This window comes from Polistes fuscatus, unplaced genomic scaffold (assembly GCF_010416935.1).
Source record: "Polistes fuscatus isolate 324 unplaced genomic scaffold, CU_Pfus_HIC Scaffold11, whole genome shotgun sequence".
In the NCBI taxonomy this organism is placed as follows: domain Eukaryota; kingdom Metazoa; phylum Arthropoda; class Insecta; order Hymenoptera; family Vespidae; genus Polistes; species Polistes fuscatus.
The window spans coordinates 7,217,428-7,343,103 of NW_025113009.1; the positions used below are offsets into that span (position 1 = coordinate 7,217,428).

General features: G+C 33.4%; 6 protein-coding genes and 1 non-coding gene across 12 annotated transcripts; 2 read left to right on the forward strand and 5 right to left on the reverse strand.

Moving 5' to 3' along the window:
* Positions 1 to 1,199: 1,199 nt before the first annotated feature.
* On the reverse strand, positions 1,200 to 3,385 carry LOC122526279 (protein l(2)37Cc). Its single transcript, XM_043649590.1, has 4 exons — positions 3,278 to 3,385; positions 2,736 to 2,845; positions 2,235 to 2,656; positions 1,200 to 2,156 (listed from the first exon to the last, which is right to left on the reverse strand). The coding sequence occupies exons 2-4, from the start codon at positions 2,821 to 2,823 to the stop codon at positions 1,848 to 1,850; spliced, it is 819 nt and encodes a 272-aa protein (XP_043505525.1). The 5' UTR covers positions 2,824 to 2,845; positions 3,278 to 3,385; the 3' UTR covers positions 1,200 to 1,847.
* A 225-nt stretch (positions 3,386 to 3,610) lies between these two features.
* Positions 3,611 to 3,684, reverse strand: Trnan-guu. The gene has a single exon. It is a non-coding gene; the product is annotated as a tRNA-Asn (tRNA).
* A 152-nt stretch (positions 3,685 to 3,836) lies between these two features.
* On the reverse strand, positions 3,837 to 10,223 carry LOC122526280 (vitellogenin-6-like). The gene is made up of 16 exons (XM_043649591.1): positions 9,900 to 10,223; positions 9,601 to 9,639; positions 9,171 to 9,469; positions 8,966 to 9,109; positions 8,724 to 8,900; positions 8,491 to 8,633; positions 8,033 to 8,407; positions 7,626 to 7,954; positions 6,916 to 7,535; positions 5,926 to 6,821; positions 5,714 to 5,843; positions 5,402 to 5,638; positions 4,973 to 5,323; positions 4,627 to 4,906; positions 4,253 to 4,544; positions 3,837 to 4,170 (listed from the first exon to the last, which is right to left on the reverse strand). Exons 1-16 carry the CDS (start codon positions 9,925 to 9,927, stop codon positions 3,984 to 3,986), a joined length of 4,527 nt encoding a protein of 1,508 aa, XP_043505526.1. The 5' UTR covers positions 9,928 to 10,223; the 3' UTR covers positions 3,837 to 3,983.
* A 1,500-nt stretch (positions 10,224 to 11,723) lies between these two features.
* Positions 11,724 to 12,701, reverse strand: LOC122526470 (inosine triphosphate pyrophosphatase). Its single transcript, XM_043649891.1, has 2 exons — positions 12,584 to 12,701; positions 11,724 to 12,491 (listed from the first exon to the last, which is right to left on the reverse strand). The coding sequence occupies exon 2, from the start codon at positions 12,321 to 12,323 to the stop codon at positions 11,754 to 11,756; it is 570 nt and encodes a 189-aa protein (XP_043505826.1). The 5' UTR covers positions 12,324 to 12,491; positions 12,584 to 12,701; the 3' UTR covers positions 11,724 to 11,753.
* Positions 12,702 to 13,109: 408 nt separating this feature from the next.
* LOC122526471 (dosage compensation regulator) lies at positions 13,110 to 18,214 on the reverse strand. 2 transcript variants are annotated; one of them, XM_043649892.1, is made up of 9 exons: positions 17,906 to 18,214; positions 17,332 to 17,830; positions 16,820 to 16,866; positions 16,485 to 16,726; positions 14,762 to 16,415; positions 14,331 to 14,698; positions 13,987 to 14,256; positions 13,663 to 13,908; positions 13,110 to 13,576 (listed from the first exon to the last, which is right to left on the reverse strand). In XM_043649892.1, exons 1-9 carry the CDS (start codon positions 17,982 to 17,984, stop codon positions 13,175 to 13,177), a joined length of 3,807 nt encoding a protein of 1,268 aa, XP_043505827.1. In that variant the 5' UTR covers positions 17,985 to 18,214; the 3' UTR covers positions 13,110 to 13,174. The 2 variants fall into 2 exon arrangements, with proteins under 2 accessions (XP_043505827.1, XP_043505828.1); XM_043649893.1 differs by lacking the exon at positions 17,906 to 18,214 and having other exon boundaries at positions 16,988 to 17,421.
* Positions 18,215 to 18,273: 59 nt separating this feature from the next.
* LOC122526474 (probable deoxyhypusine synthase) lies at positions 18,274 to 20,385 on the forward strand. Of its 2 annotated transcripts, XM_043649900.1 has the most exons (8): positions 18,274 to 18,381; positions 18,653 to 18,785; positions 18,868 to 19,142; positions 19,217 to 19,435; positions 19,511 to 19,703; positions 19,782 to 19,885; positions 19,944 to 20,069; positions 20,151 to 20,385. In XM_043649900.1, exons 2-8 carry the CDS (start codon positions 18,677 to 18,679, stop codon positions 20,247 to 20,249), a joined length of 1,125 nt encoding a protein of 374 aa, XP_043505835.1. In that variant the 5' UTR covers positions 18,274 to 18,381; positions 18,653 to 18,676; the 3' UTR covers positions 20,250 to 20,385. The 2 variants fall into 2 exon arrangements, with proteins under 2 accessions (XP_043505835.1, XP_043505834.1); XM_043649899.1 differs by lacking the exon at positions 18,274 to 18,381 and having other exon boundaries at positions 18,626 to 18,785.
* A 300-nt stretch (positions 20,386 to 20,685) lies between these two features.
* On the forward strand, positions 20,686 to 114,607 carry LOC122526473 (ecdysone-induced protein 78C). 4 transcript variants are annotated; one of them, XM_043649895.1, is made up of 8 exons: positions 20,686 to 20,699; positions 34,032 to 34,565; positions 100,063 to 100,187; positions 105,435 to 105,576; positions 112,101 to 112,564; positions 113,051 to 113,368; positions 113,688 to 114,087; positions 114,413 to 114,607. In XM_043649895.1, the coding sequence occupies exons 2-7, from the start codon at positions 34,283 to 34,285 to the stop codon at positions 114,081 to 114,083; spliced, it is 1,728 nt and encodes a 575-aa protein (XP_043505830.1). In that variant the 5' UTR covers positions 20,686 to 20,699; positions 34,032 to 34,282; the 3' UTR covers positions 114,084 to 114,087; positions 114,413 to 114,607. The 4 variants fall into 4 exon arrangements, with proteins under 4 accessions (XP_043505830.1, XP_043505833.1, XP_043505829.1 ...); XM_043649898.1 differs by lacking the exons at positions 20,686 to 20,699; positions 34,032 to 34,565 and adding exons at positions 20,706 to 21,117; positions 23,506 to 23,588; XM_043649894.1 differs by lacking the exon at positions 20,686 to 20,699 and adding an exon at positions 23,502 to 23,588 and having other exon boundaries at positions 32,468 to 34,565.
* The last annotated feature ends 11,069 nt before the right edge of the window (positions 114,608 to 125,676 follow it).

The following is a 125,676-nucleotide window of genomic DNA, read 5'->3' on the forward strand; positions in this document are numbered from 1 at the left end:
TCCTCCTCCTTCTTCTCTTTCCCTCTCTCTCTTACTCCTCTCCTATTGACTCATGAAAATCAGGTAACAATTTCACCGAGGCAAAGGATCAAAGGCAAGCGAAGATTTTCAACAACATTCTCCTTCTTACTATGAGAAATGCTACGCAACCTTTCGTTCCTCCTCCTCCTCCTCCACCCCTTCTCTTGTCTTTCTCAATTCTATGGTCTTGAGATACTCGATATCGATCGCATTCAAACGTTAAGATGTTTCTATTCGAAAGGCTATTATTACATTTTCATCGCGACAATTCTCTGATAAGTGAAATCGACGAAGATAATATTATAACACACGGCGATATCGAAATGATTTACTAATTATTTTTCATCATACAGTTTCGTTGTTTATTGTTATGAAAAAATAAAGATACGTTACAGGTTCATATTTTTTTGATCGTATAATAATTCGTATGAATTTTTTCCATAAACAAAAGCAATAGCTTGTATATGTTACGATCTACGATAAATTTCTTTTGAAAATAATACGCGAATTTTTAATGTATATTGAAGAAAATAATATTACGACGATGCGAGACTCTATTTAAATATTTTTTTTTGTTTATCATCTTACAATTTTGTCTATGAAAATAATGAAAAATGAATAATATTATATCAAAGTTTTATATCTTTTCTCATACTTTGTTGAATGTTTTATACACAGAAGCAACAGCTTATATATGTTACAATCTACGGTAAATTTTCTTGGATATATAACTTGAATTTTTACCGAAGACCACCTGTGTAAGGTACCCCGCGGTGATCGGCAAATTGTGATGGATTGTTTTCTCTGTTAACAGGTTCTGCCGACAGACGCGAGACGAAAGCACACCGACTGAGATAATCTCTCATCAATTTCGGTTGCTTGATTGATCATCATGATTCGCTGCACGACCGGTCGCAATAAGCGATCAAAGAACAACGTTGCACGACCTTCTCGATGTGTTAAAGAATTCGAACTTTACGATCTTAAGAGAAGGAACATTTAATTGGAGATGAACCATCAGATGAATTTTATAATTAAAGAAACATCGTATCGAATGTGAAAATGCAATATGATCTTTGAAAATGAATGCCTTTCTTATGGAAACTATGTAATAAATATAAAAATTATCTCAAGCAAAGAAAAACTTCGATACAAGTTCATTAGCGAATGTACAATTATTGTATACGTAATTATTATTTTATTAATATGCTTTCAGTTTCTATCTAATAGTGGCAAATTAATAACGGTTTTATTTATATGCATATTATATCTCAAATAACTTTTTTAACAGTGTGCATATTGCTGTATCATTAGTCTTGTTACATTCATTATTCACAAGTATCGTGAATATACAAATGCAACGAAATTAGAAAATTCCTAACTATTCATGAAAAATATTTATAGAAAAATATTCAAATTATTCGTAAATGATTAATGAACAACAGAATCATTAAATAGTGAATTAAAGACAATATTTCTTTGCTGCGAAGTATTAGTTACTTAAAAATGATAGGCTAGATTGTTAATTCGGTATAGGATTAATCTCCAAAGATATGTACAATGTTCAATAAGAGTATATATGATTATTAAAAAAGAAATACAAATTTGCAAATAAATTTGAAAGTATTATGAAATTCTATTATTCTATATATATATATCTGCTATGCAACACTTTCAGGGAATTATTTGCCACATTGAATATGCTATCAGTACTCAAATATCTTCCTTCACGATATAAATGCTCAACTTATTCATATATATATGTATGTATGTTTGTATATATATGTAGGTAAATGTATATATACTGATCAATTCACCTTTTTTCTTTACTGGGGTAAGTTGAGCAATACATTTTGACCAGAAGGTAAGTATGTTATTTGTCGAGAGTTTGCTAAATTAAATGCAATGTCTTCAGCAGCTTCGATTCTTCTAAGTTCAACAAGACCGTCACCAGCACTGCCAAGAGATTCTGCTATTAAACTAGCAGCTTGAGCATCACCCTCTGCTGTAATAATAGCAGCTTTCTTCTGTTGTTCAGCTTTTTCTACTAAGAAACGAGCTTTTTCTGCATCCTGTTGTGCGACTTGCTTCAATTCTACAGCATGGGTAAATTCTTTTCCAAAAGTTAAATGCGTCTAGAAAAAACACAAGTTTATGAAAGTTTAACCGATGTAGAAGTAGAATTCTACTTATTTTTATGTAAAACTACTTACAATAGATATATCATCTAAGATAAGACCGAATTGAGTAGCTCTTTCCGTTAAGTCTTCGCTAACTTTTTGAGATACTAATTCACGCTGAGTAATCAATTCTCCAGCATCAAATTGTGCGACAACAGCTTTCAATACTTCAGTTGTAATAGATGGTAATACTCTCTCATCGTAGTCAACACCCAAAACATTGTATATCTTAGGTAATGAATCGGGTATTGGTCTAAAGAGAATACGAAGTGTGATGTTCACATTCTGTAGATCCTTGCTACCAGTGACAACGGGAACATTTCGTGGTCTTGAACGTATATCAAAGATAATAGGTTTTTGTACCCAAGGAATGAGAAAATGTGTTCCTTCTCCTACTACAAGACTTTTAATACCAACGAATCTGTCAAAGATGACAGCTCTATGTCCTCCATCGACTAAAAAATAAAAAACACAAGTATGATGTAAGAAATCATATTATTTATTAAAACAGTGAACAAGCAAATGTTTACCAACCATTATATAGCGCAGTACTAACAGCAGTCCCGACAAGACTTAGCCCTAATCCGAACTGACCTAGTCGATTGAAAAATTGTGATCCCATTTTGTATACGCACTACCTGCAACTAAACATTATAATTTTAAATTAGGTAATTAACTTTATCATATGGTTAATATTCTGATGCAATTCTCTAATAGTATTAACCGTAACAAGCTTTACATTATTGAGCCTAACCTAAAAATAATTCTTATAGGATAAATTTAAAGTACCAATAAAATATCGATGAGAAAAGTATAAATGAAAATAAAAAACAATTCTTTTATATAATTAACATTTAAATTCAATATATATACTATATTACATGCATATATGTATGTAGATAAATGAGTACACGCGAGATAATTTATGAATGTTCGACCTACCGGTTAAAGCAAACTAAATATTTTAAAAGACATTTAATAAAATGATTGTGTTTACATATATATATGTAATAAAATAGTTTAAAATATAAAATAATATTAAATAAATGTTATAAACCGGTATTAGCAATACTTACGTAACGAATGGTGTCTTTCTAGTTCGAATTAATCACTTTTCTTCTTCGTACGGCGTTCATGCGTAGATAAGGAAAAATGGATTCCACACGAGTGGTGCACGAAATATCGACTAGAGCGCCATTCTTTAATGTGGTAACAATTGGATGCATTGGGTGATATTCGTAAGTCCGAAAGTAAAAAGTCCGATCATAAAAAGACTTTTAAATGTATAGTTATGACTTACAATATATATATAATAAAAATATATATATATATTTATTAAATAATCATTATGATTTGTATGTTTGAATGAATATAATAGGATATGAAAAAATGCAACAAAAAAAATAAATCGCCCCCGGGTGGGCTCGAACCACCAACCTTTCGGTTAACAGCCGAACGCGCTAGCCGATTGCGCCACGGAGGCTGTTATGTAGGTTTCTGTTATTAAAGTATATTACATGCATTATTTAAACGCTTTTATTTTATTATTATAAATTTGCGTTATATTAAATTAAAGAATTAATATTTAGGTATGTATTAATCAAATAAAAACATTAAATATCGTATTAACGAAACTTAATTGTAAAATTTTATTTATTCTCTTTTCTTAACTTTTAACTATTCTAATAATTTTTGTTTGAACTCATACGCGAATATAAACGTAAAATCAAATTTTAGAACAAAATGTATTATTACTTATTAAAAAATGTCATGCTTTAGTGTTCAAAGAACAGTGGTACTATAGATCTTAGGAAGTTTCTCTTTATGCGTATTATCCAGATGTCCACACAGCCCGGAGACAAGACCCTGAAGGGAAGTGTCTACAGTAATAGTCAAGCTGTTAGGAGTATAGAATATTACAATTGGTATATGAGCTTGTATGATCAGATGTTCGTTATGGTTGGTAACCCTATATAAAAGAAAGAAAAAATTAGAATTTTAATAAAAAAGATAAATAAAAAATATTATTTATAAAATATCTAATAACTTACTTGAAAATATAATTGGTGTACGCATCATGAGGCTCTAATACACCTTTCTCAATCTGCTTAACTACGTTACCATTAATCGTGACTACTGGTTTGCCTTCGGTTGGAACTATTTCAAGTGTATGTTCTCCAATGTACACTTTAGCAAGTAAATTGTTTTGAACAACCTTTACGAAAACTGCATAAGTGTTATGTGCATAATCGCCAGATAGCAAAGTCCATTGATCAGAAACCGCGTGAGGAATAACACCATTATCGGCCGTAAGCAGAACTTGAGGGTATATAGTACAGATTTCTATAAAAAAAATAATTCATATAGATAAGCATAGTTCCATGTAATATCATATAAATAATAATTATATTGAAAATAATCGTACTCATTTGTTCGTTAACTATTTGTTGCAAGAAGACTAATGGGAAGCGAGTATTCAGCATCCACATATTCCACAATTTGTTACCAAATGATACTTCAGTAATTTCGTAACCGTGAGTTGGTGTAACAACGGATACGTCTACGTTATCGGTTCCTACTGGATATTCAACAACTACTTTTATTTTACCAGGCTCAATATTTGTGTTATAAGAAACATGGGGTAAGAAAATAGCTCGAACTGAATCCTCGAGCATAATTAGTTTGGATATTATAGTCTGAGGTACCTAAAACAGATAATTTCATTATTATAATGCGGAGTAAGAACTTAGAAAATAAGTTTTTTTATTTACCTTCTTAGAAACAATATTCGTAGTATATTTTCTCATAGTTGTATAAAGGATTGTTTCACGGATGCAGTTCCAAGTTTTAGGAATGTGTCCTTGGTCAGTGGCGTAGACTTCTTTTTGAATATCTTTAGCGCAAGCACCGTTTATGCTTTCGTGAGACATCTGTTTCTTTTGTTCTTCGCTTAACTCGCTCTTCATCGTTAGCGTTACTACTGTATCGTCGCGAACACATTTATCGTCGTTAGTGTAACCCATTGTAAAGGAAACTTTAGTATTAACATCTTCTTTCGTCACGCCAAGTTTCAACGGGTCGACTGAGATTATCGGATAATTGTGCTGCCCATCTACGCAAATCTAATCGACCAAATATTTATTGTAAAGTAAACGTGTTCAATTTGAACTCGATTTTAAATGATCCAAATAATTAATTACCTTCAATTTATTTTCCCCTTGTGTGACCCGAGTAACTTGTACTTTAAGATTGTTATTAACGTAGCCTTGACTAGTTTCAAAGTTAACATTGAGGTCCCATGAACGAACAGTCGTGTTGGTGGATGCTGCTCTAACATCAACGGTACCGCGAACGTTTAATCTCTTGCTGCTAAGAGCATGCATATTTTCGAACAAGTGATCTACATTTTCAATATTCATACGCAAACTAACATCGACCTATAGTAGAAATAAATAACAGTCATTTTAAGAGAATTAAAACAAAACGCGAAGTTACAATATGTTTTTGCTTACGCTCGAAGTTGGATGTAAGACGCTTGGTTCAATTTTGATCAGATTTCCGCAACTGCCTATTTCAGGGGAAATTAAACTGTCCCATAATTGTTGACGAACTCCCATGATCCATTGAACAATCTTGCTATCCCTAAATAAACAACAATAATTATTTAATATTTATAGAGAAAACAAATATGTAAATTAATTAATAAATATATAATTATACCAACCAAGTATTTTTGTTATCCGATGACATTGCTTTTATCCAATCAGCCCATTTAGTAACAGGTGTAACTGTACTCTCACAATCAAAGATCGACATTGAGTATTTAAGACCAGTATCCTCAGAATCGTAAGTATTTTGATAATATTTCTTATGTTCTGTACCCTTTGTGACAACTTCATGATGATGACAAGTAGCACAACTTTTCTTCAATTCATCATTATCATCATCGGTAATAGCAACGTAATTCTTCACATGAGTTAGTATACCAGAAATCGAATATTTGTTTACTGGCAGTCTTGGTAATGTTAGCGCGAGACTAGACATGTTGGCATTGTAAACGATATTCATGTCAATAGGTAGGGCAATATCATTAGAGGTAACTCGACGAATAGACTGCCAAATATCAACGATCGGATTATAAATCGACATAAAATATTCACCATGTCTCCATAACCGAGCATCAAGTTTGAGACCCAGATTTATAATTGCTTTATCTTCGGTAAGATGAGTATTCAATTTCGCAGACGTCATAAGTGGGATTTTCGTGGCAAGTACAGCTTGAAGACCCATATCGGTAGGTACATGCATTTCGTAAAACTTATCGTATAAGACGTTTTGTATATTCAGATCAGCATTGGAAAGGATATTCTTAAAATCTTTGATTTTGTCGAATAAATTGAATAAATTATTCTCTTCCAAGTGAAGTGTTTGGACTACTTGATCGTTGTTCGTTATGGTAAGATCCACATTAATATCTTGATTCAATGGCATATTTTTAGCTACTTTCTTAAGAATGTTCTTAACATTCTCATTTGTAATGTTTTTAGTAATTTTAACATCACTTAAGAGTTCCGTTATCATCTTCATGACTTCATCCGAACCAGTGACGCTCCAATAAATCTATACAAACAAAATTCATATTTGATCATTTCAATTATTGATAACAAGGATCAATAATTTGCAACTATTTATAAATCTTAAACATAATACTTACTCCAATAACAGAGGTTCTTTTGCGTGCAAACATGTACGTATATTCGACAGAACCAACTTGTGGTATTCCAGTAAGTTCGTTGAGAATAAGAGATGTTTTAACAGTTTCACCAAATTCGTATTTGGGATTAACATAATCTACGTGATAATGAACAGAAAGAGGGCCAGGGGCATTTCTGATTCTAGTAAATCTTAGAATTTTTCTGGCCATTTCTCGGACTGGACGAAGACAAGGATCAACGGAATTTGCTAAGCCTTTGATGGTTGCCACATGGTAGTTATAGAGATGTTCGTTTTTCTCGTAAACCATAAGCCAGTAAATATTCATAATGCGTCCCATATGTGGCAATTGATTAATTAGAACATTGTAAGCAGCAATTCTGACAGTCAATGGCAAACTGGTGTCTGCGAGAATTGGCCAAAATAAATTGTGAGCATAACGGAGATCATTTATGATCGTTTTCTGAATAGCCCAAATAGCTGCTACACGAATGTGATTAGGTTTGTCAGAGAGGACTAAATTGCCACGGATGATGGGTTCCAAAATTGGATGAATCTGTTTTAGCTGTACGTTCTTCAAGGCCAATATGTAAACCAGTTTCATGTGATACGTTGGTTCGTCTATAAAATTCGCATTTTTTATTAAAAAATTCTTTCATATATTATTCATAAAATATAAATGAACAAAAGTAATTGAAAATATCTACTTACTTTTAATATGTTCGTAGAAGTTATCTTTAAGATATTTGTTTAATAATATTTGATTGACAATAGTTTTATCCTTGAAAGTTTTGTGAATCATTCTGGAGAAACATAATATGCCAGCAATCTTAACATCCGTACTCACGTCGGACTCTAATTTGAGAAGATGTTCCATATCCAAAAGAAGTCGTTCGTTTGGTGATTCTACGTGCATTGGCAATTTATGGAGCATCGTAATAGCGGTTAGATCGGAGACTTGGTGTTTAACGATAACATTTTTTGTGAAAAGACAACTGGCAGCGGTACCAACGGTTGGAACAATTTGAAAGAAGATGTTCCTAAAGGGGAAAAAAAAAGAAGTTATAATGATTGTCCAAAAATACGCATTTGTAAAAATCTAAACATCAAATACATACACAGTGGCAACTTCTTTAGGAGTCTTCGGATATTGAATAGAATTAAATACTTCTTCGAAAGATTTAAGATCCAAATGTTTCATTGTACTCAAAATTCTGTTGACCGTTTGACCATGTTTCCAATCAGGTTCTTTCAATTCCAAATGATTTTCTTCGAGATAATCCGCAGCTTCGATCAACATTTTCTTTAATTTAGGAATGAGTAATTCAAGATTGATTAAATGTCTTCCTTGAGTAAGATCTTCGCTAGTCAAATATGTGGTGTCTGGTAGTTTTTTGAAACTAACGTCGCGTATGAGAGAACATGTTTGGAAATTAACAACAGGTAAATTTATTTGTGTTGTAGGTACGACACTCTCCACAACCAAAGTTTGACTATAAGAAGCAAACAAACAAATAAAAATTATTTCACGTTAAAACACGGGTCATTGATAGAATAAGAATTTTATGATAATTACTTGTTCAAAAGATAATGAGCTTCAGATCTAGCTTGCCAAGGGAAATAGTTGACCACTCCATGACCAATTAATTTAGTAATGAGAACTTCCTCTCCTTGATTTTCAATCTCGAAAACTCTTCGACTTGCAGTACTCATAGGATTCTATTGAAAAATGATATTAAAATTGAGAAGAAAAACCTAATTCGTTAATGAATATAAAAATAAAAATGTATCGTAAATAATGAACCTTACCTCGGGTTCTACGTAACATTTCTCGCATTCCAAGTGATCGATAACTTTCTGAACGAAGTTGGTGCAATTATTTGGTTCGTACAACTTAGTGACGACGAAAATATTACTCAATCGGGGATTAACCTGGTCTTTCGGATGAACATCGTAGGCCACTTGACAGTCACCGTGTATGGTATTCTAGTGGTAACAACCAAAGAGAACATTAATCGCTATACGGGATGTCCCCGTCAGTCGTTACCCACCTCTGTTACTACGAAACTGTGTGGTTTAATCGGTTGCGTTTGAAGTTTTATCAAAGAAAAATCTAACTGAAGCGTCGAGGCTATTGCTTGTTTCACATTTTTCGACCAAATTGGTTCGTTTTCTTGGAACTTCACTCCTTGGAACTGAAAAATAAGATTAAATTAGACAACTTTTCAAAAAATATAATTCATTTCTTCATAATACCTTGCCGATCTCATCGTAGACAACCAAAAATGGTTCTTCGAGCGCTTTAGAAGCTTCCAAGATCGGATTAAAATTAGAGACACGCTCGTAATGCGCCGATTGGCCATTAAACACCCCAAATTTAGAATAGCTAAGTTTTATGTAGTAAGCATTTGTCAAAGATGGATCACTAGTATCGTGTTTTACGTAAAGAGTGCTTTGTAGACCAAATTGTGATGCATATGGTACCGGTTCGATAGTTCCTGCCTTAACGTCAGCATAGTATTTATAGATCACGGTTTTTCCATGAGGAAAATGTGCTAGGACATCAAATAAATGCTAATTAATAATCATGAGAAAGTAAATATCTATCGTATTTTTTAATATTTTATTTATACACACTTCGAGAGAAATTAACATATAATAATTATTTTCAAATTATAAAATATACCTGGTATCGCTGTTGTTCCAGCGACGAACACCAGCAAAGCTGTAAGAATGAAATATTTGAAAAATAATAATTTACTTTTTTTTTTATTATAATAAACAGATATAAAGTCATTATAAAATCGCAATGAAATTTTAGCAAAATTTATGCACACAAAAAAAGAATAGAAGTTTCAGGTCTACGATTTTTTACTTAAAACGAATTTTTTAAAAAGTTATTTATTTTTTCCCTACATTAGAAAAATGTTCACGTTTTGTATGATAAAAATCAATATTGTTTTCACTTGCTAAGAATCGACTTACCGGTAAGCACATTCGTAGCAAGACCCATTGCTCCAAACTGGTCAAATTTATCAACGCTTTCTCTCTTTTATAAGGCGAAAAAGCACAAGTTCTGCCGGTAAAATGCAAAAGTGCACTCGATAACCCCAAACGAAAGGGTGTTATACGTAAACTATATTGTTTATAATCAGTGTATTAAAGATAACCCTCGTTAATACGTATCGGTCTATCTGCTTTGCCTTTAGTCTGCGTAACTGACTGATAATAGTGAAAAATCATCAATTCATGTGCACAATGTCAAAGAATCACGTGCACTTCCTAAGTGAAAAATAACTTTAATATTGTATTTCCCGGTATTTTGAATTCAACCGCATGAGATATTTATCTGGTTTTTCCAATTTAGTATGTGCGTAGTATAAAACGTAGATTAAATATATACTATATATATAGGTAAGTATGCAAATAAATATATATAGGAAAGATACATGAAAGAAACATTGATGAGTAAATTATTTCTTTGAAACATAAATAATGTCGAGCTAAATGGATCAATTGATGCAGTAGATTATTCGATATATATATATATATATATATATATATATATATATATATATATAATAGATAGAGAGTAGGTACTTATCTTGCATATGAATCATATTTGATATAAAATCTATAAACAACAAAAATTAAGTTCATTGCGATAATTAGGACATACAGATGTTATTGGATCATTTATTCGTGATAAATGTTGAGTTACAAAGTTAGTAAAACAAATTTATCGTAAATGCGTAAAAATAGCAATTGATTTAATTCTTTCTATCCAATCCAATAAATACACAGAAATAATAAAAATTATTATCTTTTCGATGATTTATGTTTTCTACAGATCAAGGTTGTGGGAAGAAAGTTCTTATATATCTAAATACGTTTATTGATAATTTATTAATATCATTTGCGATAGAAGAAAATTAAATTATAAATAATATGATTTGAATATAGAGTATATCTAACGTGTGTTAGATCGAATATATATGTATCTGACCAGGTGATATCATGTAAAAGTTTCTTCTTACATTTCGTCGTATCGTACAAAGAATATGGATAATATATTTTAAAAATATATTTATATTTTAAAAATTACTCCGATTTATCGAGATAAAAGAAACAACAATATTGAAAGTTCAATACTCGAAGAATCCCTGGTATAATATTCCGTTGTTATATATATATATATATATATATTTAATACTGATTATTATAACTGACTTATCGATAACCTTAAGATGAAATAATTATTTTCTTCTAGTAAACGCCTACCACATTTAACAAATAATTTCATTAATTAAAAATATTTATTCATTTCGTTGCTTTTTTTCAACAATCTTCGTCCAAATTTATATTTGGATACAAAGACTTATAAATCCCAATTAAATCTGAACATTACTTGATATTACTAACAAATAAAGGAAATGACAAATACGAGATTACGTGTTTACCAAATAAAATTGCTTATACATATATATGTATATGTGTGTATATATATATAAGCGATAATTGATAATTCATTTTTTAGTTATAAATAAAAACGTTAGTATTATAGATTTTGCGTAAATTTGATAAATAATATAAAAGAAATACTACATTCAATCTAAAAAATATACTTTTTTTTTTAAAATCAGTATTGTTTTTAACGACTCAACGATATATGATATCTAATTTATAATAGATATTTATATTTTGGAAATATGATTAAATTTTTTTCTTTGTTGCATCATTCGATAAAAATGAGGGATAGCTTAAAATCTACATATTGTGCTTTATTTTATATATATATGAATGCATATATTTCAAAGATCTTTCGTTTATTAACGGATTTTAAGATTGTTTTACAAAGTGATCTTTTAATTTTTCTAAAGCTTTGCTACGATGTGAAATTTCATTCTTCACTTGCTTAGGTAATTCAGCATACGTTTGATCATAATTTAAAGGTTGAAAACACGGATCCCAACCGAAATCTCTTGATCCTCGTGGATCGACGATGGTACCTTGAACTCGTCCTTGAAAAAGGAGTACCGGAGTATTCTTATCTTCATCTTCGCAATAAGCGAATGTACAAACAGCCTCAGCACTTTTATCTTCCCAACCATGAAGCATTTTGTATAATCCCTCGGGTCCTAGTTTTTCTAGAAACCATTTTATATATGGCCCTGGAAGACCTTTCATTGCATTAAAGCAAAGACAAGTATCTTCAATGATGACCGGACCCTTAACAATTTTTGCTGCCGCACGACATTTATCTCGGCAAATGTCATCGATTTCACCTTGATATTCCGGAAGATCTATCTTCTTGCTCGTTATCTCACGAGGAAAATTTTTTCCCAATATTGCAACAAATTCTTCCAACTTTTTAACGTTACCTGTAACGAAAACAATTGGTTTGGACATCGTACAAATTTTACAAATTAATTGTTTCTCTTGTTTTACTTAAGGAATTATATGCGAGATATTTCGAGAATTTTCAAATTTTTCCGCGCGCATTCGTTGTGATCACGTGACATGTAAATCGATGTAAAAACTTGCCGATAAACTTGTCATGAGAATAGACAGAAGAATCTGTAAAATAACGTCAATTATCGATTTTTTTAATGGTAGTAGATCTAATAAACGATAGTTATAATATTGAGATTGATATTTAAATTACTTACGTTTATAATTATCTACTTTATTTGATTAGTTAAATGTAAAGACTACATTTACACAGAGGCCATATTGTTTCGAATCATGGCTACCACACTTCCAATTGTAAAGAATCGAATTGTAATATTTCGATTAATCGACATAAGTATAATATATCGCGTTAACTTTATCTCTTTTATTTTAGTCTATTAATATTGAGAATATTATTTTAGAATCAAACGATCTATTTTTTTATTTTTTTTAAATATTTTATTTTGCACAGCTCCATAAAATCACGAAATATTTCATGGTATATTGTTGATTTTTATAATAAACACATTCATAAGACATACTTCAAAATAATTCCGGATTACTTTTTTTCTTTTTCTTGGTGAGAATTATATATTATTACAATTCATATTATAATATTAATACTATATAATATTGACAGCGATAAACAAATACATAGTGCTTAAATTAAATCAATTATTTACTATTTTGTTTTTTAACATTCATGTATATGTTAAAAATGAAATTATGTAATTATTAATTAATAATTTGTAATTATTAATTAAGTATTAATTAACATCCACTATTAGAATAATCATTAATTATCATATTTAATATCTTCCGCGAAATCTTCCTCTATTGTTGCCACCACCAATATTACCAGCGCCCATACCAACACCACCACCTCCGCCGCCGCCTCCGCCTCCGCCGCCACCACCGCCACCACCACCACCACCCCAATTTCCACCTCTTCCAAATCGACTATTGCCCATCCCATATCCATTACCAAATCCACCAGAATTTCCACCAAAATTATTTCCTCTAAAACTTCCCGAAGGTCTACGATATCCACCGTTTCCTCGCATCATTTTCAGGGGAGTTGCTTCATCTCTAGTATAACCAGTTGTATGACCTCTTTGAGATCTACGTGATTGAAATCCACCGCTACTGATTTGATCTAATTCATATCTACAAGCGTTCATGCCACATAATGACTTAATAACATTTAACACCTACAAACCAGAGAAAAATTATTTCACACACAATAAATTTTATTTTTCTATATTTAAGAAATTCTATTGTCCTAAAATTTACTAACTTTCTGCTCTATCGAGCTCAAATCTAAAATCGTCTCTGGATCTTTAGCGGCTCTTATAACGAGACTTTCCAAAGCAGGTCTTAATGCGACAATATCTGCGGCATGTTGAGGATTCATATCTAAATTAATCCAATTATCTAATTTTACTAAACCATCTACGTATTCTACCTTCCGAGATCCAAATAGTAACAAATGAATGGGAGATACCATAGTCATTTGCTTACAAGACACAGCTCTTGTACGAATCTAGAAATTGTTATTGTTATGTTAAAACGTTCAATTTAATTTCATTGCATTTTATTAAGTTGAAAACAATTAATTTACCTTTTCTCCAAATACGAAAAATGGGAATGGAAAATTTTGCTCGAAGTTGCTACAATTAACGGACGTCTTATGAATAAGAGCTGCTTTCGATTCGGTAGTAAGAACTTTGCGTTTTTCTTTGTGATAACAAACGTTTGGATATAATCCCATACATAATAAAGCAGTAATTGTATCGAGTTGAATATCAGCACCTGATTGATAATTTAATAGATTTGGACAAAGTGTCTCTTCAGGGAAGCCAGCACTTTGTAAAAGAGCTTGTAATTGATTCTGTATAATAAACAAAATGTTAAGTTTTTAAATTGATTTATGTATTAATATACCACATTTTTTGATTAACATACTTTTGCTTCCCATGTTACTCTCAATGTAGGTAAACTTAAATTCTTTGAATCACAAAAAGCTTGTTCTGCATATTCCCCAGAAGCTCTAACATCTTCCCATGCTTGGAAAGCATGTAACATAGCAACGTGATCACTGTATCTTGCTCCTGCAAACCATTTTTGTTGCGTGGTCAATCGTCTTACATCAGGAGCCATATTATACACCTCAGGGAATGTGGTACTATTTGCAGCCATCGTGGAAAGTGCATCTCCAACTCGGAACATACATCCCAGAATCATCATTTTTCCTAATCTTGGCTCTATTGGTAAGCGAGCTAAAATCTTGCCGAGAGGAGTCAATTCATCATTTTTGTCCAAGCATTTCATTTCTAAAATAAGAAAATATGTATTATTTTACAAAGTAGGAATAAAATGACTCAATGTTTTATTACCTCTTAACACAACTTCAGCTTCAATTACAGCATCTATTGGTGGTGGTTCGATAGCTTTTGATAAGAATTTTCCAATGCTACCTAGTCTTAATAATTTGATACTCAATGCTAACTCGTGCAAAGGTGTCCTAAACATTTCTGGCGTCATATGTTCATCCATTCTATTATATCTTGCTCTTGAACAAAGATGAAAACAGAATCCAGGTCTCACACGACCTGCGCGTCCTTTACGTTGTTCTAAATTTGTTTTACTTGCCCATACGGTAGCATAATTGGTCATATTATTATGAGAAGTAAATAATTTCATTTTCGCTTTACACGAATCTATTACGTAAACTACATCGTTAATTGTTATAGAGGTTTCAGCAATATTCGTAGCCAATATTATTTTTGTCACACCGGAAGGGACAGGATCAAATACTTTTCTTTGGTCTTCTCTTGGTAATTGCGAATGCAAAGGAATAACAATATAACTCATTCCACCAAAAATAGGATGTTGTTGCAAGTGTTTCATTAATGCAAATATCAAATTCCAGCCAGGTAAGAAAATTAGAACTGCACCAGGAATGCCTTGTCCTTTTATATATTTAAGTAAAGCTTCTATCAATTCGAAACTTATTTCTTTCTCAGTAAGTTGTGCCATGGCATTCTTCGTTTGAATAGAATAATCAGCACTAATAACTTTATTTAAATTTTCTTCGGGTTCTCCGTCCGTAGGTAGATCATCCGAATCACGATTTTTACGTTTCTTCAAATCCATCGGTGGAACAAAATTAGTCAATTGTATGCAATCTTCTAAGAAATATTGTTGAACGGGAAACGATCTGCCAGGAATTTCAATTACTGGGCAATTATTGAAATATTCGCTAAATAACGTAGTGTCAATTGTAGCCGACATAAGAATAATTCTTAGATCGGGATACATGTGTATCATATCACGAAGAACAACCATAATGAAGTCTGAATTAACATCTCTTTCGTGAATTTCGTCAACAATTACATGAGACACTCCTCGAAGTCCACCTTCTAATTTTCTCAAAAGTACTCCAACAGTGCAGAACATTATAGCTCCATAGGGCCTAGGTAGGCATGATTCAAAGCGTACGGAATATCCAACCGATTGTCCCAAACTTTCGCATCTTTCAGCTGCGACACGATCTGCCACAGATACAGCTGAGATTCGCCTAGGTTGAGTGATAGCAATGCTGCATAATGAACCTTGACCTGACGCAATATAATCATCCAAAATGAACTGGCAAACTTGAGTTGTTTTACCGCAGCCTGTATTTCCACGAATGATAATGACTGGATTATCGTTAATGGCATTCATGATCTCATTTTTCTTTAGAAAGACTGGTAAAGTTGACCTATCTTTTATGCTACTTAGTAATTTAGAATCTTGTTGCAGTCTTTCTCGTTGCTCATGCATTAATTCATCTGATAATCTATCTAAAGTCATCATTGCCATGGGTCCTTCGTCAATGTTACATCCAGTCCATGGATTCCAATTTTGTTGTGGAGGAGACCAACTAACTACACCTGCTGGTTGGGGTACAGATGATATGAAATCATCTAAAATTTGATTTGTTAATAATGAAACTCCTATGCTTGGTTGAGGTACCGAAGAATGTTGTGTTGGACTTTTTTTTAAATTCTATTATGACAAATAAATTAGATTAGTATAACTAAATAATGTAGTGAAAAATAATCACGTATATTATACCTCTGTTTGCTTAATGTTGACAGGTTGTATTTCCAAGCTTCTCAATAGATCATGAATTTGAGATTCCAGTTCTGGAGAGATTTTAACTGGATACGGCTTTATTTGTTCTGCATCTTTATTTTTTTTTAAAGTGCCACTAAATGCTTCTATGACGCCAAGGTGATATAACTGTCGGACGATAGACAAGGCACAGCTTTTCGAAGCGGTTTGCTTGTTAGATCCTGTCTCACGGCCGGTAACATCTAAAATTTATATTATTATATATAATGAAAACTAGTTTCATATTATTTATTTTACATGCAACAGATTTTATTTATCTATGATATAGAACTTACTTCGTCCAAGTTGTTTTACATAAAACGTCATTTCTGCCATGAAACTCCTTGAAAATATATTTTTAATATAAAATACATAATGCATATTAGCGTAAAAAGTATTCTACGTATTTTTATTGCAAGCAATAAATTAGAGTAAGGTTGTTATGCAAATTATTGAAAACTTACCATTTGAAATTACCCAAGACCACTTTGGAATACGACGGATCACATTTTATGAAGTATTTGCACCAAAACCATTATTGAATCGTTTCAATAAAAGTTTTGGTTATACCATCACCTGCCATCTGTGCACAAGAGAGTTTTATATTTTCCTCTTGTACCAGCTTTAGAGATAACTTTAATTATGTAATCCAAAATGGTCTTGATCATGTTCAAATGGTATAAAATACATTATATCCATATTGGGCTGTAATTAAACTTGGATTCTAAGCAGGATTTTGGATATTATCAGAGCACCAGAGGTCCAATCCATACTTGAAACTAAAGGGCTCTGATGGGATGTTTCATACCTCGTATGATCTGGACCCACTGGGGTATATTTATAATCTGCATTAATTTTGTTAGTTTGCATAAACTGATGTAGTTTTGATTTTGCATTTTCTATAGTCCAATTTCCATGAATCCCAGAATTAACATCAACATCCTCTGCGTCTTCTACTTTCTTTTGATCGGCCAACCTATCTATATACGTATAGTTACTTTGACCGTGTTCGTTATATGGTCGATATGCTTGGCCTATGTCGTTAGGACCCATTCCATCTTGAAAGACTGATTTTATTGGAGATAACGGCTCCAATTTGATATCTGGCCCTAATGCCGGTGGCATTATGTTTGATGTATCTTTAGGGACATCATTTTGATTGACATGTCCTGCGCGAACTAAATAATTAACATAATCTCTAGCTGCATTTCCTTGAGCATCTTTTTTATTAGTTGAATTGCCTGCACCGACATAGTCAAATCCTGGTACACGTAATTCGCACAGAAACCGTTGCCTATGTTTTGGGCCTGGGAAAAAATCTCTGTTAATTGCAATTAACAGTTACAAAATAAAAGTTAATAGGAAAACTATTTAGCACTTACCTGTTGGTCTTACATCAAATATTGGATCTTTCCCATTTTTTCCACACCATTGGTGAAAAAATGATTTTATATCACCCATTTCCAAATATCTTTTAATATTCCTACTTTTGTTTTTCTAATTAAAATAGATAAAAAGTATTATTGAACTATTAAATTACCAAATTACTCTCCCTTCTCTCTCTTTCCCTCTATTTCCTTGGAAAATTTCACATCAATAAAATTACCTAGAACGTATAACTTTAGAGGTATGCTATAGCAACTATTAAATGCATCACTGTTACACTGCATGAAGCGCCATCTTGTGATTTAACGTCATTTCAAAATAACAGGTATTTATTTTTAATCATTTCTATATTTTTAATCTTTTAACAAGTACAAAATAAAATAATTTGAGCATAAATGTGTCAAGTAAATATTCGGTTATTTTTGAATATTTAAAAAACCGATCAGTCTGAAATTTTTGATCTATTAAAAAGGTATATGCTAATTTTTGTGTTGATTGGTTAGTTGGTATCCTTGATCAAGGCAAACATGTTATTTTCTATGTATTTACATGTGAATTGTGAATTTCAAATTATTAGCTATTATAAAATTTAATTATTATGTGTATTTATAAATAAATGTTTGTCATTGTATGTAATTTAAAAAAGTAATTTAGTGCAAATGTAATTTAAAAAAGTATTAGTTTATTTAGTAAGATTATTTTATGTGTTGTGTATGAATAATAAAGATAAACTTGTTTATTAGTACAAATTGTTAAAAAATTACAAAATGAACAGCACAAAAGAAAATAGTACTACAGATGAAGTACCACAATTTGTTAAAGATGCTGTGCTGGTCCACAGTTCTCCTTTTCCAAGCAGTACGCCTACGGTTAAGGGTATGTTATCATATAACCTACATTTTTATAAGAATGTATATGTATAATCTCATAAATATTACATTGTATTTTTATTTTTCAGGATATGATTGGAACAATGGAATCAATTATCATAACCTGTTCGAGTCATATAAAAATTCAGGTTTCCAAGCGACAAACTTTGGATTAGCTGTAAATGAAATTAACCGTATGTTAATTGCCAGAAGTATACCTCTTAAAGAGGATCAAATTGACAAATTAGAAGACGATGAATTTATTAAGAGAAAATCATCGTGTACAATATTCTTAGGATATACATCTAACATGGCTTCTTGCGGTGTTAGAGATACGATAAGATTCCTTGTTCAGCATAAAATGGTCGGTTACTGATTATTTATAATTTATATGTATTTATACTTTATTGATTGAGATTAATCAATTTATTTCTTTAGGTTGATTGCATAGTTACAACAGCTGGGGGAGTAGAAGAAGATCTCATTAAATGTTTAGCGCCAACCTATATCGGTGATTTCCACTTAAATGGAAAAGATCTTCGAGACATTGGAATTAATCGAATAGGGAACCTGTTAGTTCCTAATGACAATTATTGTTTGTTTGAAGATTGGGTGACACCAATATTAGATGCTATGCTAATCGAACAGAAAGAACAAGTATAAAATTATTCTTACGATATACTTATAATTATTGTTATTTTACTTTAACTCTAATTATAATTTATTTGACAGGGTACTCTATGGACGCCATCTAAAATAATAACTAGATTAGGAGAAGAAATTAATAACGAGGAATCAATATATTATTGGGCAGCAAAAAATAAAATTCCAGTTTTTAGTCCTGCTTTAACGGATGGTAGTTTAGGTGACATGATGTATTTTCATTCTTTTAAAAATCCAGGACTAGTAGTAGACATACTTTCAGGTAAATGTTGGTCTTTTATAAGACAGCAATAAGTTTAATAAATAAAAATAATATTATTTGTATTATTTATATTTACAGATCTCAGACGATTAAATACAATGGCTACTAAAGCAGTCAAAAGTGGAATGCTCATAATTGGAGGTGGTGTCATAAAACATCACATCTGTAATGCAAATTTAATGGTAAGTAGAAAAAAAATTATTCATAGTTAGAATATTATCTAATTATTTTCTATTCTAGAGAAATGGTGCTGATTATGCTGTTTTTCTAAACACATCTTCAGAATTTGATGGCAGCGACAGCGGAGCACGCCCGGACGAGGCGGTCTCTTGGGGTAAAATTCGAAAAGATGCGACCCCAGTAAAAGTAAGAGAATAATCAATCTAATGAAAGAAAAAAATAAAAATAATGATCGATCACAAATTTACATTCCCCTTTCTCTTTCAGATTTATGCTGAGGCATCTTTGATATTTCCACTCTTAGTCGGTGAAACTTTTGCGAGGAATTATCATTATTCAAAGAAGAAAACTGTTTCTGATGTTTAATAAATAAACGATAACGTTCCCTTCCACCAATACATAACGTTAGTTTAGATATATTATTATTTATTAATACGATCTCATTATTACGCGATTAAGAAATAACTTTTAAATAAAATCATGAAATCACATAAAAAAAAAAGTAGATAATAACAATTATTGAAATTACCAAGTCAAATTTCTTCTCATCATCGTTCCTTATATCCTTTTACAAAAAAATAAGTTCCGATAATTTGATCGTTTTTCAATTGTTTGAATATTACGCATTTTATTTTCTTAATTTATCGATACGATACATTCCAGTTTTATCTTTAAAACGTATTATTAAATTTCAGAGGAAAAAAAAGAGGGTACAAGAGGATTCTCGAAGAAGAGACGCCTGCGCGTTGCGAATGTTTCCTGCATGGCAGGTGTCTGAGGCGCAGGTTTACAGGCGCTCGGTAGTAAACCAAAACGGTGGGGGTAACATCATTTGTCAGTTGTTTCCCGTAAGCCCGCGCTCGCGGACGGGCGTGAAACCAACCCCCAACCCCCTCTCATCGAAATCCCCCACAACTTTATGGTTTCTGTTCTCCACGGAATCGCACGTCGAGCGATCGACGAGCCTGAAGGATTGGCGATCCTTGGCTCATCATCATCATCATCATCATCGTCGTCGTCGTCGTCGTCGTCGTCGTCGTCGTCGTCGTCGTCGTCATCGTCATTGTCATCGTCGTCAAAGCCGTCCTTCTTCAGGTTCCTCAGTTCCATCGGAATTGTATCGAGCGCGATCGTCGGTATGAACAATGATGGACGTGGAGGAGACCAACACCGCCTCCACTGCGAGTTCCTCACCGAGACCTTCCAGCCCTTCGGCAGATTCCACTTTTATCAGGTGAGAGAATGTAAACGTTTAATTTTATTTTGAAATATATATATGTGTATTTTGTGTATGTGTGTATGTGTATATATAATATAGTACTATTCGTATTCTTTTTCCAGCTAACTCTATGGGATTATCTATAGAATATTGTATGATTGAAATAAGTTTTGATTATTTTGTATAAGTTTATAAGAAGTTAATAAGAAGTAGAAAAGTTATAGATAATTATTACATACGTATTCTATCGATACCTATTAAAGTTTTACTGTTGTCCGATGAGGATGCTGTATGTTTCGTAGAAGTAATGATAGCAAATTAGCATCGTTGTACTACTTTATCCCGAAGGTCAAGAAAAGACTCCTAGTATAGTTGAAAATTTGATTATGTAGCCGATACTTCATCATTATTAACGCGAGTGTGTTAGACTCGCGAAACTTTGTAACTCTTCTTCCTTGGGTATGCATATACGGCCTTCAAAAGTCACCCTTGCCGGGACGTTGTCGCGAATAGTCAACCTCGTTGTAGAGTCTCCGGCCGTTTGCAAAGAAAAACGTACCTGCATCGACACATTTAATAATGTAAACTTTAAGAGCATCGTGCCTTACGCCAACCTCCGACCACGTTTTCCATTCCTACAATTTAAAAATGTAAGCCACGAATACGAATTCACCGGAAGCGTCGCTGGAAACGTTTGATTTTTCCCAAGAGAAAGATCTATATTTCTTATTTTCGAATTTAAAAATATACCGAGTATCGTCTCAATCTGATTTTTATTCAAATTTATATATTTTTTGTTATAATTAAAATTAGTTAAAGTTTTCATTAAAAGTTAGATATTTTTTATAAATTAAGAGACTTCTTAAAAGTGTAATCAAATCTATTTAACTTTCGAAGATCTTTTTCATTAAATGAATGTGTTCACTTTATCAGTAGAAAAAATTATCAGAAAGTTAAATATTTATCAATTTCCATTTTAGTGTTGATTTAATTAAAATGAAGCCGTTTCGTTCTATAGAATGGATATATCAGAGTTATTTGTAGGTTGCACGATGTATCGATTTATTTCTTTCTCTTTATAGTGTTTCCTCTTTTCATACATTGATTTCGGAAATATTCAACGATCGATCCTGCAATTTTAATTATCACATTTTTAATCTAAAATTCATTAAAACTAATAACCATTATATCGATATTATTAAACAAATGAAATATTCGATAAATAAGTTTAAATCAACATTAAGTAAGTAAAAAATCTCAAAGCGCTTTTCAGAACGTGTAAGAAAGTACTTGGAGTGATTGGACCTTTAGACGAGGATATTTTCGGGCGACCCAATTCGTTCCACCTATTCGAAGGTAATAATTATCGATGGTACTCGGAATAGCGCGGACGATTCGCAGAGTAATCGATGTATTCTGCCTTTCCTTGATTGTAAGAAAATGGTTCTATCATTTATCCGATATTTTATTTTAGCGAGAAAAATCATACGATTGAATTGAACCCCTTCCTCTTCCCTATGTTTATTACTTCAACAATTACATTTATCCTTTTTAGTTTATTAGTTTGAAAAATAAAAACTTGATTAATATGAATTATTATTATTATTTATTCGTTAAATTTCGCGCTTGTGATATTATTTATAGGGATCGTCGAGATAGATAATAAATAAAGATAGAACAGTTAAAGAAAAAAAAAAGAAATGTATTTCTTTGACCTTATGAAAACGTAGTTAGCATTTAAACGTTAAATCTCAACGATGAAAAAGGCTCAAAACTGAAAACCATTCTCGTTGGTTAAATTGGCACGAAGAGTAGGTAATTGTGAAAGCGCGGTAATTGAATCGCGCGTATAGAAGCGACCGCGAGTAAAGCACGCCCGATATAACTCGTTCGTTCATTCAAAGACGTCCAATGTTATATACCTAGCATGCATTTCAGGGGTTCATAAGCTGATCGATAACGCACTGGCTTGCGTGGATGTTCGCTTAGCACGTTAATTCATTATCCTCTTCAAAAATATACACATCCCATACGTAGATGTCGATCAATTCTCGTATATCTATTGTCAAAATCGAATCTCTCGTTTTTCATCTCGAAAACATCGTGAAAAAATAATTTTCATCCCCCGATCGAAGAGAATCTTTGAAAGTAGGTCAAATTTTTATCTTATCTTATCTTGTCTTTTATTCTTCTTTTTCTTTTTTTTCTAGTCCTTAGCCAAGACCGTGACCAATGAAAATCGGGAAGGACATTTGCGATTCCAAATAGTTACAATGTCCTTGTGTATAGTTTCACAGAATTCTGACTCGACAACTATCATACCCTTAGACTTGGACCACTTTCGAGATACGACGACGCTCTTCTATTTTACCGTTGAATACATAATGCATGTTTCTATTTCAGCGTGAAGAGGGAGCCGAGCACGGAAGAACCAAGCAGCCCTCTCGAGGCCACGAGTCCTGGTTCCATCCTGCGCAACAACAACGGTGAGTCCCTCCTCCATTAAACTAATACTCTTTCGAATCTACGAGCTTTCCGATATCACGACTATTTCCATTCCCCGGGCAACCGAATTGCGTTAGAGAAATGTTCTCTGTCTTTTTTTTTAAGAAGAAGAAAAAAAAAGAACAAAAATAAACTACCCCTACAAAGATGTAGAATTACGTATAGAAATAAGAAAGAGATGTGTTTGTTGATGAAAGTAATTAAGAAATTACTTACTCCCTTTTAACTTTGATCTCGCTGTAAAAAAATAAAAGCAAAAAAAAAAGTTAAATCGGATATTCGATACTAATTAACAGTACTTTATCTCTTGTAAAAACTTTTATTATCAAATTTGAAACTTTTTAGTTTGTTTCTACTCGACAAAAAGATTCGAGTAACGGGTACTCGAGAGTTATGTACGGTAAGAAAAAGGAACGAACAAACGAACAAACAAACAAACAAACAAACAAAAAGAAAGAAAGAAAAGGTAAAGAAAAACACTTAAAGAAATTGGCGATCCTGAAGGAATTCATTAACGTCACGTAAGAAGAAAATCTCTCTTTCTTTTTCCCCGGGAGCTTAAGCGTATTTGAGAAAGATATAAGAAATAAAAACGAGATTGAATCTCGCTATTGGATCCTTCATATATCCCGCGAGAATAAATTCGGAATTAATTCGTTGAGTCGTGTAGGAAAGAATCGAACGGAGGGAGAGAAGAGAAGAGCGCGGCGTACTTGGTTTGTAAAACAGGAAGAAAAAGTAATTTCGGCCAGGGTCGTATTATGAGCGTAAACGCGCATTCGCGTATTCCTGCGCGCACGAATACACATTTGCGAACGCGCTTATTTAACATAGTGATATATAACGCGCAGTGGTGGTAGTAATGGTAGTGTAGTGGTCGTGGCGGTGGCTGCGGCAGTGGTGGTGGTGTGGTGGTGGTGGTGGTGGTGGTACTGGTGGTGATGGTAGTGGTGGTGGTGAGCGTTTCCGGATGCGACCTAGTTTCTTTCGTTCCAGCATGGACTTTAAATCTGACATTAATCTAAATCCCATCGTGTCCGTCGTTTCTCTCTCTATCCTCACCGATAAAGCTCTCAGAGCTTACCTTTCGAAGAGAGAACTACGGAGAAATGAGAACCACTGTACGCGACCCAGGTGGGATGAGGCTCCAGCTGTAGCCGGTGTTGGATCGATTCAAAAGCGGCAGCAAAGCGCCCCACCCTATTATGTGTTTTCTTCAACCCCCTCCTACCTACTCCGTTTTCCTACCCTTTCCCTGTATTCTCGTTCTCTCTCTCCCTCCCTCCCTCCCTCTCACCCTTCTTCTCCCTCCATCTCTTTCTCTCTCTTTATCTTCTTTCTCCTTCTCGCATTAAACTAGCACCCTCCTGTTCAACCCCCTTCCTATAAACTATCTCTCTCTCTCTCTTTATTTTTTTTTCCTTCTTTATGCAACTTTCTTTACTCCCTCTTTCCCTTTCTTTCTTTCTTTCTTCCTTTCTTTCTTTCCTTCTTTCTTTCTTTACTTTATTTTGCACCGGAACGATTTATGGCGAACCGGAAGATCCTCGAGACCGGAAGTACCGTGCGAGCCCCGCCGCTTCTTTCATAATTGAATTTTATCGCTTTCCGTGTGTCTATGTGTGTTATCCTTTTTTTTTCTTCTTCTCTTTCCACGCAACGTTGGCAGTTTTATGGTCGTAATACTTTTCCACGACCCTGTTCGAGGATACAGCAACGACTAGCGTCATGCTCGAGAAACGCTACGTCATGTAGACGTTACTTTTTCCTTTTATTTTTTTTCTTTTTCTCTTTTATTTTCTTTGTCTTTCTTTTTATTTCACTTTAATATCTATTTTCGTGTTTTCTAAGTTTTCGGGGGGATAAAATATCATTCGTCGTTTGGTAAAGAAATTTCGAAAAATGATTTTCTTATTTTGAGAGGAAGCATAATTTCTGTTTCGCGTACGTTGACGTAATACCGGAAGCAGAAACCTTGATATTATTCGCAATGAAATTATTGAAACTTCAGATATCTTGTTATTTGAACAAACGAAAAATGAGTAATTATTTTGTATTTATTTTTTTTTTTTGTTAAATAAAATCCTAACGATTTTTTTCTTCCTTTTTGCACCTTGTCTAGATAGATAGATAGATGGATAGATAGATAGATATCAGTACACAGTTATATACGTATCTTTATTTTCTTTTATCAATGGAATAGTCTCGCGAAATCATTGAAATCGGAAAAACGTTTCGCGTTCTAACTATCGATGAATAGGAACGTCGATGTTGGCTTGTCAGTGAAGAAAAATAACGATCGAAGTTGAAACGATCAAAGCAAACGCTTTCAAAGTGTTTTCTAGGATTTTTCTCGTCGCGTTGGTGGAAGCATCGAGTAAAGTAAAGTAAAAAAGAAAAAAGAAAAAAAAGAAAAGAAGTATCGAGAAAGTATTGACGCGTCGATCCGTCATAGGTAGAATGAAAAGTAACAAAAGTAACGAAAGTAACGAGCGTACTGGCAGAAAACGCAATAAAGCAATATGTCTGAAATAAAGTGAATCATAGAGTTACGAAAGATTGGTAGACTTTAGAAAAAAAAAAAAAATAAAATAAAACTTTATCCTTTGTGTTTCATAATTTAAAGAAGGAGGGGGAGAGGAGAGGCGATGAAGTTAGGAGGAGGAGGAGGAGGAGGAGGAGGGGGAGGATTGGCGGAGTCAACGATGGCTACACTTTGTACATAAATCATCCTTTTTAATACCAACTTTTTTTTCAAATAAAACAAAGAAGTATTCATTTTAATTCAAAAATAAAAGCCCCTCTCTCGCTTCTATAACTGACGCTAATGTTGACCCTGTTGCAGCATCATACCGTTCATAATTCCTTTTACTTGTTTATTCCAAATAAAAGGTAATTCGCAAAATGGATCTCTCATTTAATTGTTTACTCGGTAGGTAGGTACTACGGGTTTTTAAAAATGAAATAAGCAAAGGCATTAAATAATTTCGGGGAGAATTTGAGTTGAAGATTAAACGACGCGGATAACGTTGGAGGCGTGTATCGTTGTTTTTAAAGAGAGCGAACGAACTGACGAACGTAAAAGGGAGGCAGGGGTGGGATGGTGTTAGGGAAGAAAATTTCGCAATGGCTAATATGCGAATGTTCGTTGGTAAAGGTGTTTATATAATAGCGAAACAGAATAAAAGTTTAAAGCCGCAACACAATCCCGTGCAAGGCGAAAACTCGTTCGCGAGTAGCAGCAGTTCGCATATTGTAACGCAAGTAGAGACCAAGTAGATTCGTATATACATATACACGTATATATATATACGACATACGCGGTTGGTTATGAGCGCGCGAGCGCACGGATGTAACCGGTTTCCCCGGTTCATTACACCGAGTCGCGCATCTCCTTTCCCGACAAGTGTACACGCCGTGTGCCCACCGTGTGCCCACCGTGTGCCCACCGTGTGTGCAGTCGACAGTCTTACACGGCGACTTCATCCCTTTCTCGTAAAACGCTCGTTGTCGCTCCTACCGGCCATCTTCGATCCTACTTCGGTACTCGATCAGGAAACGCGTTACTCTTTATCGAAGAGATAAGTCGTTGAACCAACCAAAGAATCTTTGCCTTAGTCGATCAGATAGTAGGAAATCCTTTTACGATCGTTCGATCCTTACTTGATCGATCTCTTCTGGTAATCGCTTAAATTTCTATCTATCTACTCTTTTTTTTTCTTTTCATAGAAAACGATAATACATTCGAGTATTAATATCTGTCGCAGTAGCATCGTCATCTCGTCGTACTTTTCACGAGTCGCCAAATTTTTTTTTTCTTTCTTTCTCTACCCTCGTTATATATCTATCTCTCTCTCTCTCTCTCACTCTCATTCTCTTTCTCTTTCTCTTTTTCTTTCTCTCACTTCGGGCTTACGAAGATGAGCGGCATAAAGTGCCGGTACAAATTCTGTTTTAGCAACGGGTCGAACGCGGCCGGCCGGCCGTCCGTTCGGTTCTCCTGGTGCTTCTCTCTCTCTCTCTCTCTCTTCCTCTCTTTCTTTCTCTCCCATTTACTCTTTCTCTCTTTCCCTCTCTCTCTCTTTCTATCCGGCGAGAGGTCAATGAACCGCGCGCGGCTCGTTGGCGAACCTAGTTGGTCCACTCGTTTCCCCCACCACCGAGAGGAGTCCACCGCGATCCTTCCCCCACCACTCTGTAGAGCGGGAGTCGGTCCACGTTTGCTCCCCACCGATTGGCGATCCAACCAAAGCGACGTCGGCGTCGTCGACGTCGCTGTTGCTGTTGCTGTTGTTGTCGTCGTTGTCGACGACGACGATGACGATGCTGACGGTGCTGACGATGCTGACGACAACGACGACGACGACGACGACGACGACGACGTGATTTCCCCCCTCCTTATCTTCTTTTAACTCTTTCTCTTGGGATCTCACTCGTCTACTACCTCCAGGACTCACCTCCGACCCGTTCGCTCGATTCTCCCCCTCCCTCCTCCTGCTCTCCCTTCTCCTCCTCGACGAAGCTCGACGATGCCTTCCTCGACGACGACGACGGTCTACGAGTCGGCCGAGTCGCGCGATGCCGTAACACGTACGGCGAAACGCTGCTTTTACTTACCTCACAGGTAAGCCCTCTGTAAGAAGGAACGAGAGAGAGAGAGAGAGAAAGAGAGGGGGAAGAGAGAGAAACAGAGAGAAAGAGAAAGAGAGGGTGGAAGAGAGGGAGGGAGTTAGGATACTCTGAGAAGAAGGAGAAAGAGGAGGAGGAGGAGGTGGTGGAGGTGGAGGAGGAGGAGGCGGAGAAAGACAGGGAGAGAAGTCGCTCTCTCGGTACTCGCACGGTACGAAGGAGAGGCGATTCGCCGGCCCGTACGTTACACACCGTGTGTGCCGTGACTCGCGACAAACGCACGTGATCGCGAGAGGGCACCGAGAGGGTTCCTCTCTCTTGCAAAGCTAAACCATCCAACCATCCATCCATCCATCCTCTCTTCCTCCAAAGCAAACGGATCCTTTCTCGATCGACGATGGATTGATTATCTCGCGCGTGTTTCTTCTTCTTCTTCTTCTTTTTCCTCTTTTTCTTCTTCTTCTTCTTCTTCTCTCTTTCTTTCTGTCAGTTTGTTATATTATACGCTGAAGAAGTTCTTTTTTTTTTTATGCACACGCGACGCGATGAGAGATCGTACAGTGATCGAAGACGTTCCCGAAACTTCGAAGATCGACCAAGTTCGTTATTCGTTTGCGTGCCAATCACGTTATAAGGATATTATTCTGATATTTCTATAGTGACGACAAAAAAAGAGAGAGACAGAGAGATAGAGAGAAATAGATCGAAGTAGAAAGAGTTAAGAAAGAAGAAGAAGGTGAACGGGAAAATAATATATTTAAACATATATAAAAAAAAAGATAAGAAAAATATAAATATAGACGAGTACGAGTAGTATAGAGAGTGGTTTAGTGGCAGGTGTGAATGAAGCTTTAAGCGGAACCAGTCACGCTTCGCGATTCTCGAGCGCGCTCCTCCTCATCGTCGTCCTCGTCGTCCTCGTCCTCTCTCTCTCTCTTTCTGTTCGCGAACCGTGCACCATCGTGGTGGCATCGTCCTGTTATCCTGCCGAGCCTAAGGACTTGCGCGCGCGCAAGTCCTCGCTCAACGCGAGATCGGAAGATCACTGGTTGGCCTATACGTCCTCTGGATGCACGGAGAATTAACGGTGACGTCTACGACAGGTAAATTTCTCTTTCCGAAAAAAACACTTCTTCTTCTTCTTCTTCTTCTTCTTCTTCTTATTTTATTATTTCATCTATTGTATCTGTTCCCTTCCTCTTCCTTCTCCTCCTCCTCCTCCTCCTCTTCCTCCTCTTATTACTTTTTCACGAGTCTCTCACCTACCAATCGCGAATCGACGTGTTTGTTCTTAGGTCATTCTCCCGTATAAGTTAAGAGAGTTCGTTGCGCTCTCCTTCTTCTTCTTCTTCGCGATTGACGCGTTAGAATCTCGATTCTATTTCTAAATGTAGTAGGGGTATTCGATTATTGAACGAACGAACGATTATCTATCGATCGATCGATCGTGCTCGGCATCGTGATTCTTCCGAAAAGTGAGTTACGACGATGACGACGACGGGGGTCATTGATACCAAACAAGATTCGTGATAATTACTACGAACAATTTCAAATTACTTCCTCTTACGTTCGAAGTAATAATAATTCTTAACGTGTGTTGTTTTTTTATATTTTTTTTTTTGGTCAAATTAACTCTACGCATAATCATTCTTCCATAACAGTATTCTCTCGATAAAGAAAGAGAGAGAGAGAAAGAGAAACACGTGGTGGTGTTACGAGTATTATCGATCCTATTTATCATCGGAGAAGCTAACGTTCCTAGTCACGAACCCAGGAAACGGACGGTAGGCTTCGATTTTGATAACCGGAGGGGCAAGGTGAACGCACTGAGTTGTGACGCGGATGGAACGCGGAAACCGGGCACGGGCACGGGCACACAGGCGTTGTGCGAGACAAATGACCATCGTCTGCCAAGCCGCGAAAGCGCCGCTCGGATGAACCTCTCTTAAAACCGTCCTCCTACTTTTAAACTGGCCAACTTAGCTAAATTTTCTCGGATATTATACGTTACCACTCTATCTACTGGAGTTACGTTAGTTTCTTCTTCTTCTTCTTCTTCTTATTCTTGTTGTTGTTGTTCTTGTTCTTTTTCTTTCTTACGTACGTATCTACGTAAGAAAGATTTACCGTCCACCTCTTCTCTTGAGTTTCTCTTTCTCCTTCTTCTTCGTCTTCTTCTTCTTCTTCTTCTTCTTCTTCTTCGTACCCACCAAGTTGTTAGGTTTATATTTCGTATTTTCATCGTCGGGCCAAACGGTGAGTAAAGCCTGGCGAATAAATCATCGGCAGATCGGCTTGGCCGTTTCTTCGTCACGGTCCATCGTGCTTACTAGGTACGATTCCTATGAGATATAAATCGATTTCCATCTTGGCACTTCTCCTACAAAAATTATTTCGATTCACGACCATCGTCTCTTATCCGTTGTCGAGATCATCGATTTACTTCGACGATTATTATCAGTATTCGTATTTCCAACTTATATATATACACACGATCACGTTTTATCTAAAAATTTGTGATAAATGTTACGAGGACAATTTTTCTACGAATAAATCAATAAATATGGTAAATTAAAGTAATGAAAAATTGCTCATTAATCATCATCGATCTTTCGAATATAATTCATCGCATCATTTTAATAATGTCTACCATTACTTTCGTTAGAGAATCACGGTGAAGAGTATCGTTAAAAAATTAAGAAGAGGGTTAAGAGAATTAAGAGAGAAGAACACAGAGAAAGAGAGAGAGAGAGTGAGTGGAAAAAAAGGGACTTACGAGTGGTGAGAAAAAGGGGCACCGCGAACGAAGAGACATAAAGAGAGAGAGAAAGAAAGAAAGAAAGAAAGAAAGAAAGAAAGAGAGAGAGAGAATTAGTGTGTCGGTGAGGGATTCGGAGAGGTGGAAAGAAGCACAGGTGAGAGGGAGAGGACAAAGGAGGTGGATAGGGAGAACAGCAGGGTAGGGAGAGAGAAGGGGTGGCGTAAATGTTGGCGAAGGGAGGGGCTGCGAGTCGCGAGGAAGGAGGGACGAGCCAAGAGGAAGTCAACGTCCGAAGATTACGGCAATGACATTCGCTTTTTCTCATTCTCCTCTTCGTCTTTCTCTCGCGTTTCTTAGTCCGTCCCATCTCTTTCTTTAACATTCATCTCTCTTTTAGAGTTCTCCGTCCTCTCCGTCTCTTTGATTTCTTTTTTCTCTTTTTCTTTTTCTTTCTTTCTCTTTCTTTTTTTTTTCTTTTCAGTTCTCTCCTCTCTTCTCTCGTTACGTCCGTTATCTCCAAACTCGTTCGAATTTTAGTTCGACCGATGTTTCTCGCGTTTCTTTCCTTTCTAATTCGCGACCGAGATCCCCTGATTCTTCCCTTGTCTCGTCTAATCACTTTCAAGATCACTTCCTATCCAATTTTCTTCCCTTCTTTACGTTAAACACACACATACGCACACAGACACACACAGGTTATGAAAAAAACCCTTCCGCGTTCGTTCCGAGACGACTCGGACGGAAACGAAAAAAGGATTCGTTGGAATCCGATAAACGATCGTTTGCTTTTTCAAACCATCGGCCAAGTTGTCAAGAGTTAACGTGCGATAGAATCAATTTTGACGTTTAATAAGAATGTCAGGTTATAATACGAATACAACGGGGGGAGGGGGGTGGTCGGAATTTGATGATCGGTACAATTAATGTCGGTGATATTTTATGATACTAATTAAGGAACGACGATGAAGAATAACGAGATCACCTGGGTGGCGGTTAATTTTTCGTAGAAAAATGATCGATTTACGTTCTCGAATCGTTGAATTTATCTCACCCTTATTATTTTAGGATGGGACCCACCCATACATTTTTTTCTATCACTCTCTGTATACAAATATGCGTATAAATGACGCGTGAAGTTGTACGTTCGAAGCGTTCGTTCGAGAAGGAGAATAGAAGAAACGAATGTTGAATGAAGTATAATACGAGCTAAAAGATGATGCATCACTTTTCGATATCTCTTATTTGTCTTTTTGTTTTCTAACGTTTTCTTTTTCCCCTCGAACACCCCCTAGCTCCCACCCACCCTCCCGACCTTCTTTTCCACAGAACTTTTTCGCGCGTCTTATTATTCGTTAATTTTTCGATTCAATTTATCGGTGCAAATTTATTACTTTTATCTATCCAAATTCGATTTTGTCGTGTTTTGTCCTTTAGTTTCTGATTTTCTTTTCGTTTTGATTTTACTTTCAGCGAGAATGGATCGCACGCAATGGCGGCACCGGCAGTCGACAGATGAAACTCGGCGAAAAAGGCCGCAATTCTTGCGTTACAAGAAAAGAGTTCTCTCGGAAGAGAGGAAAGAAGAGTGAAGGGTGGGAGAGAAGTGTGCGTGAGAGAGAGAGAGAGAAAGAGAGAGAGAGAGAGAAAGAGAGAATAAGAGAGAAAGATAGGTGGTTTTTTAAGAAGTGGAAGAAGAAGAAACGGAAGGAGAAGGAAACTAAACGCGAACGGGCTATTACACACAGAAGCGATCGTTTCCGATCTCGAAAATAATGGGTTGAACCCTCGCGTCGTTAAATTCGCAAGAGAAAAAAAAGAGTAAGGAAAGAGAGAGAGAGAGAGAGAGAGAGAAAACTAGAGGCTCGTTTATCGACCAAGAGGATGATGATCGCGACAAAATGGTCCCGAGCGAAGACGATCCCGAGCGTCGTAAAAAACGTCCCTAGCAACCTCGTTTTATGGATCTATGCGATATAAAACAAAAAGCAGACAAAAATAATAAACAAACATATCTATAATACATATATAAAATATATATGTATATATATATTTTTATCTATATACCCATAGATCTATACGTTGTTAATAATTGCATATATAGGAACGTGCAAATTGCATACACATTTTTTTATGGACATATCGAGGAGAGAAAGGAATTTTGCTCCCCCTCTCCGACCGCCGCCCCCAAACCCCGCGATCGTTTTTCTTATTTTTAATGTGATGTGTTGGTGTCAAAGTGTGGATTTTTTTTCGTTCGTTTTGTTTTTGATTTCCCTTTAAAAGAAAACACGACAAAAAGAAAACAACAACAAGAACAACAACTGCAACAACGACAATCTCGCTGCTGCGATCTTAGAGATCATTATTGATACGAGTAAAATTATAAGGAAAAAAAAATATAAAATATTAAACAGAAGGATTATTACAGGAAATAAGACGGAGTCAGTCGGTTAAATATTTTTCATTTAGAAATTCGTTCTCGTGTGATTCCTCGAACGGAGAAAGCGATTTCTTATTTTCTTTCATTATTTTCATTCATTTCGAAGAAACTGCACGGTGCACGGTCGACTTCCTCGTTCGTAAAATTCGTGGGACTCGAACAATTTCGATATATATATATATATAAATGTATATATATGTTCGTCGATTAATCGAGAATGTTCGTAGAAGAATTTTGTCGTAGTTTCTCGACTCGAGGATTTCGATTTTGATACGATTTTCCGTTTGGGTATAGTTATTTTCGTACAGTTCGCGCGTATTCAAGGTGGAAGGGGGGGAACATTTACGAGGACAACGAGACGTGACGACTATCATCTACGATTCAATGACCGGAGGGGTCTTAAATTTCCATCTCGGCGATATGAAGAGGAGTATTGAACGAAGAAGAGAAGTGGATTGTCCGATGTTAGCAGAAGAAGCATCATCGATATCGTCGTTTTTTTTCCGAGAGGATTACGAACGAGAAGTCGTCTTCTTTAGTAAGGTGTTATCCTTCTGACTAAAAATAAAATAACAAGAAAAGAAAGAAAAAGAGAAAACGAAAACGAAAACGAAACACGGAATAAGTTAATAAGAAATACAGGTAACCACTACTGGAACGTTAACTTTAACGTTGGATTAAAAAAAAAAGAAGAAAAAAAAAGAAAAGAAAAAATAAAAGAACAGCAGGTAAATAGCATATGAGGAGCATAGTGCCGCGAGAACGCGAATGGTGAACGACGTGCCCGTAAGCGAGGTGCACCATCGCCGGGCAGCATCATCATCATCATCAGTTTCGTTCGTACAATGGACGTTTTCAAAATCGACCAGTCCCTGAGCGCGGGTCTGGGTAGCGCCCCGGCACCGGACACGCTCACTCCGGAAGTGTCCTTTGACGCCGGTAGCGAGTTCAATTTAAGCTTCTTCGACGGTCCGGAGGAAAACAGCACTCAAGGATTCAGCGATCCTGGATCGGTTGGGAGTGCGAGTGCTTCGCCACCACCTGGTACACCAGGAACCATTGCCGCTAATCCGCCAAACGCCGCGCTACCGATAGTCCAGGTGCCTTCAGGCATCGTCATTAAGCAAGGTTTGTTTCATTTATTTCTATATATATATTTATTTATTTATCATTTTTCCGCTTTTTTAATATTATATTTTATCGATATACCTATATAACGTTTATATAACGAGAATAATAATAATAATTATAATAATAATAATAATAATAATAATAATAATAATATCAAGAGAGACCGGTAACCTTTTGCGTTTGAACCTTCGTTGTTCTACTCGCTCGAATCCTTCTTCTTTTAATCGAACAAGACCACCGCCCTTTAAAAAAACTTCACAGCTTTAATATATACACACATAAATACATTTTATTTATAGTATATCTTGTATAGATATATATATTTAATATAATATATATTTGCAACTGATGCCACTTACTAAGTTCGTATCTTTGTAAGCGCGGAAAACTTGCATGCAAGCTATTTTTCCGCAAAAGGTTAACGATAGAAATGTGTGCGAAAGGTCGGAAGCGTATCGTTGCGACGACGACGACCATAATCTCTATCTTGGATACGCGGCGGCCGTGTTCGTTCTCGCATCGTTGCCCCCCCTCCCCCTCCTCCCTCCTCCTCCCCCCAGGGTACCCGTACGATTTCTCTTTCGATCGACCTATCCACCTTCTTTCTCTTCTCTCTTCTTTCATTGTCTCCGCGAATGGACAACACGTCGAACCATCTCTCATCGAGATTCTCTACCATTCTCAATCTTTAGTGTGGATCGAGTTACTACCACAACACAACCTTGCTGTCCTGCTTGCCTCTCTCCATTTGCAAATAGAGCGTCGACTGACATTTCGCATCGTCTCTCCTCTATCTCTTTTATATTTTCTTTCCTTTTCTCTCTATCTCTCTGTGTGCATCTCGTTTCTTCCTCTTTATGCGCTTTTACGTTTAACCACGTTGGCACGGAAAAATTTTCAAAATGCGTTCGAGTTTATTACTCGATTCAAAATTAATATATATTTTATTACGAAAGGTGTATTTATTTTTTTTTGTTTTCATTTATCATGTATTTTTTGTTATCGTTGATTGTTTTAAAACGCAAGGATAAAAATATCGAGGATTCTTCGATAAAAAAAAAAGGATACCTTCGTTGCAATCTAAAATGAAAAATTCGCCAGTGATTTTTGCAAGGATATCAATCTGCATAAACGAAGTTCCTTCAAATGTCAACTGTCGTAGACGTCGTATATCGAACGATTAAATTATACAGTCGCAGAAAAGATAGTCATCGACGCGATACGATTGATATAGCTTGAAATCTTCGAGTTTGAATTTCAAGTTTGAACGAATTTTTTGTTTTTGTTTAGGGTGGGGCATCAAGGTAACTCGGTAACGCAAGATTTTTCGTAACATTTTAGTAAGTATTTTCGAGTGTGATAAATAAAACGTTTTAACTGTATCTCGATGTTTTATATATATATATATATATATATAGCTAATGCAAAACGATATGTCTCGAGGTGGATGATCGATGATTTAAATCGATTCACAAGATCGAACCGAGTCGATATCACATCGGAGAAGTAGTTTCGTTTCGTTCTTACAACTCGAACGAGTCGTCGAGAGTCAGCCGAGTCCGTCTCAGGTCACGATTTTATCGGCGATACCAATCGTAAAAATAAGAATCTCGTGCCTGAGGAGTAGAACTTTCCTATTCGATGTGCGACGAGTACTTACCAACCTATCCTACCGTGACTTTAAGCAGAAAAGAGAATTTTACTATCAGACGAGAAACGACGAACGAAAGAAAAAGAAGAAGAATAAGAAAAAGAAAAAGAAAAAGAAAAAGAAAATGAGGGAGAGAGAGAGTACCTTTGAAGAAAGCTTTTGAAGAAAGCTCTCGTCAAAATTCATTCGTTTTTCTTGACATCCATTTAGATTATTGCACGGCAAATAAAAAAAAGGAAAAAAAAAGTAAGAAACTTCTTTTTTCCCCCGAGGAAAAAGTTATTTTCAAGACGTACCTGAAATATATCAGCAGCAAAGAGAAAAGTTGTTAAAAGTACGTTGACGTCGTTACTCGAGTTTATATGATGAAAACTATTATACCTATGTCTTACTAGTTGCTGACCAAGCACTTTATTCGAAGCCAAGGATTGGCACTGATCCGTTCGTTGGTCATTGACAGTGACAGTGGCAGAACGAGGCCAACCATGTCGATGCCCCCCGACAATGCTGCTGCTGCTACGCCTCGTGCGAACGAACCCACTGACTGATCTTTCCTCTAACGCTAATTGTTTATTCCTTCGATTCTTTCACCGTTGTTCGAACGTTTCAAGGTCGAGCCATTGGAAAAAGGTATGCTCTCTTGTAAATTACATAATTTATTAATGTCAATGGGAATTATCGATTTATTGCATAATATCTATTTTCATCGGAATAAATAAACATCATTCAAATAGAAAAAAAGGTATCGTTAATGAAACATATTAATGCTTATTATATTATTATCTTACGTTGAATTTTCAATTGGATATGAAGAATGCATATGATAGTAACTTATTCTTCTTCTTCTTCTTCTTCATCGTTCGAACGTGAAGTTGGTGATGATAGTTTGCAGCGATTGGCGTCCTCCTCGTGTCACGTAAAACGTCTTCCTGGAACGAAGGCCACGAGAAAGTTCGTGCCGCTGGTTCAGTGCCACGGTCACGCTACGTGCGTGGCATCGACACCGACGAAAGTAAACTAAATCCAAAGGATTACGCAATCCCGTTTTAAAAGTCATCGGACGTGTCTTCGAATGCCTCTCGCCTTCGCCTTCGCCTTTGCCTTTGCCTTCGCCTTTGCCTTCGCCTTCGCCTTCGCCTTCAACTATCGTATTTTCCGATTCTTTCACTCTTATCTTTCTCTTCGACATTCTCAACATCACAGTTTCTCAATCGAAAATAATGATTACTTTATTTTCTTCCCAATACACGTCAACGTTATTCAATTAGAATAACAGAATTCTGCGTAGAGATTTGACTCGTTCAAGTTTCGTTATTAAAATTTTATAAATTTTAATCAATCGCTATATTATATGTACCAACGTTTTTTATAACGATTCAATTATTAGAAAACACAACGTTAAATATTTATTTATTAAAAACTAATTTAGCTAGAGGAAAAAGTAAAGATTTGTAATGCAATCTTCAAAGGAAGATGAATAGATCGTACGATCGCGATAACGTGAGTTATACCGATCGATATCCTTCTCGGCAGAAAGCTAATCAACCGATGTTGATCGTAATGATGTCTGCTTCGGAGAAATAATTAATTGTATCCTAACCAATAATTGCTTCGGGGTATGGATCCTGTAGCTTTCCTCTCCGGAAGTTGCCTGTTGTATCGAACGATGCTTTGGACGCCTCGAAGCGTGTATCGTTCAAAGCCACCGACGACGAATGTTCCGATGCAACTCGATGTACATATATAAGAAGTAGATATATATGTACACGTGCATGCATAAATACATGCATATATATATCGCGAATACGAAGAAAGATCGGTGGCTCAGTTCGTAGAGCACTTGCCTTTGGGACCTGGAAATCGTGAGATCGAGTCCCTCCAGGTCCTTAAAACTTAAAAAAAAAAAAAATAATATATCGCGAATACGAGTTTTAAGCAAGATGTACGAGAATGTGCGTAAAGAAAAGATGTCGCGTACCTACTCGAATAAAGAAAGAGAATAGAAGAAAAATTCAATTGTGTTTCATTTTCGAATCGATACATAACGTATGAGCATAACAATTAGTAGTCGCTCAAAAGTGCTTACCTCGTGGCACGTTTAGTTACGTACCTGAAACGCATAACGAATAAGAGAGAAAAGAGGAGAATGATGGAGGAGCGTAGCTCGGGTATTAACGCGAGGATATATTCCGTGCACTGGCAAAAAGTGACGTGGTATTCCATTATCCTCTTCGGCACGATGCAAAACCGGTCGAAATGATTGGATTTTTATTTCTCGTCTTTCTCCTCTTGCTATATCTCCTTTCCCTCTTACCCTCTTTTCTGCCTCTACTCGGCTTCTTCGTTTCTTTTCACACAAGAAGATCTTGTACGATGAGTTTGGTGAGAAGAGAGAAAAAGAAAGCAAGAGAGAGAGAGAGAGAGAGAGATAGAGAGAAAAAGAGTTTCACAAGAGTATATACGAAGAAGACGCACGTGCGTAAGCGTGAATGTGCGTGAACGTGTCTTTGAACGTGCGCGAGCGCGTTGCGTTACTGTGTGACTCATCCAGGTACATTGCACCCAACAGCTACCGCGTCCGGTACACAATTTCTATCCATACCGTGTATACATGCATGTACGTATGTATATAAGTAAGTACTTTAGAGTGCAATATGTACTTACATATTATATACGTATACTTATGCTTATATGTATGTATATACGTACGCTGATCTAGCACGTGTTCGGTATTTTCCGATTTCACAGATGAACACTTCCGTGTTATCGAACATATTATACCGGTAACAATAAGTATCCGTAATTTTGCCCGTTCGAAAATCATTTCGACCATTCTACCATTGGAATTTATAACGTTGATTTTTTTTTCAACTTTTACTCGCTTCAAATTATTCTTCAACGAACGCCATTAAATACTATACTTTTCAAACTCGGTATATTTCCCAACTTATTCAGACACGTGCGTTAGGCGCGAGTAAACCGCCTTCTTCTCATTGAAATTTATGAATCCATCTCAGCTGTTTCTTACTAGTAGAAGCACTGTATTTATTTCTTCGAGCACGATGTGTGCTATTACTATTCAAATAAAACAAATATGAATCACTTTTATTTCTTTGTTTAATCGTAACAAATATTCATATAAACAAACCCCTCTCTCTTTAATTCTTCCCATAAAATTTGTATGTTACCAATTCTCTCTTGTTACTTCATCGAATGGTTACAAATGTTGGCAAAGACAATCCTTTTTGACAGATTATCGGTGTCTGCTGTGTTACTCAGTCAATCGGTTTTCCATCTCTTCAAATTCTTACTTTGAGAAGAGAAAATCGAGTCCGTGTAGAGAACACTTCTCGACACTTCTCGAAGGTAATGTTGGAAATCGCGTGTGAATTATTAACAGTCGGCGAGGCGTGCGGTAAATACTTCACGCGATCCGTCTTTGTCGCTCCTTAGACGTTCGGTCCACTCCTTCCGTTGTGTATTTCCTTCTCGCTTAATCCCTCTCTTGGTATCTCTTTTTTCTCTCTTTCTCTTTTTCAACGTTGGTTTCAGTCACTCCAACGGTGCGCGTCCATACCTACGCCTTCTCTCTCTCTCTCTCTCTCTCATCGTTTCTCTTTCGCTCGCACAAATCTTTCCATCTCGCTCGCACCCCAAGAGCAATGAACTCTCGTGTAGGGTATATCATCAGCCAAGTAAGAGAGAGAGAGAGAGAGAGATGCTACCAGCGCACGCTCGTTATGTATGTTTCTTTATATGTGTGTGTGTATGTGTTGTTGCGCGAAGGAGTGCGTACGCGCGCACTTCTCTCTACTATGCTTTCATCTATTTTAGCTTACGCATCTCTTCTATGTATACTTATTTGTCTATATTAGATAGCTATATGTCCTATATATATATGTAATACGTGTGTGAGTCGAAACGCGCGAGCGAACTCGAAGCGTGCTTTCTCGTTCTTCCCGCTTCTTCCATCGCGAACGAACGTGGTAAGCCAAGCCACGTTGCATAAGCGTTCGAATGAAACACGACGAACAGATCGAACGTTCGAAACATTCGAACCCCATGATTTTGCCCCGCTGATTTTTTCCGATCATTATTTTTATCGATTTTTCCCCGACTATCGAATTCTCGTTAATTTTCGTTTAAACATCCCCCCCCTCTCTCTCTCTATTTCTCTCTCTTTCTTTCTATTTCTCTCTCATTCTTTCTATTTCTCCATCATCCGTTCTCTTTCCTTCCGCCAGATTTTTTACCTTCTTTTATATCGAATTTTGTTTTTCTTTTTTTTCGATAAGATTATTGTTTCTTTACTATTCTTTTTATTTTTATTCGTAAATCGGACAAATGCGTTTCCGAAGAAAATAGAAAACAACTTCGAATTTCACGCAATTCGAACGCACGTGCGTGTGTGCGCGCTTGTGTGTGTTGTATATTTTGCGTGGGAGGAGGTAGGGAGAGTTTATAATAGTGTTAGTACAATACCACCGTTAAACTGCTTACCGGCACGAAGTGCTCATGCAACGGTGAAATTAAGCGAAATTGATTAAGATCGGTCGTTTCGCGCGTTCACTCTCCTATTCTCTCTCTCTCTCTCTTCTCTTCTATCCTTTTCTTTTCTTTCCTATCTATGCATTTCTATGCACGTAGGTAGGTAGATGCATAAATACACTTCTAGTCAAAAGTTTTGAGCGCATCGTAGAGTTTACAAGAGACAGTCTCGTTCTATTATTATATTTTATCCAAGTTTAGTTTAAACTTGTTGGATAGATAAACGACAACTATAAATTTTTGATATATAATGAAGATATATAAATTTCGTCTCACTCTCTCTCTCTCTCTCTCTCTCTCTCTAGATACATAAAGCGTTTCAAATTTTTGACAGGAAATGTATTTGTATCATTTGTATCACCAAGATTACATCATTCGATTTGTCTCTATTACTAAATTTGTTACTTAAAATAAAACAAAAAATATATGATATAAGAGAGTATACGAGACATTTGGTGTTCAATAAGAAAGATATTTTGTTTCTATCAACCTTCGTATAAAAAAAGAAAATAATATATGATCTTTTTGGCCTACTTCTTCGGCCGAAAATCCCTATGATAAACATGTTTACCGGACGAGCTTAAGTTTGGGTAAAAACTTTCCAAATAGAAAACAACTAAAATGCCACTTCGCCGAGAGCAATGCAGCCCAACGAGATCTATGCATGTATACCCACTCAACTATATCTCACGATGTGGAGAGCATTGTTCGCGAGGAACAAAGGCTTCGTCTCTGCAAAGGGAGTGTGTGTGTATGTGTGTGTGTGTGTGTTGTGTGTCGCCAAGCGATTTTATACGATTAAACTCGAATCCAACTCGTGCGCAACGAATTAAAACGATTTATTTATTTCAACTTTACATCCATATATATATATACATATGATATTCTATTTTATTAATTATAATTAATATTTGTTAGATAACCATGCGAAGAATAATTAATTTTATATCCCAAGTTGTCTTCTCTCTTCATATTACATTTCTATATTCGGAATAATTAATAATTATAAATGATACCGCGTTCGTGTTCTAATCAAGACGTCTTTCAACGATATGTAACGCATTATATTTACATAACGATGAACGGTTCGAAATAGTTAGAAGAGAACGAACGGTCGAACGGTGGTATTGATTTCTCGACGTCGTTTAAGTTGGCACTTCGTAATTCCTTGCTGTCACGAGTAAAATAAAATACATCTTCCACCCTTCTATATCTCTCTCTTTCTCTCGTTCGTTCGTTCGCTATTTTCTCAAACGGCGCCACACGGTTTTACGCGTTACATACGCATGAACTTGCACATACATATATACATGCATACATGTGTACACGTAAATATACATAAATGTACATTCGCCGACGCGTTAAACTTGCACGAAGACCGATTATTTCCTTTCTCGTTGGGCCCGTTCTCTGACTGCCCGTTGTACATATGTTTTTCTTTTTTCTTTTTCTACTTATCCGTACAACACGGTGATTTAACGTGTAAGTGAATATATGTATATACAAGTGTCTCTCATCTACATACTAACGTAAGTTTTATAAGTTTTATTATAGAAAAGGAACGCACACGCAAACATTTCATGTATGATGAACGCACTCGCGTTCAAAAGGAGCAACAGAGAAGATATATATATATATGTAAATGTGTTTGTGTGTACGTGTGTGTGTGCATATATATATATATATATGGGAAGGACGGTAAGCGAATGCTAATAATATTCACTTCCTGCAACTCGGTTATGTTAAATCACTGCGACTGCCTCTCCCACTTTTCTGCGTTATTACAGTTTTCCTTTTTCGTGTCCACGATAGGTCGTGAGTTTCTATCTATATATGTTTTACGTTATGCACGCTATTATCCATGGGTCTTTTTCATTAGATGATTCAACAGAAATCATCGAGAGAAGAAAAAAAAGTAATACTTCGATCGATTATTCATTTAGCTTCGAGTAATATGAAAAAGAAAAAAAAAAAAAAGAAAAATAAATAAACGTGGATGGCAAGTATAGTAATATAAAATCGTCAAATCAATGCGATCGAATAGATCGAGAAAGCAAATTATACTTGAGTTGCATGATACATAAAGAAGCCTTGAAGCACGCTCGTTTTATTGACGGAAGTGGAACGTCTGAGGAAAGGTTCCGTTAACGATACTTTCATGGAAATTAAAGTCGACTACGATTGCGACTAATGTTTTTCTTACAGAAGAAGAAATGTCTTTCGTAACTTGCATCGGAACAATGAATAGAAATACTAAAAAAAAAAAAAAAAATAAATTAAATCAAAGTAAATGAAATTTGTCGAAGAAAGTATTACTTTAATCGTCCCGAAAACTTTTCTTGATTTATTTTAATAAATTTTCCACGTAAAATATCTTTTTTTCTTTTCAAATATTGCACGTGTAAGATTTATTAAAAAAAAAACGAAAGATTCTAATATTAATATAATTAACAATTATTTATTCTTGATAAACGTAGATCTCTCTCTTCTATGACTTATTTAAGTATATACTATATAGGATGTAAACCAAATTGATCATGGTTATATATTATTATACGTATACATTAAATTCGAAAATCTTGATGTAATATATATGTGTGTATACGTTATTACGATACTTCGAAGGGTTCAGCCCTCCCTCACTCGTTGCCGATTAATGGCATCGATTGGCATTAAATTTGGCTGGGAACGGCCCTCAACTATACTACGAGCCTTTACACACTAGCAAATAACGCAAAGTTCTCGCTTGCGCGTGCATTTTCGCTTGCTTTCGTGATCGTGCACCTCGTATTCGCATATATATATACAATCATGAGTGCACTCGTGTATGTGTACGCGCTAGCAAATATACACGTACACATAAATACGATTACACACCCATAGCAGTAAGAACGCAGACCTTGACCATGAACACGTGGCTCGGTGGATTGCATAACTATAGTCAAGTGCCGTGGCATGGTGATAGTAGTACATCTCTCTCTCTCTCTCTCTCTCACTTTTTCTTTGTGTGTGTGTGGATTGTAAAATATACTCGTGCATCCAAAGGATACATGTTCGTAAAGTTGTCGTCGTCGTACATACGTTGATTTTGTTATGGATCAACGACCGCGTTTTAACACAAGGATAATTTCATTTCCACGAAAAAATGTATTTTTATACGTGAATTGTTATTAACAATCAAACGAGTAATATCTATATAGAAATAATTCTCTCAAGATAATAATATAGAATAATCAAATTTCCAAGAAGAAGTATAGATATCAAATGGAAAACATTTCAAAAGAGAAATCCTTTTTCGATAGTAAATTCTAGGATACGTATCATTAAAGAATGTAAACGGTTGACAAACGCGAGATAGTTTCCCTCTTTCATTCATTCACAATCCAACGGCAACGACACTAATTACAAGGTGTCGCTTAACGAGAAGATTGCGAAGAAAAAGAGGGTAGAGAATACCATACCCTTTAAGTGTCGTTTCCCTTTAAACAGAATCAACTTAAAATTGTATACTTCGTTGGGTTTACGTTTTATTCATAGTATACATGAACATACTATATATATATATACACACACATATATACACATGTGTATACGTGTTGTGCATCGGTCAAGCATCCCCTGCTGCTCGATAATCACATATGAACGTAAATATCCTCCTATGTAACATACTCATATATACATATATATATACAAACACACACACACACACGCACACATACACTCGTATCGTCGTTCACAGAGGATGCGCAACGATACGCACGCCTTCGTTTCTAGAGAGCACAGTGCACTCTATCACTCTCCTGACGTGTCTTTCTGTGTATACGATCAAAACTTATACAAAGTCAGAATAACACACACACACACACACGCGCGCGTCTATACAAATACTTTTACACACGAGAATGGAAGGCGTGCGTGCACGTAGGAACGAACGCAAGGCGCGCCCGCGGCATTGCGTACGCAGACGTAAGGCTACGACCTTGCCTTTAAGTATCAAACAGCTGTTCGAGACGGCGTTTTAAGTTCTCCACCGAGTGGAACGTCAAGAGAAAGAAAGAAAGAAAGAAAGAAATAAAGAAGAGAGATAGAAAGAGAGAAAGAGAGAGAGAGAGAGAGAGAACGATCATTATCTGCTGTCACTTTCGGATCCTTTTTTTCAAGTTGGATATAACTGTCAGGATGGATAAAAGGTTAAGAACTCTCTGATTTTTATCTAATCCTTTTTTTCCCCCACTCCTTTTCTCTTTCTTCTTTTTTTTATTCTTTTTTTAATACTAATTTGAACACGTTCGTGCGTTTAATGACTTACGCACAACATTATACGATTAACTAACCACTTTCTTCTTATATTATACTTTCAAAGAAATCTTAGCTCGTCTATCAAACGTTTCATTCTCTTTTCTATTATATTTCCTTTTTTTTTCTTTCTTTATTTATTTATTTCTTTTCTTTTTTTTTTTTTTTTTTACGATGTTCGTGATTAATTAATGAATCTACGTGTTATAAAAATATAATAATGTATATGGAAAGTCTCTATGGAAAAGTTATGAAACTTGTTAGTAAACTTTCTTCTTTTATCTACTATAAGGATAGATACATGCATAGTGATAATTATTTATGAATAAGAGGCTGCTACCCTCTTATCGATGAAGAGATAGCATCTACTTGATAAATTCAATAACGAAACTATCACGGTTATCGATTAACTAATTAGATGATTAACGATTTTATCAACATTTATTTTATTTAACGTAATAATAATAATAATAATAATAATAATAATATTGTAAACGTTTTCTTTTCTTTTACTTACATTTTCTTACATTAGGAATAAACGTGAACGTTCGTTATCAAGGTAAACACTTCGTAGTGTTTTTTTTTTTACTTTCCAAAGCAAAACGTGAAAGCAAGCTTTCGGTAATTACTTTTCGTCGATCTCTCTTTCTCTCTTTCTTTTTTATTTTCTTTTTTTTTGTTTTAATACACAAGAAGACAGATGAAAAAGTTTTTGATGGAAGGTAAATGATCCATGCCAGTGTCGAGATGAAATGAACGACTATGATACGGGAAGATAACTTGTGTGATAAGGGGAAGGGGGCAAGGGGGAAGGAGAAGGGCAATAGGTGGTAGTAGAAACGAGAAAATAAGGACACGGTGACGGGGTGAAAGTAAAATGCGAAGATGTTAGGCTTGCTGGCACTTCGGGCGACGTTGAAAAGGCGCTGGTTCTAACATAAGAAACTCTTGCCTCTCTTATTCACGGTACTTTGCTCAAAGTGAATAGGCCACCTCGGTCAACAACGAATACCATTACGAATAACCACGTTGTATATTCAAAATTATTTTCTACGTTATATTCCTTTTTATCGAATAGAGTTTAAAAAACTGGTGTGTGTACTTATGTACGCACGTAAGAAGTTATACTTCTTTTGCATACCGAAACAAATATAACCTCAATAACCTCAAAAATAACTTAAAAAACAAAAAAGAAAGGAAACATATTTTCAATCGATCGATATATTACATATATAAAAAGAATACAAAACAAAAAAAATACAAAAATATCAAAATATAGATATCAGTCCATACTAAATATAAGGGAGATATATCGAATTACTTTATGCGTCAACCGCCATGGCGCTGTGATAGCATTGGTTCCCGCTCGATCATTTAAGGGGTTATACGCAGTTAGGATTTTCAAAAAATCGATTTTTTTTTTTTTGCATTTTCGGAATGTACATATTTAAGTATATTCTCTGAAAATTTCAAATCGATCCGACAAATATTCTTCACTTCATGTAAGCTGCAAACAAAATTTTTAACTATGTGTAAACGTCTCTTTGAAACTTTAAACGCGTTTTTCTCAAAACGGTATTTTCAAAGTCGGTGATCTCGATTTCTCAGAAATAACTCAACCGATTTGTCTTATATTTTTACACAATATTCTTAGATATATTCCTCGGGTATTGACGAGAGGAATAAGATTTAAAAAAATTATTACTATTTTTTTTTACAATTTAGAGCGAAAATTTTAGTCAAAAACAACAACTTTTTTTCAAATAGACGCCATTTTGTCAAAAATCAAAAGTTTTAAAATTCCTCTCGTTAATACCTGCATTAATCTATCCTTTAAAAGAATCCACCATATTTTTTAATTTCGGATAATCCAAACCGCCAAAATGGAGATCACCGCCAAACGTCTTTTTAGAGGACGTTCAGGAAATCATCTACAGGAGCAGTGCAGATTAATATTTTTACAGAATCGACGCGCTATTGTATTCTCAAAAGTTCACTCTATTTGAATTACCAACAATTTTTTTTGAGAAATAAAAACTGTTTCTAGAAAAAATTCATGAAAATACGTCTTCTTCGAGCCTCGCAACTGCGTATAACCCCATTTAAATAAAGCAGCGCTGAGTACGATTAGTACTTGGATGGGGGTGACCCGCTGAGAAAAATGGAAGAAGAAGAGAGACAACTTCATGCCGTAAACTTGAAATCGTTTTGCCGCGCGTCATAAATACCGACAAACTTCATGGTGCCGTTTTTACAGACGCTCGGAAAAAAATCACTCCCATTACATTTTTCCAAACGCGCCAAAAGAAGTATAACTTCAAAAAGCGAATATATGTATATTTTTCTTTATTGATATAAATATTTCTTTTACGGGAGCGAATTTGAAAATGTGTTTTGAAAATTTAACGTAAAAACAATTTTTATCTATTTTGATCGATCAAGCTCACTCTCTATGTTTTCGAGACAGTCACGAAGATTTTCAACGTGATTATAAGTTAGACCGGAATCGGTTGTATATTTTTCGTTTGATAACGAATAATTTTTTTCTTTTCTTCCCCTTTCTCGTTCACATAAGTGCATTCGGTTTGGGGATCTTCACCGTGCAAAAAGATTCTTATCTTCCTTTCGGTATATACGCCTTCTTAATGTTAGACTTTGCTGATACTAATTGGCCACAAATTGGTGGACGATTTCGAATTCGTCGGCCGGACGATTCTCACGCTCCTCGAGTATTTGAAACCAAAAAAAAGATTGAAGAGGTGGAGATATGGTAGTTTTGGGGGAAGACTATTCTTTGATTCGAAAAAAAAGGATAAAAAAGAAAAGAAGGAATAATTCTAGTCGGCTACTCGTGTCCAGATGCGAAGTTATCTTATCGGCAAGTAGGATTTCTGGGCAAGTCATGATTTTCCACACATGTTAGAAACGCAACGAGAACTTTTCTCCCCATAAATTTCCTCTTTTCTGGGATCGTTATCGATGGGAAGTAGTAGTTTTTACCTTTGCGTTTTCTTTCTTTATTTTTTTTAACCATCCGATAATGCTCGTGATAAATCCTCGAAAAGTATGATCGTTGACGTAGATATCGAAATGAATAAATAAATATAATCAATATTTATTCCTCGTTTGATGGGGAGAATATTATTTTATTTTTTTGTATTATATAATATTTACGTAAATTCGTTCGTCGATATCATCATTTCACTTCATTTGATTTTCTTTCTCGTTCGCGTATCAAATAATTCATCTCCTAAATAGATTTTTACGTAAAATAATATATCGAATTTTAAATGAGAGAACAAAGAAAGTATGAAAAGTATATATATATATATATATATTGACATATGTCACCATTAAAATTATTGCATTGAATAATTAAACGTTTTAGAGAAAGCGTATAAAAAAAATTTTGTTATTTTACATATTAACGAATTTCACGTTTTAACGGTAACATATGTGCACACATTTAATACCATCGTGGTAGAATAAATTTATCCCCACTTTTAGTCGCGATCCTTATCAACGGGAAGTTATTCGACGAAGTTTTATCTTACGGGTATCTCGATCGTGTTTCCTCTCTTTCTTCTTCTTCTTCTTCTTCTTCTTCTTCTACTTTCATTCGTTCGTCCGTTCGTATTTTTTCCCACTTCCCTCAAGTAAAGTAGCATACGAAGGTAGAAAGAACGAAGATAGATGAACGAATATAATTTATTCCTTGCTGGATATAATCACCCGGTATATATAAACGGCGTATTACACCGATGTCGAAAATAAAACACCTACATGGTTATTCCAGATATGCCGAAGGCGCGTTATTAAAAGTTATGCAAGAATAACTTTGAATATATACGATTACCGTGATACACTAATTGTAAGTTAAATATTAAATAGCAATACGTATTAATATTATTATTCATTTTTAACAACAAACCTATTTACAAGAATAAAACGATTTTTTCTATATTTGAAAATACTACGTTAATCTTTTATCGTAAAGAAAAATTTCAAATAAGATTCGAAGATGATTTAATCTTTCGTTTTATACAAAATTTAAATAAACAAGATTTCGCGTTGCATTAAAATCTCGTAGAAATCCTGCTAATAAAAAAAAAAAGAAAAAAAAAATTCTCAATCAGTGTAACGTTGCAATTTATTCGAGACGTGATAAAAGAAACGAAGTATAATAAAGAAATCGATCGTAAGAGGGCGAGGAAAAGGAAAAGGAAAAGAAAAAAAATAAAATGAAAACGAAAAAAAGAAGAAGAAGAAGAAGAAGCAAAGAAGTAATAATGGACGGAACAAGTACTGTCCTCGAAAAGAAGAAACGATTTTCTACTTGACGATTCGGACGAATGGACAGCTTTTGATCGACGTCAAGCAGTAGGTGAGATTGGTGGAACGTGGGGTGGCAGGAGGAGGAGGAGGAGGATGAGGAGGAGGAAGGTAGAAAGGTGGACTTTGGCGACGACGATGATGGTGATGGCACATTCGTGCTTGGGAACAAGAAGAAGAAGAAGAACAACAACAACAAGAAGAAGAAAGAAAGAAACAGGAGAACGAAGATGAAGTGGAGAAAGAAGAGGAAGAGGTGGAGGAGTGGGAGGGTGAAGGGAAAGGCTCATCAAGAAGGCATTGAACTCAGGATTCCGTGCGAGGACCACCAGTAGAATCAGTAACCGAGGACCTGCTGTGCGATTCGTCCATTTTCGCGCGGGCCTTTCAGACTTTTAGATTCATTCTCGAACGAATTCTTCGATTTTATGAACAAACGTAGGACAACTACTACTACTACTACTATTCTACTACTACTACTATCTCTCAGTCAGCTTCAGCTTCCGTTTTTCTTCTTATTTTTTTATTTTTCCTCTTTTTTCTTTTTTAATCTTGTTCGTCTCGTTCTTGTTCCTCTGTTGGCAAGAAGACTCTTCCAGGAAATCGAACTTCCAATAACGAGTCTCCATTTCTTACGATCGTATCGATCGTGTCGATCGATCCATCGATACGATCGATCCGGTTTCCAAGATTTTCTCATCTCGTCTCGAAACTTTCGTCGATCTTGATAATCGTTCAATTATGAAACTATAATATTATACCAAGGGTGTGTAGATGTATGGCTATTGAAATGATTATTTATCAATTTTGTTTTTTCATCGATTGTTATTTAATACGAGTAGGAAGTTTATTTTTTAAAAATGAGCAAGAGACAAATTATACGAGAGAGAAGGAAAAAAAAGTAGCACGTCGCACAAATGAACATTTATAACGTTACGAAATCTCTTATTATACGAAATACTTTTTACAAGCAAAAAATATATATATATATAATATATTTAGTTCTCATTTCAACTATGCAGACATTACTTTATCCGATCCAATCGATGACTTTCAATATCGACGAATTTGTTTGAAAAGGTATAGGTACAGATAATGAAATTTAAAAAAAAGAAAAAAATAGAAAGAAATAGCTACGAAAACAAGGTTTGGTTAAAAAAAAAAAAAGTAAGTACCAACGTAATTGAATAAAAAAAAATAAGGGGAAAAAAAAAGGAAAAGGAAATCCGCTAGCTCGTTTTACTTGATATCACTTACGCAATATACTTAGAAAAGGATGTTACTAAAATTGTCCAATAATCGAATCGGATAGAAAACTTATTGAAAGTGAGCGGAGTTTTCTTAATGGTTTGAAGGCTTTACTTTTGGGTCAACACTTTATAGATATATATCTATCTTCTATTCCATAGGATCAAATTGTTCGGGAAGTTTTCTTCTCCCTCCACCCCCCACCCTAATCCTGCACCCCGCACATCGCACCTCGGTCCACCCTTTGGAGAATGAAGGAGGGAGTTCGACGAGTTCTCTTTGGTCTGATATAATTAAACGACTCACGGGTATTCTCTAGAGTCTCTCTTAGTCTCTTTCGATACTACATAAAAAGCATCGCACAAAGGCTAATTCGGAATGTTGCTATAAACTACCTCCGCTTTTATACTATCTGTCTAAAAATAGTTTCGTTCTGTTCTGTGCTGTTTTTTATTTCTTTTCTTTCTTTTCTTTTTTAAATAAATAAATAAATTAATTAAAAGAGTGAACATCGTTTCGTTACTAACTTGACAAAAAATTAATAAATTTGTACCTTTCCATTTGCATTTGCATATTTTATTCAGAATACTTAATAATAAAATAATAAAAATAATACTTATCAAGAATATATAATAATAAAATAATACTTAATAATAAAATAATAAAAATAATACTTATTATAAAAAAGAAATTAATATTTTGATTCGTAGAGTAAAATATTGATTTTTGTAAAAATAATATGAATATTTTTTGATTTTGATTAGATAGATAAGTGTATCGAAAAGTGATATGAAATATGACGATAGATATAATATTTCGTTAATCGTTATTATTGTGTAGAAACAAAAATTCTTCTTCAAATTCCGCGAACGCGAGTTAGTACGATGAAATTCATGATCGGTTCTTCGCGTTACAACGTGCCATTTGAACGAAACGATCGGATGATCCATCGTTTCGCACGTTGAGGTAGTAAATGAAGATAAGTGTATCGAAAAGTGATATGAAATATGACGATAGATAAAATATTTCGTTAATCGTTATTATTGTGTAGAAACAAAAATTCTTCTTCAAATTCCGCGAACTCGAGTTAGTACGATGAAAGATTCATGATCGTTCTTCGCGTTACAACGTGCCATTTGAACGAAACGATCGATGATCCATCGTTTCCACGTTGAGGTAGTAAATGACGATATGTAAGAGAGAGAAAGAGAGGGGAATTTCGTTGGCTTTTAAAAGAAAGTATTTTCATTGCTGACGACACGTAAACGATAGAAGAAAAATACTTTTATAATCTTCACAATATCTTATATTATTCTCATTTTCATGTCAGATGAATATTATCTTGTGATCTATTAAATCCCACGTAGTTCTCATATTTCCCGTATATATATGTATAAAGTATAAATATGTATGAAAATAAATATTTTATCAAAGAGTAGTAGTGGATACGGTTGGACTGACTCGATTATAAAAATTCAAAAGATTCGTTAAAAAAAAAAAAGACAAATAAATAAAAAGTAGGAAAAAAACACACACGAACGTGCGAATGCTCTTCCCATTTCTTAGCGTTTTCTCTCTCGCAGTCGAAAGGGCAAAGGAAGCGAATCACGTTCGCGTATCAAGTATTCTCTGTACGCTACGAGGAAGAAAGAAATAAAAATAAGAGAGAAGGAAAAAGAAAAAAAAAGAAGAAGAGAGAGAGAGGGGAGAAGAAAGAGAGAAAGAAGGGAATAACGTGGAAGGTAAAGAGAAAGAGAAAGAAAGGGTCGGGTCCCACTACTAATTTAAGGCGTTACCAACTTGTACGCATCCCCCACCCTTCCCCTTTCCTTCCTTCTCTCCCTTTCCTCCCCCTTTCCCCCCGAAGTTTGAAATTTTGGTCACGCTCGAATTCGGCAACGACCTCTCGTTGCGATTCTCATCGAAAATCGCGCGACGATGGTGGCGATGGTGGTGGTGGGGTGGTGGGGTGGTGGTAGCTCGGTCCTTTACCTCCCTCACCCCCTCCCCAACCCCCACCCCGATCGATTATACTTCGCGATGAATGTGCGCGTTTTTCTTTAGTCTTCTTTTTCTTTTTTTTCTCTTTTTTCGAATCATTCGATAGAATCGAATTCGAAAGAGAAAATAAACCTAACAACCCCGGGGGGTAGGAAATTGGAAGAAAATGCTATTCTCTTTTTTGTTTTTTCTTTGTTCTTTTTCGAAAGAAATGATACCAATCGAGATACCGTTCTAGACGACAGGATCGTAATTACCGCGATCTTTCGTGATGATTTGACATTGCTTTCATTTACTACTATGCATGCTAGCTTGTAAACTTTTACGGACACGTAAATGCAAAAGAGATTTGTATTTTTCTTTTTTTTTATATAATTATTATTGAGAGAGAGAGAGAGAGAGAGAGAGAGGAGGGAGGAAGATTATCAGGGAAGGGAAAAAGAATGCGAAAGAAAAATACTTTGATAACTTGACGATTCGCGTACCGAGCTGACTGTCGTGAGAATGCAAGAGGTAGTCGATCATGCACCTGCCACCACCATCACCATCACCACCACCGACGACGACGACGACGACGACGACGACAACGATGGTGAACGTTGGCCAATGCACTCGATGCAGTATTATCGAACGAACGCACTTCTATCGTCGTCTATTCCTTATTTCTTTCTTTCTTTCTTTCTTTCTTTCTTTATTTTTTCTTTTTATTCTTTCTTTCGTTCTTTATTTCTTTCTCTATTTCTTTCTTTTTTTCTTTCTGGCTTGCCTTTGCCACGAATGGTCGAACAGTTCTACATCGACAAGGAGTTTGTCTTGTCGAAGAAGGGAATCGATCGACCGAGTGAAAGTACATTGCTTGTGTGCTATTATACAGTGTGTGTATGTATGTAAGTGTATGTGTGTGTGTGTGTGTGTGTGTGTGTACAAAACGTTTGCCATGCCTCCTTCTCTTTTACTATTTTTCTATGTCTACTACTTTTCTATTCTTTTTCTCTCTATTTTTTTCTCTCCCTCTCTTCCTCTTTTCCTCTCTCTCTCTCTCTCTTTCTCTCTCTCTTTCTTTCTCTTTTTTCCTATTTTTCCCTTTCTTTTTTATTTACTCTATGTACGGCCCCTCTGTCTACCTGTCTTTATCTATTTATTTGTCAATTTTTCTTCTTCAACATTTCTATCTTTCATTTTTATCTTTCTTACCTTATTACGTATTAATCCTACCTATTTGCTATACGCATGAGAATAGATAACTGTCAATAGAATGTTCCGTTAATGAGTTGTTCGAACTTAATTATAGGAAACTAGAAATGTCCTATAATGATAGTTGAACGAGTACTTCCTGTATCTACTATTTAAATACTTTCAATATCACGCGTTAGATGATATCATTTTGTTTTTAGAATTTATTATGTTAAATCGGCTGTAAATTAGATTTTCTTTTCTTTTTGTTCTTTTAAACTCTTTAACGTAATTGAAATGGATTAATATATCATATATTTTAATAGATTAGTTTCATACGTCTAACTAAGTTTAATTTGTTTAAATTACACGCTAGATGACGTGTATATTTTTTTTTTTATTTCGAAATATAGAAATTAAATGAACAATGTAGTATAATATGAAATATTTCAATTATTTATCCTCCAACACAGAGGAACGGAAAATTAATAAATAATTTATCTATCCATTTATTCATTTATTTCTCTTACTATTATTCGTTTCTTGTGTACCTTGTTCTCTCTCTTTCTCTCTCTCTCTCTCTTTTTGTTTCTCCCCTTCTTCATTTATAACACGCAAACTGTTTCCTCAACTCTCGTAGAACTCTGTCGCAATTTGAACGCGCGGGAGTGAGTATAATGAGCGAACAAGTTCTATACTATTCGCGAAGGGTGGTGTGTTGCCCTTCTTGCATTTTATCCAAACAGAAGAAAATTTTCATTCTCATATTTTACAGTTTAGTATCCTACTACTCTTCTTCTTCTTCTTATTCTTCATTTTGTTGTTGTCGTTGTAGTTTAAAAGAACAATTAAATGTTCAATGAGGAGTCAAATATCATTGTTCGATTTCACTCCCTCATAGTTGTTCGATCTTTCTACGATAAAATAGAAGACTTTCTAAAGTTTATCTCGAGAAAGCTATAGAAGCCACGTCGAACCATACCACGTTGTAAATATATATATATATATATATATAGATAGATATATATATATATCGTTTGGGTTAAGCAAGTCGAGCCCGGGACTCGGATATATTGCCCTCGAGAGAAAGCTTCGTATTATTGGCCTTTAATGAAATTATCTTCGCTCGATCGTTCTTTCGCCTTCATCGGGGAGTTGAAAATCGACGAATAAAAATTGACAAAGAAAAATTTCACCTTTTTTTCTCCCCTTTCCTTTCCTTTTCTTTTCTTTTCTATTCTTTTTTCTCAAATGCCTCTGTGTGCGATTATAATTAAATAAAAAGCAAACAATTATATAAACTACTACTGCACTCGGGCGAAAAAAGATGAGACGAAATTAAAGGACACATTTCGAAAGCTTCGTCGACAAAAAATGATTAGATGATTAAATGATTAGTTGATTGGATACGAAATTATTCTTCAAGTAAAATAATTAAAAGTTAATCTCGATAAAAAGAAAAAAGAAAAAATGTTTTGAATCGCATAATTTATGTTTTTAAAGTGTTATAAAGATATGTAAATAAATAAGTATTGTTTTTTCGCAATTTGAAGCATCTTAAATTGTGTTGAATGGACTTCGGTTCCTTCAATTTTATAACGAATCTGGTTGTTAATTTTGAAAGTGGCCTAACTCCATCTTGGTAAGAAAACGCATATTATTCACTTAATAATTGCCATTATTTTAATAGGTACTGTAAATTTAACACCTTCAGATACACTTAAGCAACATAAGTCATTGTTATTTTTTACGTATATTTTTAATTGCATTGAAACGCAAACCTTTAAATATCTCAATTTAAGGTTAAATGGAGTTAGGCCACTTTCAAAATAAACGGCTCATATATAGTTGAATAATCACAAAAAAAGGATTCAGAAATATTCGATAAAACGATGACAGGGAAAATGTTCGATAATAAGAAACAATCGATTACGCAATTGGATTTTCCAACGAAGAAAAACAGACACTTTCACGTTTTTATTCGTAACTTCGACTAGTGGTTATCTCGTCGTTATAAGTATTTATTTATCTACTTATCGATGTAATATGTACACGTAAGTAGGATTAAAAGAATAAAACAAAATAGAAGAAAAAATGACAATAAAATCGTTTCGTCCCGATTTTTTGTTGTTGTTGCGATAGATCGAAATTTTCTTAGTTACACATAGTCGTCCCCTGTGAAACACCTTAATAAGGGTTACGTAAGTTACGAGAAACGGTGACTCGCGTTGTTTGCTTTCAGTGAACCGTGCTTATATATATATATAACTATATATAGATATATATATGTATATGTATAAATATATACATGTATGCATGTATATACGATAGCTCGGTATAAACCATATGCGGTTGCGCGAACGCGGAAGAGTTTGAATCTCTCTTTCTCTCTTTCTTTCTTTCTTTATTTCATTCTTTCTTATTTTATTTCATTCGATTTGATTTGATTTTATTTCTATCGCGTAATCGCAGCAAAAGAGTCAAACACACGTTACGCGAGTTACGCGTAACGTGTGACTCGTAAAAGATCGAGAAAGGCGTGTTGTATAAAATGGATCTATCTCGACCTTTTTATCTCCAATTTTTTCTTTTCTTTTTTTTTTCATCATTCCTATCGATCGTAACCACGAGTTTTTTATCGTGTTAGAGATAAAGAGAAAATGAAAGAATAAAAAGGGGTTCGTAAATGATATAAAAAGTAAATCTATATATATATATATATATATATATATATATATAAAACAAATTCATGCTAATAGTGTAATACTCGAGTAAAGCGTACACCATAACTTTAAACCAGTACTTCCAATTATCTTTCCAACCGGGTTATATTTACGAACATCGAATCTCGCTATTAAATATCATCATTAAAATATATAGTACGAGTGTAATAAAATTTATTTCTTCGAGCTACGGGTGACAGATTCCAAGAGAAGAAAATACTCTTCATTTATAGTTGACGGAAGTAGCAAACTCGGCGGGCATCATCTTCCATTGGTTTCTATCCGTGCGGTTTCATAGACGGAAATAAGTATGTATTACATGTGTCTTACGTGTATGTAACTGTATAAGAAGAGAAATAAAGAAAGAAAGAAAGAAAGAAATAGAGAAAAAGATACGAGGTGATGCATCACGTATATAAATTCTCGCGTACTGATGAGATGAGAAGAACTCGACCGGTTGTCAAAAGACCTCTCGTAGTAGTAGAGGTCAATTAGTCGCACGTACTCGTGGAGACTATCGTTTTATTTTCCGTGATTATATAGAATAAATAAGTAAAATGAGAAAAATAAAGATACGAGCACGATTTGCGCTTATAGAATTTGCGATGGTAGAGTTTGCCTTGGTAACTACTCGTAGAAAATCTACTATGACTACACTACTACCCGCAGGATATAACCAATTTTAATATTCTTCGAAGATATCGAAATAAACGCGCGCCTGATATCCCATTTCTTCGTTTTTACTTCAGCCCGTATCTCTCACAATATGCATACCTACCTATGATACACACACACACACACACACGCGCGCGTATTCATATCCTATACTTTTCTATTTTCTCCTAGGCAACGTCAGAGCCACTTGCAGTTTTTACTCAAGAAGATGCTCACGTAACGCATTCTCTTACCATCCTCTTCTATTTCTTTCTCTGTCTCTCTCTCTCTCTCTCTTTATTCTTATTTTCTTTTTCTCTTTTCCTCTTCTTCTTCTTCTTCTTCTTCATCTTTTACCTTTTATTCTACAGACTGTAGCAGGGTGCGTCTGTTCAAAGACATGTGCAGGTGTGCAAAAGGGGTTCTATCTTCGTTCTTTCGGTATACTCACACCACTCCGAATTCTCGTATTCGTCTTTTCGTCTCAACTCGAATTCATGTATGTACTCGGTGTTACCGATCAATCTTCGTATAACTTACTTTTTCTCTCGCGACAGATATCCTTTTACCGATAAAGCGATTTCAATGATATACAATAATGTGCTTTTACCGTTGATTTTTCAAATAGTACGATAAGTTAGTGTCATTTTATACAAATAAAAAATTTAATCTTTCTTTTCTCTCAGGCGTAACGATTTTCATCACGCACATCACACATTTGTAATTCATTATATTATAAAAACAAAAATGATTATATTTGTACGTAACACTTGGAATAGTTTGCAATAGTTGTAATGTAATGTGTACACCCTATAGATTTGAGTTCGAATGTAAGAGAAGAGTTCTCTCGTCCGTAGCTCATGAAGAGCTACGGACGAGAAGAAGGTAGCAAGCAAGCAAGCAAGCAAGCAAGCAAGCAACCAGTAGTAGTAGTAGTATTAGTATTAGTAGTAGTAGTAGTAGTAGTAGTAGTAGTAGTAGTAGTAGTGGCGTCTCCGAGTTTGTCGTTTGCGAGCTTACTTCGTGATCCATGGCCTGTCCCAATCTATGCTGCTAAGGCAAAAGGAAGCAAAGCAAAAAGCGGGCAAACACTCGGCTTAACCCACTGAGGAGGCCTCGGCTACCAGAATAACTTGTTCCGCATTGCATTATTAGACGGTTATTTCGGTGCCACGTCTCACGATGCTTTCTTCTTCTTCCTTCTTCTTCTTCTTCTTCTTCTTCTTCTTCTTCTTCTCCTTCTTCTTCTTCTTCTTTTTTCCTTCCCTATCATGTAAGAAGAACTCTTAGGATTCTCCTTTTACCTCATACCTCTTTTTTTATTCCATTTTATTCTTCCTCTTACATCCTGAAAACTTATAAACAATTATTCGTAGACACGCGTGTCAAAACTTCGTTTTTTTTGTTTTCCCTTTCTCCTTAAAATTGCGTGCAATCATTCGATATTACAAGTGGGGAGGGGGGGAGGGGAGGAAGAACAAGAAGTTGTGTGTACTCAATCGGTAAATAATGATAGATAATCGTGACTTCGTAAGTTAATGTTTAAATTTCGAAAAGAATTATTATTATTATTATTATTAGTATTATTATTATAATATACACGATTGGTTGGTCTCCTCTATCTTACGGATCTCTCGCTTTGATGATTCTTTTTTAGTTTTTTCTTTTTTTTTTTTCTTTTTCTTTTTTTTTCTTACTTAATACTAACCAGTTATTATGCATAACTTTTCTCAGAGAAAAGAGAGAGAGAGAGAGATACGACGGCGGCGGTACACAGTAGCAAAAGGTCGTGCTTTGCATCTCCCATAATTTCTACGTTAATGCGCTTTGCTCGTTCGTCAGAGCATACTCTTGCTTACATTTCTCTCTCTCTCTCTCACACATTTTTCTTTTCTCTATTTCAAATTTCATCCGAGAAACTTGTTGTTACATAACGAAACGAATCTTTGAAACAAAGAACCTCGTCTCGGTTAGTTTTCTCTTCCAAAAGGCAACAATTCGTTTCAATCGAAATTATCCATCTTCCCGCGAATATAAGGAAACAACGAATAGAGTTCTAACTTTAAACCGTGGATTAACTTAAATACAATCTCGACGAAAGATAACAAAAATTTTTGTTCTCCGCGAATTTTACCATACTCGCCGAAGTTTTCTCTTTTTCCGACATATGCAATATAACAACGAGCATAATCTAAACAAGAAGAAATATCATCGGGTCGAATGACGTGGGGGAAGGGGTCGGAGTGGGGGAGGGGGAAAGAATCTCTCTCTCTCTCTCTCTTCATTCCCGTTCGAAATTCTCTCAGTTACAAAAGTGAAGAAGAATATTTGGCGAAGAAAGTAAAAGGCTAGTGCTCGTTGGTGAAGGGCTTTGTTGCTTGTGTTTTGCGTTTGTTGAGAGAGAAAGAGAAGGGTGGGGGGAGATCTCAGGGTGTTGCACGTGCACACGCAGGAATCTGCTCTTTGTTCGTTGCTCCTCTTGTTGCACGGCGCAACTGCGGAATAACGCGCTTAATGTTAAGCCGCCGAACGATCCGCGGTACAACATGGGTGTGGCTCCTTGTTACGGGATCTATGGGAAATGGCAGAGGTTGGACGATCCACTAGCAGACACACTCGCACACTTATAATATATGCGGGGATGTGGCTATGTTTGTTGTATGTACCCGTGTTGTTTGTATGCATGTATGTGTGTGTCTATACTCGATTTTCTCTTTCTCTATTTCTACACGTATGTGTACATAGAGATCTGATTCATTCGCGGTTCACTCGCATGCTGCATTAGACGGTATCCATGGTGGTACTCTCCTCCTCCTCGGGCAAAGGCCAATTCCAACCACGGACACGACTAACGTGAACCCTTCTCCTCTTTTACTTGTTTCTCTATCTCTATCTCTCTTTTTCTTTTTTTCCATTTTTTTTTATTTCTTTATCTTTCTCTTCCTTTTGTACATCTACATCTCTCTTTCTCTCTCTTTCTTTCTTTCTTCCTTCTTGAACAACACAAAGGATCGGGATATGGAAAAATCATCTTTCCCATAACGTCGTAACCTATTCGATAGGAATAAAGCTGAATTGTAGTTGTCATTTATTTCGATTGTGCAGTTATCGATCGAACCCATATGATATATACGATATATATACGTTTGCTTTTAATAATTTATTATATATTATAATTATAGATGAATTATGTATTAAAGATTAATATTATACCATTTTGGTGTTATACATTTTTTTTTTCATACTAACGATTAGATCTCTCGAGTATTAGATATTGTTTAGTATACATAGGGATATATTATAATGCATTGGATAAATATATAATACATTGAAATATATGTTGATAAGACTTGTTTTATATGTGATAGGTCAGGTTATATTAAATATAGAATTGTTTATAAAAAATGTATGAGTCTCCGTCCTACTTACCAGGGAAAATGTTATTGTAAAATAAAATAATCGACGGTTATTTGGTCACTTTTTAAAGTGGAATCGTAATCGATCTTTCAATTAGATAAATTGCTTCTATTAAATTAATTTAAGCTCTCAACAAAACAAATTCATTAGGCCGATTCCACGTGACCTGTGTAATGGAAATAAAATATGCACCCTTTTTTTTTTCTTTCTTTTTTTAGAATCGATTAACCGCATCTTAAAAATACGATTCGTTGTAACAATATTTTTATTATAATTATTTTAATTATAATTATACGTTATATAATTGGAAATGATTAGTTGCATCGCATTTTTATTCGGCCCCGCATGAAAATTATTGAATATTTCTAGTAGTATTTTAGAATTAACCTTTTATAAATCTGGATCAGAATATATATAATATGATATTTTCAAAAGGAATAGAAATTTTATATGCACTTTTAACGTTCGCACAAAATTCTTCTTTTATTTCTTTTTTTTATTGGAACAACATTTTAACAGACGGATATATGTACATTGACTGTCAGAAAAATCCAAGTACACGTTTATTGTCCTAATTGTTTGATGAAAAATGAAATGAAAATGAGAAAATGAAATAATGATAGGATAAAGTTGGTCGCGGGTTAAAAATACTTATCGATTAAATATGATTCTTTTATCGAAAATATAATTTATCAAGATGTATCTAGTGTGATTCGCGTGCTGTGTATCAGTGTATACGTGCGCGTGTGCGCGTGTAAACCCGTAAATATAGGAATACTGATTAACCAAGAAGGATATAAAAGCGTCGAATGAAAACTCGTTTAACTCGTTTACCCTCGGAATACCTAATTTTTTTTTCTCTTTCTTTTCTTTTCTTTTCTTTTCTTTTTTTTACTTTTTTCACGTGATACGTTGAAGGCACGTTATATGACACTTTGTGCCGAGACATTTCCTCCGGCAAAAAGGGCTCTTTGAATGCGGCCTCGCGAAGTGTCGACGGGGTAGCTCTCGTCACCACCCTCTTGCTCTCTTTCTCCCTTTTTTATTTTTTTTTTCTTTCCACTACTTGGTACGACAAAGACACGGGCTTTTGCTGCTCACGAATTAGGCGCTTAGTCCCGTCGTTCGGTCTAATTCGAGCTGAGTAACACAATGACAAGCTTAAAAATGCATTTACGTTTGAAACACCAGGTTCGTGGGTAACCCAACCTCGTGCATTTTAATTTTTAAGAAGACACACAACGGCATTCTACTCACAGGAAAAGGGTTAATACACTACTACCGTCTTTAAATTATTAACGAATATAACTACGGATAACGCGCGTGTCATTTGAATAATAATAATAATAAATATAAATCAACCCCTGCTTCTTTTTTTTTTATAAGTGTGAGTCAGATTAGTAAAATTAAATATAAAATATAATATTATTTTGACACGATCGCATTAAATAAATTCATCTTTCCTGTTACATGTTACTTCCGTTGCTAAAGTAAACGATTGATAGATCCTCATAAAGTTTAATTCTAATCTAATCATCCTAATAGATATCCTAACGAGATAAAGAGAATAAAACAAATTGGTTAGGAAATAGTAATAGTAACAGTTGGTTACATATCTACAGATTCGATTTGACGAGTTTCTATCTTGATTATTTAACAGAGTAGTCCAATGTGTAAATAGTGCTAGGTACAAATTATCGATTAACGTATACCTACGAACGTTACTGTTCGCTATCTGGGGCTGAGCTCGTTGAATGGCTGACTGGCTGGCTGGCTGGTTGGTTGGTTGGTTGGTTCGTTGGTTGGTTGGTTGGATGGTTGCTGGTGGTGCTTTGAGAAGCTGGCACCATCTGTCGATCTCCTGTTAAACGAAAGAGGAATTAGCTGTTGCAGGAAAAGGGTTGAACCTTTACTTGGAAAACGTGAATCTTACTTTCCTGTTATCTTCTTCTTCTTCTTCTTCCTCTTCTTCTCTCGAGTCGAATGAGAAAGATAATCTTCTAATCGAGTTTTCCTACGAACTAAGGAAGAACTCACACGGCGATGTTGTAACTCAGCGGCATTACGACGAGCGACGATTTGTCGGCTCTGAAAATAGCTTTTCAACTTGGCGTACATAATACATCGACTTTAACCAGTCCGACGTCGTTCATCGTTATCTTCCTTACAATCGTCGTCCCCGTAGCAGCCACGCTTTCGCTCTTACGTTTCGAGATGATTTATCGCGCGAAAACCCGTTCTACTACGCACCTTTTTTCTTCTTTTTCTTCTATTTCTAGACGTTTCTTCTACACTACTACACTATCTATTCGATAATTCTCGATAATCTTTAATACCACTCGCAAACGAAATTTTTCTTATAATATCTTTTTTATATCCTTCAAATACATAACCCCTTCTTGAATCTACAAATATATATATATATATAAAAGATAATTATTATTTGGAAAATTCGTTTAAAAGAATTTTGTATTCTCATCGATTATATAAATTCCAAATAAAATTTATAAATATTTTTAATCTATCGTAGTATCCTATTGAAATTGTATTCTTCAAAATTGTGTGTTTTAACGCAAAAATCGACGTTAACTTTCCGGTTTCCCCCCCCCTTTTCCCCCTTAGCATGTAATAAACCGCAAATGAAAATTATTGAATATACCAATGAAAAAAATACACTTCTCAAGCGTTGTAAATTCTACTTTAGAAGAATTACAAGGTTTAATAAATCGACGTTGCACGTTCGTGGTGGTGGTGGTGGTGGCACCCGGGAGCCGAACCCGGAAATCGGCAGGATCTCGTGTTCATGGTAGGTCCCCTTCACGTGACGTCACGGACTGGTTCCGCATCCTTCGTGCTAACACACCGACGCACACACGAACAAACCTTTGCCGATCCAGGAAACTGCAGCTGCAAGCTGCAACGACCCCGCGAGAAGACCGTCGTACTTCGATTGCATAGCGTTAAACACGACGACTACGACTACAACTACGACTACGACGAATGCGTAGAAGTGTAATTCTTTGATTTGTGTCTGAGCTAATAATTAATATCAAGCCGGTTCAATAAAATTTCCGATTATATTTATTCCGATTTCGATGGATTTATGTAGATATTTTTTATACGAATGATTAGACGAATTATATTGAATGTTTATAAATATAAACAATTTTGATTTCTTATTTCTTTGTTCTCTCTTTTTAAATAAATAAATTATTCTACGCGCACACATCGGTTGGTGCATAAATTATTCATATTTTTGTATCATCGAATTTGTAGATTTAACGCGTTACATTCGTTAACTACAAGATATCTGGAACAAAAATAAATATATAATTAAATTAAATTACTTTACTTAATTATAAATAAAATTAATTTACTTAATTATTATTATAATAATTATTATATTTACTTAATTACTTTAAATATTAAATAAAATTAATTTACTTTATTATTAAAATTTTAATAATTATTAAAATTAAATTTAAAAAATTATTATAAATAATTAAATAAAATTAATAAAATTACGTTGTGTTATCTGTGTTAAACAAAGTTACGACAAATCACAATGACAGTCGCGTTATATTTCGTTGGCGATTAACTCGTCAAGAGAGAGTACGATTTAAATATTGAACAAAATATTATGTCATCAGCATAATTCTCGCGTGACCAATTTAACGAATTTCAATTCGATAATATACTATTATACAATAAAGATAATATAATAATAATAAATATAAAAATGATTTTTCTACACCTAATCGAAATTATTTCTATAAGAATCTAATGAATCTTAATTCGACGATAAAAATATTATACAAACTATTATCAAAAGATTCACTCGGGATAGTAATAGGAACTTCTTGGCACAGCTCGAAGATATGCGTTCCCTTTGTTCGTGTTTCTTTCGCCAATAAATAAAGAGAAAGAGAAAGAGAAAGAGAAAGAGAAAAGAAAAAGAAAAAAAAAAAAGGAAAGGAAGCGGTCGTCGGTGAGGAGTAAAAAGGGGGTTGAGTGAAGGGGGAGGGGGAAACGGGGGTAAGATGGTCGGCACGAAAGAAATTCCTCGGTCGATTCGAAGCGCTTCGCGAATCCGCCGATGCGATCTGATATAAAACGTAAAGGAAAATGCCTTCCAGGGAGGTCCGAGACAAGAAAAAGGGGGCAGGGGGTAGGGGAGAAGGGGGAAGGGGGAGGTTCTCCCGGTTAGAGAAGTGTGTGCGTAGATAAAAGGAGAATAAAGAAACGGTTTTAATAAAAAAAAAAAAAAAAAAATGAAAATAAAAAGGGACAAAACGTTGCGTAACGCGTCATCGATAGATATAACGAGTTAATTACGTTACTGCGATCTGAGATCAACGTACCAAAGGAAAAGAGAAAAAGACCTGGATGAAATTGAAGCACGAGAGAGAGAGAGAGGAGGGAAAGAAGAGAGGGAAGACCGGATCGTCAACGATAAAACGAACGAACGACCAATCGTTGACGAGTCTCGTTGTATACGCGAGGATAAAGAAGAAGAATCCGGTCGTTCAGTTCGAAGACGGTTGCTGCACCCTTAAATCCTGAGATTAACGAAGCGAACACGATCCTTTTATCCCTTATGGCCGATTCAACTATCCAAGAAGATTCTTTTAAACTTTCCCTACTATCTAACATATAAGCAAGCGTGTACTAGTTTTGTATGATAGAACCTCCCCAACCGTTACGAATCCATAGAAAGTATGTTGGGATTATTCAATTTTTGACGAGTGTCATTTCTTGCACTTTGATATGTTCTATTTTTTTTTCTTTTTTTCGAATTTACTCGTTAAAGAATATAACTAGATGAAGAGATAATTGAAACGAAATGGATTATGTATGAGTGTGTATATATATTATGTATAGTTTAACGTTATATAAATTGATATTATATTAGAAAATCTTGTTCTTACATTTAATTACAAGTTTACTTAACATTTCTATTTCATTACGTTAAATCTACCATCGTTATATATTATATGTTATATATATATAGGTACAACGAGTTGTAACACGATAGTAGTTATCATTATCAAAACGAATACGACCATACCACTTTTACTTGCTTATCTTTCGAAAACCGGCACGTATTCAACATTTAATGTGCCCACAGCAACGTTATGAAATACGATCGAAAATCGTGGTAACGAGAGATATAACAGAACAAAAAAATAAAGAGAAAAAGGAAAAGAAAATAAAGATAAATAGAAAGAAAAGAAGATTGAAAGAAAGAAAGAGAGAGAGAGATGGTTCTAATTATGTAGAAACTGGCCATCTTTACTCGAGTGTGCACTCAACTGTATCGATGCACATGCGTGTGAACTTCTCCTTCGAATAGGTATATTACGTTACTTTGTAACAACTCTTCTTACCCGAGAACAATTTTCTTCTTCTTCTTCTTCTTCATCTCTTGGAAGGAAAGATTGGAGGAAGTTAAGTTATGTTCGAGAAGAAGAAGAAGAAGAAGAAGAGAGAGAACGAACAACCAGCCTACTCTGCTTTCATAAATCTAAACGCCATCATGATACCCCGAAGCACAATCACAATCACTTTGTGGACGAGACTCTTGGAATGCTTTATGGTCAAATTAATATCGATATCGAGTATCTGACTCACTCACTCACTCACTTTTTCTCTCTCTCTCTAGCAACAATAACCACCGGCTGCAACATCCTCATAATCATTTTGTAAAATGATGTCTTAAGAAAACCCTCAAGGCTTTAATTTAATTAGTTTTTATCCGACTGACTTATCTGACTGATTTGACTGAACGACTTGACCGATTCTATCTGATCTAATGTAGGCGTTAGATTGAATATTTTTCTTCGGAATGAATCATCAATTTCATTCAAAAATGTAAATCAATGTTTCCTTTATATCTATTGTCTTAATAATTATTAACCGGTGCATGTAGAATTTGATTCATTCTCATTGCTTTCTTTTTATTTTACGGATTTAATCGATTTAGCAAACGAACAGTTCGCATCAAGTGAATATAATAAAAGGTTTATATAGGTCTGATGAAGAAAAGAAAGAAACAAAGGGAAAGTAAAAAAAAAGCTTTTATATTTTACTCGAGCGGAAACGAAACAAATTATTCTAAAAAATCTGTCTATAATCGAAAACAAAAGAATAATCCGTTTGTTTAACCGTTTGTTAAAATAAAACGATAGATCATTCGGTTAATGATATAAATTCGATTACTCGCGAAATAAGTAGGAGCAATTAGGGAGAATGACTGTGATGCTCTTCCTTCGTTGGCACTATTTCTACAAAGTCATTAGGCACATTCGAAACTTCCCGTTCTTCGGGAAAACTAATCGTAAGTTGGATACGTTACTAACACGTCCCACACCACCATCACCACCCGTGTTTGAAACTTTCTTCTAGTATCTAGTTCGTAAACGTGTCCACGATTGTTTCGTCGTTTAAATTTACAAATGTTGTTTTTTTTTTCTTTTTTTTACAACAACAACAACAACAACTATGCCACGTTGAAATGCAGTTTCGCGTGACGGTTTCTTTTCCGTCGACAACTTCGATTAGCGTCTTTTCACGTGATTTTCCTTTTTGCACCTTCTTCGATGAATGAATGAAAGAAAGGGGGAAAAAAATGAAAACAAGAAAGATTTTTCATTTCTGTTCGAATATCGAAAGTCGATTACGAGAAAGTTGTTTATACCTTTCACTCATTTACAAGTCATTCTTGTAAGACGACAAAATAAGTTTTCTTTTTTCCTTTTTTTTTTTTTTTAATGTAGATAGGTTGTATGCATTATCGATCGAAATCAACCTTAAGAACGTTTTTTATAGTTTCGCGTGAGAAAGCGTTATTATCCGAAGAGACAGGCTAAAGGTTTTACGACCTAACTAGTCTAAAATTTAAAATCGATTTCTCTCGTCGATCTTTTATCAAAAACGCGAAACATTATTTTGTTTCGGTTAACAAACTTCTTCTGGGATAAATCCTAGCAACTAGTATCTCACGAGAAAAACATTGAAATTTATGTTAATTGCGAGCCTTGAACCCGTGATTTGTTTTAAATTAAGGTTACGCATAAAAGGGATCGTAGAAAAACACACGTGGCAGATCTTGGGAATCAACGAATCATTAAAATAAACAAAAAATCTTTCAAACTAAACTAGAATAACAATAAGTTATATATATATATATATATATTTTAACGTGTTATTGTTCATTCCTGTTGTAATAAACCTTTATCCATAATTATATGCAGGTATATTGTACGAAGGTACAATTATCTTACGAAATGTTTACGAGCATTCAAATGAAAACTTTTAAATCTTATCCGAAGTAAGCCTTAGAGCGTTTTACTCGCATTTAAGTAGAAACATCCAATGTGGGATCAGACGTAACGAGTTGGATACTTAATTCCAGCGAGTAATTTTCGCTAAGAGACCTTTCCCCGGTTGATTCGAGATTCACGATTCTCCTCATCTCGACGAACTACACGAAGGATCCGATTGCATCTAACTATACACATACATATATATGTCTATGCGCGCGCGTGTGTGTGTAGATTACATTCGTGTTTGTACACGTAGTCCAAAAACGAATTATGAACGTACGCAAAGTTTACGAGCTTAGCTGTTAACTACAAGTAGAAAGTCTCTCCTCTTGCCGGAATCACGATCGATTTCCTCGTACATGCATATACATATATATATTTATGTATATATGTATCTATGCATATGCATAAATAATAGTAGGTACTTATTCTAACGCGTTTTAACATTCGAGAAACTCCAAACTCATTGAGTTACGCAACTTGTGAAAGAGATAACCGAACATGTTATAGAGAAAGACAAGTAAAGCAACTAAGCGTGACGCTATTTATCGCGTTGTAACGCGAAAGAGTGTGTTCCACTTTGATGCACCCTTAGCGCTTGAATCGCACGTTTTATTTTGACGTAAGAGAAAAACACGTGCGAATGTTATGTACGCGTCAATTGAATTCATCGAATATCTGATTTACTTATGTTAATTCTCTCGGATACGAACGAAATTATGAACGAACTTCATTATTTTCTCTCATATAATATAATAATTCCAATAATAATAATAATAATACAAAATACGAAAAATGTGATTAGAAAGGTTTTTTTCTGGTTATCTCGTGCTCAAAAAAAAAAAAAAGAAAGAAAAAACTGGTGTGTGTACTTATGTACGCACGTAAGAAGTTATACTTCTTTTGCGTACCAAAACAAATATAACTTCAATAACCTCAAAAATAACTTATAAAAAAAAAGAAAGAAAACATATTTTCAATCGATCGATATATTACATATATAAAAAAGAATACAAAACAAAAAAAATACAAAAATATCAAAATATAGATATCAGTCCATACTAAATATAAGTGAGATATATCGAATTAATTTATGCGTCAACGGCCATGGCGCTGTGATAGCATTGGTTCCCGCTCGATCATTTAAGTCAAGTAGCGCTGAGTACGATTAGTACTTGGATGGGTGGACCCGCTTGAGAAAAAATGGGAAGAAGAAGAAGAAAAGAAGACAACTTCATGCCGTAAACTTGAAATCCTTTTGTTGCCGCACTTCATAAATACCGACAAACTTCATCGTGTCGTTTTTACAGACGCTCGGAAAAAAATCATTCCCATCACATTTTCCCAAACGCGCCAAAAGAAGTATAACCTCAAAAGAAGAAGAAGAAAAAGGGGGGGATTGATAAATAATAGTGATAGTTGTCGAAGAAATAAAAATAAAATGAAAGAAAGTATCGAATATGAATTAGCAATGGGGTATTTAACTGTTGGATATTGCTGTTGGTAATAAATCATTGCTAAACGATTGGTGCTAGTGGTGGTATATGTATTATTGGCTGGAGGCTTTTGCTCGCATCAACTTGCTGCCGGCTCGTATAGTTTCGTACACGTTTACGTGTGATTGTTAACTCCTATAACGATTAATCCTTAGCGATGTGCCGCTTTATAATCGTCGTTTGATACCGGCCACCGCAATTATTTCCGCTCGGTTTGTAATTAAGCATCCGCTTTTGAATGGCAAGAGAGAGAGAGAGAGAGAGAAGGAAAAAGAAAAAAAAAGAAAGAAAGAAGGTGGGAAAATGTGTATGAGAATAAACGAACGAATATAAGTAAGGATAACGTGTGCATATATATATACTTGCATATAATCTACATACGTATATTCATTATTACAACTAGTTTCGATAAGTTCACTTTCGTAATCTTAAGATCCAATGTTTTTTTTTATAAATGTTCTTCGTCTCACCGATAAAAGGGAACTATCAAAGCTTGCCGCGAATATTCTGACCTTTCGATAATCTCTCTTCTTTGCTATTAATATTGAGAATAGGTAATTACTAACGCTATTAATTATTCACTTCGTGGGAATCTTCCGGGGGTGATGAAATGTTTTACTATTTGATTATTCTTCTATTCGAAAATACCAACGAAAATAGCTAACAATGTTATTATAAATAATTATATAATTGCGTTGTAAATAAATATTCTTTTAATTGTATTGATTTGGTAATAATAAAAATCTTTAAATGAACGTAATTAATGCTATAGATATATACCTAACTTTACGAATAGTATAGATATAATATTCGATAGAAAAAAAAAAACGTTCTTTTTGGATTGACTAAAGTATTCTATAATCTAGTTCGATCAATCAATCTTTCTATCGATTAACTCATTATTATTTTAATCATTCTTTCATCATATTTTCGATCTGTGTTCTAAATAAATCAAATAGCACGCGGATTTGGCATAAGTTCGCACGGAATTTACATTAACACGAGTGTTCGATTAAGCAGAACATGCCCCTCCCTCCCTCCTCACTCTTCACCGATTACACGAATAAGTTCTCACCGTGATTGTAATCGTGAACTCGATTGGAATCTTCAAAGTATTCTGATAAAATCGTTAAGCTCTTCTCTCTCTCTTTCTCTTCGATTTTCTATAATATCGACTTTGTATTTAGTCAAAGGAATACACAGAAGGCGAATAACGGTAATTCGAAGGTGAATGCTCGAGCAAATTACAAATTACAACGCGATACCGTGTAGATGTACATTGTACGTATATACACTACCAGGCAAAAGTTTATCATCCCTACGTAAATTTAAATGAAACATGAAATGAATTCATAAAAAGAAGAAGAAGAAGAAGAAAAAATGAACGTCCTTTAGATTCGTTCGATGAAAAAACACTTACGAGTAAATACGTTTTACATTACGTATTATTATCCTTAAAATCGATAAATGAATATTTTTCTTCAAGCGTACGTGTAAAAATAAAATAAATATTCTAAAATATATTCTTAGCATCTCTCTTGAAAATGAATTTTTTCGAAAATTGCTAAAGATGCACCAGCAGAAAAGTTAATAATAATATATAATAATTGAATACATAATTGAGAACTTGTTAATATTTGAATACGATAATTTGGATAAATGATTAGAATAATTTTGATAGAAATCAGTCAAGAAGTTCGATACTTTTGGTTGATAGTGTACGTACATCCATACATGCATAGGTATATGCGTACATATTTACGTTGCATACGTGGATATCAGACAAGTAACACAAATAGAAGTAGAAGTAATAGCAAAAGCAATACTACCACCACTATCATAACCATCACCATCACCACTACTACTACTACTATGTCCATTACCATCACTAGCAACAACAGCAATAGCAACAGCAATAGCAACAGCAATAGCATCAGCAACGTCTAAAGCACGCATCGACGAGTAACCGAGTAACCGGTAATTGACTTGGTACGAGACCTGAGTTGCGAATGTTCTCACGAACGAGAAGAACTTCGGAGGAGACTGAAACGTGATCGAGAGACACCCATGATTCTGTCATGGGCCAACAAAAGTAAGAAAGATAAGAGAAGGAATAGATGCTAGGGAAAACTGAATTCGATCAAATTTGAAAAAAAAAATTTCTCCTCTTGATATATCATCTTACTAATACTTTTTATACTTCCTATACCATTTATTTTCACAGTTAATGTAAAATACAAATTTCGTTTTATCGATCGATTTATCTAGTTCGTTGTTTACCCACCAAGAAACAACAAACACCCTTTCTTAGAAAGAAAAACTTTTAATATTAATAATAAGATCGATACGGTTTATGTAAATTCATTTTCATTTCTAAGGAAAATCTTTCCACGAGCCTTGTCTTTCTTATCAACAAAAAAATGTATATTTTAATTAAAATTTATATTAAAAATTGCAAAAATATTAAATGTTGATCACGCTTTTGAGATAACTTACGATACGAAGATAAGATCGAAAATGATTATTGAAGAGAAAGAAAGAGAGAGGAGGAGGAGGAGGATTCGATAGAAATAAATAAATAATTTCTATATAAGGAAGAGAAAAAAGAAAAATAATTTGTAAGAAATAAAGAAGAAAGTAGATTTAAACGATCGAAGCGAACGAAGAAAAATAATAAAGTCTGATAACACGTATATAGAAGAAGAAAAGTATAGGAAGACTTTGACGATAACTAGGCCAACCAGAGAATGTTTGCGAAACGAAAGAGGAACTAGCTTTTTATTTTTTTTTTTTTACCATAAGTTTTTGTCAAGTTTAATCGGAGAAAAGTTTTCCTTCGCCTCTTGTAAACGAAGAAAGGGATGGAAACACGCCAACAAGAAAAAAAAGAAAGAGAAAATATGACGGACGAAAAAAAGAAAAATGAAAGGGGTGGATAGGGGGAGGGGAAGAAAAAGAATTGCGAAAGGAAAAGAAGAATGATTTGAAATCCGGAAAAAAACTCTGTCGTGTACCACCCCAACCACTACTCGAGAGCCGAGTTACTTTAAATACGAGCTCGGAAATACCCGCAGACTGAATTCTCATGGAAATACTTCGATGGAATCCATCGAAGAACGCCATTCCATCCTTCGTTTAAACGTTTCTTTTTTACTCTTTCCGTTTTTTCTTTCTTTTTTACCTGCAAATCTTTTTCCTCTTCCGCTTTTATTTCTTCTTTGCAAGAAGAGACAAAACTTTCGATCGATTCGAGAGAGTCAAAGAAACTTATTCGAGAAAACAGAGTAAACTTTTCTGATTATTTTGTCTTTTTTCCTTTTTCGTTATAAGTATAAAGGATATTACAAATAATTTATTTCTAATTACGATATATTTTACAAGAGAGAGCTTGTCATATTATATAAGTAAGATGAAAATATCAATGCTATTCATTATGAATTTTTCAAGAAATCAATGCATCTTTTTGTTTCTTATTTTTTTTTTCTTCTAGATAAAAGAACATTTACAATCATCGTAAATTTTACAATCGTAGTCGAATAAGATTTTCTTCTGAAATTGTTTTATTACTATTAAGAATTTCATCGGTAAGGGCGAATAATCAACCATACTGCAAATTGGCTACGTGCAAATGAATGAAACTGCCAGTAAGACTTTGTTTTATTACCTACTTGAAACTACAGAGTAGTTAAAATTTACACAGGATGTTTGAATGTGCCAACCTATCCTTCTCTAAGCAAAGCTGGTGAAAACGCGTCTTTGAAAAGTATGCCTCGCTAAATTTAGCGATCAAACCTGCTGGTTCTGTTTAGGTAGGATCCTCCGTGTTCTACAGAGTGGACACAAAACTAAAACTTGAACTAATTGAAATTACCTTTAGAGAATAGTACGAAAACTTAGCGACGGACAAAGAAAACATGGAAACGTATGTAATAAATAATTTCCCCTTTAAAACTTGCGTTGATAATAGAAACCTGCATATTTTGTAAAATTACTTTACGAGAACAAACAAAATCATCTATTTTAAATTTAATTAGAAAATATATAATCGTATACGCTTGTTAACAAAAGATCTAAAAAATATTATACGAAATGAGTATAACACGGTCGTAAATATTTCAAACGTAAGTCTGACTACAAAACAGTTTCCTACATACGAGAGAGAAGATTCAACATAATCCTAATTTGTCGCAGTGACTATTATACTCCACTAATCTCATCTCCAACATTTACATACGCACTCGTATACTTACCTATGTACATTTCAAGTAGCACGTGTACATGGAATATACGCGTTTGAGAATCGTACTTGGTCACAAAGCTAATGCCGAAATTCGTATCGCGGAAACGGTTGGGAACCCAACAGAATGCCAAACTTTCTTCCCGACTTAACTTAGCAAATGAAGAGTGGAGTTTAATTAGCGCGATACAAATTTCTAACGAACCTATTGAAAATTTCTAACAAATATGAGGACTCGTTCTCCTAGATTTTATAACTCCGATTAATCGTACTTGCCATTTTTGTATTTTGTTTCTTTTTTTCCCCCTCTTTTTCTCTCGTAATACCTCTCGGCTACGGTTAAAATGAAATTCGAGTTAAATCCTTGGAAGATTATCATTTCGTTGATGTTTCGAGAAGGATTCTGATGAGAAGAGAGTTTTGTTCGTAACACTCGACTGGCGAAACAATTTTCAATGTACGCGAAACTGCACAAACTACTGGCACACACATACGCACATCTGCATGCATATACGTGTAATTATTCGAATTGCTTATTAATACCACGACGTATGTGAAAGATGAAGAAGAAAAAGAAGAAGAAGAAAAAGAAGAAAAATGAAATAAAAGAAGAAAAAAAAAATAACCAACCAACCAACAACCACCTTCCGATCTTCATAGTTCGCAACCTGTGTAATAGCAACTAACATAGGGATGTGAAATTCATTAATGCTCGGTTTAATTAGTTAATAGAAGAAAAGCACCGTTGTTGGTGTAATACCTATGCACGTCTAATGCTGGAATAAGAGAGAGACAGAGAGAGAGAGAGAGAGAGGGAGAAGAGAATCAAAATGGATGCGATTACTCGATTACACGGTCTTCTTGTTCTTCTACGTTGCTGTGGAATCCTTAAAAGGTCTCTCCTTTTTCATTCTTCACCACTTCTACTATACCTTTTCCTTCTTCTTCTTCTTCGTTTTGTTCGTTTCGTTCGTTTTGTTCGTTTTTTTCCTTGAACAATCTTGGCATACCACCATATCTCGCCGGTGCCACGGGCTTTTCAGCTTTTCCGTTAATGAGAATAATTAGCTGGCGACGTCGGGTCGTTGCTCTTGTAGTTTCTGCGAGTCCGCAAGCATTAGAGAATGCTCTCCATTGAATCGAACGTGGGATTCGTGCCATTTGTAAGCTGACAATCTCCTACGAGATTGCATTGAGAACGACGTTCAAAGGAACGAGGACGAAGAGGTGGAGATCCTTTTGCTCTGGACCATAGCAAACGCTAAGCAAGTTTCTTTCTTTCTCTCTTTCTCTTTCTTTTTCTCTTTCTTTTTCTCTTTCATTTTATTTCTCTCTCTCTCTCTCTCTCTGTCTCTCTTAATTGAGAGTGCTTCCATCACGGCTTCTAATCTTAATATCTTCTGTGACAGTGGTTTTCATATTGTTTTGTTTCTTTTTTCGTGTACCATTAAGCGAAAGATTATGAGATTATTTTTTTTTTGTTGTCCTAAATGAAAGTAAGTTCGTTCAACTTTGACAAAGTTAAACATTTTTTTTGATATCCATGATATAATAAATTTGTGTATATTTTTAATTTAAATACAATTTTTTTGTTTATATCTTCAATAGGAATATATTTTTCATTGTTATTTTTATTAAATAGATATTGGAAAAGAATAAAATTATTTCATGTTTTTTTTTTCTATGCGTGTACCATTAAGCGAAAGATTATGAGATTATTTTTTTTTTGTTGTCCTAAATGAAAGTAAGTTCGTTCAACTTTGACAACGTTAAACATTTTTTTTGATATCCATGATATAATAAATTTGTGTATATTTTTAATTTAAATACAATTTTTTTGTTTATATCTTCAATAGGAATATATTTTTCATGGTTATTTTTATTAAATAGATATTAGAAAAGAATAAAATTATTTCATGTTTTTTTTTTCTATGCGTGTACCATTAAGCGAAAGATTATGAGATTACTTTTTTTTGTTGTTGTCCTAAATGAAAGTAAGTTCGTTCAACTTTGACAACGTTAAACATTTTTTTGATATCCATGATATAATAAATTTGTGTATATTTATAGTTTAAATACAATTTTTTTTTTGTATCTTCAATAGGAATATATTTTTCATTGTTATTTTTATTAAATAGATATTGGAAAAGAATAAAATTATTTCATGTTTCTTTTTTTTTCTATGCGTAATATGTTTATCGAAGAACAAATGAAAACTAAATGCGTTAGAATTATCTCAGAGAAATTGATTTGAAGTAGTTTGAAAACCACTGCTACACTGTATCACGTTACTCTTTCTAATCCACCGATTGTGCAACGATTCCTCCCTTTTCTTACCTTTCAAACATCGGCAACTCCGTACCGAGAGGGATTTATTATCCTACGTGTCTTAATGGGAATCGAAATCTTAAAGGCCACCGGGAATGCAAAGCTTCAACGACGTAATATTTCATTAAACAATTTTTCTATTAACTTAACACATAAACCGTTATCCACAAAATTTCCTAAAATCAATAAATTCTTTCGGACATATACAATAACAAAAATAGGAAAAAAAATAAAAGCACATTTTCTCGGAAATAAATCCTAGTGGGCGGGGAGGGGGCGGGGGGTGGGGTGGTCTAATATCACTGATAAAACATAAGAATAGTAACAAGCACAGCATTTAATTGCAGTTCGTCTCGTTCGTACGATTAATTAAACGTATTGTGTCTAAAGAATTAAAGTAGAAAAAAAAGGAAGAAGAAGAAGAGAGGGGATAACAAGAGAGAGAGAGAGAGAGAGAGAGAAAGAAAAAAAGAAAGAAAACGAACGGTAGTATCCCCTTTTTGCGGGATAAATGGCCATGGCAGTGAACCTGAGCAAGTCGATGAACACTCATTTTCTCACGCCCGTCGCGTGAAGTTCACAGATGCGGAAAAGTGCCGATCGCACGCAAGAAAGAGAGAAAGAGAGAGAGATAAATAGATAAATAGATAGATAGAAAGATAGATAGATAGATAGAAGGATGTAATAAAGGGAAGAAAGAAGGAAAGAATGAATGAATGAAAGAAAGAAAAATATTTCGCATCGCGAACACGCAAAGTCTTTTTTAATTACGCACGTTTCCTAACGTATCCTTCCCAACTACGGAAATACCTTTTCCTCCGATTTAATCGAGTACCGTTTCAGAATTTCTCGTTTAACGACGATAAATGATTATTTTTAAATATAAATTTCTCAATCGTTTTCTCTACGTTAAAAAAATGTTCATTAATTTATGACAAAGCAGAACGGATAAAATTAACGAGTATACCAATTATTTATGAACATTTCTAAATATAAAAGATCTTCTTTTGGTATTTTGCCAAATGATTGGCAAAATTAATTATTACAAAAAAAAAAAAAGAAAATATCGTTTACCCCGTTATTTTAATCGACTTATTTTTAAGCGCAGAAAAATCATTCCGAAATTATCGATAATTGGGAATAAAATATGAGATATACTTGAAATATTACGAAAAGTAAAAAACAAGAAAAAAAGAAGAAATAAATTCCATTACTGCGGTCGATAATTCGACATCGTAGCAGATAAAGAAAAATTTGATATACATATATATATAGATACACATTTTCGGTCGACGAACGAATGGGTGGGGGATGTGGGGATTGGTAGGGGGGATGGCCGTAGGCTTTTCAAACGTCTGTAAAAACGCTTCCGAGGTTTACCAGCGAGCATCCACATTTGTTATCTCTCTTTCTCTTTCGTTTGTACGAACCTCTCATTCGGTTGGGATGTTTTAATTTAATATAGAGGTGAAACGGTAGGCAAAAGCAACGCGGGGTTGGATCGTAGCTCGAGGGTAAGCACCGGGAGAACGAACGGCCTGCAAAAAAAAAAAAGAAGGGAAAAAACAAACATACGCACATAGTTACACATACGTATATATATATATATGCATGTATGTATATACAGTTGAACTTGTTAACAATGACGTAGCCGTAAAAAAGAAAAAAAAAAGAGAGAGAGAGACACACGCTGTCTACGAAACACTCTTTGTCTTTATCATTGCGGAGAATTTAAGGCAGCCCTTCGGCCACCTGCTTTTCTACCCCCTTGCATCAACGTCCTTTGGCGTACCACCTTTCAAAGGGTCGTGACGATAATGTACCAACGCTAACCGACAACACTGTTTCTCTCTCTCTCTGTCTCTCTCTTCCTTTATCTTTCGGTAAATAATTTGCTTTTATTCCTTATTCCGTTAACTTTTTTCTCTCTCACTATATCTTTCATTTTTATTTTCTTTCTTTCTGTTTTTTTTTCTATACTCTTTACTTTCTCTCCTATACTTATTCTCTGTCTATATTTCATTTACATTTGATATAAATCTTCCATCTTTATCGTTTTGATCCGTCTCTTTTTCTCCATCTGTCTGCCTGTCTGTCTATCTGTCTGTCTGTTTTTCTGTCTTCTCTCGTCTCGTCTTTTTTTTTTAAACTATCTTTCTCTTTTATTTTTCTTTTCTTTTTTTATATCCCAGAGCGTCTACTTTCTCCAAACGTCCTCGTTTATCCTTCAACGAGAACATTTAACTCTCTCACCATTTTTTCCCTACATCCGTAAACTTTCTTTCCCCAAACTTTGCGTTATACGATTTCGCGGATAACAACGCTAAGCGCGGATAATACATAAATTCATATGTTAATTTAATGTAATTTTATTTACCAACGTAATTCTCCTTTTTTCGTGTACAAATGTAACGTACAAATGCTTACGAATTATTCTTTCCTTGTTGTTTTTTTTTTCTTCTTCTTTTTTTAAACAAAACTTTCTCGTCTTCTCCGCTCCTCGCATTCGAGATGGGGATTTTATGGCGAAGGGAATACAAACGAAGGAAAACAAAGAAAGATAAAAAGAAGAAGAAAGACGCGAGAGAGGGGGGGAAGGGTAGGGGGGAAATATTCGCATCTCATTCTTCTTACGGTTAAAGCGCACTTAACGCAATTTATTCCAAGAGAGTTGGTATCGACCCTCCGGGAAAATTTCTCCCACCCTTTTAGGTTTTCTTACCCTCGTCCACTCTCGTTCATCTTTCTCCTCCTCCTCCTCCGCTTCCTACTCCTCCTCCTCTTTCTGTTTCTCTCCTTGCATGGAATAATCTCTCCCTTTTCCGCATAATACTTCGTCGCCCCAAATCTTCTGCTATTGTCCTTTTTCTTTTCCTTTTTCTTTTATCTTTGGCTTTAATGTTTCGGTAAACTTTTTTTCTTTTTTTCTTACGATAATAATATTTACCAGAGATTATTAGAAAAATCTTTTCTCAACAAATGAAAACTCTTATTCTATTATGTTTAATATTTTGAAACGCTACGACGTACAACATTTAGACAAGAAAAAATATAATAGTTGATATAATTTGAACGAGGAAGGAAGAATGATCGGTGGGTTTTTTTTCTCTCTCGGTTTATAGATATAGAGAAAATGGGTGTGGTACTTATGTACGCACGTAAGAAGTTATACCTTCTTTGCCGGTAAAACGAACATACCTCAAACCTCAAAAATAACTTCAAAAAAACTTCAAAGAAAAAAAAACTTAAAAAAAATAATAATAATATATGAGCCGTTTATTTTGAAAGTGGCCTAACTCCATATAACCTTAAATTGAGATATTAAAGGTTTGCGTTTCAATGCAATTAAAAATATACGTAAAGAATAACAATGAGTTTGTTTGCTTAAGTATATCTAAAGGTGTTAAATTTACAGTTCCTATTAATAATGGCATTATTAAGTAAATAATGCGTTTTCTTACCAAGAATGGAGTTAGGCCACTTTCAAAATTAACAACCAGATTCGTATGATTTGAAGGAACCGAAGTCCATTCAACATAATTTAGATGCTTCAATTGCGAAAAAACAATTTATTTTATGTTTACTATCTTTATACACTTCAAAAACATAAATTATGCATTCAAAACATTTTTACAAACATAAATTACAAAACAATTTTTTATTTTTTTTTCATTTTGTTTATGTGAAAGGGGTTTAAAGAAATCATGATGTTCTGTGGTATATATCGTATAATCAATTATGTCCTTGAATTTCGCGGTTGTAATTTGTCTTATAGTTTTATACAGTCAATACAATATTTTCGAACTTTCTTGTCTACCCCGACGTTGTATTAAATTCAGGACTTTAAAATTTTCGTTCTCATTCTTGATGTCTTATAGAAAATTTTATACGGTTCATTTTTGACAAAACATCCACATATTTAATGTATCGAAAAAGACTTTTTTACAAACGGTAACTTTTCCGTTTTTAGTATTTAACAAATCTAAAACTCCAATTTCTTGGCGAGCCTTTTCCGTTCTTTGACGTCTTCGTTTCACAATTTTGCGCTCGATAGCTTCGTAAAGCAATATTTTTGTTTATTAAAATCTCCCAAATTCCAAAACTTCTCAAATATATTCTTTCTTCTTCTTCTTCGTAAGTATAAATGGAGTTAGGCCACTTTCAAAATAAACGGTTCAGTAATTCAACTAACTCTGAAAACTTATGTGTCCAGAATTACCGTATTTACTCGGAATATAAGAAATCTTAAATGCTTTATTGTAGATTGATAGATAATGAAGCTGGTACATGTTACCGTGGGGTAAACTGGAAATAAGACAAATGGAGTTAGGCCACTTTCAAATAAACGGCTCATATATATATATATATATATATATATATATACTATATATAAGAAAGAATAAAAAAAGAAAAAAGAAAATATCAAAATATAGATATCAGTCCACACTAAACTAGAGAGATATCGAACTACTTATGCGTCAACAGCCATGACACGGTGGTAGTATTAGTTCCCGCTCGATCATTTAAGTAAAGCAGCGCTGAGTACGATTAGTACTTGGATGGGTGACCCGCTAAAAAAAAAGAGGAAGAAGAAGAGAAGACAACTTCATGCCGTAACTGTGAAATCGCTTTGCCGCGCATCGTTAAATACCGACAAACTTAGTGGTGTCGATTTTCCCAAACGCGCCAAAAGAAGTATAACTTCAATAATAATAATTATAATAATATGTATAGCTCTCTCCACCACACCATGCCGAATGATCACGATGAACGCGAAAGGAATTTCGCCAAGCTAATATTAGTTGTCTCACGTTCTAAATTCGCATGTCGGATTAAGATCCGCCTCCCGGGCGAGGAACGATTTTCTCGTCGGTAGGGAATCAGAGAAATAGGAACTAAGGAAACGAAGAAGATTATAAGGAAAGATGAGAAGAATTCCACAAACAAATTCCTACATTTTCCTTTTCTTCTTCGTATTTTCATCACTCGTCATTTACGAATAAAAGAAAGAAAATCGGGAAAAGAAAAACAGGAAACCCATTACGGTTGGAATACGTTGTATTATTTTTCTATGTAGGATGATTCCTCGCATACATAACAAAAAACAAAAATAGAAAGAAAGAAAAAAAAATAATAAAGACGCGTACAATTTTCAATGAAACTACAAATAATATTGCTACTAATAACGTTGAAACGATTATAACTTTTTTCCGATGTATCTGCAATATTTTGTCGACAAATTTAATAATGAAAAAAAAAATATATATATATATATATTCGCAGAGAAACTTGTAAAGTTTTATATAAAAAGAAATAAAAAATAATATACAATTTAAATAGAATAAGAAAAATGTAAAAAAAAAAAAGACGCGAGAGTTTATTCATTTTCCCCCCAATTGATTGCATTACGATATTCGATCGTGTATATTAAAAGAAAAAAAAAACAAAAGAGAGAGGAGAGAGAGAGAAAAAAGAAGCGATACATTCGAATGTAAAAAAAAAAAGAGAAAACAGAATAAAAATCTATAAATTGAAATAGATTTCAAAAAAAAAAAAAGAGTTCAATCAACCAAATGGAAGAGGCGAGAATCAATGTTACCCATCGACTACCTTTTTCTTCTTTTAATACTTCAATAGCCCTTCTGAATATTTTTTAATCCCCATATATATATAGATTTATTCCATTGAATGTATTTTTTATAACACATAAACACAGACTCTTGCGTATATATTAATCTATAAATTAAAAAAAAATGAGTATCGTCTCTTATAACATCGTATAAATAGAATTTATCGCGAATGTTGAAGATATTTTATAGGGGGGAAACCGTTACCATAACGTACCCACACACACACACACACACACACACACACAAAACACTTATACGCCCGAAGCAATGTTTTTCATTTCGCGAGGAAATGCTTATGAAATCTGACGTCGTTCGTGCGACACGGCATGCATAGAGAAACAGAATATGCGTTCGTTTCGTCGTATTGCAGCAGGAAAAGCCAGTCACAAATAACGTGTCCGTCGAACTCGGTCCTAAGAAAATATATACGCAAGTTATTACCGATCGTGACAGGGCGTCTTTTTTTTCTGCGGTTTTTTCTTTTTTTTTTTTTAAATCGATTGGGAATATATCTCAGGTATTTCAAGATCGGAAAAATATATTTACGATATTGTGTATACATGTCTAATACATATATCATATATATATACTTTGTCAAACTTATCGAATAACGAAAAGTAATATAAATAATGCACATATATTTTATGTATATGAAAAAATATAGAAGAAGAAAAAGAAATAGAAAGAATGACAAATTGTTGAATAACTTTGGAATAAGTTTAAAGGGTTATACGCAGTTAGAACTTTCAAAAAATCGATATTTTTTTTTTTTGCATTTTCGGAATGTATATATATTTAAGTATATTCTCTCGGAATTTCAAATTGATCCGGCAAATATTCTTCACTTTATGTAAGCTGCAAACAAAAAATTTTAACTATGTGTAAATGTCTGTTTGAAAAGTTAAACGTGTTTTTCTCAAAACGGTATTTTCAAAGTCGGTGATCTCGATTTCTCAGAAATAACACAACCGATTTGTCTTATATTTTTACACAATATTCTTAAATATATTCATCAGGTATTGACGGGAGGAATAGATTTAAAAAATTATTACTATTTTTTTCTTTTACAATTTAGTGCGAAAATTTTCAGTCAAAACGAAACATTTTTTTCAGATAGACGCCATTTTGTCAAAAATAAAAATTTTTAATATTCTCCCGTTAATACCTGCATTAATCTATCCTTTAAAAGAATCCACCATTTTTTTTTTATATTTGGTTAATCAAAACCGCCGAAGTGGAGTCACCGCAGCGCCTTTTTTTTAGAGGACGTTCAGGAAATCATCTACAGGAGGCGGTGCACATTAATATTTTTACATGATCGACGCGCTATTGTATTCTTAAAAGTAGGCTCTATTTGAATTACCATCACTTATAATTGATAAGTTAAAACATTTTCTATAAAAAATTCATAAAAAGACGTCTTTTTTGAGCCACGCAACTGCGTATAACCCCTTAAGGAAATCATCAGAAATAAAAAAATAAAAATAAAATAAAACCTAGATAATAAAATAAATGATAAAAAATAATTACACCGATAGGGAAAAGGCGACGATGCTTCGAAGATTTATCGAAGATTAAACAAAATTATATCATTCATGAAAAATAATACGAAAAAATTGTTCGCAGATGATTAAAAATGATGTCATATTTTAAAAGTAAACTCATCAAATAATCTAAACTAGCAGAAAGATGATGAAAGTTAGCGAGTTCGGGAAAGATGGAAAGATTAGATATCCAGATAGACGGGGAGAGGCGTATCCAAGCGCATTAGTGACATAATTTCGCCGGTGTATTTCTGTAACCCGAAGTAGAGAAACGGACTGGAGGAGTAGTGCTAGAACACTAGAGAAATAGAAAGAGAGAGAGAGACAGGCAGAGAGACAGACAAAAAGAAAAACAGAGAGGGCTAACCAAGTGAGAGTCTGGCGACGTGGTGGTTGTAACTGTCTAGAGATACTCTCTCGCTTAGGTAGCTTTTATCGATGTTGCATTTCCGCCTTTTAGTTGCACAACACCTGTTCGATGCCCATATAATTTCCTCCCACGCCTATATCATTCGAAATTTTTATTCTTCAGCGTTAAAAAATCTTATCAACGTTTTGTACTTTTTCTTTCATATTTCGTCTCTCTCTCTCTCTCTTTCTCTCTCTCTCTCTCAATCGTTATTATATCTTTATCTTTATTTCTATATTTTTTGTTGTTTTATTATATTTTATTTTATTTTATTTTATTTTTCATTACCATATTTCAGCGTTCGGTCGCGCGTAATAATTCTTTCCTGATTCTCCGCGTAAATCTCTTCTAACATGCATACACACATAAGCGTACATATAAAGGTATATATATATATATATGCATAGGTATGAAGTACGACCTTTGTATCGCCTTTAATTTTCTATCCTTTCTACCATCGAACCATGAATTCCTTTAGAAATTCCTCTTTCTCGCACTCCCCACTATCATTTAAGTTTTTTTATTTCTATTCCTTTTTATCTTTTCGTTTTTCCATCGTCAATTGGATAAGAACTTTAATTTCTATCTTTCTACCATCGAACCATGAATTCCTTTAGAAAATTCCCTCTTTCTCGCACTGCCCACTATCATTTAAGTTTTTTATTTCTAAATTCCTTTTTATCTTTTCTTGTCGCATCGGCAATTGGATAAGAACTATAAAGAGAGAGAAAGAACCGGAAAAGGAATGACTATAATTGCCGTTAATCCGAGTCCCCGTCTAACTTCATGCGTGAAATTTAGATAGTCTCGGTAATTGCGATTCCTTTTTTCTTTTCTTTTTTTTGTATATATCCATTTTATCTCTTTGGATAAATCTCGCGTGTTACTTTTACAACTGACCAAGACAGAAAGATATATATATAAGATGTGGTAGTGAAATATATATTGATAATAATAATAATAATAATAATAATAAAGAATATAATATAAGTTTCATTAATAATCTTCGTGTATATTTTATTCATTTACTTTTCATTCGACATTTCTTTTCCCCTCCTCCAACCCTCTTTTGATTAAACTTTAAAAAATTTAAACAAAAAGAAACTCGTATATATATATACGAGTATATATATATTCTCGTTGCACGAGAGAGTTATTAAAAAATCTTTTCTCCTCCCCCCCCTCGTTTTCTTTCTAACTTTTCCCCGGGTTCTTATAGAGAATGTCAGTAATGGATTACACGCGTAAGAGAGACCTAAAAGATATTCTTCAGCCATGGGATATCTTTGTAGTTGCGTAACTATCTTTCTAGAAAGAACGAGAAAGAAACAAATAGAATAAAGAGGCGAAAGGGAGTGAGGGAGATATAAATAGAGAGGAAGAAATAGAAAAAGAGAAAAAGAGAAAAATATAGAAAGAGATAAAGAGAGAGAGAGAGAGAGAGAGAGAAAAAGAGAGAGAGAGATCAATCGGTCTCGGTAGAAAGTGCATTGGGAAAGCGCGCGGGTGAGCGCATAAGCGCGACTCTAAATTATTTGTCTCTAGTATATGGCGCATGTAAACGCTTGGAATCCATCGAGTGCATATCCGACGGATCGTATAAGAGATTAGGCGTTCGTCCTTTAACGATTCCTTTATTCCTTATTAAGACAAACCACGGTTTCTTTCACTCTTTCTATCTCTGTCTATCTTTTTCTTTATGTCTCTCTGTCTGTCCGTCTGTCTATCCGTCTATCTATATTTTTTACATGAGAGATTCGAAAGCCTTCCTTCTTGTCTTATGTTAGACGTTTTATCCGAGAGAGAGAGAGAGAGAGAGAGAGAGAGAAAGAGAGAGAGAAGAAAGAGAGAGAGACGGTTTCACCGATCTCATTGGACTCTCTTCTCTTCTCATCTCCTATCGAGACGTTAAACGAGACTTCCTTTCGGCCAGTGGATGCTGCGCATACGTTGCTGCATCGATGTTGCATATCGAGATAGTAACATGCCGCTGCTTGGAAACACGTTTCTTCTCCGGCTTTTGCTTATGTTAGTTTTGTAGATATATAACTTCATGGGAAAGTAAGTTTCGTTTCGTTTCGTTTGATTTCTTTTGCCATAAGGTAAAAAAGAAAAACTAACTATTAGACTAGCGTTTCGTTTCACGATAGAGAGAAAGAGAGAGAAAAGGGTGGGTGGAAGGGAGGAGAGAGAGGAAGAGGGAGATCGTCCCACTTATACAATTTTTTGTATTACAAGTATATCTTTACTACTCGGTATACCAACGGTATATAATATATCAATATTAAAATTACAAATGTGATAATTACAAATTGTAAGAAAAAAAGGAAATAGTATTACGAATAATTATACGTTAGAAAAATGTTGAAAAATGTTTCGAATAATAATAGTAATGACGACGACGTCGATTATGATGATAATTATAATTTTAGACCGTGCACAATTGTGGAAAGCGTGCCATACGTTTGAAAAATAATTTATATTTAACGAAACTCGATCGAAAAGTTATTTGATTATCTCGACGCGTTATTGGAATATGGGTAGGTGGATATCTGGTACGGGCCGAAAACTACGACGACTTAATAATTCCCCACGTGAGAACCATTCAATCGAGTTATTAATTAAAATCTGCTGCCTGAAATAATCCTGTATTTTATCTCTGTCGCAAATCGATGACGTATGTACAATAGATCTGTATGTATGTATGTACATATCTATATATGTATGTATGTACATATGTATATATGTATGTGCCATCGTCAACAACTCTTTTCTATCTCTTTCTCTCTTTCTTTCTCTGTACATATGTACTTAAATATATATATATGATGAATTATCAGAAATATAACATCCCATATATCTTCTTTAGTTAGATTAGAAGCTACGAGAGAGAGAGAGAGAGAGAGAGAGAAAGAATGCGACGTTATCAACGTTATTGTTATTAATTTAAATTCTACGCTTATATACGTATATAAAGGATACTTTCCAATTATATATAGAAACGAGAATTGTATTTCCGCGATAATGATACGACACGATTGAAAATAATAATCGTGAATTATTCTTTTTATCAATTTCAAAATCAATGCAATTTCATTTCGAATCGAAAACGACGCATGTTACACACATTTGCTCAAAAATTCGTTAAATCAATTTCTTTTCAATATACGTTCTCTATACTTTTGCTCATGTTTCTTTCTTTTACCCTCTATTTATTTATTATATCTATTTGTATCTCGAGAACGCATCTCGTTCGTTTAACGAAATGGAAATTTTTGTTCAATGCAAAAAAAAAGAAAATAACAGAACGAACACTTGTAAAACGTTTGAAAAGGAACAAAAAAAAAGGGGAAAATATATTTTTTGTCCGATGGTTTTTTTTTTCTTTTTTAACCATCCCTGGCACAGTGCACCTTCTCTCTCTCGATAGGGGGGATTCCATCACGTATCGACACTAGAAGCACACTCGCACACTGCACTTCGACACGAAAGAAGAAATAGACGGACGCACAGACGTATGCGTCGACTTGAATACGAATGCTTTGACCTAAGTAAATATATGCGATGCGCAGTCCTTCCTTGTAAACAAGGGGTGCTAAAACGCAAAGAAGTGTTTCTTCAACCTAGGTCGAGGCCACGACTACGTACATTTATGGCTATTCTACGAACCATGCTAAAACCTTCTTTCATCTTTTCATACATTTTCTTTTTCTTTTTTTCTTTTCTTTCTTTCTTTCTCTCTCTCTCCTTGAAACTTTATAATCCTACCGATCGATCGATCGATTTATTTCATAACTTTACTCATCCTTTAGATTTCTTTTATATTCTTCTAAATCGATTATTATTATATATATTATACTTCTTTCCCCCACCCCCTATATCTTTTGTTCAAATATAATGAAGACATTTATTTGTTAATTAAATTAAATATATATATGTAGAATAATATTGATTATTTTTTTGTTTTGTTTTTATCCGTGTATTTTAAATTGAATCGAAAAGGAAATATTTAACTTTCTCGTGCTTTTACACTTATTTTTTGAAGTTATACTTCTTTTGGCGCGTTGGGGAAAATGTAATGGGGAGTGATTTTGTTCCGAGCATCTGGAAAAACGACACCATGAAATTTGTCAGTATTTACGACGCGCGGCAAAGCGATTTCAAGTATACGGCATGAAGTTGTCTTCTCTTCTTCTTCCCCTTTTTTTCTCAAGCGGGTCACCCATCCAAATACTAATCGTACTCAGCGCTGCTTTAATTTAAATGATCGAGCGAGAACTAATGCTGCAACCGCGCCATGGCTGTTGACGCGTCAAGTAATTCGATATTGTATCTCTCTTATATTTAGTGTGGACTGATATCTATATTATGATATTTTATTATTCTTTTTTTTATTCTTTCTTATATATATATAATAATAATTATTATTTTTTTTTTAAGTTATTTTTTTTTCTTTGAAGTTTTTTTTTGAAGTATTTTTGAGGTTATTGAGGTTATGTTCGTTTTGGTACGGCAAAGAAGTATAACTTCTTACGTGCATACATAAGTACACACACCAGTTTTTTTATTCTTTCTATATATATAATAATAATAATTATTTTTTCTTTTAAGTTATTTTTTTTCTTTGAAGTTTTTTTTTAAAGTTATTTTTGAGGTTATTGAGGTTATATTCGTTTTGGTACGGCAAAGAAGTATAACTTCTTACGTGCGTACATAAGTACACACACCAGTTTTTATTTCATGTCTTACAATTTTGATGATCAAGGTCATCAAGGTGATAACCACTCATCAACTGGGATATCCTGTAATATATATATTATTTCTAATATATTTAACATTATCAAAGGATTTATTCCTTGTAAGAAATGGACAGACCTCGACCACCAGACACTTTGTCCAAATTAGTTTCGCAGTGTGTGGGATAGGCCGTTATAAATAATATGTTCGTCGTGTCTCGATAATCCTTCGGATTAATCTCATCATCGTTACGGTTGTCTCACGGCTCACCATAGGATACTTTTTTTTTTAGCTTGGTTAGGTAGATGTTACGCGCTTTATTACGATCGTCTGTAAACTCGGCACAGATAATACTCTTTTAACACGCGAGATGATCGTTCGACGACGCGTTACCAAGGAATTTTCGTTCACGTTTTTCATTCGTAATTTTCATCCCAACCAGCAGTCGTACCTACGTATTACGCCGTTTCTTTTAATAATACTCTTATAATAATCTTTAATATGATTATAAAGAATTAGCAATTAATTGAATTCTCTTCAAGAGAGAGAGACAGATTTTTCTTATTCCAAAAGATATTTAATAATAATAATAATAATAATAATTATTATTATTATTATTATCATTATTTTCTAATACGGTATTATAATTTGAAATGAAAATATTTGCATTGAGGTAGGATTTTGATTGGAATGAAATAACGAACAAAAAATCTATAAAAATTATCAAGAAAATTCTAAACAATTCTTAGTAATGATATAAATTTAAAATTATCCGAGAGGAATGTATAGGATGTCTTTTTTTCTATTCTCAAAATGTTTCTCGAATTTCTTGGAGTCATGTTTAGCCGAGGGGGCTGCTGTTGCCGTTGCTGCTGCATCGCGCGTTGCGTGTTTCGCGATGGCGTTGCATTCAAGTTACACATGGTATGCATCTTTAAGTATGTAGATGTATGTATAATACCAACACAATCATATTACACGCGTGTACGGAATATATAAATGAAAATGTACGTTTCTATAGGGTACTTCATTACGGACCACGGAAGAGGAACTTCGATAACCGTCGAATCTATCTATACACATTGAAAACTACTTATTACGATAATATTTCGTTAGATATATCGAACTTTTTCCCACGACTTTTAATGTCAACGTTTTCTCTTCGCATTACGAAATCTACTTATTATTAAACGTTCTATAAACGTCTCTGAAATATTTTTCTTCTTTTTCTTTTTTTTTCTTTTCTTTTCTTTTCTTTTCTTTTTTCTTAAAAAGAATTAACCGATCACAAAGATGAATATTTTCATTTGAAACGATTCGAAGTAGATAAAATATTATTATTTCAAGATTTAAACGCGAACATGCATACGTTTGTAATACGCGCAATGCTTATCGATCAAAATTGTACGACCACTCCTTGGAAAATATAATAGAAAGTTAACTATCGTAAAAACGGTTTATCCATTTCTATTAAGAAATCGATTGTACGACGTGTCATTTATAAAAAAAAAAAATAAAAAAGCGTTTATATATAAATATTTCATAAAGAATTTTAAATAAGTTAATAACATTTTGTCTCGCGTCAGAATTATTTAATTAAAATCGAGATTTATTATTATATACTTTTTTGTCGCGAAAATAAAAAATGATTGTATCGATTAGTTTCATTTATTCATTCGAAAAATTTGGATCGGTAATAGAATATAGTATACCAAATTCTTTTTCAACTAGATAACGTAAGTTTCTTGTGCACTGCTGTTTTGATCGAGTACTTGCTCTCTCTCTCTCTCTCTCTCTCTCTCTCTTTCTTTTTTTATCTTTCTTTCATACTATCATGTATTCCTTTCTACCAAAGCACCTACCATCATTTTAAGCACGCGCCACTGCTTCCCAACAATAGTTCCTCTTTAGTGGGTTTCAAACGCAGGTAGATCCTTGTACACGATAAGCCCAAGAATCAGGATAACCTCTTTCTGTGCACTTCTCTCACGATTCAATGTCTCTTTCTTTTTCTTTAAAAGAAAAAAGAAAGATAGAGGGAGAGACAGAGAGAATTGAGAAAAAATGCGGAAGTAAGCTATGCTTTTTCTTTTGATATTACGATAGTATAATAGTAAGAAAATAATTCCATCCGTGATTCGTTATCGATAATATAAGTAATATAAATATCTGTAAATAAAAATCAAACGTGGATTTGCGGTAAAATGAATCGTTAATCTTACATTGAAATGTTTGTAATCCAATTATTTACACGTGGAACGTACTCGAACGATGGCAAAAGCGCTTAATTTATGATATTAAAACAATCATATAATGAAATTCGTCTCTTAAGTGGATTACGAATAACAATATAATGAAGAATGACACGTATTAATGCTCGTTAAAACGATCCTTTCAATTCTAACGATTAAATATCATTAAACGATAGACAAAATGATTATTATTTCGGGATTACGTTTAAACGGTTTGTTTATTAATCTTTTCCCAACGTTATATCGATGAATATTATATAAACAATTATTACAAAAATACTAAATCATTAATAATCGAATGTGAAAAAATATGTCAAGCCTTATTTTCTTTGTCGTATTAAAAGAAAAAAGAAAAAAGAAAAGAAATGAAATGAAATAAAATGAAATTTAATTTTCCTTTATTTGATATCAATTGAAAGGGTTTCGGGACGACCATGCTGCTTTCCGGTCGAACGTAAACGAGTTAATATCCATTTTCGTTCTCAACGTGTGTTTGTCGAACGTTTGAGCATAACCTTCAATAATAAATATTCAATAAATCGATACCACCAAACAAACAGTTAAACACCGTTGCTATGAATAAACATATCGATACGTTTACTTTTGAAATATACGGAAAAAGGGAAAATAATATTTACTGATACCTATTTCGATAAAATAAATGAAAATGAAATATATATATATATATATATATATATATATATCTGTCAATGTAATATCACTCGAATAACTATCATTTAAATATTAAAAAGAACTATAACATATATCGTAATAAATGATATAATAATAATAATAATAATAATAAAATACATATCTAAATCGTTTTAATGTTAATAATATTTCCATTGTTCTAGACCAATGATAGTACATTGTACTAACGCATGTTCTGCGTACGCAATATCTAGTAATCAATTCCATTGTTACTTCGAATCTAATGGATTCAGTAGGTATCAATGGAATGTCTCCGTCAAATCATGTAGGTTTACACGTGTGCGAGCTTGCGATTACGGACATGCTGAAATCCTATTAATGACAGTATCACACTAATCCCGTTATTAACATACTTAAATACGTCCTAAGAGAATATCTATATCTATATATATAGCGTTCATCAATTTGCTAATATTCAAAACAGTTAAAGGATGATCAAAGTGTTCAATCATTTAAAAAAATCCAGAACGATGATGATAATAATCGTTCAGTTACGATGATCAATATCAAAGACATTTAAAAACTATGTTTTTATGCAATATGTTTTTTCCCATTGGGTATTTAACGAAAAATAATAATAGAAAAAAAAAAAGAAAAAACTAAAACATATCTACGAAACAATATTGTACAATATTCTAACTTTATTTCACGCCCGTTTGGTAAACCATGTTTTTTCCAAAACTATTTATTTAAACTTCATAGCCGTACTACTACCACTAAAACCACCACCACAACCACCACCATCATCCATGGTATTTCAATGGGCAATTCGTTTCTCCCTGTTCGATTCGTTCGATGGATACGAATATAACTATAGAAATATGCCTCTTGTATATACGCATAGAACAGAACGCGGTAGAATAAAAGAATAAAACGTTTTCCCGAAGGGGTAAAAAGAGGAAGATAGGCAGGGCGGAAGGAGGAGGAGGAGAAGGAGGAGGGGGAGGGAAACGTTTGCTACGAGCTTGACAACGAAGGGCCGACTCGATATATCGAAAACGATCAGCTTTGTTTGCGCGACGTAATTAAACACGCTCATAGCAAATTCTAGACGTACCAGTCGTAAATATCACCGAGGTTCTAACATCCCGTTTATATTCAGCAACGTGTTCTATCTTGGTTTGCCTAGAAACGTTGTCGTCTTCGTCGTCGTCGTCGTATTTATCGTATATAAGCATAGTTGTTGTTGTGTTGTTGTTATTTGTTAGTAGTAGTAGTAATAGTAGTAGTAGTAGTAGTAGTAAAAGTAGTAAATACGTATGTATTACGTATACACAAGTGCATATATGCATCTAGATGTACTCTTGGCTATGTAGTATCTCTCTCCGCAGTCGAGCAAGCAGAAAAGTACATTCGATACCCCATCGTCTAAAGTTTGTTTTTTTCTCTTTTTTCTTTTTCCCTCTCCCCCCCTCCTTCTTTTTTTTTCTTCTAAAGTTTCCTTGCGAACGGCGAAGATCGAAGCGGGGAAGTTCTCGATACGAATCTCGGAGTTGTCTTTACAACCTTTCGTATACATCAGCATCATGGGATATATCTAACGAACATGTTGAAGAAATTGTCTCTCTCTCTCTCTCTCTCTCTCGAGAGAGAGAGAGAGAGAGAGAGAGAGAGAGAGGAAAGACAGAAAGGTAGATCCCTTTCGTCGTTGGAATTTCACGAATAAAATAATAATTGGCAATTTATTTCAAATCTCAAGCGTGCTTACCTACTCTACCATTCAACTGTTTGAGTGTGGAATGTATATTAATGAAAATATAAAATATTTGACGTGGTAAGCCTCGTACGTTAAGCAACAAATGTGTTTTCTCTTTAGAAAAAAAAAAAAAAGAAGAAACAACCTTAATAATAATGACTGTCATTAGCAATTAACTACATTTAACAGTGTTATAAATTGAACCAACCGAGAATTTTCAAATCATTAGTAAACCGATCGAGAAAGGTGTTATAACAAAATACGCGAGATATTCTAGTATTTAAAAGGATTGGAATTTCTAGTTGACGCATGAAAGCACGTGCTAACGCGATAACCAACGTTAACATCGAATATGCATTAAAACGGTGGCAAACCAAAGCCGACTTTTGCCAAGTGTTTAATTCAACGACGTGCTATTATTATCCTGGGATACATTGGACGCCGTCAGCAATACGGAAATTTCTGTTAAATTAATCATTTTCCATCTTTCTCCCCTTTTCTACCCTCATCCTCGAGTTTATGTCACATCATTCGGGTTAACTTATATTTATATTAAATCTGTATTTCTCGAATATATGATAAATAATAAATCGATTATAGTTTCCTTGATATTTTTCTTTTCCATCCCCTTCTTGCGTGCAATACTCGCAAACCTTCCATTACAATATATATTATATATTGAAATTATCACAAAGGATAAATTGATTATATTATAATAATTTAATCGAATTTGTCCCGTTTTACGATAATAATCTTACTAAATCTTTTTTATAAATTTTTCCCCCTACCCCCCACACCCGCCCGATTTATCTTGAAAATATCACGTTAATTACGCGAAACTTAGCTCGTTAAGTTAAATTTTCTCAAGCACTATTCCAAAGATTTTTCGAACTATCGTCGTCCAAGTTTCTACGAGCACTCGCAGTTAGTTTTCCTTAGGAATTTACGGAAAGACCCTTAGGGGTTTTGGATTTTACCTATAATTAGGTCAACGTCTTGTAATCTGGGAACAGATCGTAGAACTTTGGCTTTCATCGTTAATGTACGTTTAAGCGAGGGAAAAAATAATGAAAAGGAAAAAAGAAAGAAAAGAAAAAAGAAGAAAACACGTCTTCTTAAACACAAAAGAGTTAATCGTTATATCGACTTTTGTATTTAGCGAGTAGGTAGATAGGTAGGTAGGTAGGTAGATAGATAGCTCGAAAAACTGAGAGAGAGAGAGGGGGGGGAAGAGACTAAAGAAGATAGAGGAGTTTAAATCTCGAGCTAACAGCAGCGGAGCTCGATGCAATTTAGCTTTTGAAGCACCAACCCTGGGTTGGATGCTTAACTGGTAGTTTTCTGTACCTTTCGATATCCGTGTATATATATACGTGTAAACCTACACATATGAAAAGGGATTTATGTCGTTACCTATACATGGAAGATCCTCGTCAAAGGCAAATATACATAGAATATATATGCATATACATTTACTTACTAACACATACATATATATGTATATACGTAGTACAATTTCATGTAAGCCTATCGTCGTCGTGGTATTAATTCCCGGAATTAGACAAGGACTCGCGAATGGTTTTTGTACCATTATGACCCAGTTTGAAAGCCTCGTGCTATGAGACGACTGTTGGATAAACGGGAGAAGCAAGATGACGAAGTCGAGAAGGGCTGGTTGGTTGGTTGGCTGGTTGGTTGGTTGGTTGGTTAGTTGATTGGTTGGTTGGTTGGTTGGATATTCGGATAAAGAGGGATAGAACTTACTTTGGCCTTAAGAACAGCGTACCTATTCGACTCGAGCTTTCGAACTGCAATGCTCGAAGTGCATTCTCTCGAGAACATGACGTCCTCGAGACGTTACCGCGATAATTTATATACCGCATACAAAGAGAATCTTCAGAATGAAAGAAAATAGAATATAAGAGAAAATAATCCTAAGACGAAGAAGAAAGAAAAAAGAAAGAAAAAAAAGGGGAGGAAATTATTTTCTCTTCCAACAATAATACGTAATAATAATAATAATAATAATAATAATAATAATAGTTTCTCACGTGAATTATAACTAGGGAGGTCCGTGTCTCTTCGTAGAATTAACGTCACTTTTTCTCGAACTCTTATTTTTTGTTTTTTTAATCCTCGGTTTCTAGGAAATCAAAGCAACGGATATTCGCTATTGCCTTCTTCTTCGTCGAACGAATTTTATAGAAATAGAAAAAGAAACGGAAAATAAAAGAAAAAAGAAAAAACAACACAAGAAATTGGCGATGTCTGTGTTATCTCGTTTCGTTAAAAATTTCGATTAACAAATTACATTTCATCGATGCATTGCGTTTAATTTTTAAACTTCAATATCTATAGTTACCATTAATGTTTTATGCAAAAACGTTCACAAAGCAAATAAATGCATTTCGTACCATACAAACTCGTTTATTTCGCATAGAAAATGACTTTACCGTTTATACATTCTGGAAAATGCGTCTCTTTATCATACGTGTCCGAACTTTCCCCAATCCCCACCCCTCCCCCTCGTACCGTATATAACGAGCGAATATTTTCATCGTTTGAAATTATTTCGTCGAATGTAGGACGGGGCAGGGAAGGGGGCGGGGGAGAGAGGTGGATCGATAAAGCTCATTTAATCGAATTTTCTCATCTTTTCTTTTTCTTTTTTCGTTGTTTAATATTTCACGATAATATTATTGCTATTCGATGATAATTTAGTAAATCCATAATCGATAAGAGGTATTATGGCAGAAAATTAATTCGGACAAAAATCAGACGAAAATAATAAAAATAAAAATAACGGATATTTTTTCTATGTTCGTTTATTTCTTTTTTTTTTTTCTTCTTTTTATCTTTTCCAATCGCAAAAATAAATCATTGAATGAAAGAGAAATGGTAAGAACGTTTAATGTAAAAAAAAAAAAAAAAATGATACATCTAATTTCGAAGCAATCTACTACTCGTCCTGTATAAACAGACATTGGCTATATAATATCTCAAAAGAAAAAGATGTTTTATCTCTTAAGTTCGGTGAAGCAAAATCGTGTGATCACCAGGAGAAACAAGACAAGACAAGACGAAACTAGACGAGAGAGATCTTCTTCAACGACGTTGACAGGTTCGTTCGTTCTTTTTATGGATATTTCCTACGAAAGTAACGGAAGTTTTCTTCCTTACGTTTCATCGACGTAGAGACCGTAAGGAACGCGACACGTCTGTTACTACATCGGATAGAAAGAAAGAAAAAAGGAGGAAAAAATATACGGACAACGATCGATGTTTCTACGAAGAGAGAGAGAGAAAGAGAGAAAGAGAGAGAGAGAGAGAGAGAGAGAGAGAAATCTCAAGATTTTAAAAACTATCTTGAGAAAAATCTAGAAATCGCTTACGTCTTATCGAGAGAGAGAAAGAGAAAGAGAAAAAGAGAGAAAAAAGAAACCTCATCGATATTCATATTATCGATTTATCGAAAAAGAAAGAAAAAAGAAAAGTCCTCCTCCTTCCTATTGATCTGCAAACAAAAATAATGTTGATATTATTATAGAATAGGAAAAAAAGCAAAATGAAACAGAAGGAAGCGTAAAAAAGATATTACTCGAGTTTTAATCAAACAAAACCGTGACAAAATAATTCGATCGAAATTGGATTGAAACGACGATCATCAAAAAAAACGATCTCTAATTTATTTTAATAATAGAAATAAAATATATATTACGTCAAAATAAAAATGAATAGCTCGAAGAATGAAAGGAAAGTAAACGTCAATCGTTAAAGATATTATTGATAGGAAGGATTTTAGTCGATCTTCTTTGAAAAAAATAAACACGTGGTTTCCGTGCTTTTCTTATTGCATACAATGCAAGTCTCTTTCCCCCACCCCCACCCAACCTCCACCCTCCGAATCGTGAAGATCGCGTTCGATCTTTAAAAAAGAGAGACGAGTTAAGCTTTCTCGTTTATATAAGTGCACACACATGTATATATATTTTTATTTGTATGTGCGAGTAAGCGAGCACATACGGGAAATATGAGAACGTCGTAATATTGAATTTATCGTAGCAGTTAACGATAAATAATATCGAGTCTGTCTTTCTCTCTCTCTTTCTCTCTCTCTCTCGGTGTATAATGAACAAGAAAGAGGAACGGCTTGAGTTTTTATTGCCGTTGGTCCCGTAGGAGAAACGACCAAATTTGCATCGGCACGAACGATTAAGTCGCTATTAAAGTGCTCTATAATTGCCATACGAGGAAGTACTTAAAAGCACCGAGATTTATTCCCAGACACGTTCGAGGTTCGGTAACGAGTAATTTAACGAATATAAATAAGTGCTTACCAATGGCTGCTTTTCTTATATATCTTTTTATAACTTTTTCCTATTATAATAAATTAATGAAAACTTTAACACCCTTCTTTTTCTTTTCTTTTTCTTTTCTTTTCTTTTTTTTTTTCTTTTGACCCTATGAAACATTTTACGAAGTTTCGTTTACTCTTCTTCTTTTTTCTTTTTTTTTCTTTTTAATTACAACAAAAAATTTGCAATTACATTAGCCTCGAAAGAAACACCGATCGAAATTCTACGAGCAATGTTTTTTAAATATCTATAGATCATCGTTCTTTAAATTATAATGGTACATTAATGGTAGTACATACAACGTTATTTTTCGTGGGATATAATTTTAACATTAAAATGTATATTCGAATAAATATTACGAAACAAAAAATGTATTTTAATATTGTAACGAAATAATATATATATATATACTCGTATTCTCGTGAACCTTGATCGTTCTCATCGTTCGTATTACGGTGCAAGTAGAGAAACGTGAAACAAGCCGAACGAGTCCAACCCCATATATACATATATATATATGGGTACATAGAATCATTATAGCAAACGCGTCTACGAACGTTACAGAAAAAAAAAAAAAGTAACGCCGTTTTCGGATGTGGGATAACGGCCAAAGAGATTAGATCCTTATAATAGTCTTTACGTTAACTCTACGAAATAAGGAAAGGAGTAGTAGTACCGTTCGTTACGAATGACACGTAATACTAGAAACGTAATACTCTAACTCTCTAACATATAATAGTTATATAATATACCTATATAATTATATACAATGGATTCTATATATAAATATTTTCCAATTTTGTCTAATAAATTAAACATAAGAAAAAAAGTATACTCGTATAAATTCTAATTACGTTAACGGACCAAATAGCAGTATATTAATTCTTCATTATGAGTCAGTCATTTAACGTTTCAACGATCCTCGTAATAACGTTTGATCATGTAATGAATTATAAACTTACATAGAACCTGTATTAATATAATTAATCGTTTACAAAGTGTATGTAATACACATGATACAAATAATACAATTTTATATTAAACGTTTATCGATCTTTTATCAAGAATTTAAAAATATATATAATAATTATTATTATATATATATAATATAAGAATATATATATAATATAAGAATATATATAAGAAAGAATAAAAAAAAGAAAAAGAAAATATCAAAATATAGATATCAGTCCACACTAATATAAGAGAGATATATCGAATTACTTGACGCGTCAACAGCCATGGCGCGGTTGCAGCATTAGTTCTCGCTCGATCATTTAAATTAAAGCAGCGCTGAGTACGATTAGTATTTGGATGGGTGATCCGCTTGAGAAAAAAAGGGGAAGAAGAAGAGAAGACAACTTCATGCCGTATACTTGAAATCGCTTTGCCGCGCGTCGTAAATACCGACAAACTTCATGGTGTCGTTTTTACAGACGCTCAGAAAAAAATCACTCCCATTACATTTTCCTAAACGCGCCAAAAGAAGTATAATTTCAAAAAAAAAGAATATAATATAATACATATGTTTATCCTTTTATTTTAAAGATTTGAATTTATCAGTAATAAATAGAGAGAAAAAAACTCGTTTGATTACGATAAAGAGATGGAAACGGTAAACGTTCGTTAATAGTTAGTAGATACAAGTAGATACGAGTAAATACTTACATACGTTTATAAGATACTGTATTCTTAATCTCCCTTCACGGAGATTGGTCCCGGCCCCGTTTTAACTTTTTACCTTTTTCCTTTCTTTCCTACCCATCGGCGTTTTCTTCTCTCATCTCTTTCCATCCATGTCGAATAAGAAAGTATCTTCCTTGGAGCGGTCGACTACTATTTTCCCTTCTCCTCATCGTCCACATCTTCGTGTAACGGTTGATGCAGGCTTTCCGTTACACCAGAACCTCGACCACAGAAGCGTCTGTCTATTCCCTTCCCTTCCCTTCCTTTCCCTTCCCTTCCCTTTCCTTACCTTACCTTACCTTTACTTCTCTTCCTCTTCCTCTTCCTCTTCTTCTTTTTTATTTTCTCTTCTTCTTCTTCTTCTTCTTCTTCTTCTACTTCTATTTTCCCTTCCTGTTTCTTTTTCCTATCTTTTCTTCCTTCATCTTTCTAAACCCTTCTTGCAACTCTGACGCCAACGCCTTAAAGCAGCAAAGGCAACTATATACTTCTACGAGAAAAGCACTATGGAACACAATCGAAAGAAAGAGAGAGAGAGAGAGAAAGAAACTAACATTTCCAACGATTGTCTTTCATGGTTTTTCTTTTCCTCCCCCTTTCTTCTTACCGTTACTAACTTCAATGACTTTATCTTTATTTTTCAAAGAATTTCCATAAAATTGGAATAGGAATAGTCTTCTACATTCTAAAAAGTCTATTGAACGAGACTTTATACATATATATATAAGAGAATAATAATAATGTAAAAATATTTTACACACACACTTTCTTTCTCTCTCTCTCTCTCACTCTTTTTGTCTGAAAAATATTTTCTCTCGCATACGTATGCGTATCACCTAACATAGGAACAAAGAGGAGCTTTTTTTTGATTTCTAGCGAAAATCATAAATGTTTTGTTGTTCTTAAAAAGTGCATTGATTTTTATCTGCAAAAGGATTCTCGTTCCTATTGTAAAAACTTCTCTTTTTTATTTTTTTTTTTTTTTCGTTAAGCACACACGTACACATATTTATCTTAGATTTGTCTTTTTTTTGTCTATTTACAGAGCAACATTACGCGGCGGCCGATTCTAACAGTTCGACGCCCGCTAAAAGTTTTGTACCTTGTAAAGTTTGCGGTGACAAGGCAAGTGGCTATCATTACGGTGTTACTAGCTGCGAGGGGTGCAAGGTAAGTAAGCATCTGTTTTTTTTATTTTTCAAATAAATCATCGACTCATTATATTATTGTTCTTTTATTTCATTATTATTTTTCTTTTTTTTAAATCAACTATTTCTTTTCTCTCTCTCTCTCTCTCTCTCTCTCTCTCTCTCTCTCTCTCTCACTCCTTTTTTTTCTTTAAATATTTTTTTCTTTTTGTTTAATTTTCTCTTACCTCTTCTTCTTTACACCTTTCGTAAGTGAACAACATGCACGATCTAACGATCGATCGACTTTCGAGAGAGTGCACAGAGAGAGAGAGATCGGTTAGATCAAGTTAGATTAGAAAGATTTATAGCTATGTTATACAGAGAAACACCTGCGATGTATACCTGCATATATAATATATATATATATATCCTATTTCACTCTTTATCTCAAGTAAAGCAATTATAGAAGGATGTTAATAGAAACGATGGTGTACGTAATATACGATTATATCAAAAATAGATACGTGCTCGTATTCTCACTGAAAGTTTCTTATAGTTTTTCTTTATCTATGAAACTGATATTAATACATGTTGTTCATGAGAACAAAATTTATAAGTAATACTATTCTATTAATCAAAAGTATCTATAATTATTTATTTTTTTCTTCTTCTTACAATATTAAATATGTCTAACAAACGATCGAAATAATAGCATAATTTCTCTACGAATCGTAAGAAAAAAAAAGATTTACCCAGGTAGAATTGTATTTTTTCCTCGATGAAAAGAAAAAAACAAAAAATAAAAGAAATAATAATGATTGACAAGAGTGACACGTTGCAGAAAGTGAATACATTGTTACACATTGTTGATCATATGTGTGTGTGTGTGTGTGTTATTGAACGACAACGTTATTACGCATTGCGAACATTAACCTACGCGCTTCGTGATCAGCACTAAAGTATAATTAGTATTAGCGAAGCTAGCAACGAGGTGTAATAAATTACAGGGATCCCTGAACGCGAGTAAAGGAAACGAGCGATCATCTACTTTTGTGTTTTATCTCATGCTTGTTTTTGCTTTTGTATTTGTATTTGTATTTGTTAATACGTGTATCGTTATTGCCGCCACGAGATTTACCGATATAAATAACAATTCATATCTCTTTTCGTTCGGGTAACGTGTTGTGTTGTGCAGAACCAAAATTACTATAATTAGTTTAACCAAGTTGCTATTTTGATGTAATAATGACAGAACTCGTCGAGTAATATCAAACTGAAAGATACGAAAGTGTTCAAATATATCCAGCTAGACGTAATCTTTGTGATATCTCTCGTTTAATCGATAATTCGTTTAATTTTATCCTATATTTTTGTTGCGAGAAAAATAACGAAAATCCTACATTTTTTTCCTCTTTTCTTTTCTTTTTTCTTTTTTCTTTTTTCTTTTTTTTTTTTCTTCTTCGAATGTCAGACTACGCGATTGAAATATTAATTATTTTCTCGAAAAAAATATACGTGCAAATATAACGATAAAGTTTTGATATATCAAATAAGTTGTGCATTATGTTTGCATAGAAATAATATTCAATTAGAGCACATTACTCCTAAAGGCATTAATTTCTATTTTTTTTTTTTTATATATATAAAAATATCCAGTGTCTCTGAATTTACGTAATAATTCCAAACTTTTTTTTCTCTACAGTCTGTTCATCATATACGAACGTTCATTATGAAAGTGGACGTGTACGCCCATTAGCGAAGAAAAAATTATATAATTTTCATAAATTATATAAATAAAACATGAAAACACACTGATACGTTTTCTCAATTTTATTCAAAAATCTACTTAACCCACTTTTATAATAAACGATCCAATTATATATACCCCTCCCTCGTGTATAACTTTTCTCTGTATTGATTTATATACAAGTACATATATACATACTCAATATACGTACAATCCCGAGACATCATTGTTAAAATACAAAGATGAAAAGTTATACAATAGATATTCCGATTGTAAAGGAACCTACCAAATTGTACTTTGAATTCCTTCTAACGATGTTTCTACTAGGAAGCGTAACATTCATTTGTTGTGAATAGACCTTAAGCTTTGCACGAGATGCATATCCACCGATCGAGCGGCACTCCTCGTCTGAGATTGAAACACGGAAGCCCTAAGGCCAGAGTTAACGGTGAATTGGTGCATTCTCGCGATCGTACAACTACATACAACGTACATACTTATATATATACTGCATATACATATACATATATAGATACATGGTTCGACAAAGATCGCATCTTCCTGCTTGTATATGTGTTTGAGCACTGAACGCACACGTGCAACTTTCGATTCCACGGTACGTTTTCAATATGATGAGAATACGTTCAAAAATGCGAGACGTCTTTTCTCCCTCCCTCTCTCTCTCTCTCTCTCTTTTGATCTTTTTAAATGCGAAAGAGAGAGAGAGAGAGAGTATAATCGTGACTCGATATCGCTGACGAATATCTAACTATTAAAATTTAATAAACGTACGGAAAACGAACTCGTTCGTGGTTAAAGTGAATTCTTCTTCTAATTCTTCTTTTTATTTTTTTTTTTTTCTTCTTCTTTTACTTCTATCGGTAGGATATATAAATACACTTGCTATGAAGAATTTCAAGAATTTGATAAATGTTTAAAACGGGATAATATGATTAAAACTATTTAAAAGTAGACGGAGAGTATTAAGTATTATATACGTCGAGTTAATTTTGTATTCTAAAGTAGTCTCTTAAAACAAAAGATATTTTATAAATATTTCTTTTTTATTCAATCATTTTCGTGAATCTCAAAATTAATTTAATATATATATTCTATATTATATTTTTATTACAACATTATAATCGTATTTCTAAAAAAAAACAAAAAATTATGAAATAAGTTTATCGATTTAAAGTATTAACGTTTGAATCTATAATAAAGATTAAAGTCTATTTAAAAGTTCCGTCGCATTTTTTTGTGATCCAAACTTTTATCGAATATAACGAAATATTTCGATATATCCGATAAATACGAAACGAGGTAAAATAAAAATCCGTCTAATTGTAAGTTATAAGTCCGTTTTAAAAAAAGAAAAAAATAATCGATAGATACGAATGATTGATTCGATATGAAAAAAAAAATAAAAATAAAAATAAAAATAAAAAAAAAAGAAGAGAAGCTGCTATATCGCTATAAGGAACTTTCAATTTTAGCCGGGGGAGGGAAAGTTTTAATTATAGGATTTACTTTGCGTTGTCCGACCATTCCAATGCTTTTACTACTGCGAACTCGCATAACATTCGATAGACAGAGACAACCAATTCACGTATGTCCACTTATAGTTAGCGGAAGAAATTATACGCTCATTATGCAACTTGTCGCGTCGAGTTTTTTCTTTTTTTCCTTTTTCTTTTCCCCCCTTCTCGTATTTGATTTCTTCTTCTTTTCAAAAACGACAGAAATATATAATAAAATAATTATAATAATTTAATGCCTTTCACTTAATGCCTATTTACGAGTTACAAGTTAACACACAAGTCATCACGTACGAGATACAAACTTTTGTAAAACTTTCGATCGATTTTATACCTTCTGTCACATATATTTCAATAAACGAAAGTGCTCGTAACGAATTGCTATTAAACGAAACGATAAAACGCGTTCGAGATATAAAGTTCGCGACAATTCTTATTAGTCACCGGTTTCACATCTCGCGTGTTCAATCTTTATCAACATTGTTCATCTATTACCTTTTTCCATACGTGTGCGAGTTTGTCACATTTTTCAAAAAATAATTCTTACGCGTTTTTTTTTATTTTTTAAATAATTATTACTTCCTCATCTTTCTAATCTTCGTTGTTTTTATTTTTTATTTTCTTTCTTTCTTTCTTCCTTTATTTCGTGATACTTCGAAATAAAGAACGTAACAATTTCGAACGATTAATGAGAGGTACGTAATCAAAGCTACAATATTTCATCATTTTCCATTGAATTTCAAATAATTCTCTACCTATTATTAATTTTCTTTAGCTTTTGTAATAAACGCGCACACAGTTTAAACCGGCGTGTGACATAAGTATTGATTTTTCCCAACGAATTAAGAGAAAGAGAAAGAGAGAGAGAGAGAAAGATAGAACTATATTACAGGCAGCTGTTTCACGTTATTCAATGCGCTATGCAGGATATCGGAACCTGGGATACGCATCAGCAATGCAGTTCGCGAACTATTACCAACGTTTATTCTTAATTAATTGATATCAATGTTAATAAATAGGAGATCTCAATTTTCGATCGTTTAAAGGAAACGACATGTTCCCAGGATTCTTCATTATTTCATTCATCTATCATCCCGTTTAATATATAGATATATTGAAAATCCTATAATTTATCTTTGCAAATGTCAACATCGTTTCTCGTATTATTAAGTACTTTAAATTTATTTTCTATTAACGATCGGACAAACAGTTCCTGTTCTATTTTCAGTTATTAACGATTTGTAATAAATACCCCATATACATTTCTACGCTGATATAATATATTTCATTTGATTTATCTGTCGAACAATTTATTTTAGAATATATTTCATATGTTTGATCACATCATTTGTGTTTTCTGTAACGATTCAACGTAATCCTTTTCTTTTTTTTCTTTTTTTGTTCTTTTGAAAGTAAATTTAAATGTACTCTTTACGTCATATAATTACGCGTACGTTTTGATATTTTACTTTAAAAAAAAAAAAAGCATACGTGTATATATGTGTATCATTTGGTTACTACTATCTTTCGAAGTAACTAGAAAACGAATGTCTTCTAATTAATTTTCATCCGTTCTCTAGTCACGAAGATGCCTAGATGTTCTTTTCTCTCTCTCTCTCTCTCTCTCATTTCCGATTCGATCAGGCGAACTCCAGATTACCAGAGCTATTACGTTTAATATCAAACTGAACCGAAATGCAAACGAATTCTATCGTAGATCCCATTATGATCATTATAACAAATTGGAAAAAAAATAATTTAAAAAAAAGAAAAATATATAAATTTCTAAATTTAAACTCACAATTTTGTTCTCTATCGAAAATCTATGAAATGCGTGCCTCGAGTTCTTAGATAAAAGATAAAAGGGACTCGATGAAACTATTATAGGATTTTTTGTTGTTCGTTATTTATCTACCTATCCTGTTTGTAGATCTATGATAATTTCTCTATAATGATATCCGAGTTGTCGGAGAGTATTTTTGAAAGATTCGTTTTTCATTCGTAGGGATTCTTCAGAAGAAGCATACAAAAGCAGATAGAATACAGGTGCCTGAGGGACGGCAAGTGTCTGGTAATCAGATTAAATCGGAATCGTTGCCAGTACTGCAGATTCAAGAAGTGCCTAGCTGTCGGCATGTCCAGGGATTGTAAGTATGAGATAAGATCAAATAATCAAACCACTTTCGCATAGATAATTATCGTAGATACATCAGAATAGTGATTATCAAGGATTAAACTGTATAATCGAACAAACAAGATGACGATTGAAAAATAAACTAAATTCTATAAAACTCTTGTATCAAGTTTTTTTTGTTTCAACGAGAGAAAAAAAGAAAAGAAATAAAAATCAATACTAATTATTTCTTCAACATTTTCATCTTGAAATACCTACATGTAATTACGAATAACAAGTCTTTCGTAATACGATATAAAAAAAAATCACGAATCATAGTAAAACGTTTCAACTTGTTTCAATATTAAACTTCGGATTAAAATAGAACATCTATCGGAATTAAGATCTATTTAAAATGTGACTATTTTACGAATCGACGTCATTTTCGTTAAGATCTTACAATTAGATATGTAAATCGGTTGATTGGAAAACTAGAATATCAGGTACGTAAACTCATCTCAACGCGACATCAACTTTGCTCTACGAGCTTCCGTTGGCCAAAGGCGACGAGTGGTAAAGTAAACCCGCGGGGTTGAAAGGGGGTTGATGTTAGAGAGGAAAAGAGAGAGAGAGAGAGAGAGAGAAAGAAGTTGCGTGCATAATTAAACGTCAAAGTTCCATCAAGCACAACGTACACGTGCATATGACGCTTAAGTCGAAACTTCTCGTTCCTTTTTCCTAAACATAGTAATAAACTTACTTATATATATGTAGAATACAACTAAATATGTATAATATGTATATTGACACATACATCGTTATGTTTTTGTCTCGCGAGAAAGCTTTTATCATCGATTATCGCGTATCCTTTATTCTATCCCTTTTATTTGAAAATTACCATCCATTAGCGGACACCCACAACGTAATCAAATATATCATATATCATATACACATATCATTCTACAATAGTTATTCGTTATCTCCCTCTCTCTCTATGAAATCGAAATTTCGTGTTTCGTTTGAAAACAAATATAATAAAAAGAAGAAAATAAAGCAGGATCAAATAAGATTGCAAATAGGCCAGTCAACGCGGGCCTAACTTCCAGATTCTCTGGCAAACGCGTGCATCTTTGTCCTAAGGGTAAGTTGACGACGCTGAATCGAATGGTGCTAATTTTATTTAAATTTGATCCGAGGTTTTGAGAAAAAGGGTAAAAAAGGGTAAAAATGGCCTTATCTTAGAATCTAGGCATTTAATCGAAAAAAGTTTCAAACAAAAGTTGTAGAGAATTGAAAAATACTAAAAAATGTTCTATGAGTTATCTTCGTATTTTCAAAAATAAGCGCATAAAATTGGATTGAAGATGGGAAAAAATTGTAAGAGTGGGAGAAAGCAAGCTTATCCCTCCGTCGCGTTTTACACGCGAGCGAGCTAGTGTGCGTGCGAGCGTCCGTGTGCACTAATACACAAACGAAGGATCTTCGGCAATCTTCGGGACTCTCGGTCTTGAATGAAAGTGCGAGTGAGAGAACAAACCAATACTTCTCTCTTTTTATTTATCATGCGATAACGAGTATTATTGTCCTTGGCCATCGATTGTTGAGCGTTCTGATATTTCTCTTTTTATATTTTTTCTTTCGGTAGCAAGAATTTTACGTCTTGGCCATCGAGCGTCGAGCGTTTTGTATACGAGTGGGAGTGAGAAAGAAAACCGATATTTCTCTCTTTCTATTTTTTCTTTCGGTAGCGAGAATTTTTCGTTTTGGCCATCGTGCGTCGAGCGTTCTATATATCTATATATATCGGCGTATAAGCGCGGCACTTTTAAATCGAATCTTGATGCTTATGGCACGCCGTTTCTTTATTTATTGTCAAAAATAATGAACCTTGAGTAAAAAAAAAATAATTCATTTTAACAGAAACTATTATTATTTAGTTGAGAGTAAAAATAATGAATTAATTTTGTGTCTCGCCATAAAATTAATTAGAATAAATAATTGATATAAATTCTTTGCCTCACAAAAATTTATTTGTATATCAAATTGAATACGTATTCTCTTTAAGACGAAATTTAAAATTTAAATATTTTTCCTATTAAATTATGTATTTTATAAAATTTTAAATTACTGACTTTTTGTCTCGTAAAAATTTATTAGTGTATCAAATTAAATACATATTTGAAAAAGAAGAATTTTATATCCACACATAAAATTAATTCAAGATATATATGAAAGGATATTCTAAAAACGTGGAATTTATTTTTTGTCTATACATAATTTTAATTCATTTTTATTATGTTATAAGAAAACAGTAATGCATTCTGATTCATCTTCGAAGTCTTAAGAATTGTACGAAAAAATTGAGCAATTATCAATTGGTGCGTTAGCGTAAGTAGTAACGTCTTCGCTTCTCGCGCTGGTATTAACGTTCGATTCTTCGTGGGGGAATTATTTTTTTTATAAGTTTTTCTATCCTTAACAAGGAGACGATCAGTGAGTCTCACCTCAGATTTTTTTCAAATTTTGCACTAACGATATAAATTTTATTAAGAAATCAACATTATTACGCGAGTAATAAAATTACCAATTATAAATAAAATAATATCCAATAAATAACAAAAATTAATTTTTAACGTGCCGAAACGATACATTTTTTAGGATGATATTTACAGGATGAATTTGTAATTTAAGTAATAAACTTCGTTTATTTGTGCAGGATGTAAAAAAATTTATTGCTTGAATTTTTTTGTAATAATTTTAATTTTTTTTCTATATATAATTAGAAATTAGGAAATGTAAAAATAATTTATATAACCTAAGATAGAAAAACTTATAAAAAAATAATTCCCCCACGAAGAATCGAACGTTAATACCCAGCGCGAGAAGCGAAGACGTTACTACTTACGCTAACGCACCAATTGATAATTGCTCAATTTTTTCGTACAATTCTTAAGACTTCGAAGATGAATCAGAATGCATTACTGTTTTCTTATAACATAATAAAAATGAATTAAAATTATGTATAGACAAAAAATAAATTCCACGTTTTTAGAATATCCTTTCATATATATCTTGAATTAATTTTATGTGTGGATATAAAATTCTTCTTTTTCAAATATGTATTTAATTTGATACACTAATAAATTTTTACGAGACAAAAAGTCAGTAATTTAAAATTTTATAAAATACATAATTTAATAGGAAAATATTTAAATTTTAAATTTCGTCTTAAAGAGAATACGTATTCAATTTGATATACAAATAAATTTTTGTGAGGCAAAGAATTTATATCAATTATTATTCTAATTAATTTTATGGCGAGACACAAAATTAATTCATTATTTTTACTCTCAACTAAATAATAATAGTTTCTGTTAAAATGAATTATTTTTTTTTTACTCAAGGTTCATTATTTTTGACAATAAATAAAGAAACGGCGTGCCATAAGCATCAAGATTCGATTTAAAAGTGCCGCGCTTATACGCCGATATATATAGATATATAGAACGCTCGACGCACGATGGCCAAAACGAAAAATTCTCGCTACCGAAAGAAAAAATAGAAAGAGAGAAATATCGGTTTTCTTTCTCACTCGCACTCGTATACAAAACGCTCGACGCTCGATGGCCAAGACGTAAAATTCTTGCTACCGAAAGAAAAAATATAAAAAGAGAAATATCAGAAGGCTCAACAATCGATGGCCAAGGACAATAATACTCGTTATCGCATGATAAATAAAAAGAGAGAAGTATTGGTTTGTTCTCTCACTCGCACTTTCATTCAAGACCGAGAGTCCCGAAGATTGCCGAAGATCCTTCGTTTGTGTATTAGTGCACACGGACGCTCGCACGCACACTAGCTCGCTCGCGTGTAAAACGCGACGGAGGGATAAGCTTGCTTTCTCCCACTCTTACAATTTTGTTCCCATCTTCAATCCAATTTTATGCGCTTATTTTTGAAAATACGAAGATAACTCATAGAACATTTTTTTAGTATTTTTCAATTCTCTACAACTTTTGTTTGAAACTTTTTTCGATTAAATGCCTAGATTCTAAGATAAGGCCATTTTTTACCCTTTTTTACCCTTTTTCTCAAAACCTCGGGATCAAATTTAAATAAAATTAGCACCATTCGATTCAGCGTCGTCAACTTACCCTTAGGACAAAGATGCACGCGTTTGCCAGAGAATCTGGAAGTTAGGCCCGCGTTGACTGGCCTAAAAGTAATTTCGGATTATAAAATATACAAAAATGAATAATAATATCAATAATAATTATATCGATTAGACTGGTAAATAAAAAGGAATCTTTCTAAATGAATTAGAAAATAAAACATTCGAGTCGACAAACGTTACAATTCTAACGAGACAGAAAATATGTTATACTTGAAAACTATGTAGTATCCTACGTAAAGTATTAAATATACCATTTAATAAAGATAGCATAAGATTGGTTAATAGAAATAGGTAATAAAATAATAATAATAATAATAAATATTATATTTTGTACAGCTGTCAGATACGGCAGAATGCCGAAACGTTCGCGAGAACGAGGTGTTTCGTTTGAAAACAAATATAATAAAAGAAGAAAATAAAGCAGGATCAAATAAGATTGCAAAGTAATTTCGAATTATAAAATATACAAAAATGAATAATAATATCAATAATAATTACATCGATTAGACTGGTAAATAAAAAGGAATCTTTCTAAATGAATTAGAAAATAAAACATTCGAGTCGACAAACGTTACAATTCTAACGAGACAGAAAATATGTTATACTTGAAAACTATGTAGTATCCTACGTAAAGTATTAATATACCATTTAACACTAGAACTACCAGACCAGTCAAAATGACTGGTCGCGCAACTTCATTATTTAATTCCCACCTCACGTTACATTTTTTCTCAAAATTATAGGACTTTTCTAGATATAAGGAATGGGTTGTAAAAATAATTTTTATTTTTTATAACTTAAACAGAATTCGAATAAATTTTGGCATTTGCTACTTCTACCAATACCAGTCATTTGACTGGTACTTCTTAAATTCGACATAAATCTGAAAATATCTGTTTTTTGAAATCAACACCGTCGATTAGATATTTAGACGAATGTATTATTCTTTGTTTTAATATTTTCTCTCATGTTACTGCTTATCTGGCGATAATACATAGTGATATAATCGTTGCCGTAGTGTATCGAAATATAAATTCGATGTAGTTTTACGCGATCATTCTTTATTTCATAGTCGTGGGAATAGCATCTATTTTCTAGTTATATAGCGATTTTTTGTAATCCATAAAAAATGGCAAAACGTATAAAAACCTTTGATTTGCTGCGAAAAATAAACAATATTTCAATGGAAGCTTCTGATATCGAGGATGAAGAAAGTGACCAAGAAGATATTGAAACAGTTTATAGTGGTAATAATGATGAGTTTGATGAGTTTGAAGTGCCACCCTTGTTGGCACTATACGTGGCAACAAAAGAGAATTTCCAAAAATTTGTAAAATAAAGAAGGATACTATGACTCGTTTTTCATCACTACTCTATAAATCAAATAATATTACCCTTACAATTTACAAAAGTAAACCGAAAAAGAAAGTTTTTATATTGAGTTCTAAACACAAATGTATCAAAATTGGTAAAAGTAATAAAAAGTTACCCGAGACGGTTGAATTTTATAATAAAACTAAATTTGGAGTGGACATTACAGACCAAATGGCAAAAAAATATAGCGTAAAATCCGGATCTAGAAGATGGCCGCTCCAAGTATTTTATAACATTTTAGATTTAGCTGGCATAAATTCCTGGATCTTATATAAGGAAACCACAGGTGAGAAAATATCTAGACAAGACTTCTTGTTTCAACTAGCAAATGAACTTGCCATTGAATATGTACAATCAAAAATCAAGCAACAAGAAACTACTTCTCCAAGTACATCAACGAGTTCACCTTCTTCAAATAAATGGTGTCAAATAGGGTTCTGCAATAATAATAAGACTACTGTCATTTGTAATTTATGTAAAAAATATGTTTGCAAACAATGCACTACAAAGATAAATTACTTTTGTAAGAAATGTGACGAATCATAATCAGATAAATAACAATCATTTTAATATTTTATATTAAAAATAATTAATAATAATTTTCTTTTCTATTCAGATTCTATTACATTTTTATTAATAAAATACTTCTTATATTTACTTTATGTATGTTTATTTCTTCTTTTTGTCTCTAAAAGTTCTATTTATACTTTTTAGTATCATTAAAAATGTTGTTATTATAATTAAATTATATTATTTAAAAATTGTCATCATATAGATGTATTTCCATACCCTTATATTCATTCTATATGATAATATAAAACAAAACAATAAAAAAATTCTTTTGTTTTTACGATTATAAATGACCAGTCATTTTGACTGGTCTTGGTAGAAGTAGCATTGTTTTTTTTCCGGTAGTTCTAGTGTTAATAAAGATAGCATAAGATAATAAAATAAAATAGAAATAGGTAATAAAATAATTATAATAATAATAAATATTATATTTTGTACAGCTGTCAGATACGGCAGAGTGCCGAAACGTTCGCGAGAACGAGGTCCTGAAGATTCCGTACCGACGACCACGACGACGACCACATCGACGACTACAACCGGCGTGCAACAGCTCACGTCTTCCGCTGGAACTGGCAATAACAATAATAACAATAACAATAATAATAACAATAACAACAACAACAATAACAACAACAACAACAGCAGCAGCAACAACAATAACAACAACACCAGCAGTCAAAATAATAACAATAATAATAATAACAATAACAATAACGGACAAGGTGGCAATGCAATGCCAAGAATACCCCCATCAGCGGTTGCCGAAGCTGATCAATCCGACACGGATGTTAAACAGTTGGCAGTTTACGATGTTATCCTTCAAGTGTCGCAAGCACATCACGCGCATTGTGGTTTTACCGAGGAGTCCACGAGGGGTCTTATACGAAAGCCAATGATAATACCGGTGAGAATAACTTAATGAATATCCTAAAGACCCATCATTATTGTGCATTTGCCTTTAATTACAAAATAGGGGCTTGTAATGTAATAAATAAGATCTCTGTTCTCTCGTTAACGAGATACTTATTATTCATTCAACGTTTAATAAACTCCGAACCTGTATCGATTTTCTCGCATGGAATGCATAAAAGAATTATCAGTGGTAGATCAAGTATATTTGAGGACACACCGAGCGTAACCTCATTTTCGTAGTGGCCTTTAACAATTTTTAATCATCTTTTCTCTCTCCTCTTTCTTTTTTTTTTTTTTTTTTGATCTAGATTAAAATCCAAAAATAGATAAACGAAATTTGTTTATCGTTGGATTTTTGTTGTTGTTCTTGCTGTGTCGAGAGAATACTTCATTGAATTATAATATTAAAGTTATATAGAAATCCTTGATTAGAATCGGCAGCAATGCCTGTGTTTCTTTTTGTAATCCTGCTGATTAGGCGAGTGATTCTTCGCAGCCGGCCAGCCCGGAAGACCCAGAGGCAGCCTCCTCAACAGCAGAAACCGTTGAATCACAGAGAATCTGGTTGTGGCAACAGTTTGCGACTAGGGTTACACCGTCGGTACAGAGGGTGGTAGAATTTGCCAAGAGGGTTCCAGGATTCTGTGAACTCTCGCAGGACGATCAACTCATTCTTATCAAAGTTGGCTTCTTCGAGGTCTGGCTCAGTCACATTTCTAAAATGACCACAGATAGTTCAATGACTTTCGAGGATGGTACATACATCACCAGGCAACAAATGGAACTCATGTACGAGGTATGTTCCTCTTTATATTTTCTTACACCTCTGTAATCAATTATTATTCGTTATTTTGTTTCGTCTATCATGATCGTTATCTCATCAATCTTAATCCTTTAAACGGGAAATTAATTATTTGCCAACGGTAAATACTACACATGAAGATTTATGCAATCGTAAAAAAAAAGAAAAAAAAGAAAACAAAAATTTAGTAGCACTCGTTTTTAACGAGTTCCCAGTTTGAAGGGTTAATGTTTGACTATCGTTCAAATTCTCAAACGACATTTACTAATCTTTTGACTGTTTCAATTTGAAAAAAAAAAAAAAAAAATCGTAGCCCGACTTCGTGGCGGCCTTGATGCAATTCACGTCATCTTTAAACGCTTATCAACTGGCAGACGCCGAGTTAGGTTTGTTCTCGGGTGCAGTGCTACTCGGTGAAAGGGCTGGTCTTAACGACGTTAAAGCGGTCCAGAGGCTTCAGGATCGTCTTTTAGAAGCCCTCAGAGTTCAAACTTCAAGAAATCACAATGGCACCGGTGCCGAAGCAACCTCAGCATCTGGCTGTGCCAGCTTATCTGGAGTTTCTCAAAGGATACCGGAACTCAGGGCGCTTGGTGCTAGGCACGCTAATCTTTTAGATTGGTTTAGGAGAAACTGGACTAAACTGAAGCTGCCACCTCTTTTCGCCGAGATCTTCGACATTCCTAAATGCGAGGAAGACCTGCAATGAAGAGGTATTGTTATTAATACTTCGTTTTATTTATTTTTTTTTATTTTTCCATCAAAAGAGAAAAAGTATCTTTATTAAAAGAAAATATTCAGTTTCTGATGACAAATTCATATAATTAAATTAATAATAATAATAATATTTTAATAAAAATAAATAATATTGACTCTTACAGCAACCCCCCTCCCCCGTAACGTAATAATTACCAACACATAACGCGTCTTATTATATTTCTCATTTAAAAGAGCATTTAATAAATAATTGTTATATAAGATATGTTAATAAAATTACAAAGACATTTAGAAGAAAATATCGTAAACGATATGTTTCAGGACTCGTATCGAAACGGCACAGGCATTATATGATGGGTTCCTGCCGGGATAAATCTAAGCTTTCCAGAGCTGATCGCACAAATAGAGAAATTCAGGAAACGTTCTCGATTTCGCTGGTTGAGAAACGACAGTGACGTATCATCGTTGCTAAGATGAGATGCGATAGAAGAAGAAGAAGAAGAAAAAGAAGAAAAAGAAGAAGAAGAAGAGGAAGAAGGGCTCATCGATTTTACCCCGTCTCAATGGAGATGATGATGATGGACCAGACAGACCATCTTTGGAAAGAGGGGGATTCCTTTCTGGTCTATTCTTTGTTATGGAGGGTACGGATTAGCAATAAAAGCAAAACCATTCTCGGTCTGAACCATATATGAGAATGAAAAATATTAACCTCGCTTTATCGCGATGGGATATAATATATCAAATATATATATATATATATATGTATGTATATCATAACAAAAGATGATGTATATATATATATATATATACATATATATAAAAATCGCATTTTATTTTCGCGATTTTACGAGTCGTTTCGATGGCGAGAAAAGGTGTTTTTCTAAGTGGAAGTACAAGCAATACATATACTAAAGTTATATGCTCAAAATCCGCGTAACTCCTGCTGAAGATATGAACGAACGAACATATGATCTAGGATGAAGAAATACAAGATGAAATCGTTCGAATTCAAAGTATAAAGTAAGCAAAAAAAAAATAGAAAAGAAAAGTAAAACAGAAAAAAGGCAAAGAAAAAGCAGAGAGAGAAAGAGAAATTGTACCTTTGACGATACATTGACTCGATATTTCGCATCCTTTTAAGGGATGGGCAATTAAATACTCAATAATGTCGGTATGATATTTCGCGTTAAAAATTATTATATCGTGTATATGCCACATTGCGTCGTAATAAGCGATTCGAAAGTTTGTACGTTATTTTTTTTTTTTGCATTCGACATGCGTAAAAGAAGAAAAAAGAATGAGAAGAATAGAGGAAAAGAAAAAAAAAGAAAGGGAATTAAAAAGTAGATAAGATAATGCGATCAAGTTCGCGAGGTTTATTGAGATAACTTTCGGAGTCCGATTGGTGTTCTTCTCAAAGTTTTAAGAATTTTAACATATTATTATAATAAGACGACTGAAAGTTTTGGAATTAATTTTTAATTAATTAAGGGGGCGGGGGATGATAGGGGAAAAGAATTATCGCGATATTATATAAATATATAGAAAATTATTCGACACTAATAACAAGACCGGCGAACGTGAAAACACCAAATTCCTTAGACATATCGGAAAAGATCTAATCGTATATAAAAAAAAAGAGTGAACAGAAAAAAAGAAAAAGAAATAAAAAAAAAAAACGAAAAAAAAGAAACTCGTCTCTAAAATGAAATCTCTTCTTTCTACGTTTTCTTGATTGGACCCATTTTTTTATTTTTGTCTTTAAAGATTTTCAAAGTGACGCGCGTAAGAGACTAAATAAATAGACGGCAATATATAAACGGTTTTCACTTATATGGAAGTAAAGATAAAAAAAGTTACGGAATACTCCAGTTAATGAAAAGTAAAGTAAAAGAAAAGAAAAGAAAAGAAAAGAAAAGAAAAAAAAAGAAAGCAAAAAAAACCGCGTTATCTATCGCGAAGTTATGAATTATCCTAAAATAATAATGTAATTCATATATAAGACGCAAATAATAAATAAATCTCATGTTATAAGACTCGAAAGGATATTCTATTTAGAACGTAACATTCGAGGTAATCTGCTACGAATCTCAATCTATGCAATCTCTATTTTTATTACTTGACAAGTAGAATAGTAATAATATATATATATATATATGCTAACTTACTTCAGGGTAATTCCGTCAGATCATTGAACGCTTAGAATCAATCATTCTAATTATCCTCTTTTCATGAAATATTATTCGATTCTGGTAAAAAGTCATTAAAAAAAAAAAAAAAGGGAAAATAAAAAGAAAAAAGAAAACATACCTACGAAACAATAGTACATTTATCTATGACGAGATAACCGCCGAGCCGGAAACTATCCATCCAATCCACGAGCAGAGATATTGGTTTTATAAAAATAAAATATAACACAAAAAAAACCCTGAAGTGAGCGCATTCAACTCTTCGAACTTTGAAACACTAATAAATAACTCTCTGACAATGACTAGAATATAATGCGTATATCAATATGTAATTATTATAAATATATATATATATATATATATATATACATATATATATGTATGTATGTATATATCCATCAGGCGAGAGATGGGAAGAAAGAGCAAGTTTATCGATAGAAAAATTAATGTTTTATCTAACGCGTCGTACTTAAATTAATAAAATATTATCAATACATCGCTATATTGCTATAAACAACAACAACAACAACAAACAACAAGAAAAAAAGAGTAAAAGGAATAGAAGAATTTATCTTCGCGATATTACAAGAAAAGATTCCAACTCTAAACGCTCACATCAAGTTGTGAATAAACATATCATACCTAATTAATATATTGAGAATAAAGAGGGATATCATAGTTTAATATAAGAATGGATCTATATAAATATATATATATATATATAATAATAATAATATATATATATATATTAGATATATATGTATTAGAAAAAAAAAATATATATATACATACAAATATAGATATATATGAAGATTATAAATCTATATGCGGAAAAAAAATAGAATTATTATATGCGTTACGTCGAACGATCGTAGATCTATCATGGTAGCATATTTCGGCAACTATTAAGTCGATCGTTATTAATTAATTCTGTCTCTCTCTCTCTTTCTCTCTTTCCTTCTCCTCTATCTTTCTATCTCTTTCTCTCTCTCTCTCGCTCTCTCTCTCTCTCTCTCTCTTTCACTATTTCACTATTTCACCTCTTTTCTAATTCTAATCGCCGTCGTTGTAGTTAAGAAGAAAAAAAAAATGTCGAGAAAATTCTTTAACCGAATTAGGATCTACCAGATAAAATGATCTGCGCAGAGATATTATATCGTTATTATAATAATTATCTAAAAACGTGCGCGAAATAGTTGGCAACGATAAAAAAAAAGAAATTATTCACGCGTCGTTTCATTAGGTGAATTAATAATTCGTTTTAATTTTTATCTCTCTCGAGATTGATTATCTTTTTTTATCTTTTATCTTGTTATTTAAAAAAAAAAAAGAAAAAAAGAAAAAGAAAGTCAGAAGGAAAATTTCAATTAGGCCTTTGGCGTAGTAAGAACACGTCGATACCGATATACCTTTAATATCATTACTGTTTTATTGTAAAAATATATTGAAATTTTCTTTCAACTTGGATCGAAGAGAATTATCGCGTTGATATTTTTCTTTTCTAAATTTCTAGTCGCTAGGTCCCGTTTCATTCGATACTCTATCGTTGATTAAATTGATGAAAAAGAAAACGCGATTTAAAAACGGCCAAATATACTTAACGTTGATAGAATTATTATGATATATGCCATCAAATGGTATCGTCCGCCAATCGATCGCTTGTTAAAAATCTTTTTAATCACACTCGCGAGCATAAATATCTTAAAAATATCTCATTGTTAGTAATAATAAATGAAATTAATATTCGCGTTGAATTATATTTTCTTTTCTAATAATAATAATAATAATTTTTTTTTCTTTTTCTATCTTCGTGTCCCCCCCGATTTAAAGGGGGAGGGGGGGTGGGGCTGCTAATGTAGGAAAAGATGGGGTTGTTTCTGTCGACTGGTAAAAGAAAATATCACCCCCTTCGACAAATTGTTGGAAATTATTAATAATTTCTTTCTTTCTTTCTTTCTTTATTTCTATTGTTCTCTTAAATCAGCCTTAAAAGATTTCGGTCATGGTGCTATAACGTTTGTAAATACTTTAAATGAGAGAATTATAATCGATATTAAAATAATACTACTATTGATTATTATTTCGTTATATTATTATTATTATTATTATTATTATTATTATTATTATTATTATTATTATTATTATTATTATTATTGACATTATGTTAGTAACATTGCTAATATTATTGACATTACTATTATTACGATGTTTTACGATAATTATATTATTAGCACATTACCGTCGTCGTCATTGTCATCGTCATCATCATCATCATCATCATCATCATCTTCGTCATTTGTACTATAGCCATAATAATAGTAATAACTGCATTATCATTATTATTGTTATTCTCATTACGCGTAACACAACACTTTGTTAAGAGAAGAGAAGGATATATAATATTCTCTGGAACAAGTTCGAGAAAAAAGGAAGTAGGAAAAAAAAGAACAACTACTCAAGCATAAAACCACCACCACCACCACCACTACCACCTCCCCCTTCCATATAGTCGAGAAAGAGAACTATGGTGATTGTTATTATATTAATTTCATTTAAATATTATATCTATGTGTAAAGTTATAGATAGATAAACGAATAATGCTTAAGCGTACGTCGCGTTTCGTCACATAGCACACACCTATACATCTATAATCTTCTTTTTTAATATGAATGAAATGTCAGTTAGACGATAATTATACATATTACATATATATATATATATATAATATAATAAATCATGATGAGACGAGATCATGATGTTGGATGGCGTGCCAAGCGAGACGGGAATTGTTTCTTAACAAACAAACAAACAAACAAAAAAATAAATATATAGATATGAATATATATATAAATATTACATATTACATATGTATAAAATAATATAAAAACGACGATAAAACGATATTAAGAATCTAATAAGTACGACAAAATGACTGCTCTATACTGCTAAAGTACAAATGTTTCATTTAATTGTTTTCTTTTTTAAGAATATTGATTTTTTTAGGGATTAAGTTTATAGCACGTGGTCGTAATGAAAATGAAAAACAAAATGGCAACGATTAACGTGTGCGTTGTGTATGTATACTTGTATTTATTTGTTAATCCGAGATACGTGACGCGTATATGTGCGTTACGATTATTATTATTATTATATTATATTATAATAATATATATTATATAATATATATAATTATATATATATATATATATTATATTATTATTATTATTATTATATTATATATTATTATATTATTATTATTATTATCACATTAACACACACTTTCTCACATACACGTACGCTCCTCATTGTACTTAATTATACGATAAATTTACCTGAGTAAATCGGCGTGCATGAGATCCGTGAAAAAAAAAAAGAAAAAAAAAAAGGAAAATTGTTCACCCCCCTTAATCGTCGCTCCACGTCCATTTTCGTAGGACGTAATGCAATAAGAGTTCGTTGAATTGAAAAAAAAAAGAGAAAAAAAAATCCAACTGCTGTTAAGATCACTGTACCTAAAATTTACGAGCGATTATTAATTCAAGTTGTGACCATTGTTGCGTTATTTTTCTTTATATTTCGTTTAAAAAAAGAAAAAAAAAATGCTTCGTTTCGATCGCGAAAAGAAAAAGTACTTTTTTTTATTTTTAATTTAAAAAAAGAAAACGAAAAATATCACACACGACGTGACGAGACGAGATGCAAGTATTCATTTGTTTTACGTAATATATATATGTTATGTATATTTCTATAAAAGATCCTTGCACAAAATATCGACCAACGAAAATGCAACCCCGCTTAGGACTGATCATTATCAGCATCCTCCTATCACGTAAACTTATATAAGCAGTATTGGAAAAAAAAGAAAGAAAGAAAGAGAAAACAGGAGGAGAAAAAAAAGGAAAAGAAAAAAAAAGAATATATATATAAAGAAGAAAGATGATAATGAGATGCCTCGAGAATGGACGGTGTAAAACCAAAGTTGAATTATTTATCGCTAACCGTTGTTATCATTGTGGATAAAAAAAGAAAAAAAGAAAAAGAAAAAATGGAAAAAAAATGAAAATAAAACGAAGCATAAAATTTGGAAAATATAATTATATGTATGTATGTGTGTGTGTGTAAATAATTCGTCGAACGCGTTACGTGAGAAAAAAAAAGGGAGTTTATTAGGAGGTGGGCAGGGAGAGGAGGGACGGGAAGAGGAAAAAAATGACATAATAAACTATAATGGAATCGACGTATGGACAAGAAAAATCGATACTATTATAAAAGAATCGTTTCCTATGATTAAACAAAAAAAATAAAAAGAAAGAAAGAAATGATTAAAAAATCAAGTACATACATACATGCATAAATACGTAACAATAATACGTGTATATCAATTAACGCAGCTTTTGAAAGACGATAATCGATAAAAAAATAACCCGAAGAAAAAGGAAAAGAAAAAGAAAAAGAAAAAAAAAGAAATAAAATTAGGAATATATTTGTGGTATCCCCCTTGTTAGGACGATCGAATTCAGGAGTTCCTAAGGTCACGATTTCTCATATAAACCAAACACGCATGCAATCTGACCATTTTTTATCGACCTCCCTTTTCTTCTTATCGTAAATAAATCTTTAATATCTCGAAACATGCACTATTACATAATGACGTCTATCGAGCAAACATATCTTTCAAAAAAAAAAATAAATAAATAAATAAATAAGTAAATTGTAAAAAAGTAAGTACGTGCACGAGGTGTTGTGTCTTTGGGATTTCCTAAATGAATTTTGAATGATTGTAAAAAGAAACGTCGACGAATTTCAATTCGTAAGTCATGATTATCTTACTTTGAAAATATGGAGAGGTGGTATCCTCGAACTCGTTCTTCTTCGATTAGATAGGTGAAATAAGAAAAAGATTTAAAATAAAAAAAACGAAAGAAAATTAAAAAAAAAAAAATAATAAAAAGAAAAAAGAAAAAGAGAGATAAAACAAATATTATTAAATCGAGCCGAGACAATCGGAGCGGAGTGCGCAAAAGCAGTCGTAAAAGTAAATGTAATTTCTAATTTAACTGGTGTAATATCCTACGTACATACAGAACACACACAAACACACATATACACGTACATATATGCATACATGCAAACAAACATATGATATATTAAAATAGGCAGCGCAATGGTAGAACGGTAGAAATGTAATTATATTGAAAGGAGGAAGATTACGTGGGCGTACCTAATAGAATAAAAAGAAAAGAAAAGGAAAGAAAGAAAGAAATAAAGAACAAAAAAATATGCTCGTAGATAGGAAACGTTAGAAATATCTCGATCGTTGACGTTTTATCCTCTTCTTTCTCCCTTTTCGTCTGTCTCTTCGTCCGTCGTGTTCGTTCGATGATTTATATTCACTTATGTGAAATAATAACGCGTAAAACAAAAGAAAACATTTCAAAAAAGATCTAACAAAGAAAATCTCTTCGAACGTTATTTCGAGGAACGAAATGAAAGAATTGTCGTGCCAACTATTTATTATTATAAATAAATAAATAAATAAATAAAATAATTAATTTTAATTAATTAATATACAAAAAGGAATTGCGCGATTAATTAAAGTAAGAAATTTAAATTGTATATGGGGAATAAGTGACGACGTTGAGACACGAATGATTCGAAAAGGTGACGGAATAAGAAAAACTTTTCACATCGTTTTTACTCGTAGTCGCGTATTATTGAATACTATCTTCTTCTCTTTTTAAAGGATCTATCGATGTTCGATCTTTCGTGGGATCTAAAATCCGAAAGAAAAGAAGGGGAAAAAAAAATAAATAAAAAAAGAAAATACACGCATACACAAACACATATATATATATATATGAATTAATATTATCAATTTTGCCTCAAAGAGAGGATAGCATGGCAATACGGGAGAGAAGAAGCGACGAAAATAAATGATAAATATAAAAGAAATAAAAAAGAAAAAATAATAAAATAATAAAGAGAGAAAAACAATTATTATAAAAAATAATAAGAACACACGTATTACACGTACATGATATATAGAGATATATGTATGTATAAATACGCTATTTCGTACCGTCGCTGCTTTCAGTTTTTAATTAAAATAAAATAAAATAAAATAAAATATAAATGAAATGAAATGAAATGAAAATAAAATAAAATAATAATAAAAGAAAGAGAAAGATAACATGCAGTGGTCTACGATACACTCACTATACAATGTATGTATATCCTATTTCAAAATATTTAAACTAAACGTGCAGATTACTAGAAATTTTCTATTTTTTAATCGAAATGCGCCAAACGCCGACACGTCCTCGCGCTCGTTATTTTTTTAAAAGGATACACCTCCAACGCAGGAAATTGTTACATATCATTGTTAAGTTAATTGTATGTACAAAATCACAAACACACACATACACACATATACATACATACATACAAGCATAAATATTACGTACGATGAGAAAAACGAAGCGCATTATTCGATCTAACAAAAAAATAAGAGACAAATTCATATTTTTATTCTAATTTTTTTCTTTGAAACAAACAAACAAACAACAATAGTAAATAACAAGATGATAAAAAAAAAGAAAAAGAAATCAATGTAAAAAAACGCGTATAAAACGAAACGCCGATTGGCCGCTTTGTAATTTCTTTTCCGTCTATGAAGGAATGAACAAAAATTCATTAATTTTTCATATTTTTCATCGCGATCTTTTTTTTTTATTTTTTTTATTTTTTATATTCACCGTCAACGCGATACTCTCTCACAACCGCCTACTTCTTGTTATGCATGCTAATATAAATTGAGATTGTTGATGATGTACGTCGCTATTGCTGCGTTTAAAGCAAAACAAAAATATAAAAATAAATAAAATAACGATAATATCTCTCTCTCTCTCTCTCTCGCGTATTTTCAAAAGAACGTTCGATACACATTCATGTTCTATTAAAGAGAAAAAAAGAACAAAAAAAAATTAATATCGTGTATATCAAAGCGTATATCATCATCGCGTGTTCTGAATAAATTTCGATAAGCAATTTATAAAATACGTTCTCTATTAAAAAATAAAAACGAGAAAGAAAGAGAGAGAAAGAGAGAGAGAGAGAGAAGAAAAAAAAGGCACATAAAAATAAAAACGTAAGATTTGAATCGCAGTCGCTGCAAGGAAAAAAAGAAAAGGAACAAAAATTTAAAGAAAAGAAAAAAGAATAAAGGCAAATGTCATTGCTGTCGCAAAAAGCGAATTGCAACAATAATGAGAAAGAAATAGAGAGAACGAGAAAGAGAGAGAGAGAGAGAGAGAGAGAAAAATAACCCGATAACGTTGCAATTTATTATTCCTAAAGACAACCGCTCCACAATTTTTCAAGGCTAAGAAAATATTGAATTTTTTCTATATCTCGCTCGATGAACTACTATATTTATTCTTCGACTTGCGTATTTAAAAATCCTTTGGTTATATTTTTCTATATAAAAAAGGAAGACATTATCTCTAATCTCCATTTGAAGCGCAAAATAAAATAAGAAAAAGAAAAAGAAAAAGAAAAAACCAATTGAATACACGAATCTTCACTCTTACGCGAATGGGATAATAATAAGGAGAATCCGATGCCTGTGAAAAAAAGAAAAAGAAATTAAAAAATTTAAATATATAATAGCGAAAAAGGCGCAACACTTTTTTCCATTTACGATATATTGTTATAGATAAAGGAAAGAAAAAAAAATAAAGTTATTCACTTTGTCCTTTAAAAATTTAAACGTAACGAATAAAAATAAAAAATCAAATAAAATAATATATATAAAACAAGAATAAACACGCCGAATGCTCAAGAGAAAAAAAGTAAAATAATATACATAAAACAATCTCGTATGATCCATTTACAAGCATACGATGATCACATTATACATAATACTTGCATACACATAAAACAAAATACATTTAAACATATATATACATACACAAATACAAACATCATACAGAGAATATAGATACACGTGCGCTTCTTTTTTTATTACTACTGTATAACGTGTCACACATATTATATCTTATTTGTTATGAGTTTACGAGAGAGAAAAAGCGTAAGTAAAAAAAAGTAAAAAACAGATTCATATCTCTACCATTAAGTTTACCATTATCATATATATTTAAATAATATATTATATTATCACACAATCTTTTTGCACACTCCTCGCCTTACCCTTCCTCTGTCCACTACTGTCCACCACTTGCCCAAATGTGTATCATTGTATCAACCTTCTCGAGAACAAATGGTGTTGTACTTTTTCATATAAAAGGCATTGCCAAAATAAATATGGGGTTGGAAAAACTTATAAGTAATAATGCTCGTTCGATCGTTTTTACTCCTCTCTCTTTCCAATTTCATTCTCTTTTTTCGTTTTCTTTTTTTTTTCTTTTTTCTTACAGGTCGAAGAAATATTAATTAACACGTAATACTTTACGCAAATTATTTGGACAAAATTTATTATAAAATATATTATGGATTGGTTAAGTACATATCCAACTCTACGTACGTGAACAACTTCTAATCGTAACAACTACATACATAATTAAATTCACGGTGATACTCGTTAATGAACGAAGAATCCGGTTGTAACAACTTATAGATATTGAAAAGAAACAAAAAAAAATAAAAGAAAAATAAACACGTTCTTAAAAACGAAAAAAAGAAAACAAGAACTTCAATATTTAAATATTGATAAAAAAAATCTTAGTTTAAAGTTTGAACGTTTAACAAAACATTGTCTCTCTTTCGTCTTATTCATATAATACAAATAATATAAAAATTGTAAAAAAAAAAAAAGAAATCAATCTCATGTGTAAAACTTTTGAATGCTTAATAAATGTTTTTCACACACTGCGCTCTACTTTTAAGTTTAAATCACAACCACAAACGTAAAACTTAAGTCATCGTATTTGCGTCAACACGACTCAACATACAAATATATAGATATACTTAAAGAATATACAATTTACAGATAAAATAACAATTAGCAAGTTAGTGATCGGTAAAAACAAATGTAACATTTATGTCGTTTTCTATCCTTCTTACTTTCATTTTCTTTTATATCTTGGAAAGGGGCCTAAGTTATAGGGATTATTCGAAAGGCTACTTATCGTTGTCAACATTTAACACGGAAAACTTTTAAAGCACCAATTATAGTACTCGATATTTAACGTACTTTCTTCATCATCTACATATAAATTTTGCAAATTCACAAATTTTGATAAACTGGCCCCAAAATATCAGTCTTTTAATTTGAATTTTGTTAGTTCCATTAATTAGAAGCTTAACATGGAACATCGTATAAATATTTGCTCTATGTTTGTGTCCAGTTAAAAGCTTCTATTGTATAATAATCG

Coding starts and splice junctions, on each gene's coding strand:
- LOC122526473 (XM_043649895.1), top strand. CDS start 34,283: ATGGACGTTTTCAAAATCGACCAGTCCCTGAGCGCGGGTCTGGGTAGC. Junction 112,565..113,050: donor GAAAGCCAATGATAATACCG/GTGAGAATAACT, acceptor CCTGCTGATTAG/GCGAGTGATTCTTCGCAGCC. Junction 113,369..113,687: donor AAATGGAACTCATGTACGAG/GTATGTTCCTCT, acceptor AAAAAATCGTAG/CCCGACTTCGTGGCGGCCTT.
- LOC122526474 (XM_043649900.1), top strand. CDS start 18,677: ATGAACAGCACAAAAGAAAATAGTACTACAGATGAAGTACCACAATTT. Junction 19,143..19,216: donor TCCTTGTTCAGCATAAAATG/GTCGGTTACTGA, acceptor TTATTTCTTTAG/GTTGATTGCATAGTTACAAC. Junction 19,436..19,510: donor TAATCGAACAGAAAGAACAA/GTATAAAATTAT, acceptor TTTATTTGACAG/GGTACTCTATGGACGCCATC.
- LOC122526279 (XM_043649590.1), bottom strand. CDS start 2,823: ATGGGATCACAATTTTTCAATCGACTAGGTCAGTTCGGATTAGGGCTA. Junction 2,657..2,735: donor TAGTACTGCGCTATATAATG/GTTGGTAAACAT, acceptor TTTATTTTTTAG/TCGATGGAGGACATAGAGCT. Junction 2,157..2,234: donor TCTTAGATGATATATCTATT/GTAAGTAGTTTT, acceptor TGTTTTTTCTAG/ACGCATTTAACTTTTGGAAA.
- LOC122526280 (XM_043649591.1), bottom strand. CDS start 9,927: ATGGGTCTTGCTACGAATGTGCTTACCG. Junction 8,634..8,723: donor AATGTTACGTAGAACCCGAG/GTAAGGTTCATT, acceptor ATTTTTCAATAG/AATCCTATGAGTACTGCAAG. Junction 8,408..8,490: donor GCTCATTATCTTTTGAACAA/GTAATTATCATA, acceptor TGCTTCTTATAG/TCAAACTTTGGTTGTGGAGA.
- LOC122526470 (XM_043649891.1), bottom strand. CDS start 12,323: ATGTCCAAACCAATTGTTTTCGTTACAGGTAACGTTAAAAAGTTGGAA.
- LOC122526471 (XM_043649892.1), bottom strand. CDS start 17,984: ATGGGTGATATAAAATCATTTTTTCACCAATGGTGTGGAAAAAATGGG. Junction 16,867..17,331: donor GTGGGTCCAGATCATACGAG/GTATGAAACATC, acceptor TATATTTTCAAG/GAGTTTCATGGCAGAAATGA. Junction 14,699..14,761: donor AGCTGAAGTTGTGTTAAGAG/GTAATAAAACAT, acceptor TTCTTATTTTAG/AAATGAAATGCTTGGACAAA.